The sequence below is a fragment of the Maniola hyperantus genome, chromosome 6 (genome assembly GCF_902806685.2).
Source record: "Maniola hyperantus chromosome 6, iAphHyp1.2, whole genome shotgun sequence".
In the NCBI taxonomy this organism is placed as follows: Eukaryota; Metazoa; Arthropoda; class Insecta; order Lepidoptera; family Nymphalidae; genus Maniola; species Maniola hyperantus.
This window is the reverse complement of record NC_048541.1, coordinates 5,025,688-5,169,866: the sequence shown is the minus strand read 5'-3', so window position 1 is coordinate 5,169,866 and position 144,179 is coordinate 5,025,688. Positions and strand designations below refer to the sequence as shown.

Genomic DNA, 144,179 nt, shown 5'->3' with positions numbered 1-144,179 from the left:
CATCTCCGGTATGCAAGCTATCCCTATACAAAATTTCGTCAAAATCGGTTTAACGGATGGGCCGTAAAAACTAGCAGTCAAACAGGCAGTCAGACAAACTTTCGCATTAATAATGCATACTAGGTGATGCCCGCGACTTCGTCCGTGTGGATATAGGATTTTTAAAAATTCCGTGGCAACTCTTCGATTTTTCGGAATAAAATGTAGCCTATGTCCGTCCCCGGGATGTAAGCTAACCCTGTACCAGAATTCATAAAAGTATGGAAATATGGATTAGGGTCTATTCCAACCACTGAGTAAGACAATTGTCTCACTTTGAAACAACAGCTATGAAAATATCCTTGCAATGAGATGCGGCGTTTTTCTGAAATATTTTCCACAAGTTGAATAAGCCTATTTTCAAAATTCGCTGCGTGAAATCTTTTAAGCGGTATATAGGAGTATGAAAGGCTTAATTAAAAGCGTCTTAATTAGGTTGAGGGCGGCACAATACGCTCCAAAGTTATAAGACAATAAGAAGGAAGTAATTAAAACATTACCGTGCAAAGTCAGAATGTTTTCGTCCGTTTATTACATGAGCTCAACAAGTTTGTCTTAATTTCTGAAAAAGAAACTTTAACATTTCCGCCAAAGGAATTCTATACACGTAGGCGGATGTAAGGTAGACAGAAGATTATGTGCTCCGACAAAATATTTCAGTATCTAATTAATATTGGTTGTATATAGATCTTTAAAGACGCTACAAGCTGTTTGTATGGTCCTATCACTCCTATCTGTAAACCTATCAATTATTATCTCTTGGTGTCAACACGGTCATTTAAGAGTAAAAGATTAATTGAAGATATGATACTGCTGAATCTGTATGTGAATCTGAGTGTAGGAACTTAGGTGTAAGTACCCACCGCATGGAAATTTGAACAAAATAAATTAATAATATGATTTTAAGCTTATTTCGTTTAACGACATAATATAATGTAATTATAACGGCAACTGAGTCGAAATATCGATGTCTCTAAATCATCGCTTAAATCGTGGCAAGCCTGTTATTTTACATTATAATTAACTAGATGATGCCCGCGACTTCATCCGCATGGATTTAGTTTTTTTGTAAAAATCCTGTGGGAACTCTTCAATTTTACGGGATAAAGAGTAGCCAATGTCCTTTCTCGGAGTGTAAGCGGGGTGCGTACCAAATTTCATCAAAATCGGTTATACTGTTGGGCCGTGAAAAGCTAGCAGACAGACAGACACACTTTCGCATTTATAATAATATTAGTAAAGATTCGTATGGAAGTATGGATTAAGAAGATTATACGTAGCTACGAGTATAATATAAACCCTTCATTTTACAAGTATTTCATTATAATGCAATATTGTTCCGAACCGAACGTACCTTACACAGTCGCTGTGTCCCGTTGTTTGGCCACATGCGTTTTCCCAGGCAACTGTTATTCAGCATTATGGTAATTCCCTGCACACACCGCGTATTATTGTTTCTGACTTTTGTGCGTCATATCCATAGATATACAAACCAAGATTTGAATGAACTAATAAAAAATAATTCAGGAATCAAAAAATTAATTGACTTTGGCAACAACACTTTACAAGAAAAAGAAATTATAATTTATAATTCAATTATTCGCATTCAAATTAACGAATATAAAACTGTAGGTAAACTAGCAAAATGTGCTAGTAGGTAAGTGAAGTGGGTCATAACCTGCGGGGTGATTCGCTTACTAAGTGATCAACACTGAATGATTGCTTCCAATTTTATTTTATTTTAATATCACTCAGTGAAGGCAATGTAGAACCAACCAATCAAGAGTCAAATCAGTTTGATGGCTTGGATAGCTATCATTTTGTATTGATCCCTGAGTTAGTAGTAGGTGACTTTTGTTTTCTCATACGGCTTCTAAATTCTTCTTTATGCATTTAGTTGCTAGCATACTTATTCATTGCAATACCATCGGCAACTCGCAGGTTTGCTGTGTGTACAGAAGCTTCTTGGCAAAAATATAGTAAGTAAATATATAGGAAATTTATGTTTGTTTGGTTTATAATATCAGTGGTCATGTTACTTCATAGCCCATGCATTTATGGTTGGAGCGTTTACTGTTTTAGCACAATGTTTACTTGCCGTGCATTCTGCTGTGTACAAAATACAGTCTCAAAATAAACTTAGGAACTGTTTCGCATATTTTCTACAAAAGTTCTTCGACAGTGTTTTGAAATGTGAGCTTTGAGCATTTTGTTATATTTTCATACTTGTTATTGTTAGTCAAGTTTTGTGCGTGATAATACTTTTCCAACATAATATGATTTATATTTAAACAATTTTGCTTGCAATGATTTTGTTAGCTTCGATATTTTAAAATTATGTTATTACTTAAGTGTAAGTGATTATCACCACCCAAGAATATTTGCAGTACCAGAGGATCTGCTGATGCGTTGCTGGATTTTCAGGAATTAAGGAGTCTTTTTAAAAGTTACAGTCGCTATGCAAATACATATTTTTATATTTGCAAAACTATTACAATTATTCAACATAAATGCCAGATAGTTATGATAGGTCATGATAGTTCAACTTTCAAGAGGATGTTAGTCGTAGCGCACTCCAAATAAACGTATTTAGTTCTCATTAATAATTAAATACTTACCTACTAACTGATGAAAATTTCCGTTAAAATGTTCAACTAGGTTTAAAGTTAGTTTTAAAGGTACATGGGCAAAAAGATTTACCTACACACAAATCTTCCAAACTTAATTGAGTATTCAAATGGAAACCAACCAACCTTTGTATGGAAAGCACTGGAGAGCGAGCTAGAGAAATTTCACTTAACTTGTTAAACTATCACGAAGTAGAAAGTCCTTGATTAATTAAATTTATATCGCATTTGAGTCAAAACAAGTGATTAATTACTTTCAAAGCTGTAAGCTAACAAAGGTATCGCAACCACAATAACAACTTATCCACTAACTGTCAAAAACAGAGTTACCCAGCGGTGTTGAAGAGCGAAGCAGCGCCTATGTTCTATTTAGTAGCAAGTAATTCACAATGGTGCATTTGTCAGTTTTATACAATGACCTATTCGCTAAGATAAAGATTTTAAATTTTGCAAATGCTTTTTGCTATACGAAAATTCATTTTTATTTCGCTTAACATTTACCTACCTATTTACTTATTAACACTTCTTATTACTTCTAATATACATTTATCTGACAATCAGCAACAAGAATTCATTTTGTTACCTGTATATTTAACCGATTTTTTTTATTGTTATTAGCAAGTTTCTATTTTATTTAGCTCTGAATTTAATAAAATAAATGGTGCCCGTGTCTTTGTCCGCGTCGATTTGGGTTTTTTAAAAATACCGTGGGAACTTTTTGAATTTCAAATTAGAAGTTGGAAAATCAGAATCCCCACGGTATTTTTATTTAAAGTCCGTCTCCAGGATGCAAGCTATCTTTGTCCTTACCAAATAGTTAATGCTCATTGCTTGCTATTTCATGGACAAAAAATACCCTATATTCGTCCCCTGGATGCAAGCTTTCCTGGACAAAAAAATAACCTATATTCGTACCCTGGATGCAAGCTGTCTTTGTATCCGTCAAAATTGATTACACGGATAAGACGTAAAAAGCTAGAAGACAGACAGATACGTATCTACAACACACTTTATTATTTAGATTTATTATAGTGAGTGGATGGGTATTTAGAGTTAAACAATAAACATGCATTTTGCACTCATTGACACTCTCATAGTGGGTTACTTCCGGGATCAAGTGATTGAAATCCAATTATTACTTTATTACAATGTAGGACATAGGGAGCAACAGCCGATGCTATTGGTACCTACATACAAATTATAAGCATTGCATTTTTTTAAATGAAAACATTTATTTACTTGTTATACCTGCGAAATGGCAGGACCTAAATATTTCAGAGCTAGGTACCCAAGCAATTATCTCTATCTACTTTCTAAAACTAAGCATAATATTATAATTACTTTTGACCTTCTACGTTGATTTTGATACGGTTTCCACCACATTTTAAAACAATAGAATCTAAGAATTAGAGTAAGTAAAATAAGTACCTAATTTAAAAAAATTAAATACCGGATATGAGCACTAAACGGTAGTTGATTAGAATTTTTTCTGCTATATTTATAGGAAAAACCTTGCTCATTTTTATAAAACAGGTGTAAATGAGGTAGGCATTAGTTTATTTCTAAGGCTATTTAAAAAAAACAATGAGGACAATATAATTAATGAAAAAGGAAACAAAAAATATATTCAGAAACCGTTGTATTTTAGCTGCGAACGTATTAACATAATTGTTTTAAAAGGCGGAAACGGTAATCGGAAGGAAGGTATGGAACGGCGCATTATAAAGTTTGTGGTCCAATTTATAAAATTTTTGCTCAGAAACTGGTTTTACAACAAAAAATTAAATTGCTTGATTTACTAAGTAAGCTTTTCATAGTGCCTATACTTACAAGAAAGGTACAGTTTGCGATAATTTCATAACGTGCTCATTACGCAAATAAGTTATTAATAATTTCCTTAATAAAATCATTCACAATAATATAGTCTTTAGGTGTAGAACGAAGAAGGCCCTCCGAAAATTATAACGATAGTTTGAAAAACAACTAAACCGTGGCTTCGATGAACTGTTTTAAATAACTTAGGTGTGAAGATACTCGTAGGTATACAAATATAATATAAGTAAGTAACTTAATATTATGAAAGTACTGTGATAATCATGATAATAACACTTTAAAATGGATCACAGGATTACGAAGTTAACTTAGTTTTTTTAATCGCTATCGCCTTATAACCTAAACGAATATTCTCGTCAATAAGAGACGTAGAATGCTAGGGAGCATTATGGGCTGTCTCGTTTACCACAGACAAGAGAAAGGTGGAACGCACTTATCGACCAACCCTATATAGTTACCTACCTACTATTTTGTTTAAAAATGTACTCATAAGAAAAAAGAAAGCTTTTACTACCAATACTTTTTATTTGATTCGCTGCGAAATACTACAACAGAAAAATCTGATGTACTTTTTCAAAAAATATGTCGGTTTATCGGTTATTTATGTTTTACGAAAAAAAACCGATCAATTAAACTTTTTTGAGTATAAAGCAGTTAGTTATACGAAGATTAAAAGTTTACTACAACTCGAGATATACCTGGAAAATAATTTTACGCGGAACCTGGAAAACTAGGTCTAATAGACGACGCTTAGGTATATACATATAAAATATACTAAAATCTGTTATTAAAAAGCAGACAACCCTCTCCCCACTAGAAAAATACTTTTTAGTGGGTTTCTTTTAGACAATGCCTTTTGAATTTCTCGTTTTCGTACTAAACCTAACAATGGGGAGTGAGCCTGTGCACTTGCGTAATAATGTGGTCCAAAATGAAGTGCATCGTGCAATTCCTATTCGCTAGGCCATATGAGAATAATTTTGAAGCAAAAGCAAACTTCATAATCACTGATCGTTTCTTCCTGTGTTGGGGACACTACGCAGAGTAATAAAGTAAAAAATTGGCCAATTGGTCAATTTGAAAATGTATAACTTTTGAACTGTCTCTGATCTGTCTGGTGGGAGACTTTGGCTGTGGGTAGTTAACACCCTAGCGGAATAGTTGCTACAATACCGTGTGTAAGCAAATCAGGTAAAGTGCTAAATTCTCCTTACAGGTTAGCCAGCCCGCTTCCTGCATCGTTGGTTACGATTAGGGGTAACCACAGCCAAGGGCTAAGTTGTCATCGATTAAAATCTGTAGGCAAACTTTTTCTTTGATACTTGAACTACGTTCCTACGTATTAGGTATAAAGCTACTCTTGAGGTGTGGGATAATAGGTCGGTAGGGTGCATCGCGGTTTTCATTCACCGCAGACAAGGAAAGGGCGGACCGAATCCGTCACCGGGAGCGGTGACACTATTTACGATTGCTGTCGGTAGGCTCTTGGTTGGAATATTCTTTCGATTGACTGCAATAACCATCAATCTATGTTTATTTCTTCGTTAATAATGGTCGGCGTTCAGTGTTCCTAGACCTACAGAAATTAATTGTCCATAGGTAACTACATCTACAGATTTTCCTAGTGGCAATCTATGAATTTCTACAGACTTTTCTAGTGGCAAACTACAGATTTTTACAAATCTTTTAAAGTCACGCTACGATTTAAAAGAAATCTGATCTGGCAACCCGTCAGCTTCTTTATTATAATTACACAGAATACTAACTATTACTACATAATAGTATATAAAGTATCTAGCTATCAATAACTTTAAGAGAACAGATCATGAATCAATTGAATAAATTCATAATAAGTGATACGAGTATCTATTTCAATAATAATTGAAAAGCAAACTTATTCAAAAAAGAGATAGAGAAGAGAAGATATTTCCTCTTGCCTTCTCTATTTCTAATTTCTCTATTTATGAAACATTTTGCTCCACATATTATTATTTGTAAAACCATTTATAAGCCTTGATCATACAAAATTGGCTTTTACAGTACGTAGGTACTTGAAATAATACGGAAATGGTTGCCAATGGTGAATCTAAGACAAGAATAGAATCCAAGAAAACATGCACAGGATTTTCATCTCGCCAGCGAAATTGTTAAATGGTACGTGTCAAATCGTCCTATTCCAACTTATATCCCAGACACGCACGCAAGACGCTGTCGAGGAGGCGACACACACAGATTGTGTCTATTATTTATTACAAGCACACGACCCCCGCAATTTCGTTGCGGAACTTTCCCTTCGCTTCCGTCCAATTTCGCAACGTTAAAAAAATGATGATTTTATTGGACGGGCCAAGTTATGACCCAACCAGTGCCAGTGGTCAAGCGAAAGGGGTGAATTTTTATTCGCAAAGAATTCCCCTGCTTGTAATGCTTGTACGAATAAATTAAATATCTGTGAGGAAACGGTGCACGTTTAAAAAAATCTACTGCGAAAAAACCAGATGGAAGTTCCGAGTTGCGCATAAATTAAATTTCGAGATGCCCTGTTTTGTATTGCGATTTTTCGCATAACAATAAAAAATCATGTAAAAAATTGGCAAGGGATGCCTATCTGAAAGAAAATTTAATAAATATCGTCTATGAGATTGAGTTATTTGCTTCGAAGAGCACAACGTCTAACCGCTTTTTCATATTAACATAATATTGTATCATTGGTTTTTTTCTAACAATGTAACTGAATATTTTCAGATTATACCTACTACACAAATCATTAGTGGTCTGTGACCTACTAGCTAATGCCATGGGATCCGTTGCAATGATATATTTTGTGTATAAGAATAGTCTTAGTCTAAGACTAGTCTAGAATTCTAACAAAATACTAATCCAGATTTTAATTAAAAATCTGCATAAATAAAAATATCTTCAACGTACTAGGTGCAAAAAATTGTTGAGGATTTATTAATAAAGATATCTTTTGTTAAAATCAAAAAGCTTTATGATTTCATTTTCTACTAGTTATTCTTCGCCTTCTCGGAGGAGGTCTCGGAATCGGAGGTCGGGGGTTCGATCCCGGGCACGCACCTCTAACTATTCGGAATTATATGTGCGTTTTAATTAAATTAATTAAATATCACTTGCTTTAACGGTGAAGGAAAACATCGTGAGGAAACCTGCATACCTGAGAGTTCTCCATAATGTTCTCAAAGGTGTGTGAAGTCTACCAATCCACACATGGCCAGCGTGGTAGACTATGGCCAAAACCCTTCTCACTCTGAGAGGAGACCCGCGCTCGGTGATGGGTTGATCATGATGATGATGATGATTCTATAGAGAGTAAGTAGGTATATAAAGTTGACCTGTTTCCAGAAAGAAAAGTGAGAGAGCTGTATTTTTGCATGGACCGCATTTGAAGTTACCATCACTTACATATTTATGAGTTTTGTTCCAAGCCAGAGCCGCGATTGCAGAAAGAAAGTCAAACATTAATGAACGCTAAAATATTCTGTAGTAGTTTTTATATCATAATACAGAGACCGGTTGACCTTTGGGTGAAATATTTAAATGGAAATGAATTGTTCGAGAGTGTTGAGCAAAACTAGAATCCAGGTAAGCTTGGGAACGCTCATCTAGAAGATAAATTACTTTTAGGTACGAGTATTAATTTCATCGTGAAAAGAATCTCTACAATAATGTTCCCTTAACTCACGTTCACACAGCTAACATATGTGGGCTACTGTGAGCAAACGTTTCGCATTTCTATGCTTTTCCATGTTCATCTTTTCGTTTACACCAAACCAACACATACGTACTTTACGCTATACCTACGATAAGTAGACGCTGAATCTCGGCGGCAGTTATACTACGCCACTACGCGTCACGCGACACGAACGCGATTAGTTACGTAACTACAGCCTACAGCTACGCCACTACGCGACACGTCACACGAATGCGACTAGCTACGTAGCTACGGCCTACAGCATTGTCAGTAATGGTAAGCGTAAGTTTAGTGCCGTAAGTAAAAAGTATTCTGTGGTTTAGTGTGAACGAAATATGCAGTCTGACTTCACGTTCACACTGTTGGGTTCACAGTGAACCGTCTCACAGTCGGCTGCACATTTAGTTGGGTGTGAACGCTCACTTTTTAGTTTATTTAGAAGAACTAGAAAAATGACATTATGTGAACTTATTCAATTTGTAGCTTTTATATTACCTGAGTTTTTAGTATAAAGGTATCTAAGTATGCAATTGCAATTGCGTCCGCGCATCGGCGCGTCGGTATATAATGCGTTATGTACCTCTGCCAGCTAGGGAGTTCGAAAGTCGATAGTCGACTATCGATAAACTGCTGGGTATAATATTTATTATCTTATAATGTTTATATATACGTTCTAGTATAATATATTATAAATATTTGTGCATATTATGAAATACGATATAAATATAAATATTAGCTTGAAATATGTATTATAAAATGTGTGTAAACTGGCCGAGTCAGCTACATAAGTATAAAGGTATACTTGCACTTAGTTTCACTACCAATTTAAAGGTATGGTGTGCTATCAGATGTGTACCGGACGTTCTCTCTTTGAGTTATGGCCGACCAATTCCGGTGAATGTATTTCCGGTGTGTGCCCACACGGTGTGGTTGGATAATCGCCTAATGAATCATGGCTAATCAGCTTCGAACTTAGCAACCGTGGGGTGGTATGTTAAGTTTGTAATTGAGTGTGTGAAAAAAATGTTTCTAAATACCTACTTACTCAACTATTTATTTTTATTTTTTCAGCTGAACCAAGCTTAAAGAATTAAAAATTAGCTGAAAAGTTCATTTATCTTTTGTTTTCTAGTCCACTTACATTATTTAAATTACTTTGTAATTTTGTTAGAAAATAATAAGTTTTGATACATACCTACCCAGTCATAATAGAGAAATCAGCACCATTCACGAATTTTTTTTTCAAAAATCACATACCAAAATCAAAGGGCACAGAAGTACCTATGTAACAAAAAAAATACACAATAGAGAATCCCGCACAATACACGAATTTTGATCTAAAAAATTACTTACATAAATCAAAAAGCGCGTAAAACCTGCCTTTAAAAATAGGTGGCCAAATTTTACAACGAAAATAAAATTCATTCATTTTATGGCTCCCTAAGTCTGTTCAACGTTTTAAAGGACACAGCGCTAAATAATTACCTACGTGCAACTTGACCCTCGTTCTAATCTTAAGAAGGAGGAACTTCATCCGTGCGTAACAGCTTGCAGTAACAATTATTTATGTGCCCGAAGAAAAAAGATTTGGGCTCTGAAAAACTTTTTCCATTTCGAAACTTAGTATAATGGGCTGAACAACGGTACACGGTACATGAATAGTAATGAGATACCTACTTAATTAAATTGTTAGCTTTTCATTTGAAATAAGCTTAAAGAATCGCTTACACGGTGTCAGTTTTTTTAATAATTACAATAAATTCTTTTATCATAATACGTAGGTAACGTATTTTACAGCTTTTTCTTTCTTGATCCTAGGAGAATAATATTTTACTGTAATCCGATAACTAGTGACTAAAGTCACCTCCTAAATTTGCGCTACAAATATTAATTGCTGATAAATTGCTATAATATTTTTAACAGGCATTGTTTGACGGTAACTCAAACTAGATGCAAAAAGTCTGTGTTATATTATGTAAATAATAAATTTTTCTTTAATTTGAATTTTGTTTAAAAAAAGGCTTTTGTCGGGTACCAGATGGTACGCGGTGAGTGTCACCACCCTGCTCTATAAATTATGGTTTGTCGCGCCCTTGTTGCTGGCGACTTGGCACTGTAATAGCTTCCCATTAAATTACTGAATTTACAAAGATCTGAATATTCAGATCAGAAATTAAACCCCGGCTTGGAATCATAGAAAAATGTTTAGACGTTTTGAAAGTATAAAACGTTTACATTGAGTTGAAGTGATCAAGATAGTGAAAATGGGCGACGCAAGTGTGTAAACACGTTACGCGTTATGCTACTGTACTGCATACTGATACCTACCTATTTACTACTAGCGGTGCCCGATGTTCCAACACTAATACGAATACCTTTAACAGCCTCGTTATTCTAGTGGTTAGCATGATCGATAGTGGCTGACGAGGTCCTCGGTTCGATTCATTGGTCAAACTAAAAATGTAGTTGCACCTCCGAGAATTGGAGAGCACGTAGTGTCATCGATCCTACGCCTGATCTCTCTCCGATCGTGACGGATTTCCGTCCCACTGGACTATGAGAGTAAGGCAATAGAGAGTACATACACTCAAGTGCAATATCCCGCGAGTAATAAATTTTTCCAAAATATAAATATTAATGTTTATGGCGAACACAGTAACAGGCACAAAATGATTGGAGTATGTATTTGATGAAAGCCCTTTCATTCTAGATTAAGTATACTAAAAAACTTTTAAAAGTTAGTAGAACTTTGAGCCAAATATAATAAGGAAAGATAAGAGAAAGCAACTCACAAAACATTCGTCCCCTGGATGCAAGCTTTCCTGGACAAAAAAATAACCTATATTCGTACCCTGGATGCAAGCTGTCTTTGTATCCGTCAAAATTGATTACACGGATAAGACGTAAAAAGCTAGAAGACAGACAGATACGTATCTACAACACACTTTATTATTTAGATTTATTATAGTGAGTGGATGGGTATTTAGAGTTAAACAATAAACATGCATTTTGCACTCATTGACACTCTCATAGTGGGTTACTTCCGGGATCAAGTGATTGAAATCCAATTATTACTTTATTACAATGTAGGACATAGGGAGCAACAGCCGATGCTATTGGTACCTACATACAAATTATAAGCATTGCATTTTTTTAAATGAAAACATTTATTTACTTGTTATACCTGCGAAATGGCAGGACCTAAATATTTCAGAGCTAGGTACCCAAGCAATTATCTCTATCTACTTTCTAAAACTAAGCATAATATTATAATTACTTTTGACCTTCTACGTTGATTTTGATACGGTTTCCACCACATTTTAAAACAATAGAATCTAAGAATTAGAGTAAGTAAAATAAGTACCTAATTTAAAAAAATTAAATACCGGATATGAGCACTAAACGGTAGTTGATTAGAATTTTTTCTGCTATATTTATAGGAAAAACCTTGCTCATTTTTATAAAACAGGTGTAAATGAGGTAGGCATTAGTTTATTTCTAAGGCTATTTAAAAAAAACAATGAGGACAATATAATTAATGAAAAAGGAAACAAAAAATATATTCAGAAACCGTTGTATTTTAGCTGCGAACGTATTAACATAATTGTTTTAAAAGGCGGAAACGGTAATCGGAAGGAAGGTATGGAACGGCGCATTATAAAGTTTGTGGTCCAATTTATAAAATTTTTGCTCAGAAACTGGTTTTACAACAAAAAATTAAATTGCTTGATTTACTAAGTAAGCTTTTCATAGTGCCTATACTTACAAGAAAGGTACAGTTTGCGATAATTTCATAACGTGCTCATTACGCAAATAAGTTATTAATAATTTCCTTAATAAAATCATTCACAATAATATAGTCTTTAGGTGTAGAACGAAGAAGGCCCTCCGAAAATTATAACGATAGTTTGAAAAACAACTAAACCGTGGCTTCGATGAACTGTTTTAAATAACTTAGGTGTGAAGATACTCGTAGGTATACAAATATAATATAAGTAAGTAACTTAATATTATGAAAGTACTGTGATAATCATGATAATAACACTTTAAAATGGATCACAGGATTACGAAGTTAACTTAGTTTTTTAATCGCTATCGCCTTATAACCTAAACGAATATTCTCGTCAATAAGAGACGTAGAATGCTAGGGAGCATTATGGGCTGTCTCGTTTACCACAGACAAGAGAAAGGTGGAACGCACTTATCGACCAACCCTATATAGTTACCTACCTACTATTTTGTTTAAAAATGTACTCATAAGAAAAAAGAAAGCTTTTACTACCAATACTTTTTATTTGATTCGCTGCGAAATACTACAACAGAAAAATCTGATGTACTTTTTCAAAAAATATGTCGGTTTATCGGTTATTTATGTTTTACGAAAAAAAACCGATCAATTAAACTTTTTTGAGTATAAAGCAGTTAGTTATACGAAGATTAAAAGTTTACTACAACTCGAGATATACCTGGAAAATAATTTTACGCGGAACCTGGAAAACTAGGTCTAATAGACGACGCTTAGGTATATACATATAAAATATACTAAAATCTGTTATTAAAAAGCAGACAACCCTCTCCCCACTAGAAAAATACTTTTTAGTGGGTTTCTTTTAGACAATGCCTTTTGAATTTCTCGTTTTCGTACTAAACCTAACAATGGGGAGTGAGCCTGTGCACTTGCGTAATAATGTGGTCCAAAATGAAGTGCATCGTGCAATTCCTATTCGCTAGGCCATATGAGAATAATTTTGAAGCAAAAGCAAACTTCATAATCACTGATCGTTTCTTCCTGTGTTGGGGACACTACGCAGAGTAATAAAGTAAAAAATTGGCCAATTGGTCAATTTGAAAATGTATAACTTTTGAACTGTCTCTGATCTGTCTGGTGGGAGACTTTGGCTGTGGGTAGTTAACACCCTAGCGGAATAGTTGCTACAATACCGTGTGTAAGCAAATCAGGTAAAGTGCTAAATTCTCCTTACAGGTTAGCCAGCCCGCTTCCTGCATCGTTGGTTACGATTAGGGGTAACCACAGCCAAGGGCTAAGTTGTCATCGATTAAAATCTGTAGGCAAACTTTTTCTTTGATACTTGAACTACGTTCCTACGTATTAGGTATAAAGCTACTCTTGAGGTGTGGGATAATAGGTCGGTAGGGTGCATCGCGGTTTTCATTCACCGCAGACAAGGAAAGGGCGGACCGAATCCGTCACCGGGAGCGGTGACACTATTTACGATTGCTGTCGGTAGGCTCTTGGTTGGAATATTCTTTCGATTGACTGCAATAACCATCAATCTATGTTTATTTCTTCGTTAATAATGGTCGGCGTTCAGTGTTCCTAGACCTACAGAAATTAATTGTCCATAGGTAACTACATCTACAGATTTTCCTAGTGGCAATCTATGAATTTCTACAGACTTTTCTAGTGGCAAACTACAGATTTTTACAAATCTTTTAAAGTCACGCTACGATTTAAAAGAAATCTGATCTGGCAACCCGTCAGCTTCTTTATTATAATTACACAGAATACTAACTATTACTACATAATAGTATATAAAGTATCTAGCTATCAATAACTTTAAGAGAACAGATCATGAATCAATTGAATAAATTCATAATAAGTGATACGAGTATCTATTTCAATAATAATTGAAAAGCAAACTTATTCAAAAAAGAGATAGAGAAGAGAAGATATTCCTCTTGCCTTCTCTATTTCTAATTTCTCTATTTATGAAACATTTTGCTCCACATATTATTATTTGTAAAACCATTTATAAGCCTTGATCATACAAAATTGGCTTTTACAGTACGTAGGTACTTGAAATAATACGGAAATGGTTGCCAATGGTGAATCTAAGACAAGAATAGAATCCAAGAAAACATGCACAGGATTTTCATCTCGCCAGCGAAATTGTTAAATGGTACGTGTCAAATCGTCCTATTCCAACTTATATCCCAGACACGCACGCAAGACGCTGTCGAGGAGGCGACACACACAGATTGTGTCTATTATTTATTACAAGCACACGACCCCCGCAATTTCGTTGCGGAACTTTCCCTTCGCTTCCGTCCAATTTCGCAACGTTAAAAAAATGATGATTTTATTGGACGGGCCAAGTTATGACCCAACCAGTGCCAGTGGTCAAGCGAAAGGGGTGAATTTTTATTCGCAAAGAATTCCCCTGCTTGTAATGCTTGTACGAATAAATTAAATATCTGTGAGGAAACGGTGCACGTTTAAAAAAATCTACTGCGAAAAAACCAGATGGAAGTTCCGAGTTGCGCATAAATTAAATTTCGAGATGCCCTGTTTTGTATTGCGATTTTTCGCATAACAATAAAAAATCATGTAAAAAATTGGCAAGGGATGCCTATCTGAAAGAAAATTTAATAAATATCGTCTATGAGATTGAGTTATTTGCTTCGAAGAGCACAACGTCTAACCGCTTTTTCATATTAACATAATATTGTATCATTGGTTTTTTTCTAACAATGTAACTGAATATTTTCAGATTATACCTACTACACAAATCATTAGTGGTCTGTGACCTACTAGCTAATGCCATGGGATCCGTTGCAATGATATATTTTGTGTATAAGAATAGTCTTAGTCTAAGACTAGTCTAGAATTCTAACAAAATACTAATCCAGATTTTAATTAAAAATCTGCATAAATAAAAATATCTTCAACGTACTAGGTGCAAAAAATTGTTGAGGATTTATTAATAAAGATATCTTTTGTTAAAATCAAAAAGCTTTATGATTTCATTTTCTACTAGTTATTCTTCGCCTTCTCGGAGGAGGTCTCGGAATCGGAGGTCGGGGGTTCGATCCCGGGCACGCACCTCTAACTATTCGGAATTATATGTGCGTTTTAATTAAATTAATTAAATATCACTTGCTTTAACGGTGAAGGAAAACATCGTGAGGAAACCTGCATACCTGAGAGTTCTCCATAATGTTCTCAAAGGTGTGTGAAGTCTACCAATCCACACATGGCCAGCGTGGTAGACTATGGCCAAAACCCTTCTCACTCTGAGAGGAGACCCGCGCTCGGTGATGGGTTGATCATGATGATGATGATGATTCTATAGAGAGTAAGTAGGTATATAAAGTTGACCTGTTTCCAGAAAGAAAAGTGAGAGAGCTGTATTTTTGCATGGACCGCATTTGAAGTTACCATCACTTACATATTTATGAGTTTTGTTCCAAGCCAGAGCCGCGATTGCAGAAAGAAAGTCAAACATTAATGAACGCTAAAATATTCTGTAGTAGTTTTTATATCATAATACAGAGACCGGTTGACCTTTGGGTGAAATATTTAAATGGAAATGAATTGTTCGAGAGTGTTGAGCAAAACTAGAATCCAGGTAAGCTTGGGAACGCTCATCTAGAAGATAAATTACTTTTAGGTACGAGTATTAATTTCATCGTGAAAAGAATCTCTACAATAATGTTCCCTTAACTCACGTTCACACAGCTAACATATGTGGGCTACTGTGAGCAAACGTTTCGCATTTCTATGCTTTTCCATGTTCATCTTTTCGTTTACACCAAACCAACACATACGTACTTTACGCTATACCTACGATAAGTAGACGCTGAATCTCGGCGGCAGTTATACTACGCCACTACGCGTCACGCGACACGAACGCGATTAGTTACGTAACTACAGCCTACAGCTACGCCACTACGCGACACGTCACACGAATGCGACTAGCTACGTAGCTACGGCCTACAGCATTGTCAGTAATGGTAAGCGTAAGTTTAGTGCCGTAAGTAAAAAGTATTCTGTGGTTTAGTGTGAACGAAATATGCAGTCTGACTTCACGTTCACACTGTTGGGTTCACAGTGAACCGTCTCACAGTCGGCTGCACATTTAGTTGGGTGTGAACGCTCACTTTTTAGTTTATTTAGAAGAACTAGAAAAATGACATTATGTGAACTTATTCAATTTGTAGCTTTTATATTACCTGAGTTTTTAGTATAAAGGTATCTAAGTATGCAATTGCAATTGCGTCCGCGCATCGGCGCGTCGGTATATAATGCGTTATGTACCTCTGCCAGCTAGGGAGTTCGAAAGTCGATAGTCGACTATCGATAAACTGCTGGGTATAATATTTATTATCTTATAATGTTTATATATACGTTCTAGTATAATATATTATAAATATTTGTGCATATTATGAAATACGATATAAATATAAATATTAGCTTGAAATATGTATTATAAAATGTGTGTAAACTGGCCGAGTCAGCTACATAAGTATAAAGGTATACTTGCACTTAGTTTCACTACCAATTTAAAGGTATGGTGTGCTATCAGATGTGTACCGGACGTTCTCTCTTTGAGTTATGGCCGACCAATTCCGGTGAATGTATTTCCGGTGTGTGCCCACACGGTGTGGTTGGATAATCGCCTAATGAATCATGGCTAATCAGCTTCGAACTTAGCAACCGTGGGGTGGTATGTTAAGTTTGTAATTGAGTGTGTGAAAAAAATGTTTCTAAATACCTACTTACTCAACTATTTATTTTTATTTTTTCAGCTGAACCAAGCTTAAAGAATTAAAAATTAGCTGAAAAGTTCATTTATCTTTTGTTTTCTAGTCCACTTACATTATTTAAATTACTTTGTAATTTTGTTAGAAAATAATAAGTTTTGATACATACCTACCCAGTCATAATAGAGAAATCAGCACCATTCACGAATTTTTTTTTCAAAAATCACATACCAAAATCAAAGGGCACAGAAGTACCTATGTAACAAAAAAAATACACAATAGAGAATCCCGCACAATACACGAATTTTGATCTAAAAAATTACTTACATAAATCAAAAAGCGCGTAAAACCTGCCTTTAAAAATAGGTGGCCAAATTTTACAACGAAAATAAAATTCATTCATTTTATGGCTCCCTAAGTCTGTTCAACGTTTTAAAGGACACAGCGCTAAATAATTACCTACGTGCAACTTGACCCTCGTTCTAATCTTAAGAAGGAGGAACTTCATCCGTGCGTAACAGCTTGCAGTAACAATTATTTATGTGCCCGAAGAAAAAAGATTTGGGCTCTGAAAAACTTTTTCCATTTCGAAACTTAGTATAATGGGCTGAACAACGGTACACGGTACATGAATAGTAATGAGATACCTACTTAATTAAATTGTTAGCTTTTCATTTGAAATAAGCTTAAAGAATCGCTTACACGGTGTCAGTTTTTTTAATAATTACAATAAATTCTTTTATCATAATACGTAGGTAACGTATTTTACAGCTTTTTCTTTCTTGATCCTAGGAGAATAATATTTTACTGTAATCCGATAACTAGTGACTAAAGTCACCTCCTAAATTTGCGCTACAAATATTAATTGCTGATAAATTGCTATAATATTTTTAACAGGCATTGTTTGACGGTAACTCAAACTAGATGCAAAAAGTCTGTGTTATATTATGTAAATAATAAATTTTTCTTTAATTTGAATTTTGTTTAAAAAAAGGCTTTTGTCGGGTACCAGATGGTACGCGGTGAGTGTCACCACCCTGCTCTATAAATTATGGTTTGTCGCGCCCTTGTTGCTGGCGACTTGGCACTGTAATAGCTTCCCATTAAATTACTGAATTTACAAAGATCTGAATATTCAGATCAGAAATTAAACCCCGGCTTGGAATCATAGAAAAATGTTTAGACGTTTTGAAAGTATAAAACGTTTACATTGAGTTGAAGTGATCAAGATAGTGAAAATGGGCGACGCAAGTGTGTAAACACGTTACGCGTTATGCTACTGTACTGCATACTGATACCTACCTATTTACTACTAGCGGTGCCCGATGTTCCAACACTAATACGAATACCTTTAACAGCCTCGTTATTCTAGTGGTTAGCATGATCGATAGTGGCTGACGAGGTCCTCGGTTCGATTCATTGGTCAAACTAAAAATGTAGTTGCACCTCCGAGAATTGGAGAGCACGTAGTGTCATCGATCCTACGCCTGATCTCTCTCCGATCGTGACGGATTTCCGTCCCACTGGACTATGAGAGTAAGGCAATAGAGAGTACATACACTCAAGTGCAATATCCCGCGAGTAATAAATTTTTCCAAAATATAAATATTAATGTTTATGGCGAACACAGTAACAGGCACAAAATGATTGGAGTATGTATTTGATGAAAGCCCTTTCATTCTAGATTAAGTATACTAAAAAACTTTTAAAAGTTAGTAGAACTTTGAGCCAAATATAATAAGGAAAGATAAGAGAAAGCAACTCACAAAACATGTGTCAAGAAGTACGAGAATGCTTTCTAATTGTGTAGATTGGTTTGGCTCACAGTCGCAACACGACTCAAGTCTGAGCAAGTTTATAGCGACGATAACGCTTTAGGAATAAAGTGAAATGGAAGAGACTAAGTACTCTTTTCTCTCTTCTAAGTACATTTCATACGCGCTTCTCTATACAAACTCTACTCTATTGTTCTGTTATTTACTAGTGTTAACCACTTTCCAGGTCTTAAACTATACCCATGCAAAAAATCACGTTGATCCGTTGCGACGTGATTGAAGGACAATCCAATAAATCACCAACAAACAAACACACTTTGGCATTTATAATATGGGTAGTGATTATTAATACGAGAACAGCCGTAAAAACTTAACTTGGAAAAACTACTGTAAAATGCAGCCCTTTCCAGAACTGCTATGAAATGTATCAAGTATGACAATTTCCCGAAATTGTTGTTCACAATTTGTGGCTCGGTCTGGTGCTTAATTTAATAGTTTATCTTCAATTGCGCAGTTTGCTCGAGTCAAATAAATAACTAAGGTACCTCTAATGTCTAATGGTCGCAAGTTTAGCAGCCGTTTGCGGTCAATGGCCTGTGAATCAAATGAGCCGACCTTCGAGCTGTTAGGGGTTTTCAGCTATGAGCCTTTGTTTATTGGCTTGTGTTGGTTTGGATTAACACCTTTATATTTATATCTAAATATAAAAAATGAAAAGGTGACTGACTGACTGATCTATCAAAGCACAGCTCGTACTACTGGATGGATCGGGCTGGAATTTGGCATGCAGATAGCTATTATGACGTAGACATCCGCTTATAATGGATTTTTGAAAATTCAATCCCTAAAGGGGTAAAATAGGGGTTTAAAATTTGTGTGGTCTACGCGGACGAAGTCGAGGGTTGATATTTGATTGAGCTAGTTTATCTATATTTCTATAGACTAGTTGACCCAAACTGGCTTTGCTCGGGTTGATTAGATTTTCCTTTTTAAGTTAGGCTCTAAACGGAAGTTTTTAGATTTAAGGGGTTGAGTAATTGTGGGATGAAATGAAGTCAAAGTCAAAATCTTTTATTCAAATTGGGTACCATTGTAGATACACTTTTGGACTGTCAATTGTTGAACTTAGATGTAATGCTGGTAAGTGATTGCGTAAGTCAACTAAAGCGACGAGGGTCCTAAACACGCCCCTGGTCAGTGAAGTAGCACACAACAAAAGCAGCCGGGTGTACTTTTTATGACAGTTGATCAATTTATATATTTTTTGTTTCAAATATAAAAAGTAGTTTTTTTTGCTATTTTGACTGAAAATTTTATTTGAACTGACTGTCTGACGAATACTTGACAATCAGCTAAAACCTCCTAGGCTTAGAAACTGGGGCTTTTGAATATAAAATAGGTTTTCACTTTCACGTATGCTTTCACTTAGAATGGATTTTAAGAAATTCTTCCCAAGCAAAGCCGGGGCGATTCAACTATTTTAAAAATAAATCCATACAACATAACATTATCTGTACCTTTGGGACCACGAGGCAATTTTATTCCTCTAGTAATCCACGAAGACCCGACGTTAAAAGGCAATGAAAAGATATTAAATTTCCTTTAAGTCTACAACTGGATACTTAGAGTAATTCAATTTGAAAGCCATGGTAAAAATAATAAGACGTCAGCTTAGCTTCGAGCGTAAATGCTAGAACATTGGAGGCTACGAGGCTACGAAGGCTTCTATCTCTGGGGACTTGTAGCGCGCCAGCTACGACCCGTAGCGACGTACCGACTACGATAACGAAGGTAGAGCTACGAGTGATGTAGAATGGTGAGAGTTTTAATTATTTGAAATATAGCTAGCTTTACCCGTGGGTTTGCCGACTTTAAATCCTTCTTCATCCCTTAATAATTGACATCGACACAGTGGCTATTAGTCTTGAACCCTTTCCTTAAATACTTATACAGCTTCGAAATTAGTTCACACAAAAATAATTAATTAATTAGAATTTATAGTAGTACACTTCACACAGGCGACTCTCTGAAAAACTCCAATCTAGTGATAGGCGCAACAAAACCTAATCAAACAAAGAACCCCGAAATTTCATCCCGGAAAATCGAAAAATTCCATTAGTATTTTAAAACCTAAATCCACGCGGACAAAGTCACGGGCAACATCTAGTTAAAAATAAGTTCTATATCTATGTAAGTATTTATCGCGACAATAAGCTGCCATAAAAACTCATTTAGTCCGTTTATTCTATACAATCGTAAGGCTCTACTGGAAGGTAATCAGTATCGCTCATCGCCCCACGCAACCGGTAGTTGGATTTCTTGAACCGTGAAATTTTATCAAGAGAATTAATCTCGTGAAACTTTTCCCTTGGACATCCCCTCCTACTCTTTTTTTTTTTTAATAAGCAACGAATTGATTCCAATTTTCCGAACAACAAAATTGCTTTGAAGCTATTTTTTCGATTAGGAGATTAAGAATGATTGATTTAAGGTAGTATATACATGCGCAACAGTAAGTGCTAATTTGGTATTTCTTGTCCGGGCCTCGAAGAGCACGTTAAGTTTTCAGTCCCGGTTATTATCACTTGTGACAGGAAATATAACATCTGAACATTTTATTAGACAGAAACTTACTGCAAACAGACCTGTACCAAAATATTCAGTTAGAATACAGCAATTCTAAATGTTATCATGTAAATAGGCACCTATGAGTAATTACGACATGCAAAAGGCGTCAGACTGTTCCTTTTTATAATAGTCTCTTTTAAAAAAGGAAACGTTGAATGCAAGTTATGCTTAGTTTAGTATTTCCTACTGTACAGAAATATTTACTTGTGCAGGTAAATATCAAAATAGGTTTAATCGGTACGATGCCGTGTAGAAACCAAAGGGGTATGGGTTTAATAAAAACTGCCATACCCCTTCCAGGTTAGCCCGCTATCATCTTAGACTGCATCATCACTTACCACCAGGTGAGATTGCAGTCAAGGGCTAACTTGTATCTGAATAAAAAAAAATCAATACATTTAATACAATGACAAATAAATTGTTAATTAAATTATGATATTAAACGCCAATTGAAATGTTATCAAGAGTAAAGTTCAGCGCACTCTAACGGAGTGAAATGGATCGAGCCTTTTCTGATAGTAAAACAGTTTTATGGTTTTATATGATTGAAATAGGTATAGTGAAAACAAAACACGAAGGAGACTTAAAGGTCTAAAATATAAAGCTTGGTTTAGTTCGTTATTAAAAAAAAAAGATTCCGACGAATTGAGAACCTCCTCCTTTTTTTGAAGTCGGTTAAAAAAAGATACTATGCCTCACCTCCACAGCTGCTATACTGTGCAGGTGTGCGTAGGTATTGCTCGTGTCTTCCATTGAAGTTTTTTGTAACCTAATCATTCATCAATATTTTAATATCAGTCCTTTCAACAAATATATGACATAAAATCACGATTGAACACGCAACCAACAACAGATTTCCCCAATCATACCCCGGACATCCTTACCCTATCCGATAATGGCGGAAAATTTATAAAATATTCACATCTTCAACCTTATTTATGTGCCCCTTTGTACCGGGACAAAAGCTTGCGCTCCAAATTTCCGTTTGGAAACAAAATAAAAGCGAATGAATACTAACGTTGTATTAATTATTTGGCATATGTTTTATGTGTTCTTTTTTATATGTTTTAGATAAAAAGTATGTACTTATCAATGTACCTAATCATGTATTTCGATTTTTGAAGCGAAAGCTTTTTAGGCGCGTAGGGCGATTTTGGGATGATTAGAAACTTTAAGGCATCACCGACATGCTATAGTGCCGATAATTCTGAAAACTAAACTAATGTTAATGGTTTTAATTTACGTAGTATGAAATTAAAATTTTTGATATTACTATTATGTAATCTGAAAATAATAATCCATACTAATATTATAAATGCGAAAGTGTGTCTGTCTGTCTGCTAGCTTTTCACAGCTCAACCGTTCAACCGATTTTGACGAAATTTGGTACATTGATAGTTTGTATCCCGGGGAAGGACATAGGCTACTTTTTATCCCGGAAAATCAAAGAGTTCCCACGGGATTTCAAAAACCGAAATCCACGCAGACGAAGTCGCGGACATCATCTAGTAATAATATAATTTTTAAAAGAGATTGCCCATTTTCTTAGGAGCTTTGGGCCCCCCCTAATATAATTGTTATGTCACCATGGTTTTAATTTTATTTTGTAGACAAATAATTAACTCTTTATATTCTGCAAACGATTTCTATTTATTCACCCTGGTTATAAAGAAATCTTATTTTTTATATTGCTGATATTGAGGTTATATTTAAGTAATACTTCTTCAAAATAAATGCATGTTTACGATTCGAACTGTAATTGTGGATATTTTCAATAATAGAGTGAAAAAAAGTCGTTATAAAACATAATCGTAAAAAAATAACACATTTCTAAAAAATTTAATTTAAGTTTTGACACGACGCCACAAAAGAGGGCGATCTCCTTTATACTTTTGACTAGCTATAAGTATACTAAACTAAAATTTTATGAATATTGGTATTTTAAACTGTTTTTAAGCAAACCTTTGAGTATTTCCTCATTCAGCAATGAAAGTGTAAGAATTTGTTAGCAGTTAGTGATTCTCTCAAATTGTTATAGTTATAGATTTAGCTAGGATAGTTTGTTTTTAGTTTAGTTTGTAAGGATTGGGCTTGCGTAAAGGTCACCTATAAAAGCCCCTTAAAAATCAGATTTAAAAAAAAAACTATAGTACGCGACAGGTCGACATGGCGATCGGGATGGGGATGCCCCGCACTTCCGCACATCCCCCGCGCTAACCCGGTGTGGAATAGCACGGGTAACGTACGGGTGTGCGGGACGTCCCCACGCCTCATACACCGATTGCCATCTCGACCTGTTGCGTACCTACTATAGCTACCCGGAATAGCTTGTGATTCGAGGTCACCTTTCGTTTTCAAAATATACATAAACAATATTGTATGTTTAAAATCACAGAGTGATATTCAAAGAGTGTCGCTCTACAAACTCACAAATACGTTTTTTAGAGGATCAGCTCTGATCCGTATCACCAGGCGACTTATAAAACATTCATGACCAGTTTATTCATTCATGGCACCTCGGCATCGTATCCTGATTCCTCTTCGAAGCCGACTAACGTGTTGGTTATTCTTTGCTATTCGATGCTTCAACAGTTAAAAAAATTCATTTGATAACCTACCTTACACACTGGTGACCGATGTGGTCTTTATTATGTGGGAGGGGTTCAATGATTTTTTAAGCCCTTGCTTAGGATTTCATCTGATGGTAGATGATTTATGTTGGAATCGGGTGAACTTAAAAAAAAAGAATATTAGCCAATGTTGACTAATATTCCCCTTTCCTCTCCAACTAAACGTAAAAAGCTCGTAAAGCTTGTGCTAGGAGTAGATACGACAATAGTGCACCGGGTGGAGTTGGGGTTTTCAGTCCACTCCTCTAACCGTTAAGCTATTGAACTTGGAAGAAGTATGCCAGTTTTTAATTAACCCCATTTTTCACGCGGCACTAAGCAGTTACTAAAATAATTATGAATCGAGCACAATATTTTAAAAAGCTTAACTGATTTCTCAACAAATTTTTTAATATCTCTTTAATATAATCATAACATAATAGAAAGCGTCTTGAGAATTCGTTATAAGTAGCAACTAGCAACATTATAAATTCTTCAAAGGTATTTTCTTAAGGCGAACGATGCCTATTTTTCCGGTCGCAATGCGAATGCGATCCTCAAATAACTGAAAATCCACGCGGAGACGGCTAGAATTTTCATTACTAAAGGGCGGCTCGAGACGCAGAATCGAAAATCCTCGAAGGGCGACGGATTATAAATGCAAGCACTCAAGAAGGCTATATTGCCAACTTATCAAGAAATATTTGAAGGCGCAACAGAATGTTCAATTACTTTGGCATGTGTCTGGCAGTCTGCCGAACGAGATTGGTATTTTATTTTCCAAGATACTTAATTACTTTTACATTGTATAACACAGATTGTTTAGAAAATTATTTCTGATTCATTTAAATAATGACGGTGTTGTGTTCTTATCAAAATATTATTCTTGTAACATTGTAGTTCACTCTGCCATTGTTAAATAATAGTTATTATTATTTAAGTTACTATACGTCGTATTTTGAGGTGACATTAAACCATTTACGTTATAAAAAAGCTCAATCTCTAATTTAAATAATTAGTTAAAATATTTCGCAGGCAAACTCGGATGAAAAAGATGTTATATTTGCAAAATTATTTCTTAACATTTAATATCTGTATGAAACGGGAAGAGTTACTAATAAAATCATTGCAATTTATTACTCAGCCCTCGCAGCGAAAATTTTAATTAATTAGTATCCTTTTATATGAACTGGCAACGCTTTGAAACTATTTATTTGTACGTTAAAAAGGCAACTCCATTAGTCGAATGAGCGTCGTCGGCAGATGAATAGAGATCATTCAGGAGATGTCGTGTGTCACAAAGAGGTGGGAGGTGAAAGGAAACAGTAGGTGCGAGCTGGGGAAAGGTTCACCTTTATGAGTGAGAGGAAACAGCGATTATGTGACAAATACACGTGAAATAAGCAAAATGAACGACAGAAATGAAAGCTTATTTTCTTTCCATGTGTTTCATCTAAATTAGAATTAAATATATAGTAAATAAAAGTAGTAGTACCTAAAGTAGTAAGTATATGGTACTAAGTGCCGATTTCAATAACGTCGAGTGACGTTTAATCTAAATATATAAACGGAAAAGGTGACTGACTGACTGACTGACTGATTGACTCACTGACTGATCTATCAATGCACAGCTCAAACTACTGGATGGATCGGGCTGAAATTTGGCATACAGATAGCTATTGTAGGCATCTGCTAAGAAAGGATTTTTGAAAATTCAACCCCTTAGGGAGTGAAATAGGGTTTTGAAATTTATGTAGTCCACGCGGACGAAGTCGCAAGCATAAACTAGTCGAAGAATAAGTTGGGCATAATGACAGTTTTGTACTGAAAACCTGCCAAAATAACAAATTTACATTGGTGAAATCGAAAATGAAGTCATTATTGACAATGCAAAGAAAATATACAAACTAGGTGAAGCCCGCGACTTCACCCACGGGAATTTAGAATATATTTTAGAAATCCCGTGCAAACTTTTTGATTTTCTGAAAAGTAGCTTATGTCCGTCCTCGAAATGTAAGCTGACTCTGTACCAAATTTCATCTAAATCAGTTAAACTGTTGGGCCGTGAAAAAAGGACAGACATACAGACAGACACACTTTGTGTCTACGCTGCGCATACGTTGGACGAACGCCTACGCTGAAGAAACGCTAGTGTGAAGGGGCTCTAGTATAATGAAAACAAAGCAAAACAAACTCGAAAGATACTGTGATTACAGCTTAGTTAGTGTTGTTATTTAATGAAATACGTCGCGCCTCGAATCCACTTTACTCTGCAGGTGTGCGCCGCGCCTATAACTTGATATTTCAGTATACATTGTCGATTTTAATTCAGTACAATATAAAGTCTCGATTGGCCGCATGCTACAAAATCGATACTCAATGTAAGCTTACAATCGTCTCATCCCCAACAGAGCACAACTGCACAGTCGAACACGGATATGCGATAACGAATGCAATTTTCCACCTCTCTGAACAGAGTTTAGGCGGGCCTCCGATTCCGGAATCTTTACCTAACTACCACCTGCGAAATATCAGCCCTTTTACGTTTATTGAGACCTTATTGTCTAGGAAATAAAGTTTATATTAAGTTTAGCAAAATCTTTGAAGCGGCCCGTAGGATTAAAATAATTCGAATTTCGAATACGTAATAAAAAAGTTTGGTATTCGATACTTTATTTAAATTGCAGCGATTTTTTTTATTTTAGGATAGCACTCAGCATTTTATAGTAAGCGATAAACAATGTACAGTACGCGGCCAAAAGTGATGAACATCGATCTTTAGATTTGTAGAGCACTGTCTCGGTCGTTGAGCCCGACAAAGCGTCATATGGGTATGAGCACGGTATGAGTGACAGAGACAACGCTCTACAAAGATGAAATGTCATTCTAAAGGCCAATGTTCATCACTTTCAGCCGCGTACTGTACCTAAATTAAGTATCTACCTACTTTTATTGTAATGTGTATACATTTCCTATTTATGTGGGCATTGGAAAACGTGTGTGGTCATCAACAGGCCAATTTTATTTATCTGGTAACTCAGCTATATGGAAAGGAAAATTTTATCATGCCAATCCCAAGCGGGATAGATATGATGAAAGTCTTCGTTCACTTCAATCATAAAAAGAAGTATGTTAAAAAAAAAATTTTTTTGTCGAGCCGGTTCACCGCTAGAGTGGTAGCTAGCTTACGCCCAGCCAGAAAAATGAAACTAGAAATTTTTAATGTCTCGGGACTGGTATGTATAATCCGCGACAGCTTGAGATGGCAATCGGGGTATGAGGCGGGGGGACACCCCGTACACCTGCACGCCACCCGCGCTCGCTCGCATAGGGTAAGCGCGGGGGCTGTGCGGGTGTGCAGGGCGTCCCCACCTCGACTGCCATTTTGACCTGTCTCGTACTATGGTGGGAAAGTTTGGCCGTTTCTAGTTAGCTTCCAATCGACCGAGATGTGTCACCAAGCGTTGTGGTGCGATGTTACATGGAAAGTTTGACGACCTCCCTGGTGAAATGGTGAGCGTTGAGCGTAGTGGTCCCAGGTTCGATTCCCGGCAGGGGCCATTTGGGAATTTCTAATTTATAATTTGCCTCTGGTATAATTTGGCCTATCTAGGCTTCAGCTGTTATGTTAGTTATGCCTAACAGCAAATCTGTGCCGAAAAGTGATTTAGCGTTTCTATATGATGCCACGTAGAAACCAATCCTTACCCCTTCCAAGTTAGCCCGTTTCCATCTGCATCATCTTCACTTACCATCAATTGAAATCGTCAATGACTAACTCGTATCAGAATAAAAAAAGCCGATAAGGGGTAACTGCTATATCCCCTCAGGTTAGCCCGCTTACATCTTACACTACATCGTCACTTACCACCTGGTGAGATCGCAAGGCTATAGTCGAATACAAAAAAAAATTCATAGTACACCTTCAATAAAAATTGACCATAATTTAGTTAGCTGGTAAATTCAATAGCAAACCATTGTTTATTATTTTGATTCCATTGAGTTTTGAGTGAATCGATATTCCCCTACATTACAACTTTTATGTGGGTGGACACATGTACATGTTAACAAAAGAATTAATACACCGGGGATCACTATTTAGTACAGATAATCCCCTTTTATAGAAAAACGAATCGGCTGGACTTTTATGTAAATTAAATTAAGGGGATTTATGAACAAAGTTATTATCCCGGATTAGTTCAAGGAAATGCATTATTTTTGGGGAAATTATACTAAAAGCCATTAAATACTTCGCCGTTAGTTCCAATTGACCATTAAGTATCAATTTCAATTACAGATGGTCAGTAAAGTTCATGGTTTCCGGATTAGGTATCGTATTTGGGAACCTAACTGTTCGATTTTGAGGTACTAAATTTTGTTTTTATATTATGGTTAACTAAAATCAGAATTTTAACAAAAAATTGTAATGAAATAACCTAAACAATACACGTACGATGATATCAAATGCAGTTGGTTTGCCAAAAGCTCTCAAGTTACAACAATCGGCGTATTAGGTTTAAGTACATACTTAAACCCAATGAATTGGTTATCGTAGACATCTACGATAACAAATTCATTGGGTACTTACTTACCTAGTTTTTCCTACTGTTATCTCAGTCTCAATATCAGTTGAAAATTGATAATGTTTAAGCTTTTTTACAATAGAAATGAAGAGTGTTAGTGAAAACAAAAGAAATCTGAGTCAGCGAAACACGTTTCAAAAATATATCCGACTCTAACCAGGAAATCGATGAGGCGTCGGTATACCCTCCGAGGAAGTTTCTAACGACATAACCGCCTGCAATTGATATGCCCCCAGAGTAGGCCCATTGTAAAGAAAGGAAAATCCCGATCCGAAAATCTTGGGAGAGTTAGGAGTCTCCAGCCTGCATCTGTATTCCAGTCGCGATCTCCGCCCGGTGTCGGTTCCCTACCCGCCCCCTTGCGGTAAACTCCTTCAGTAATTTGACTTTGTTGTTATAACTCAGTTTTAGTTGTTTGTCGTTGTTGCCAGATTTATTAGTTTAATGAAATGTGCCATTTAAAGCACGCTATTTGCATAACGGTTATGATACACATGGGCGCGGTAGCTTAATTAGTTTACACAGTAATTGTTATTTTTATGAGTTTCAGAGTAAGTTTAAATTTATGCATGAGTTTCAAACTTCCGAAGACGAAATGAAAATCTTTGGTATAATTTTCCAAGTTAATTGTTTTTGGCACATATAATCATTATTGGATCATATTTTTGAGTTCCGTAAATGAAGACTTTCCAACGTAAATGTAACAAATAATTTTAAAAGTTTGCAAAAAATCCCTAACTGCGGTTTGCACTGCAACTTTTTCAGCCAGCACAAAATCCGCCATTTTGATTTTAAGAATTGTATATACCCAGTGTCACTTGCACTATCAAGACGAATTTAAGGACGTATCATTTATCAAAATCGGTTGAGTGGTTGAATAGTTAAGAGGTGACATCGGAACGGACATACATACAGATCGCACTTTTGGGCAGAGCCGCAGTCGGGTAAATACATTGTATTATTTGAGTAGATCAGTAGACAGCAAGCCTGTTGTGTGTTGTTTAAAAAAATATAGAAAACCGTATAGTCTTGTTCCCCACGTGCTCCAAAAACAGACAAAGTCTGTTGCACTAATCAAAAACACGGCACGTTCGGGCATCGGGCTAGTTTTTGGATTGGTTCCATTAAATCACAGCATTGTCGTGGGCAATCCTATTGATCCTCAATAGCGTACACCGCGTTGGCTTCATCAAATTGCATAGAACGGACGTTAGAGCACTCATCGAGCGTACCCAACGAGCTGGGGGTAAAAATTTGAATAGAATAAACCAATGTTTCTAAAAGTTTAATCCGCGACCAGTCGAACTATGGAACCAAAAATTCTGGTTTGTTCTGTTTTGTCTCGTCGAGTAATCAAACTCCATTCACCACTTCCACAAGCCTTGGTCAATAAAATAGACCTAATATCTTACCTAAACTTACTTTGGTGTGTTAAATTTTTTTTTACTCAAAGTAGAGCAATAAACGTAATTCATTTTTGTATAAGATGTACAATTTATTATTGTACATCTGAGTCTTGGGAAGACTCAGACTTGGACGCGTTTGGAACGCTCGTAGATTTAGTCTTAAGTTTACGTAATTAATTATCACCATTATTACATCATTATTTATTCAATGATGATATTTTTTTTGAGTTTGAATTTGAAAGTAATTTTAAGCTAAATTATAGAAGGTACTAGGCCAATGTAGTTTGAGAAGCGCTTGACATGCTGGAATATACGTATAGGGAGAAATGAAAGGCCGCCGGTGACGCCCACTACGTTCTTCAGTCGTACTTCCGACCACTCGGACGGTGGTCACAATAGACCGGCCACGGACTCGATCCGATATTGAAATTGCTGCTGAACCAGCTCTGATATTCCTTTAATAACAGGCGGCTTCCTTACTGATATTATGCTTTGCATTGCTTTATATTTGACGAGATAAGAGTTTAATCTTAACTGTATTAATCCCTGGCGTACTGGAGAGTGCTACAAGTGAAAGCCTTGGGTTCATTCTTAGCAGGGGCAATTTGGTGGCTAGGTACCTCCTTAGCGGCAAAGCCATGCCACTAAGCAGCTTTACGTTCCGGTACGATGCCTCTTAGAACGTCATCATAATATAACACATGTTCATATTCTTTATTTTGCATTTCCCATGTAAGTAAGTCTTCAGTGGTGTAGGCTTAGTAATATAAACTGCTTTACCCTTTCCAGAGTAAGTTCGTTTTCATGTTAGACTGCATCATCGCTTACGACCAGTCGAAATCGCAGTCATGGGCTAATTAATTGTATTTGAATAAAAACAAACATATTAACTGACACATTTTCAACAAATAAAACCAAATTATTTTAGGTATTTATTCAATTATTTTTATTCAATGATAATATTATCATGATTAGGTTACTTATAAAAAACTGATTTGAAATATACCTATAAGCTAAGATTATGTTTGCCGATGTAACTAGCTTATGCTCGCGACTTCATCGGCGTAGACTACACAAATTTCAAACCCCTATTTTACCCCTTAGGGATTGAATTTTCAAAAATCCTTTCTTAACAGCTATCTGCATGTCAAATTTCAGCCCGATCCGTCTTGAGCGATTGAGCTGTGCGTTGAAAGATCACCTTTTCCAAGACCAAGACCTTTTCCTTTTACATATTTAGATTTTACTATGCAACTCTTGGCTCTACAAATATCCGTCTAAATAATATCAAAGCAATAGTCCACATTATTGTGTGCATTTCATTATTAACAGCAATTTCCCTTCCTTTAATATCGTTAACACAATTTCATTTGGACAAGCAAATATAAAAATGGCTTCCGTACAAACTTCCGAGCCGCCTACGTGACCAGAATTCCAAGAAGCTTGTTTATATTGACTTTTGGAACTTACAAAATTGTCGCGAATGTACAGATTAAGGCTCGGTCGGTGTACATTGTTGTTAATTGCTATTATAGTTACAAGTTCTAAACTACGTTAGATTGGAGATGTACAAGTACCTAATATGAAACTTTTTAGGACTCTGTTATAAAATAGGAAACCCTTATAGTTTAGTCCAGTCATAGTCCAGTCTATAATAATGTAATAGGTCCCTCTGTAGGTATGTCACAGTCATTTTATTTCTTCATTTTAATAAGACGCGCTTAGAGTCCATTCTTTTCATTCGCTTATTATTAAAGTTTTAGGCTAAAACTGATCAAGGTCAACTGTAAGAGTAGGTACATTGTAGAAAAATAATTGTTTTATTTATATCTCATCTATGGGCAAATTTTATTAAAGTTCCCAAAGAATTCACAGAAAAACTGTTTTGCATAAATTTTTGTAAGAAATCCTCATCTCCCACATATTCGTTTGATAGAGTTCTTGATTAAGTACTCCATTTATTTTTATTCGGTCCGTTGCTTGTACTGCTAGTATATAGTATTTCAACATATTGGTATTATAACCAATTTATTATTATTCATTTACCTTGTTGCGAAGTTATGTTTAGCCAAGACGATTCAAGTAAATATGTGTAGCAGGGCCTTAGTCAAATTTCTCAGCGATTGTCACAGATGATGAGACGTAGCTCAATGCATTCACAGTCACGGAGGGTCTGTCATCCCCCAAATTGTGACCCTCGCTGTGATCATTAATGATGGCATCCCTCATACGTTGTAATGTAGGTTACTGTGCAAACAGAAATGTAGGGTGATCGGCCTTTCGGGATTCGAGATCGAACTATGTCAAATGCGTGGTTAAGGCGAACTATGGGGACACTTTCAAATGTGTCATTCGGGAATACCTTTGAATTCTTGAAAGCCTACTAGCTCATTAGCTACATTGCTAAATTACATTTTGCCTTGCTTTTATGCTGAATGTAATTTTTGTGTGAAAAATGAAATAAAAAGTTTTAACCCCAGGATTCGGATGAATGAACGCTTGAAAAGATAACTAAGAACGAAATTTAAATACTTGAAAGGTGTATCAAACGTTTTCATAAAAACTACAGGAACAATTTTGACCAGTTCGTAAAATATTTTAGTTCACAACAGAAACTATGTAATATACCTGTAACGAATTAAAATCCTGAGTTACCTAATAGTTGTGCGTTACGTTATTATCTAATGATTCAAATATTACTGTTTAAATTGTTTTATACTTAACAATATATCAGTAATTTCATCCAAAAAATCTCACAACAAACACAATCTAACTAAATCCTCAAACAAAATTTATAGGCAGCAAAGTCTAAAAAGCTGTTTAATTGAGCTTATGATATTTAAGATTTTGTTGACAAAGGATTATTTTCGTACCCTTTCTTGAGCTATAAATTATGAGCACTTGTGTACTTAGTACAGACGCATGTCTCGAACATAACACACCCTATGCAATAGATGCAAGCACAAATCATTGCCATTACAGGATATGCAACTTAAGAGTCAATGAACAAGGGATAATGAACCTATTGACGAATTGTTTAAAAGCGAATTTCGATTGAAACTAACCTTTCAAAAATATTCCTCAAGCCAAGTTTTATATGGGAAGCAACAGGGTATGGACATTATATTAGAAAGGGATAGATAAAATGGTGACCTACATCTCTGGAGACAGACTAAGTAGCATTAGCTAAATCTACTGGGAATAATATTTATAGGGTGCATTATGCACATGACACTTTTATGTTTTCGGCGTTGCGTTGGTAGTAAAATGGTAGTGAAGTATTGTTAGATTCCTTTTCATTTGTACGTTATTGATAGCGCAAATTTTCGCTATTCAGAATATTATGCGTGTAAAATAAAACATCATAGATATATGCGTGGATTATTTGAGAGATTAGACAAAATGAATATAGATGAAGCACAAACGATATATGATAAATACTAAATAACAGATTTACCATGTCGATCATGTCAAGGTCTTTTAACTCTAAAAGTTATACTAAGTAGAACACTTGACCCTGCTCGACACCTTTGAAATTATCCTCCTACTTTAAAGTTTCCTATTATTACCTATAAAATCCAATATCAAAACTTTTATAATAGAATGCAGCAGTTATTCAGTGTCGAAATAGGGCAGTTTTGTCAACAACTTAAATAACATTACAAGAAATTTATTGTTTAACTCTTGTCCCTTCTTCACCGAGGACAAACGCAGCTGACTCTCCATTGTCTGCCAAATTACTATTTGGGTTTCACTACAGCGTTATTTGCACATGCAAATCAGCATTTTGTTTTCATTCTGAAATGAGATGGCGGTAAGACAAAGGCGTGGGAGGGGGTTAGGCAGTAATAAACACGGAGCGGTTGACACATTTGCATAAACTATTAAGAATAAGCAGCTGAGCGCAATATTAACTCGCTTTGCGGGTCAAAGTCAGCTTTGTTTTTGTATCGTTATCATTTAAATTAAATGCACATTGTGGCTAATTCCATTGTACACAATCTCTAAACTAAACTAAAACGACACGTCTAAATCTATTGCTATCCCTTTGATAATGTTGCTTGCGGAAAAGGATAGCACTAGATTTAGACCTGTTAATTTAGTTTAGTTTAGAGATTGTGTACAAGAGAATCGGCCCCATTGTATTATTTAATTTACTTCATGTTTCGTTTCGAATTTAACGCACCCTATACGAAACAGAAGGACTTTTTGTACCAAGATTCCTACAACAAGTACTTACCTATTTACTAAGATCCTGTAAAAAGTACTTACTTACTAAAGTCATTATTATCGTTTGGAAAATTGAGTTTCTCTGTCTATACCTACTCTTTTAAGCAGCCCAAGAACAATCGGTGCGAAAGCGCTCTTTCGCAGCTTTTTCATCAGAAAAGCATTGAAAACCCACGAAGAAAATATGTCGCACTGCTTGTGCTTAGGTTATTGTTGGTAATTGTTGTAATACAAGTAGGTAGTATAATATATCTAGATCAATCGCGAACGACGCAACTCACAACCTTAGACGTGCCTTAATTATTTGATATTCAATTTAATCAAAATAAACAAAGCTAAAGTCAAATATTTATTCATAATTTACATTTTTTGTCAGTTTTTTGTTTTGTTTATGTTCACCAACTTTCATTAAAGCTTTATTAAAAGGTTTAAATCAACAAATGCAATAGATGCTCAATGCTCATGGTATTGTAGGTCTAGGATAAAATTATCTGCTCGTTTTTAATAAAAGACCCCTTTCAATCAATTTTCAACAAAAACATTAAACATGGTTTACAAAAACAAAATCCACGGCCGCTGTTTTTTAATTCAATATCGAAACTTTGTGTTACAAAGAGCTGAAATCCTTTTAGCACTACATAAACACGGCTATCGGCAGTTGGGATGGGCGATGGTCGGATGAGTGAAAATTGGTAAAAATCAATAAATATTGCGTCCCCTCTAATGCAATGATGGATGATGCACACTTATCTGGCTACGACATCGGTAACAGCACAATGTACAAGATTATTTTTACCATTCCCTTTTGTTATACAAGCGTGCTTGATTACTTCGTTAGCTAATGTATTTAGATAAATGAGATATAGATTTTTTGAAGGATTGTAAATATATTTCTTCTACTATAAATGCTATAAGTATGTATAAAGTTACAAGAGTTAAAAAAATAAAAGCAGTATAAATGAATATCATATGATGTCGTCTATCCACCTAATAGGGAACCTTACGACGCGCGACGCTGCGTTTTCCGATACGAAATACGAAGTCGCCATTCACCTCGGGACCCCAACGTCAATGTCAATGTCCGTTTTCGAACCGATAGACCGTGAGAAGACCGTGGCGTGCGGAAGTACTTACAAGAGACCTACTTATGTCCAGTACTGGACATGCCTATTCAATCTTGACTTGAAGGTACCCATATTAAAATTGGAGCCTATACGAGAGTGTCGTAGGTAGGTATATGCTAGCGCGTTCGGCTATATGCCTACCAAGCATCAAAATAAAGCTTAATCTGAAATTGGGTATTTGACTACATCAAAAATAAATTATTTCTCAGTGACTATTAAATAGGGGGTCTTCCAAAATACGTAAAATCCACGTCCTTTGTTGGTTTTAAGTGTAATATGGTAATAAGCATTTTAAATTATCGATTAAACTAAAAAAAGCACGTCAAAATATGATTGTGACGTCACACCGGTATTCCATAGAATCTCGCATACTAAGTGCGTGTTTTGACGTTTGATAAAATGGTTACTGTCATGCTGTCAAATCAGTAACTTTTTCAAAATTAGTCAAAAAAACTTGTCAAATTAGTTGTCAAATACCGTATTGCAAGGCATCCTAGGCAAGCGCGCTCCAACCTAGACCTCATAATTGCTCTATTTCTCAAGCATGATTGTAGTCAACTGCAAGCCTATCTCATAATAAAAAAAATTGCAGCACGGTGCATTTTCCATTCTTTATGGGCATTTTATATTTTAGCTTTTCCAACTTCATATTCGTGTCTTAGTATCATACGAGGGGTGAGACTTGCTAGGAACTTTAGCAAAACAACTAAGCCGTACAGACGACAGCACGTCCTAATTTATGTCAAGTATGCACGCACCCTTGCCTGACTTTATCAAAAATATTTATTGAAAACATTTTAAAAATTTATCTAAATAAGTAAGTATAATGTATTAATTTTAATTAAACTTTTATCACTAGCCATACGCAATTATACCTATGTGATTCACCATATTATTCCATGTGATTCCATGAATCCAGAAAGAAAAACTTTCCGAGAAAAATAGTGCAGGGCAAATGCATACAGACGGAGTAGACTTGGGAAGAGTCTTTTGATAACAACGTTTTTGATCGTAGTTTTTGATGGTTAATTCAAATCAAGAGCCAAATTCTCATAATTTTTTCCGATGAATTATTTATAAGTAAGTACCTAACTTGTATTTTAATCTTAACGTGCTCGATGAAAAAGAGCTCTTGTTACTGAGACAAATTTGCACTCTCAACTTGTATATACAAAATTGCCACAATTTGCGACTTGAGAGCAACTTTGGAACTTTCCGACATAACAATAAATGGCTAGGTCGTCGCTCGTCGGAGATTACCGGCATTGTCGACTACAGACTCAATTACTCAGGAACTTGACGACATTAAAGTTTTCAAACTTCCCTGAAAAACGGACAGGGCCTTACAAAGTGAGCTAAAATAGCGTCTTAAAAATTATTATTGAAAGATTTTAGACCCTTTTTGCTGGGTCAATTTGTAGCCATTAAGTAAGTGTTGGGGAATTTTCTTGGACGAATTAACCTTCAAGGTTAAAATTAAAAAATCAATGTCAATTTTCAGATGATGATTATATACATACTAGATTATGCCAGCGACTTCGTCCGCGTGGGTTTATCAAAAATCCTGTGGGAACTCTTTAATTTTTCGGGGTAAGGGTGCAAGCTATCTCTGTAATTTTTTTTTTAAACCAGTAAATCGGATGACCTGTGAAAAGCTAACAAATAGAAAGACAGTCAGACACACTTTCACATTTATAATGTTACTTAGTATGGATTATGTGCAGTAGGTATGTGCGTTAGGTTTACAACTCTGATCACAAAACTACCATTAAAATACTAATGGCACAGCTATTTTATATCTGAGTATAATATCTCAGTCCCAATGGTATGAATGTCGACGCATAGCTGTAAGGCCTGAATGCCTACGGCCCCTCCCCGTTTTAATCAAGAATTTTCACAAAACAACGCCCCACAAAGAAAGTGTCGCTCTAGCGTTTTTCACTTATTCAAAGAGGAGTAATGCGCAGAGCACTTAATATCTATAGTAATACCAGTTACCCATAGATAATCCCCAATCCTACCCTTCGATATTAACCCGTCCGAGCTAACGACTGCTCTATCGCTCATGGGCACACACATGGGTCTGACAGAACTGTTATTACATCATTAATAAAATTACAAAACTGTATAGCACGAGCCCATGTGCCGGGCAACTTTACGGCCTATCCTTGCAAAGGGTTAGTCGAGTTGCCTTAATTAAATTTGAGCAATCGTCATTGCCGGTTTATAGGACGTTACTGTCTAACAATGACTGTGAATTGAGTGAATTAGGCTGAATCACGTATTTCATTGCTTTATCGCGTGCTGCAAACGTATGTAATGTGCATCCATTTAACTTAATTACATTTTGGAGCCTGACAATTTTTTAAGAATTTAACGATCCGATCAAACGGGCTCTTGCCACCATAGATAGACATTCCTGCGCTCATTGAACCGACAGGGATTAGTCGGGACTCGGGATGATAGCAAGAGACCTGATGGAATAACGCTGGTTCCCTGGGAACGGGGATGGGCGCTAATGTGTGCTAGTGGGACGCAACGTGCGTTGACACATTTGACGCCCCATTCAGGGAGGGAGGGATTCATATCAGGGAGACAGATCAAGACTGGGAGCCGCAGCAGAAATGGCGGAAAACGGCAAGCGGCGCAAGTATGCCTCTCTTATCGAGAGTTACATTTTGTTCCACTTGCCGTGGAGACCCTGGGGAGACATTTCACCGCGATTAATAGGCTCATCTGGTGACAGAAGGGCTGGCTCATTTTTTGCGCAACGGATCAGGCTGGCTGTCCAGCGCGGAAATGCAGCCATTAATCTTGGCACCATTCCACTCGGGCATGATTCGTGTAGTAATTAGATATGGCTAGCTTTAAGTTTTTTGTAATAATATTGAAAAGACTGGTCAAGTACAAGTGGTTCCTTTTTCCTTTGGAGGTGGTACGGTGGAACCCTAAAAATTAAAAAGACTTTTATTTATTTTAAGATCTTTTAAACCCTAAATGTTTTTAAGCAATTTAATTTTGCCTTATTTACAGTATTCTCTATCACACTCTCTTTTCTATCATACTCACATTCGCTTTCGGTGACTTTTGATGTTCGCAATTTTCTGCCTAAAAACGGCTGTGACTCAACTAAAAGCTTTAAAGAACCTTAATCACATATCAAAGCACGAGGATATCAATTACGTAAAGGCAAACTTTAACAGTTTCAGCGTCGAATGCCATTAAAAAAGTAAAGAACATTATAAGAGTTCCGATGAAAGGCCTACTGAGGGTACGATATTAAAAGGCTTAGAAGTGTTGGACCCGAAAAGCCTCTGAACATCTCTGTACCTCGCCCACTTAAGCACAGTATTAAGGGCACTTTGGGCTTAAGGGCAGCCGTATATTATCCTGCCCTTTTTCCTACATGAGAGGAAATTTTATATGCGTTTTATGTTTTCCTAATTAGACGTAGACGTTAAATTTTAAGTAGGTAATAACGGATCCGTGGCGAGAAGTAGAAAATAAACCTACTCTCGCTCGGGTGTTGGTTAATTTTTTTATGTTCACGCGTAGTTAATGTATTCTTGCTGGTGTTGATTGCTAAAACATTCTTGTTCAAAATCGGAAACAGAAAATAATATCATGTAAGTAAGTACAGCATAAGTACGTAAGAATAATATCAATCCAATCCAATCCATCAGCCTGTTTGCGTCCACTGCTGGACATACCAAGGTCTTTCCAAGTGCGCGCCACCTAACACGGTCCTCTGCTTTCCTCATCCATCCGCTCCCCACCACCTTCTTCAGGTCATCGGTCCAGCGGGCTGGAGGTCGTCCCACACTGCGCTTACCGATACGCGGTCTCCACTCCAGAACACGTATAATATACGTAAGAATAAATACATTTAAGTACGTACCTATAGTTCATGAACTAAATCTGAATTTTCATTTAAAACTTACTTTGGTGATGTAAAAAATAATAATATGCAAAAAATCTCTACATAGGTAATAATATTAGTAGTTATTCGAGCGTCTCTTGAAGATAAATTATCGACAAAATCCATCTGCGTCACCGTCCAGCATAACAAACGTTTCCCATTACCAAAATTGACCCTAAAAACGCCGCACCTTCGAAATCATATTTCGGGTAATAGAACAAAACACCCCTCGATGAGGACGCAACTTAATCAAGCAATTAATTCTTAATTGAATTATATCCGTCACCGAATAGCCGGCCGTGAGTGGTTGCGGGCCCTGCTTTTAAAATACCTGTCTGAGTAATTGCTTGTGAAAATAGCTCTATGCGAAAATATTGTTCACCGGCTACTGGTATCTATAGTATGAATATATGCGTAGGTATAGTCCGCGACAGGTAGATATGGCAATCGGGGTATGAGGCGGGGGGACGCCACGCACACCCGCACGTCACCCGCGCTCGCCCGCACCAGGTTAGCGCGGGGGCTGTGCGGGTGTGTGTTCTCTCCCCGATTGCCATTTCAACCTGTCGCGTACTACATATATCTATGGCTAGCCCTGGGGTCACTATAACATAGTCTACGACCATTTCATATGACCGATACTAATAACATTTTACTTTGAAAGCAACTTTTTGACAACATTTATGTTGGAAATCTGTCAAAATGTTATATTATTTCACTATTCAAAAGCACTTGTAAAAGTTTAGGTACTTGTATAAAAATATTATATTCTATTCTAAATAAAAATTTATACATTCGTTATGTTTGTTCGTTTTTATTTGACGATTGTAAAAAAAACCCTTATAAAATAAGACAAATATCGAAAGAAAGCTCTTTGACCTCTTTGAAAATAAATTTCACTTGCATTCAGTGGTGCATATAATTTTCTAACGGAAGAAACATTTTCCTAGCGCGGCGCACCGAGGCCGTTGATCAGTTAACTTTTAAAGCTCATTAAAATTGATGGTTCATTCAGATGGTGTAAATTTCCACGCTGGCGGAAAATTAAAACGATACCCGGGGCGACCGCGCCCTCCACAGTCCACATACTATTCAATGAAAAAAATATGAAAAACTGGAACGAAAGAGAGAAACTTGGTGTTTATATTCATGTAGACTAGATATTGCCCGCGGTTCTACCTACTCTTATAATTTATACAGAAAACTTATATCCCACAAATTCTGCTTACTCATAATTCGATATCATCATCAACATCATTGTCAATCGATAGACGTTCACTGCTGGACAGAGGACCCTAGTCCACAGTCCACACACCACTGTCCTGAGCTGCAAAATCCAGCGGCTCCCTGCTGAGGCTCGTTTAAAGTCGTCTGTCCATATAGTGGGGGGTTCTCTAACGCTGCATTTTCCGGTGCGAGGTTGCCATTCTAGCACCTTGGGACCCCAACGTCTATCCATCCGTTTTCTGAACTAAGCCAATTCAGCTTAGCAACGCTTAGAGCTGGGCACTCTGGTTCACCCTACGAATTTCCTCAAAATAATATTAGCTGATAAAAATGCGGATGTATTTTTAGTGCACAAAAATACTTCTCTAACAGTTTTAAATAGTACAGATTTACTTCGCTCCAAAAACTTTATCGGTTTCATAGTATAGATTCGCACGGATTTTGTTATTCTTTTTTCAGTGAAACCGTGTTTCAGCGCGCGCTGTGCAAAAATTCAATGCATGTACACGATTTTCCTATCCCGGGCAAATTGTGCACATGCGAATATTCGATTGATTCGATGACACTGGTTTAACATTGAGTTAAATAGACCATAGAAATGTAAACCTCGTACAACAAGCGTCAAAAAGCGTTTTAGAAAGATGTAAGTTTAAAACCAGAGCCAATCAGTACCCTTATTATAAATGCGTAAGTGTGTTGGTTTGTTGGTTTATTAGTTTCTTGGTTTGTTAGTTTCTTGGTTAGTCCTTCAATCACGTCGCAACGGTGCATCGGATTGGTGTCATTTTGCATGGGTATAGATATAGACCTGGAGAGTGACATAGCCTATTTTTTATCCCGGAAAATCAAAGAATTCCCATGATATTTAAAAAAAAAAACAAAAATATTTAATTACACGCGGACGAAGTCGCGGGCATCAGCTAGTCCGTTCATAAAAGCGAACTAGTCGACGGCCTAGGCCGCTATAATTTGGTGGGTCGCATGGCGAGGGTATGGGACAAATATGTTAGTACAAGTTGCTTGCGTCGGCGCGTCTTTTCTGTATGTAGCAACACAGTAATACAAAATACCGTTCATGCATACTTATTTTTTCCTGAGTGCGTGTGGCTCCATACAATCTCTATACGTCACAGAATTCTGTGGATAAAATCGCGCGGTGAAAATTCGCAGTGCAGGCAAAATTCTCACCGATTGAGGCTATTTTGCGGGACATCACCGCCTCTAGTACTATGGCATCTCTCTGGGTTTCAACTGGAAATGTCGCCATTCATTACGTACTTAGGAAGATAAAGATGAATGGCATCCGCGATCGGTGTTGATGTAACCTTTTATTTAGGGCGGATACAGTCACTAAAATCCTAGAATCAATATAGGAAGTTTACTTCAGCAGTTTTTACGAATAACATAATTTCAATACAATTATTATAGATCCTTCTCGTCTTTCACTACATAAAAAGTCAGAGTGAGCTCTACATTCAACAATGTTATCAATATATACTTATAATAAAACTGTAACAGGTCATATATATATATATATACTTATAATAAAACTGTAACAGGTCAAATTCTGTACATTGAAGATATTTTGAAAAATTTTTTTCGAGGGCACTCTATAATCGATACTGAACACAAAACTGTAATTTTTTTCATTTTTGTCTGTCTGTCTGTCTATCTGTCTGTCTGTCTGTCTGTCTGTCTGTCTGTCTGTCTGTCTGTATCACGGCCGCGCATCACGCTGAAACTACTGAATGGACTCCAATGAAACTTGGTACGATTTGAGGTCATACTATGAGGAAGAATATAGGATACTTTTTATCCCGAAATTCAGCATGGTTCCCGTAGGAGAGGGGATGAAAGTTAAAATGTATACTGAGTTGTAATTCATTAACGCGTAGTCCGATTTCATTCATTCTTTTTTTGTTAGAAAGGGGATATTTTAAAAATTGTTCCGTAAATATTTCAAGGTAATCGGTTTTTAACCGACTGTCAAAAATGAGGTGGTTCTTTTTTCTACATTTTTTCGAGGTTTCTGGACGGATTTGCAATTTTTTTTTTAAATCAACAAAAAAAGTTTTCGTGGTGGTCACATAAAAAATTCTGGATTCAACTCCTTAATCCTGATGCTGCAGGGTTACTGCCCGCCTGAGTTATCAAGATTCAGGAAGTGTTCATAGTGAATTCATATTGTAGGTACCAAGCAACGACTTTATTCTCAGACTTCAAGTCTCAACTCCTCAACCCTGATGATGTAGGGTACAGCACTCCTAAACTATAATGTTTCAGGAACTGCGGATGATGCAAAATTATTTTAGGTACCAAGCATAGGCTACATCATTGAACTTCGGATCCTAACTCCTCAATCCTGATGCTGCAAAGTACTGAAGTCCTAAATCGTGGGGATTTTAGAATTTCTGATAGTGAATTGATATTTTAAAAAAAATTAAAAAATTTGAATCGACTGTTAGGCGGAACGAAGTTCGCAGGGTCAGCTAGTGCCTAAATATATCAGCTATTTCAGCCACCTTTTAACTACCTAGCAACACCTGAAATCAGCTACTAAGAATGCAAAAATGTGTTTGTTTGTTTATTCTTCAATTACAGTCACACCACAGTGGAGCAACGAAGTGACGAGATTTTTGCATGGATATAGTTAAATACCTTTAGAGTGACAAAAGTAATTTTTATTCTCAGAAAAAAATCAAGTTCCCACAGGATTATTAAAACTAAATCCACGCGGACGAAGTACCATAAGTATAAAATGGATCTAGTTGCTATAAAATCTCATGTGACTAACGTTTTTCTATAAAAATAGCATTTTACACGTTTTCTTCTATTATAACGATGCTATAATATAATAATACACCTACTATTTAAGTTATATACGAATAAAATATAAGCGTTTCATATTTTGTCTGCTCACAAATTTCAACGCTCAAGCGCACACATTGTCTTGCCTAGCGCGTGCGAGAGTCCTTAATGAGCTTAACTATGTTATCAGGCATTTTCAGACGAGCCGACCGGACCACAAGCGGATGCTAAATATCCGCCAATAACGTACTTACGACGAGTGTCGAACAGAGATTTGGTTTATGAATTGCTGCTTCATAAATTGAAATGCGATGACAATAGAACGGATACAATGCGGATCACTGAAATGGACATAAAAGTACGCTGGAAGAGGTGTGCCATACAAAATGACAGTTACTGTACTGTCCCGATTCGAAGCGCTCCGCCGAGTGTACCTATCAATATATATACTTATAATAAAACTGTAACAGGTCAAATTCTGTACATTGAAGATATTTTGAAATTTTTTTTTCGAGGGCACTCAATAATCGTTTCTGAACCCAAAACTGAAATTTTTTTCATTTTTGTCTGTCTGTCTGTCTGTCTGTCTATCTATCTGTCTGTCTGTCTGTCTGTATCACGGCCGCGCATCACGCTGAAACTACTGAATGGATTCCAATGAAACTTGGTACGATTTGAGGTCATACTATGAGGAAGAATATAGGATACTTTTTATCCCGAAATTCAGCATGGTTCCCGTAGGAGAGGGGACGAAAGTTAAAATGTATACTGAGTTGTAATTCATTAACGCGTAGTCCGATTTCATTCATTCTTTTTTGTTAGAAAGGGGATATTTTAAAGATTGTTCTGTAAATATTTCAAGGTCATCGGTTTTTAACCGACTGTCAAAAAGGAGGTGGTTCTTTTTTCTACATCGATTTTTTCGAGGTTTCTGGACCGATTTGCAATTTTTTTTTAAATCAACAAAAAAAGTTTACGTTGGTCACATAAAAAATTCTGGATTCAACTCCTTAATCCTGATGCTGCAGGGTTACTGCCCGCCTGAGTTATCAAGATTCAGGAAGTGTTCATAGTGAATTCATATTGTAGGTACCAAGCAACGACAACAATCCTGAAAAATCAAAGAGTTCCCGGGGATTTTAAAAAACGTAAATCCACGCGGACGAAGTCGCAGGAATCAGCTAGTAGTAAAATAAAATTGGCATTGTCTTTATGTTGGTATTATATTGACATTATGTCTCATCACTAACATTAATTAGTTCTGAATATTCTCACATGAGGCTCACGTCTGTATCAGCCAAAATGATGAAGTTGCTTCAAAAGAGACCAGAAATCCCAGATCCAGTGCACTTACTTGCATAGGTCAATGATGGCGGATACATTACATTCGATTCAATTTAATTTCGTTATATTTATTCAGAGTAAACCAACGATTGGCTCGTGTGGTCGCTTTGTGTATTTAATTATTTCGTAGTGAATTGTAAATGGATGTTTATTGAAAATTTTATATTGATATGAAGCTAACAATGGTGCTCGTTTATGAAATATGAAAAATTTAATCAGCAAAAACGAAACATACCTACTTATTTTTATTTTAATTTTTATTGTCTTTAAACTACGACCAGTTTTTACAAAAGTTTATATGTGTACAACACGTCGCAAATATCTGCGTACCTCGCTGGAATGCGCTTCCCCGCAGCTCGCCCGCTTTCGCCTATACAGTTTCAGTGGCAACGCAAGCGCGTTGCCTGACGTCACTAAGCCAGGTTCTCAGATATTTCCGACGGTTTGTATCTACTGAACGAATCTATTTTGAGATTCGCAATGAGTGAGACGAATGACATAATGAATTTACTTAACACATTATAACCTCCTCATAACTTTTTGCAGACCATTCAAGTTTGACTGCAGAACCAGTGTCGTGTCGAAATATTGGCTGTTTTTGTAAACCGGTTTGCACTTATCAACTAGAGAATATAAGGTAGTACCTAGATGTATATCTATGGCTTTACAGACATATTAAGTGACTCTACTACAGAATATTAATAGGTACGTAAAGAAGAGACACCAATCCATGTATCGTCACCGGCACCATTATTTTTCTTTTGGCAACCCCCTGCCCTGACAGACAGACACCTTTAAACTTTCAGGGCGCCTGGCAGTGGGTTGCCACGACACTAAGTGTCTGGCAATTTCTATTTACTATACCGAAGAAAATATAAAAGAAATAGACTAACTTTGACGTAAGATTTTTTACACCTTTATTACCTGTTATCTCCCAAAGCCACCATGATCCAAACAAACATTCCTCCCAGTGTTGGGGACAATACGCAGGGAAACTTTCAGCTTTTATAAAATAATTAAGGTCTGGCGTACGCTAGCTCTTTGGCCATTACACTCAGAGCACATAATATTATCACATTAATCTAGGTTGATTAGGTATAAATAAAAACTTCTTTCAGTTAGTAATTTAAATTATTTTATTAAAAATAGGTTTCCAAAGACCGTTACAAAATTAAAATAGGGTCTTGATTATTGTGACGTCATTTATTTATATTCCAGTGTTGTAATAACGTAACCGTATCCTTATCACACACAAAAATAGGCCTTTACATAGTTTTTTATAAAGTATACTTTTCATTTTTTGCGTATAAACATTTCTATGATAGTCTAAATAGGTATAAGGCCATTCACAGACGGGAGACTGTTGTCCGCGGAGGAAAAAGACCCCTCATCGTTAACTACGGTATTTCGCTGTACTATGTGCGTTATGCGATGCGGTTCTAAGACAGAGATCTATAGAGCGCTCTTTGACTTTGCTCAGACTTAAAACGAGACAGATTTATGTGAGAGATATACATCTGTCTCGTTTTAACTCTGATTTAAGTCTAAGCAAAGTCACAGTGCGCTCTATGGATTTCTCCCTTGACCCATTTTTGTCCTCCGCGTCAACAGTCCCTCGTCTGCGCAAGCCATAATGGTCGACAACATAATCTCTTACATATTTTTTACTGAAATTTCTATATTTAATACTACTAGCTACACAGTACTTACAGATTTGGGTGTTTTGGATAAAAATAATTCTGTTAAAATCTAGATTGCATAATATAATAATGCCACATGTGACTACACACGGTAAGTCTAGCTGTGTTTAGAAATTTTTTGTTTGTTAAATACCTACGTTTTTTTCGCTTTTTATTTAATTTTACATAGTGGGTCAAGATTACTGCCACAAACAGAGAGGAAATTCGAAAGTATATTAAAATAAAATAGGCAGGCAAGTATACATTTCAATGGCTTTGTGAATATTACCTCAAAACTTAATACCCACTTACCATAAAATTTAACAATGCGCGAAAATAGGAACTAGAAGGTATTTTGTATTTTAGTCAATTTTTTTCTACCCAAAAAGTTTTTTTGTGATAAAACTCCACTAACATCGGCATTGTGCACAAAGTTTGGGTTCATGTGCGCCATTTTGTTATAGGTACTTAGTAGGTACTAGGTAGGTACAGTCAGCAACAAAGCTAGGTATACACCCTCCAGTACAAACTACTATGGACGGGTGCAAACGTAACTTTGTTGCTGACTTTACAATATAACAATTTTAACATTTTGAAATCTATTACTAGACGTTAATAAACTGTTTATTTATCATTTATCATACCTAATACTTTATACTACTCAGGATATTAAAAAAAAATCAAAATAGGCAATTAAAACATAAATCTTATTTTCATAAAACAATGTATCTCTTAGGGCCCGAGCACACTTGCAAAGTCCCACCCACCCCACACCACGCGCTACAATAACGCATCATCACCATCATTAACCCATCACCGGCTCAGCGTTCTCCTCTCACAATGAGAAGGGTTTGGCCATAATCCACCACGCTCATCAAATGCAGCTTGGTAGACTTCACAAACCTTTGAAAGCACATGGAAAACTCTCAAACAAACAGGCATCACGATGTTTTCCTTCACCATTGCAACAAGTGATTTGAATGCTTAGAATGCACATAATTAGCTCCGAAAAGTTGAGGTGCGTGCCCGGGATTGAAACCTTGACCCCTCGAAAGGGGTGACTGACGACGTCTTAACCAGAAGGCCACAAGGATAACAAGTTATACTGCAACGCATTTTGACTCAAATACAATCGTAGTATTTTTTACGTCACATGTAATCGGAATTTTTTATTCCATTACAAGTTAGCCCTGGACTGCATCTCACCTAGTGGTAAGTGATGATGCAGTCTAAGATAGTAGCGGCTAACTTAGAAGGGCTGTGGCAGTTGAAAGGCAGGCAGATGGCATAGGATGGGTTGTGGCAAGTTTGCGAAGTCTTAAATCTTTTTTTCATAGTAGATAAGTATCTTCTGTTAAAATGGTATACAGTTTAATAACGATTTATTTATCATTTATACGACAGTCTAAATGATAAATTGAAATAAAAGCGCACTGATTTTAAATATCGAAGTATAAAACGCGATCAACTTGATTTACATATTTACAATAATTTAAACCCATGGCCACATTAGGTGGGTTCATCAGGTAAAAACCATTTATTACGTAAATAAAAAAGTTTGTTAACTTTACCACATATATCGAAATCGAACTTAATTATAAGTCAAAAATAAAAGGAATAAGGCCCGCCGCGGCGGTATCCACTAAAGAGGAGATGGGTTTTGATAAGTTTAGCAGACCAATCAGATTTTATTGATAGACTAGCTGACCCGGCGAACTTCGTACCGCCTAGCAGTCGATTCTTTTTCAGGCAATTAAAAAAAAATTAAATCCTTTCTTAGCGGATGCCTACCTCATAATAGCTATCTGCATGCCAAATTTCAGCCCGATCCGTTCAGTAGTTTGAGCTGTGTGTCGATAGATCAGTCAGTCAGTCAGTCACCTTTTCCATTTATATATATAGATAAAGATAGGCACAATACATTATTTACGATTTAAAATATTATATTTATAACGTCAAATGTGGCCATGGGCTATAAATAAGGTGGCTACAAAGACAATCAATATAAGACTCATAGCAGCTTTCTTTTAAATTAACGTTTTGCAAGTATTACGTACCTATAGATGATATGCAATGATACAAGTAGTGCTATATTTTATAACAAGTGGCTATACATATCACATTACCTTACGTAGTTTTAATTTTCTTTTTTTTTCGTAAGTATCATCTGAATTTTTTTCACAACTCCAATGTTACTTTGCTATAAATAGGAAACATTAATATGGCACATGAAACAAATTAGTCGAATATCTCTAAGGTCACTAACAAAACAGACCACTTTCTACAATGTTACTTTAAAAGCATTTTCGTATTGGTTTATTTTAATATTACGGGTGCTTGAGACTGGGAAACAAGGTAGTTAATTGGTTAGATCTGATTATTTTCTAATTCATCACTAAGCTAATGAAATAATGTCAAAAAAATTTGGGCTAAGAATATTTTTATTCATCAGCCAAATATTGTTAGAATTTAAAATAATATCTTTACAACCTAATGATAAGGTTTATTAGGTCTTCAAGCTACGAGTAGATATTAATTCCAGCTTTCGTCTCCTGTTCTGTCATACTACATACATACTTTGTTAATTGTTTATACATTTTTTAACCTTTATTATTGCCATTCTGCTCTGTGTATCAGTGTGTTACAGTAATATACCTAAGTCTCTTTCACAAACAACTAACACATGGATGATACTAATTGAAGTTTTATCTAAGTAAATATTTACACTACAGAATTATTGCCAAGCGTTTACTCCTTCAGTTTCTACTTGAAAACTTAATCTAGTGATATATCTCACAAATTCGTTTATTGATATTCGACGGACTAAATTAATTTTATTAATCCAATCAATAATACGATAAACATTTCTTGTCATTTACATAATAATTGTTTTAATTACTTTTACCATAAGATTTCTCAATAATCGACTAACAGTAGTTATTTACATAATTTACAAGTGTTAACTTTACATAAGACTAGCTACAATTTCAATAGAACGTAATAAATAATTATTATCATACGTAGTAAAATTATGTTACAAAATAATATGTAGTAATACTATAATACTAAAAAAAAAATATTAGGCTCGTAACGAAGATAAGTTTACAGTCTTTCAAAGTTATTTAAATGATAGGCAAAAAGCTTATCGCAATATTAGTTTAAGTGTTTACTGCTTACACAATGTTAGTCTTTGCTAGGTGCGGAAGAACAGTGATTATAACGATGTCACAGGATGTCACTATTTGTAGTGCACTTTAAAGATACATCGGTCTATACGTCCGTTTGGCACAAGTCGCCGAAAACCGGCAAGGCGTGATACTACCGCGTCACTGAGTCGATTCGCGGATGAGGGGTGGCAGGAGGGTGCGTAGGCGCATGTGATCCTTGCGTACCGTTTAGAAGATTTTGTCCATGTCTAAAAGAGGTAAGGCGAGCTAGTGTTCGCGTAGCGTCGTTGTCAAAGTTAGGCCTTTCATATTGATGCTTAGGTCTCGGTCTTTGCGGCTGCATCGCTTGCAATTCATCGTAACCGCAATCATCACCATAATTCTCATCTTCCGATTCGTCTTCGCCAAACGCTCTATACGTAGTTTCAGATTCCGAATTTTTTCTAGAATTGCCCCCATAACTTCTCCCTATAAGAGATTGTGTTGCATCTGTCTGCACCTTTTTGTCAGGTTTTCTTTCTTCCAAACTCTGATTGTATCTGATTTGGGCTTTTTGTGTCTTCTCTAAGGAAGGCAAATCGTAAAATTTTAGGACATTAGGATGCCCTTGAAAATATTTTTCACTATAAACATTTCTATTGTAATATCCCCCATTGCTTGCTGGGTAGAGTTCTTCATCAGGTGCGTAGCGGTTTTCGTAATTGTCTACATTCTTGCTTCCGGGAGGGAACCAACCCTGTTAAAAAATACCATATTTCATACATCTATAAAAATATATAATGCTGCAGATGAAACAAGAAATTAATAATCTGTAAGTAATAATTATTATACAACAAATATTATTATTATATAACTGCTTACCAGAGAACTGACGCACTGACGGGTGTTGGCTACTAGTGTGACTGAAGCATAGGCGGCGGGGGATGTTGCGGTTTTGCTCGTGTTCCATTCATTTCCATTTACTCTGGAAGTTGTTACTTCAGCATATTCGGGCAGTTGTTGGGTCACTTTGTCGTATTCGGAATTGGTTTTTTCTTTGCATTGACTCGTTTGATTGCCAGACATACACAGTCCAGGCTGATTTTCCATCCATAAAAGTGACTCAGTTTTCGTAACTGTATTTTTGTTGTAACAACTACTGAGTGGGTGTGATAAAGAGACCGCCGCTTTTATGTTCATCTGAGTTACTAAGCTTGTGCCATTTGAATCTACAATAAACAATCAACCATATATATTCCGTTTGAACTTGCATGTTTACTGGGAGATCGTATAAACTAAGTTAAGTAAAGGTATACAATACAAGCCACAAACAAAGTTAATAGAATTGGCTTAAAGGTAACTGGGTGAATCAACAAACGAATTGGCTCGAGGAAACAAAATAAAAAAACATTTACATTTACTCGGTCGTTATTTTTTGGATTTGTATCATTCCTTTGTGCCTGCCAACATGAATGCGAAATGAAAGAGATCCACTGCGCTAGGAAGAGAGGACTCGTGCTACCTTTCAACTTGAAAGTAATCTAGCATCCTCCCACCCCTCGCATGGCAAAACCTCCATCAAACAAACGCTCGGCACCCTTACCACCCTACGACACCCGTGGAATGTTTTTAATTTTAAAATACTGATGCAGATTCTAGGGAAAAATTTAAGTATGTCGTGATAATATGTCATTCTTATTTATTCCGACGATGAACGTTTAACTATTTTTATTTAAAAAAATAGTTTACATACCATAGATATTTGGGAGGGCTGATTTTTTCGCAAAAATGTTGTGTCTTCGGATATAAATAATGCCACCAATTATTATAATTTTGAATAGTACAATGGCGCCGATCAACAAGTAAAACCATGTTTCCATTACAAAATCTCCAGCAACAATTGAGACTTCTCCATTATTAGGATATCTAAAGCAAAAGAACATAATATTAATAATAATAATGAAGTTAAAAAAATTCTAATATTAATTATATTGCACAGTTATCTATCATACCTTGATAATGGATCTAATCCCACAGATCGTGAATCAATATTCAAGTAGACTTTTTGGCTAAAGGGTCCCAGACCAACTATAGTTTCTGCTGCAATTTGAACTGAATAACTAACTCCGGAGGTCAAATTAGTCATAATAAGGCTGGTAGCTTGATGAACGGTAGTATTTATAGCTACCATAGATTTGTTAGCTGGTATATCTAACCAATTTAAAACTACGTTGTATCCTACAATGGCTCCATTCTGTAAAGTAGGTTCTGGAGGATGCCATTTAAGATGCACAGTTGTTGAATTATAAATATACATTTCAATATTCGTCGGTGGTCCATCAGGAACTGCAAATAAAATAATAATATTAACTGCAATGTGAATAACAGTCTACATAAAATCTCTTATAGGCGTTTCTTGAACATGTAAATGTAAAAATACAAGAACCTACCATCATCTAGCGTTTGCGCCGCTCTGGAATTTGAAGGCTTTCCCTCAAATTTCTTATAAAAGGGTACAAGAAAGAATTCGTATTTCGTGTACTTTCTGAGCGATGTTATTTCATATCCAGAAACATCGTTGGAATGCAGAATAGTTTTCATTTCATACTCGATTGTTTGGTTATCTAAGGGTCTGAAGTAAATGAAAAGTCCTTCAAGGTAGTAAAAATTAAGTATTTCCCACATAAGTTTTATTGTTTGAGAGTCAATGGGCGTCGCCTCAATAAGTTCAACGATATTGTCTGTCATTATATTTTTTCTGTACTCAGTATTATTTGAAAATATTCGTCCCTCCCATAATGAATTATTGTCCTCACCAACTGTCACGGCCTCTGAAACTGGGCTCGGCCCTGACAGACCATGTGAATTTTCTGCCCTCACAATAAACATATAAGTTATCCCAGGAATTAGAGATTTTACTATGTAATGTGTCTGATGGACTCTTTTAGATACAACGACCCATCCTCGAGAATTTCGAGGAGTGTTATTTCCTGACAGGGATTCTTTAGAAAACATCTCCACTTGGTATCCAATAATAGAAGAGGAACCAATTTTATTATTTTGACTCCATGTTATAGTCACACTTGTATCTGTGATGTTATATATTTGTGGTTTCGTTGGTGGGCCGGGTAGAGCAGATGTATCAGCTGCTCTGAAGAAATGAATGTTTGGATTGGTTGGACTATCAACGATCAATACTCCACTCCAAACGTATTTTCCATGCTTGGATGAGGCGACACAAGTATAAGTGCCACTGTCATCTTTATCCAAATCTCTTAAAATAAGTGTTCCGTCAGCGGAAATATTTCTTCTATGATTTTGTATTAATGCTTCCCCTTCGAAATACCACGCAATGATTGGTTCAGGTGTGCCGTTGGCCGTACAGGGGAAAACAGCCATCGATTTTATAGGTAACGTTTGGTTAGAGGGACCGTTTGTTATGATTGGCGGTGGGCGGTCATCGTCTGACGTCACGCTTAGTTTTCCTCTAACAAACGAACTGCCAGCAAAGTTAACCGCTGAACAAACTATTGTGTGGCCGCTATCATTTTTATTTGTATCGTTGATTGTTAAAACAGTTACGCCATCGGTTGAAGCTGAAGCATGAAATTTTCCTTTGGAAGTGCCTGGTAACATAATAGTTCTATTGCCTTCTAAACTCCAGAACATTGTTGGCTCAGGTTGACCTGATGAACTGCAAGTATAAGTTGCAGCAAAGCCACTTTCTACAATAACTGAGTTCGGTTTCAATGTTACCGTTGGTGGATCTGGAACAAAAATTTATCTTTTTTTATCGTCGTAAAATTCATATTTGTCTGATTTCAATATAATTTTAATCTATGATATAAATTTTTTGTCGAATCGTTCAAGATTAAAACAGTAGGTAAAATTCTCTAAATAACATATACATAACAATAAAAAAACGTTTAGGAAAATTTATATTTTTCTAAAAACTTAGCTCACCGTAAACAGTCAAGTATCCACTCGCACTGACAGCACCAACTGCATTGTCAGCTTCGCATGTGTATTCTCCCTCATCACTTAGAACAATATTGTCAAGCCTGAGGCTCCTGTCGTCAAGGACTTTGACACGGCCGAGTGGCATGTTACCACCGCCGGCTGTCCTCCGCCATAGCACGTCAGGAAGGGGATCGCCACCCACTCTGCATTGGAAGGTTACACTTCCGCTGGTTTGTGCAATGACATCCTCTGGACCAGCGATTAAATATGGCTTAACTGCACAAAATCACATAAATTATCAAGAGATTCAATTATTAAAAGATCAAGGCAAACTTTTTTACAACATAACAAACCTACATAACCTACATAAAAAACAACAGCACAATTTATTTTATGCAAATTAATTGAACCATCTGGACATACTTGAAACTATACTGTATGTTCTTAAATCAAGTAATCCTTAAACTAAAACTAATCCTCAATAGATATAAAGACAAGGATCTAATTTAATGTTACCTTTCTTAATTTTTTTTTCTGTGACTTAAATACAAAAAAAGAAGAAATTGTATTTACAACCTGACATCTGCACCACTTGAACAATAAGCTAAAAATCCCAAGTGATAGAAGCGCCGAAGCAACAGGAGTAACAGAAAACATATAGGTATACTTAGTAATATAACATTACACTGTTCTTATTAAATCAACGCAGACTGCTGCGTGACCAATGAGTTACAATAAAATAAAATATAATTCTTTCTTATGCGTTTATCTTTATTTGGATTACCTATAGATGAGCCGTAGTACCTACAAATTATTACTTACTGTGTATTCTAAGCGTGGCGACAGCAGATTCTCTAGTGCCAGCCGCATTCCTTGCAATACATTGATATCTGCCAGCGTCAGTTTGCCTCGCGTCTTGTATTACGAGACTTCCACCGTCTACTAAATGCATTCTGAAGCAATAGCATATTACATACAAAACTATATTAAATAGGGTATTTTTACTATTCAATAATATTAAGAATTTCATTTTCATTGCTTCGAAGCAAGCTCAAAGTAACAAAGTCATTCAAATATTGGGCGGAATAATTCAATAGGAAATTAACATTTAATAAAGGGTCCGGTGAGTCAGAACTATTCAGATTTTTACTTGATTGCTTGTCGAGCTCTTCAAATATCCCCTTCTTTATGACTTTGATGTAGTCTCCCTACTGTTAATTATTTTCATGCTTCGCCATACACGGTGTGTACCCTCAAGATGTTACCTAACGCCATGCCTCATAAAAATTCATAGACAACGACTGGAAATGAATTGGCAATAAAACTTTTTGCAGAATTCAATTTGATGTTAGCGGAGATTGTTATTCAATAAACCGAAAATATGCCGCGTAACTCTAACAAAAAAGGTGCGATATTATCCTAAACAAACAACAAGTCATTTTTTACTCTCACCAGAGTTGACTTTTTATACTGTAACTCATAATCAGAATGAATACTAAAGTAGGTATATTTTTGATGATTTTTTTCTGGTGTGTGAAGAAATTTTTAGGTTACTATAGTTCGCGACAGGTCAAGATGGCAATCGGGGTATGAGGCGGGGGGCCCCGCACATCCACAAGTCACCCGCGCTATCCCGCACTGGGTTAGCGCGGGAGCTGTACGGGGCGTCTCCACCCCGATTGCTATCTCGACCTGTCGCGTATTATAACATCGATTCTACTTTCATTTCACTCACGGGATATAGAAATCATGTGACTTTATGCAGTAGAGATTCACAAGACTATCGCGTTTCCACCATTCCATTTAACTAGAAGTGCTCTTATCGACTACCCTCGATTCTACGTTAAGTGCGCTCTATCGAACTGGCGAGCAACTTTCATTGGATATCCCAAAGCTCCACATTTTAATATATCTGCCAACTTTGGCAGCTTTCCGCAATCCAAAAGTTTGTTACGAATGGTCGCTTAGTGCCCACATAAGTTATTCACTTAGGTTTGGATATTGAGCTGAGTTTGTTGACCTACTAAATTATTTAAAGAGTTGAATTTATTTTAGATATTGTTCTCCCAACCGAATCGGCCACGGTGGCCAATCTCCATAGTTCTCTATGACTAATCTCCATAGATATTATAGTGCACAAGCGTGTGTGCAAACTGCAAACACAGGTGCGCTCTGCATTACCTCACTGTCATAGTCCAATGAGATAGAAATCTGACACGAGAGATATCAGGCGCAGGACCGATGGCTTTCCGTGCTCTCCGAAGCACGATGATGAAACACTGTCAACTTCCTAACTCCCGGCTAGTACTGAAAACTTTTTAACAGAAAACCGAATACCTAAATATTTTTGCCCAAGCCGGGAACCGAACCCAGAACCTCCATTGTCGAGCATGCTAACAACTTGACCAATAAGGCAGGTTAGACATTAATAAGCATACAAAGCTTACGACATTCATCAGAAGAACATGGATCATGAGTCTCTTGGTGTCATGGGTCAACATGGGTCTCTTAACTACTGAGAATGGTTACGACATTACAAAAAAATATTTTTTGATGAAAAAATTATGGTGTTTAATTACCTGGAGTCACCATCAAAGTGTAAGATTTCTCTGTTCTTTTTCCAATACACTGTGGGTTCAGGAGAGCCTCTGGGCGGGGAACATTCTAGTATCACTGTTTCTCCTTGGGCCGTCTGGGTTGTCACAGGTTCCAGTCGGAATTCTTCACGAATAACTATGGAAATGACATCAGTATACATAAGAGTAGAAGTAAATAAATGTTTAAACAAGTGATTTAATTACTTAAAACACTATAAAAAATTAAAGAGGCGTGCCCGGGATCGAAATCCCAACCTCCTGAATAGTAGGCAGACGTGTTAGCCACTAGGCTATCAGGGCTCTTCAATAGAATACATTGATCTAATTCTACATTATGACTAACTTATATTAAGTATTGAACGAGACAGGTTGAGATGACAATCGGGGAGGGAACTCCTCTCGTTTCTCCTTTCACCAAAGGTTGCCTGGTAGAGATTGCTGTGAGCAATAAGGCCACCTTTGCATACAATTATTTTTTAGTTTTAGTTTCTGTAATAATTATGTAATATTTTTTGTGTGCAATAAAGTATTTCTATCTATCTATCTATTCCCTCACACCCGCACAGCCTATGCGCTAACCCGGTGCAGGCGGGCGCGTGTGACGTGAAGGTGTGCGGGGCGTCCCCCCACCTCATACCCCGATTGCCATCTCAACCTGTTGCGTACTTATAGGTGCTTACGTAAGATGACTATTAGGATAGTACCGTACCATAAGTAGAATCAAACTTACCAGCAACGTGCAAAGTAGCATTACGACTCCTAGCTGTTCCATACGGATTGGTAGCTTCACACCAATACACTCCTGCATCTGAATGGGCCCTCCCATGGGTTGCTCTTAAGAAGAACAGTCCCCCAGCTGGTAGGAGGCTCCTATGGGTATCAGACACCACAAGCACTCCACTTTTGTACCATCTTATCGTAGGTGCTGGGGATCCACCAGCTCGACAGTTGAGCGTCGCGGGTTGGTGTCGAGCAACCGTCACGTCTAGAGGCTGCTCGATGATGTACGGTGCTTCTCCGCTACTCATGTAGTCATCGCTTAGACCTCCATCTACGGAACCTGTTGAGAAACACAACATTTTTAATAAAGACAACGAAACTCCTAACATTTTTGACTAGGTTTGAAGATTATTAAAAGTCTGGCTAATTTATGCGCGATTGCGTTTGCGTGAATTTACTTAGATTATTTAATAATCCCGTAAACTTCCTAAAATTCTTGACGTAGACTAGGAACGAGAACTTACGTGTAAATCTTTAATTCTTCAGTTTAATGTATATGTTAATTCAATTAGATCTGACTTTTAGGCTGACTGTGCACTCTACGTAAAATGTGCGAGATATGCCTAAACTATATAGTTACTAGGTAGCCCCTTAGTGCTACGATAAAATTTGTTAAAAGTTTGGATATCCGTCAAGACAGCGTTCATAACAAACATTAATTAATGGCCACTATAAAATTACTTCAAATTACAAATATTGTTACAACAGCGAATCGTTACAAACATACTTAATGAAACTCCACTTCAGTTAATGCTAGAGTACCAAGGTATTATTTTAAACTCAGCCAACAATAGACCACGGTAGGCTTCCACATATATTAATAATGGGTGGAGTGCGTCATTCTCAGCTACTTTAAAGCGGTGCACAATAATAATGAGCCATAAACACAGGCTACGGCCTACGTCCCCCAGGATCTCGTATGGGAGTTGGGACCCTCACTATTTTACTCTGTTTACAACGAACGAGCGCAGATGTTAGTTTTTGACACTTGAATTGATGTACATCTTTTGTGCCTCAGGCTATTATTATAGCGAAAACCTATCGCTGAAAAAAAATTGCCGATTTCGTCCAATATGAACCGATACTGGGACTCAATATTCTGTTACAAAACAAGGATTGCCTCTATTGTGCAAAATAATTGTGTTTATTTATTCACGTATTACGATTTGCAATTGTGTGGTGCGGTGGTAGAGCTAATCTATAATTGAATCTTGAACACATTTGTTATCTTTCGATTTTTTGCTCCCTTGTTGATAATCCAGATTGCTTTATTTTTACTTGACCTAATTTTGGTTTTCTTTTTATAAATCTGTAAGCAAAACACGTTTTCTTCCCGCTCGATAAAGTGTGAAATATCCGCTACGGATTGGATTTGATTTTCGGACTTTCAAGTTTCCTGGCCGTTATTGAGCTATATCTAATGCTACATATTTTCAGAGAACTACTTTAAATTACACTCAGGTACACATGACATATCCATTTATATGTGCTCTAATGAACTGAAAAGCGAATCCAACGAGATTCTGCATTTAACTTGATATTTATTCTGCAAGTTAATGTTTATCTTTAGTTTATAAGATGGAACGTTGACAAAACAAAAATTAAATAAATAATTTATTAGTAGGGCCTGTTTCAAAAATGGCCAGATAAACATTATTTAACGATTAACGAATAAATCTGACATTTTAACAAATTCCCAATACAAGAACTGTCATAACGTCAAACTTATTCGTAAGATAAAGTTTATCTGGCTATTGTGAAACAGGCCCTTTAGTAAACAAAAAGCAATATTGTTACATAATTACATATTCAACTACCACTTTATACGACAACGTAGATCATATTATACAGCAAAAAGAGACCAAAACGATAAAAGATTTAGCCACGTCCATAAAATATTGTTTATTTTGATCTCGATACGTTATTTTATCGCACATAAAACTAAAGTTTATAGCTTGGCCTTGCGTTTGAACTATCGATAAGTAGGTATATAGGACGGAAGAAAATCCCGATGAGATATCTACAGCGAAAGCCCATAATATCATAATCTATACTTATAGTAATATCCTCATTTTCTGATAAAACACGGTTTTTTTACTGTGCCCGAAATGTTAAAGTACTTAAATTACATACTTAATTTAATACGAGTATAGTACTACTTTGATGTTACTTTTGGTAAATGATAAAAAAAATGATTTAGACACATTTGTTCAGTTACTGTAAAATAAATATAAAAATAATCCAATGATTAGATAGTATTCTCTCAAGCATAAATCAAGTGATATTAAGTTTCAATAAGTAAGTTATGGAAATCTAACAACCCAGCGACAGAGATATTAGTTTCTAGAGAGTGTCTACAAAACTTTATTGAGTTTCATTATTTTAATCTTAGATTAAAGATTGACCAATCCTTAATCTTAGGAGCATAAAAAACAAACTGCGATTATATGGAGCGCGCTAAGAGCAGTTTGAATTTCGAAGGAGACTCCTGAAGTCATGATGGCAGAAAAGAACTGGACATAAACAACTAAACAAACTGCAATTTCATCGAAAAGTCCGCGTGGCGGCTTAAATGTGAAACCCGTGTAACTATAACCGTTTTTTATTTATTTTTTTCGCGACGCGTGTCAACATGTGCAAGTAGTATAAATTAGCTGGGGGACATAACGCTCCCTCGCAAACTTTTTTAACAAAGATTTTTGAACAATGGCACATAACTACACGCGTGCAAATGAAAATCACTCCCTTTGCCGTTAGGCCTCTTCTATGTCGCTTGTAACTATGAACACACTTGGATTTGGATCATTAATTTGCTGCCAGCGATCTCTATTGCTGCCATTAAATTTTGTGTCATTCTTCGCTGTTTTCTTTTACTATTTTCTTAGATACTTATAGAAAGCCTCAGAAAAATCTGTGTTTATTGACCTGTGTGATTGTGTGAAAAGACACGACGACATTCCGGCATTCCGAACTAGTGGTAAATTAAAACTACCTGACTATTCATAAATACTTGTAAAAAGTTTACATGAATAAAAAACATTCTATTCTATTCTATTCACTATACACTAGAGTAAGACACTCGGTGTATAAATCGGTGTACTTACTGTTCTACACTACATAATGTTAACACGAGATTTTAATTATGTCATTTGATTTGCAGTTGCAGATAGGCACATTTGGTTCAAAGACATGAAAAACCGTCATTGAAATATTTCTACAGTTGGAACATGACTGGCATTTTCCAACGCCGCGCTGCGCCGTTTGAACTTCGCGTGATATTTCTTCTTAAATTGATAGCTTTTTGTGCTTTAGGAGAATATAATTACTATTGGTTCGGATATAAAATCAGGTTAACGATCCTCTTCAGTAGCTATTTCTGTGAGTCAAAGAAAGTTTGGTCTTGTATATAATTGCAACAAACATGTCGAATAAGTTGATCTCAACTTTTTTGTTTGCAGTAAAATCATTAGTAGGTATACGAAATTTCTTTTTTATTCAAATTTATATTAATTTAATTTAACAAACAACGCACAGCCTAAAGGCCAGTAGGCCTGGAAATTTAAAAGGACATATTTATAACTAGCTTACGCTCGCGACTTCGTCCGCGTGGACTACACAAATTTCAAACCTCTATTTCACCCCCTTAGGGGTTGAGTTTTCAAAAATTCTTTCTTAGCGGATGCTTAATCATAGTAACTATCTGCATGCCAAATTTCAGCCCGATCAGCAGTAGTTTGAGCTGTGCGTTGATAGATCAGTCAGTCAGTCAGTCACCTTTTCCTTTTAAATATTTAAATTTAAAAGGACAAAAAGATGTAAATCAGCACGGATGAAATCGCCGGAATAAGTTATCTCACGAATTGATTTTTGTATTATACAGATAACCCACTTTTTTCTAGGTATCAAGAGACACATTCAGATCTTATTTCCTAGCATCAAGTATTCGTACCCTACGTAATTCGATAGTCGTTGAACTTCGAATATCTAATTCTAATGACCGTGATTGGCTCCCTAAGGAGGCAATCATGATTTTTCGAATTTTGAACACGTGTTCAAATTTTGGGACCCTCTGCCCTCTGCAATGTGACGCTGGCCCGTTATTACGCTATTTTATATAATAGAAACATTTGATAATTGGCGTCATTTAGCAACATTTGCTACTAACGACGAATATTCTCCTGAGCAAAACTGATTTATATCTGCTAAATTACTGGATGCATAACCAAGTAGGTACCTATAACTCATATCTGTTCTTTTATGTTTGGGCACGAACTGTAATCATTATTTAACAAACTTTACTTTCGTGGATTTATTTATACATTGCGACGGATAGCTGTTGAACCGATTCATATGGAAGTCTGCACATAATAATAATAATAATAATAATCTATTTTGTACGCGGGCGTGAGAGTAGATGTATATCCATAATAATAATAAAAAATATATTTATTTAAGAAAAAATATTTACAGGTTACACAAATTCAGGTATAATCATAAACTCGAAGCTTGAGTTTTTCCGTATACCGAAGCCGTTAACATTAGGTATCTACACGTCACACATATCTTATTAAAAGCTAAATAACAATACTTATAAACTAACAACATTGAACCAAATGTACGATATTTTAAAACTTATATTTAGTAGGTAAAGACGCAATTATTAAAATTATAAATGAATGTAGGTAGGCAAGTAAAAAGTTCGTTACCGCAAAGCGGAGTACCTAGTTACATGAATTTGGTTACCATGATAATCATAATCATCATCATCGTGATCAACCCATAGCCGGCTCACTACAGAGCACGGGTCTCCTCTCAGAGTGAGAAGGGTTTTGGCCATAGCCTACCACGCTGGCCATGTGGGGATTGGTAGACTTCATACACCTTTGAGAATATTATGGAGATCTGATGTTTTCCTTCACAGTTCACTGTTTAAGCAAGTGATATTTAACGCACATAAATCTGAAAAGTTAGAGGTGCGTGCCCGGGATCTAACCCCCGACCTCCGATTAGAAGGCAATAGAACATTATAATTTATTACTATGAATCTGCTGATTGTGAATTGATATTGTTAATTGTTATTAATATTAATACCGAGTACAGATTTTCATTGACATTTTTAAACTCCTCAATCACAATTCACAACTGAAAGAAGATAATATATTAATGTCAGTTATGAATTATATAGTCCGTACAAAATGACATCTCACGCGCCATTTTAACTGTATGGGTCAATTTTCATGTCAAAAGTACGGTTCACCTTTAAAATCAGGACTAAAATCGTACTTTTGACATACATGGATGTACTACAATTATATAGTTATAAGAATTATATTTTTACTATCTGATGCCCACGACTTCGTCCGCGTGGAATTAGGTTTATAAAAATCCCGTGGGAACTCTTTGATTTTCGCGGATAAAAAGTAGCCTATGTCACTCTCCAGGTCTATCTACACCGATGCAAAAAATCACGTCAATCCGTTGCACCATTGCGACGCGATTGAAGGACAAACCAACAAAAAACACACTTTCGCATTTATAATAAGGGTACTGATTGGTGGTACAAAACAATTCAATAAGTAAATATAAGTTTTTACATGATTTGACATATTTTCTTAAATATCGAGCTAATAATAGCTCCAAGTTCAAGAAATGTCACGGCTAATAAAATAGCACTTAAACTTTACGATGCAAAAAACAAAACACTGTCACACCATGTGTTGAAAATTATTTAGCCATCTTTACGCAACGGATGGTCGGATTAGCCTAATATGAATTTCGTGAGTTTCTTGTGTTTATCTTGCGAGGCGTTCTTCTAATGTAGGGACAAATTGTTTACACAGTGTCGTCTTTCATAGGATCCCCTTACCTGCGTAAAATGGGAGCAGCCTTCAAACAATCGGACATAACCGATTTTGCTAGCCGTTGCCAAATCATCGACTAATTTTGAGCTTTATTTCATAGAAATAGGGTTGAAAGGGTAGGAATTTGGAATTTGGCAAAGTAAAGTTTCAACGTATCGGGAGCTGTAGCCATTTCTCTTGGAGTTTACGGAAACGTTGGCGACAGTTGTGATGTTTCTTTTCTTCTCAGTTTGTTTTCTCAGCATTCCGACGCGTGGACAGTTGAAAAAATATAGACATTGATAGTGTATCCTTGATAGTGATATTTTTGATATTTTTATTCTACAAGAATATACTAAGTGAATGTATTTTGATAGCGAATGAAGATAAAATTAGAACAGTGAATATAAGTTTTAGTGTTCAATAATTTTAAAGATAACCACTACTACAAGATGACCACACCAAAAGGACTTATGAGCTTATTGCGTTTGGATAAAACAGAACTTAGACAAGATGTTTTATACTCTAGAATTTTATTGAATATAAAATGTTTCGTCAACAAGCCTGAAACAGAGCCTCTATTGAAAGAAGTAAAGTGCATATTCACATGAATTCTAACAGAATATAGCCTTTACAAAAAATACATAGAAATAACATTTTAGCATTACGCAATCACAGATTTAGCAAAAACGAGCAAAACGTATATGGCGGCACCGAAAACACTTAAGCAATCTGTTTTTATCTGCTTCTGAACTGTCTCCATTAATACCGGCAGATAAAAGGGTATAGTTTGCAAGCTGAAAGCTATCTGATCGGATAAGTGCTTAAAGCGACACAAAAAATATTTTAGCGATCGACCGTCCAGATAAAGATTTGCTTGTTAGCAGTGACATGTGTATTTAAAAGAACGATTCTCAATGATGAAGAGAGGTTCCTGTTGGCTTACGTCGAGTAGGTATAACGACGTATATTTCCGACCTTAATTTTGTGATTTTCGATCGTAACCTCTAATTTAGTACTCGCGCTCTTTTGTTCAAACTTCCGTTTCTATGCATTCAAAACAAGTTTACTGCTAGAACTATATCGATGCTTTTAAATCGGATACTATACATACAGTATATATTAGTAATAGGGGTCAAAATGTGTCAATATTCATAAAATAAGAGTCACTTTTATTCAAAGTCAGATTGGAGATACGATTCATTTTTCAAATAACATTATCTCACTGAGTACAAAGACTTATGAACGCGACTATTGTATTCGGAGTACTTCAGGCGATTGATTCTTTTTATTTTCATTTTTTAACCATATTTCACGCAGCATCCATCACACATTAGACACAAAAGATAGGCGTCGTTTAACATTAGCTTAACTTCTTTACGCTTTGATAACCGCCTGGGGTGCGGCGTTTTTATTCATCGATTCCCAAGCCACAGTCTAAAATAAATACTGTAGCGTGACTTCTCTTACTGGAGGATTATGCATCATTCTATTTGGTAAGTTTGTAGTCTGTTCCAAGTTCGGTTGATTGTAAAATATATGCAATAGACAGATGCGTCACTAAATCTCTGCATGTGTGTTTTGTTAAACTAATGAGTTCTGTCAATAAGTTACGCTTTCTTTTACATTTTTATAGCACCCAAGAGATTCATTAGTAGTAGTAGGTTAGACATGGTTTTTATCACTTATGATCTTCTTTTTAATAGTTTATGGGGGCAATCTAGCTATGTATTCATTTTGGTATTTTTTATTATCAACGGGGCTAATTTTAGCACTTAGCACAAATACTATTTGCGCCAGATATTTCTAGACAATTATTATCGGTGACTAAAGTTCTAAATTATAAAATTTATTAAATCTGTCCTTATTCAGAAGAACTCGCAATACAAATAATTGTTTCAATTAGTCATTCTGAAACGGCATAATATTTGAGGTAAGCAGTTAGCATACAATATATTTTTCTAACGACATAAGTGGTGGCTCAAATCCAAGATGGTACGATGTGGCACTAAATATCGAATTGTGCGTAGGGCTGTCAACTCCCAACCCTTGAAAAATACTACCTTACGTTTAAACGTTTTGTAATGTGGATAATATGTAGGTATACAATTTATCATTTTCTATCTCATATCTATAGATTACCTAGTGTTGACTTGATTGTTTTTGACCGATTATGCAGTTCGATTATTGTGTAGGTAATGTTAGTAATTATTATAACCACTTAGTAAAATCTGAAAAAAATATAATTAAGATCCAGTTTCAAATATTATAATGATCATAGATTCCTAATAATAAAGTTGCTCATTATAAATCGAAGATACTAATTTGATTTGAGCCATTTTAGATCAGCAGAACCAAAAGTTATTTCCTGTTTGTTGTTGTTTATACTCCTCGGATTCTTTCGTGGTAAGTTGACAGCCCTAAGATAGTCCGGGGGAATGTAACCCCATGGGAGGGCGACTATTAGCGCGACTTGAACTTTGACTTCACCATGAATTCTTTATTCCTACGTAAGTACAACATATGGAATGAGTTTTTGATGGAAAATATTATCTTTGTTTTCTTTAATCAGTTGATGGACTTGCTTCAAAAAAAATAATGTACTTAGACTAGCCTGATCCATCATGACTTTGTTCAGGTGAATTTCTCAAAACATTTTCTTAGTAAGGAGTCTACTTTTTGAAGAGAAGATACATACAGAATCTTAAGTTTTTAGACCCAGCGATTTGAGGTCAGTATTTCAGTCCTTTTATGTAGATTTCGTAGACTATGTTGTTCAAATGTAGGCATAATTAGTAAAATATGGAAAATTTACTCTTATTGTGCTTTCTAAATCAAATCAAAATTTGTAAGGTCTACATCACCTGAGGATGCTCCGGGTCGGAGTTAAACGCACGTTGCGTTTTGGAGAATTTGTGTGGTTTTGCGTGGTGTTGGTAGTGCGTCTGACTTGGTGGCTTACTTTTCATGCATGTTTAGCAGTAAGGTGGGCGGTGCATATCGCATGCCGCACGTTGTATATTGCATTCAATATTAACTGGCGTGTTTCCACTTGAGACCGTCATCATAGCAATATAATAAAACAATATGATTACATTCGACATGCCACATAAGCAATTGGGGTAATAAACCAAACACTCATAGAGCCCATTCATTTCAAAGGGGCCGGTTCAACCTTATACTATTTTTGTTGCGTGTACCAGGTTTGATACTTTTGAATTCACACGCCACGACTTAATCCTATTGTTATTGCTAATGACGGTCTCAAGTGGAAACACGCCAGTTAATATTGAATTCACTATACCATAATCTTGTCTGTTTTGGCAGATTATACAAATTAAGCTTATTGTTCCTTTTATTCCGCAAAGTACCGCATGCTTTTATCCAACATTTGAAAAATCCCCAATGTAAAAGTTAAATAAACTTACCAAGACATAAGAGTCCCAGGAGAGCAGTCACCGCAGCCAACGATTCCATACTGGCAGTTCACTCCCACATATTCAATCTTTCCAACTCTGTGTATCTTCGAATCAAACTTCTAATCATGTTTCAGCACTACCATCTGAAACAAAATATTATATTTTCAGAAACGTTATCATTGATACTAATCCATACTAAAATTATTTATCAATGAAAAAGTGTATGGCTGTCTGTCTATTTTACGACTCCGCTTAGCCAGTCGGGATTAAATTTTACATAGATTAGCTCAAATCCTGGAAGCTAGGTACTATTTATCCAAAAAAGGTAAGGTATGCACTGTGCTATGTTAATTTATTAGACTTCTGTTACTTAAAAGATATCTTATAGCTGTATTTGAATTATTACGTACATTTCATTCAAGGCATATGAAAGCAAGCACAAAGTCACTTTCTCAATTTTCAATTCAAATGAAATTACGTTACGTACACACACATACATAATTATTATTATCAAATTTCCCAACCGCTGTCAAACCTTTAAAATTAAATTACGCAAACAGACGTTGATAAAGTAGCGGACACTTCCCGGACTGGAGATTTAATGTAAACAATTTTATAATATTTATTTGGAATACTAAGGAGACTGTAAACATCTGTCAGAGTGAGATTTGAAGCTCTTAAACTTGTCGTGGAATAGCTTTCCGAATTGACTGCACATGACGCAATGCTTTTATTTCATTCCAAAGGTCTATGAATGTAAATAAATAGAACTAAAATGCCACGTTTGACTTTATTTTTTTAAAACTTCAGCTTTTATCATATAGAAATATTCACTCGTAACTATTTGTATAATTTATAGACTACTATCTAGACTAGATGATGGCCGCTACTTTATCCGCGTGGATATATAGATAATCTTTTGCATTTATAATATTAGTATGGATATGGACTATGGACCAATATTAATAATTAATTATTAATTATTAGGTATATTGGTCACAGAAATTGATATTAAGACGGTGTCCAATGTAGCTGCAGCAGCTCTATTCATCACTAATACATGACGGATTATGTCATGATTTATAGACCTCGTGGAATAGTTATTAATTAATATATCTAATATTAATTTGATAGCTACTACCGTTACTCTTATTAATATAACTACATAATGACATAATAATTAATACCTGTTGTTCTACAGGTATTTGCATAAATACATAGACTGCCAAAATCATAAACCTTTTTTTAGACATTGCCGTAGTTGGGTAAAAACAAAATAAACCCCCAATAATAACGTCATGTCTTGTAAAGTGTCACTTTTATATCATGCGTTTTCGAAAATAATATATAGAATTATTTATTATTTTTCTTCTACTTATATAAAAATTGATTGACATATCCATATTCCATATACGGGTTTACCAAATCAATGGATATTGACATTTCCTAACCCTTTCAGTTACCGCAACCTTGTTATTGGAATTGGAAATAATAATTTGTATATAATTTATTTTCAAGTGGACTGCGTAATTTATTCCAAAATATTGGAATATGATCTCTATCGCAATAGTGGTTACCATTAATTTGTAGATAATGAACACATTTAATCTAAAGAGATGTGCGGGTAATATCTTTATCTGTAACCCTTAGAGGATGAGTTTATTGGCTTATATTGTTCCACGAATCCATGACCCTGATTTAACTTTTGACTGGTTAAATTGCTTGGCTCAATTACTTTTGATATAAACTTCCGTCATATTACACTGGCCTAGGGGCAATATACGTTGGAGTTAGATTATGTTATTTTCACAGGTATAGGCATACCTATCGCCTGACCTGCCGAATGTTGATATTCTTCAATTTTCTATTTTATTCTAACATGCTTGTTTAAATTAAATCCTACGAAGTTAGTAAGGATTTTTATTGATTTAAAAATCTTTACACAAAAAATAAGCAACACTTTTTATTTCAAAAATAAGCTGCTAAATAGCGGGCACCTACGTTCCACGATTAATACGATAATTTTAAATTATCGATATTTGAGTTTTTAGCTCCACCAGTTTAAACTATGTTTTATCTGTCAGTCAATCACTTTGCTGCTTTATATGTATACTTAGATAGATGTCTTCTAACTCTTTCATTATAGAATGACATGGGAAATCACTTAATGAAACCAATTTATTATCATTTAAAAGCATATAAAAAGAGTCACATGTAAAAGCACTCATAAATACATCTGCCTTTTTATAACATTGTAATATTTTTTGTCCACGTTTTATAGGGTAATGATAAAAATATCCTCAGTAATAAGATGCTGCAGTAGCCGCCGGAGATAAGGTTGGGACACATGTTATAAATATAGGGAGATTACGGGACAGCCAATAAATTTCGCCTGGTATGTGATAACGGACGAAGTCTGGACTTTATAACGAAAATATTTGAGATCAACATGAAATATTATGGACCGCTCATATCTAATCTGGAGCAGCAAGGCTAATTTTATGGTGATTATGTACCACGAGATGAGTAATGACCCACTGGAGACACAAGAGCTGAACAAGTTGCCAGAACTGAGAATAGGTGCACGAAACGCCATTTTCAACACTGAAAAATTAAAAATACGACATAGCAAGAGATGATACCATCGGACACATCGCAGAAATGCTGGAGATGTCAGCAGAAGCTATAAAGATCCATAAGACATTGGATTTGTAGGTTTTTCTGACAGTTTAGTCATACTCACTGCTTGACGGACTGAACGAATAATCTAGGGACATGGGAATGACTGATGTTCTCTGCTTCATCATTCATATATTACGGAATCATCTGATGCAGAAACTACAATCTAAGTGGTGAACCTCCAAATATGTTATGAAGACTATCAGCGTGTAAAGCGAGGCATGCAGCTGTAGGTACAGTCAGAGCCCAGAGGTCAAAACTCGTTTAGCACCTTAATGATCAAATTCGCTTGCATTGCACAGTACAGTTGCACGCACATCTGACTGTTTGTGTGGCGTGTTTAAAGAAAAAGGTCATAAGTGCGAGTGGTTTTTGATGCAATAGTTTGGCGGAATTGCTACTCGAATCCTAAGGCCGACCGTACATACCGTGGCAGAAAATAATGTTCATCAACCTTTAGAATAAGATTTCAGCTTGGTAGAGGGCTGGCTCTGTCAGTGTCACTCATACCTATGTGACATTTTGTCGGTCTCAATGACAGAGACCTTTAGAAAACCTCGTTTTCTAAAGGTCGACATTATTTTTTGCAGCGTACTGTATTATGTATAATATGTTACTTCAATGAGTAAGAGCGTACGTTTATAGCTCAATAGCGGAGCCTCCTCGAAGCTTGTCTGTCCCGGAATTACAGCGTAACATAGCTCTAAAATCACATCCGAATCCTACCGCTAGTGTCGAAATAGATAAACTAAATTCGTGCTCATATTCGATTTTAATCAACAGCAATGAGCTGAGCTACGGTAATTCACCGGATAATGTGTTCGAATGGAACTTCATTAGTCTCATTCGAATAGGAAATCGAATCGAAAATTAGATGCTGTATTGAATTTTAGATTGGCAATCACTAATTATTATTAAATCGTTGATTATAATTTTGGATTTTGATCTAAATATTCAAAATGAAAAGTTGACTGACTGATGACTGATCTATCGACGTACAGCTCAAACTACTGGATGGATCGGGCTGAAATTTGGCATGCAGATAGCTATTATGACTTAAAAATCCGCTAAAGAAAGGATTTGAAAATGAAAGACCAATGCCTATATTTTTAAAACGTTACAAAATCTCTTCACTTCTTATCATCATCATCATTATCATCTGATAGATGTCCACTGCTGGACACAGGTAGCTTGTAGGTAGGTTGCCATACGCTATACGGTCTTGTCATCTTGTGCCACCTGAATCTAGCAGCTCCCTCTGATTGGTCTTATGTAGTCAATCCACCTAGTGGGAGGATCTACCAACGCTGTGCTTTTCAGTGCGAGGTCGCCATTCTAGCACCTTGGGTTGGGTGGGACCCCAACTGACTTCCTAGTTCTTACCCAATCGCTTACTACAAGAGTTGCAAATAAAATACTTGTAAAGTTTAGTCGATGTTTTTGCTACTAATCTGAACGGTATTTTAATATACGAGGCTTTATGAAAATAAATTGATTCTAACCACTCAAGGAGAAAAAACAAACAATTGAAGTAAAACATTGCTGTGATTTCCAAGTTCAAACTTTCATAGAGTTCTCACGAGACACAGATGCTCTTAGAAACAAACGGTTAACCAAAACAAACGTGGCCAAGGTTAAGTTTATAATTTATTGCCACTTGAACGATGACGGGACGGCAGTTAACCAAAAAAGTGTATCGCTCAATTCAATAAACAAAGAGCTCTTTCGATTAGAGGCGGGCGCGCCGAAATGATGTGTCTAGATGTGAAGTAACTACCTATTCGTTATACTGTGGGCATGATTGAAGTATACATTTAACAAACTTAATATTTACTTCAAGATAAGTTTTAAAAACCAGTGACAGTATAAAATGTGAACCAGGCAGAATATTGGAACTGAAGTAGAGATGGAAAAGGAGAGTCTAAGGGTGCGTTACAGTACACCATGATGTTTATGATTTGATCCAAGATCAGTGATTTTAAATCTTTACACATTTATATTTTAAAAAAAATTAGTAACTGACATAATATCAAAGTACTTACAGCTAAAACTGCTGTGACTAGATAATTGAGATTTTAGGTTTCCTTTATAATTCAATTTTCGGAAATTCCACCCAAGCGAAGTTGGGGTGGCTCACGTAATTCCAATTAGGTATAGCCTACTAGATAATGCCCGCGATTCGTTCGCGTGGAATTAGGTTTTTTAAAATCTCTTTAATTTTCCGGGATAAAAAGTATGCCTATGTATTTCCCCGGGATATAAGTTAACTTTGTACCAAATTTCATTAAAATTGGTTAAACTGTTTGGCCGTGTAAAAGCCTAAAAGCTAGCAGACAGACACACTTTCGCATTATAATTATTAAGTTTGGATAGTGTAGATTCATTTAGAAAAGTTTAAAAGGAAGAAGTTTCAGTACCTGTTACAAACGTTAAGTTCTTTGTTTCTTATTGCCTCTATTAGATACATCTTACTTCAATATTGTTAATACTAAAGCTCAGGCTACAATGACATCGTTAGTGGGGTGATGACACTCAAAAACATAATGTGACTGTTGACATTTAACTTTCGAGGCGCGACATAGAGATAACTTTAGCAAATGCACTAAGCTCTGGTCTTCATCGTGTTTATTTTTCACATACGGCTAGCTGCGTCAACATAGTTTATTAACATTCGAGATTGTGTGCGGAGCTGGTTAATATAACTTGAATGTGTACCGCATGAAAACATATTTATTTAAACGGATTCCTTGGAACATTTAAAAAGGAAATGTGTCTAAGTAGCTTCAGAGATAGTTGTAAAAATTCATGTAGAACAAATACTTAAAAATGTCTTTAGCCCAAGAATTCATGGCTGTCCAGCATGGAATCGCAGCCAATAAGAAGCTGTTGGCGTCATTCCACGTGGGCATTATTTGTACTTAATAAAAAAAACATAAATTATCCACTGCAAAGTTTTTAAGTGATTCAATTACACGTCAAATTATTAATTAAATTAAATTACAAAATAAAATCAATACTTATAATATCAAATATAAATGAAGCTTTGATAAATAATAAATAATTATTGCGTAATAATTCACTCCTTAAAAATTTCGCCATTGATTCTCTAAGTATAATAGTTATTTTGTGAGGTATTTTTTTCCGTCTCTCAGCCTATAAAGCTACAGAAGCGCAATATTTACTAACACCTACTCAAGACTTTTTATTATAAGGTAAATGTCCTCGAATGAATTATGCTAACATTGAGTAAATTCTTTAACAGTAGCCTTAAAAGTAAATAGAGAACTCTCACGAAACCTGCGCCTACCGAGATCACACGCGGTGATTTTATACACGTGAGTGTTATTGTAAAAATAAATGAAAACATGCCTTTTGAATAATGTTTGTTTTGACGACGGCTACCATATTTATGGTGGAGTAGCGAGTGTCGACGTTTAAGACCCACACAAAGAAGGATTGAAAGGAGCCTTGTAAAATATAACTCGCTCCCATTTTGGAATTGATTAATTGTAGGTTGCGATGCGAGAGCTTCAGTCTCTATGATCTAATATTAAAAGAGCTCAAACGCCTATTTGTCGTCAGTCGAGACATTAAAAGTTAGTTTTTAATTGTAACCGTCATTAATCATTGCGTTGATTTAAAGTAACGATCTCGTTGATGGTCAATTGGGATGGGTGTTGATTTGTAACACCATGTTCGGGTGGAGGATTAAGCTTATTGTGAATTTTCTGTGCACACGCGTTGGTGCGTGTATCACTAAAAATTGCACAAGTTTTTACCAAAGTTTTTGACAAAGCATCGCTCGTCTCACAATGGACTATTTTTGTTCGTGCGGTCTCAACTGACAGTTCGCGTGATGTATTGGGCTTTGGTAGAGGATTATTTTTACCCATTTCACGAAGTTTGCATGCATCTATTGTGTATGCCGGAAGCGGCATCACAAAGCAGAAACGAAATTACTGGCGAGGGTAAATTTTTTGAGCCTATGAACGATTGAGGATTAGAAATAGAATAGTAAGTAATGTGAAGATATTATGAGCTCACGAACTTCTTTATGTAGTCAATTGAAATTTTAGCAGCCTTATTGCCAAAATGTAAGTACTGAGATTTGCCAATCAACTGATGAAACAGTACGATAGATGCTGGTAGACCTAGGTATAGAAGTTAATTCTAGGGCTCGCACCAATGTGGAATATGGGTGGATGTTTTCAGGGCCTATTAGTATCATTCTCGAACTTACCTACATTTAAACTCAATATGTGCAAGCCAATAGTTGCACAATTTAGAAACATTTGTTTTATTAAATGTAATAAAATATTATTTATTTAGTCAGTTATTCGTAAATGTAGCTAACTACTTATTATGTTTTGAAAATGGGAATATAAATAGTAGATAGTAGATACCTATGTGATTGCCATATTTTTAAACACGTTGGACTAGATAACGAAGCCGTTGAAAACATTTATAAATATGCCAAAGTTGCTTTATATTAATATCAAACATTAGTTAAATTTCAAAACGTCATCGGAAATAAAAACGAACAAGCAGTAACTTTGAAGTTTGAAATAGAAATGTCACAACGCAGAAATGTATAAAAGTTTAGTTTACGAGACTAGCAATGGCGGTTAACTTTGCCGATGCGCAGTTTTGTGACATCGATAAAATATAAACGGTGGAACTTTCAAAGAAAACCTGAGTGAACTTTACGAATGTTGACATATTAACTACCTAGGAAAAGAATTTGAGCGCTACATGGTACATACAAAAAAACTGGTTATTTTTATTTGATTGTTAGAATTAATGGCGTTTGAGTTAATCACTACCCTTATTATCAATGCGTTTGTTGGTTTATTGGTTTGTCCTTCAATAACGTCACAACGAAACAATGGACTGACATGATTTTTTGCATGAGTATAGTTAAAGACCTGAAGAGAGACATAGGCTACTTTTTATCCCGGAAAATGAAAGAGTTCCCGCGCGATTTTTTAAAACCTAAATCCACGCGGACGAAGTCGCGGGCATCAGCTAGTTATAGTATAAACATGACAATACCTAATACTGAATGACTTGATTACGTTGTCGCAAGAAAATGAACACAGGAAGCCTTTGAGTACTCGCAAATTGTCTCTTTGTGTAAACATGACGAAGATTACCACCCAAAACAGTAGTATTATTTTGAAATACAGTGTCATCTGTCTTAAAATTGATAAACTTATCTAATTAATAGAAATCGATAAGCCTTCTTGTAATGAACATTTTCTTAGAATTTTATCGATAACACCCACCCAGGAAGGAGTCTTATAAATAAGTGTGTTCCAACTGCTTCATTTAGGTAGGTATGTGAAAAATTATGATACAGTAAGCGGCAGAAAAAAGTGTACATCGACCTTAAGAAGGAGGTAGTGGATTTGTAGAGCACTGTACCTGACATTGAGACCGACAATACGTCATGTAGGTATGAGTGACAGAGACAATGCTCTACAAAGCCGAAATGTCATTCTAAAGGCCGATGTACATTATTTGTCGCGTACTGTAGGTACATGTTATTATATCCCGTCCGAGTTGTTACTCTGGGAAATGTCGTAAAAATAAATTTTTACTGGACTTCGAGGAGTCGAAGTACCCACTGTGAGCTGAAATGTTACAAGTATTTTATTTCTAACGAAGTAAAATATATTATTTCTAAATTACCAGTTCAAATTATTGTATGTACCTACATTTATTCTAAATCTATTCTGTTAAAATAGTTTTAATTATAATTGTAAGTAATCTCTTTTGGCCTTCTGTTATACCTAGATTTAAATTTAAATAATAATTATATTATATTTACGCTGTTGATTACTTTCAAATAAACAAAAAAAAAATGGATAGGTTTTAATTTGAAAAGTAATAGTTACATGTTTATGTAATTTTTACCATTTTTACCATTCTGTTTGATGTCAGTTTTTAAACTTGATTTATTCAGTATTATTCAGTTCCAGTACGCCTTTTTAAAATTTAAAATGCCAGATATTCGAGTGTTTTAGTTTAAAAAAATATTTTGTAGAGATAGTAAAATAAACTTCGTTTTTACTACATTTTTAGGAAAAGTCTGGGCCTATGATTACCGTTTGCAATGTTACCGATCTTTTATTCATGTGCATCATAATATAATAAGTATCTGCATTTTGTAAATTTCTAAGAAGCAAGACAGCTGTGCGCGTAAATCTTTTCGTTCCTTCGATAAAACTGTAATTCGGCTGGATGCCCGCGAGCAGTGTCGAATTTTCCAAGTCATTAAAGCTTTTTTGCCTTTAAGTTGTTCAAAGCAATTGAAATATAAGATCACGGAATGAATTTAGCAAAATGCTTCAGTCTTAGTGAACTATAATCACTAAACTTTTACTTTCACTTCAATATAATATTTAAATTAGTTGAAAGCTAACATTAGAATGAAAATAATATCAACTCTGTACATAATAGAAAGATAGAAAGCTCAAAATAAGACACGAAATGATCTGCCCCCCGATTGTGTAAGAATAACCATTTCATGGCTATCGCAATCGTCAAGAAATTCTGCCCTTTGATTGGTTGATTCGCTGTTTACATTTTTTCACAGCCAATCAAAGGGCAGAATTTCTTGACGATTGCGATAGCCATGAAATGTATATTCTTACACAATTGGGGGGCAGGTCAACAAGGAAATAAGTGAACATAGGTGGTGATTTCTAAGCAAAAAATCTGAATTCTTTAGGTGGTCAGGAGCGTAGATGACTAATCTTTGAACAATAAGGTGATGATAAGAAAGCGAGAAGAGCAACATTGCTCTATAAATCTACTACAATTAAATACGAGCCTCATAAACAGCTAAGTTAATGGGTTCAAGGACTTGCCGGTCAGTGAATCTTATTTGGTAGCTGGTTAATCCTGCCCGAACTATTTGTCCTACTTCTAGCTCAAGCTAAAATGTTCTCGTGTAAGCCTGGTAATTAATAAAAAGAAAGTATGCTTGTTTTGACATGAATAAAAATAACCCCGCTTTCACGTTCACCTGCTCATTCATTCGTAACTGAAAACTCGAAACATCCTTTTGATAAATGCAAAATAATTTAGCTTTGCAGGATGTCAAATGTACTCGTAAAGCACATAACATCGTATTTACGCAAATTAATTAGTATTTGTCGCTAATCCTACATGAAAAACTGCATTTCCGCGAACATCCGCCTTTGATGTCCAGGAATTTCTCGACTTGCCGGCTGATTCACCGCAGAAGTTTATTTTGGTCTTCGTCGTAGGTACTCTTTATAGTACAAGAGCAACACAGACATCAAACATGGGTTTACGATAATTTTATAATCTGCCGTAGGAGCGATGGCCGCTGGGCTGGAAAGCTCTAGAGTCCAGGAGACTGCGATAAAGTAAGCGTAGTGTGGGACGCCCTCCAGCAAGACAGACCGACAATATACCTAAAGAGGGTATACCTAATCATGAATGATAAGATAATTACAGATAACAGGTATGTTCTTAACTGTAATCAAGTGTCAATAACAACTGTAACAAATGTGAACAATTAATGCAAGTTGACAGTACGCGACAGGTTGAGATGGTAATCGGGGTATGAGGCGGGATGCCCCGCACACGCGCACGTCACCTGTGTTATCCCGCACTGGGTTGGTGCGGGAGTGTGCGGGTGTGCGGGGCGTCCGCACCCCGATTGCCGGCTCGACCTGTCGCGTATATATCTACATTTTTATTTTAACAAATCACCGCGCTCCAAAATTACACGATGTCAAAGTCACTATCGTCGAGCACTTGTACCATGTACCATGACATGTAAATTGTAATGCTTTAGGAGCGTAGCGAAAGCGCAGCTCCGTTTGTTTTGGCCGTGCGTGCCGTTAACCGCGGCGATTAAACAGCTACATTCGATGTTGCACAATGTTTGATCACATGTTTCTACAATCCCACCGTCACCACGCGCGCTATCAAAATATTGACGCTCTTATCCGCAACGACGCATTGTGGCACTTTAATACTCACAAGTGTAACCACCTTTTATTTGCTTACCCCATTAGATGCCACTTAATAGGCTAAGCGTCCATTAAAAAAATATTTGACTAAGTGGCGAGTGGCGACGCATCAGCGGCGAATCAAGCGAGGAATTCAATTTTATCAAACTCTCATTACTATTAAAGGCTACCGATTATTTTTTGCTCGGGTCGCCTTGAGTTGTTATAGTCATTTATTAGAGCTTTTTTGTTGAAAGGGACGAATTTAAGCCATAAAGGGTGGCCTTGCTACAATTAAGGAGCTGTTAGAGCTAAAAAATGTCACCTTTTAAAAGCGTCGTTGCGGCGGAGCGCCGAAAAAAGTGGTCAATTTTTTATCACCTGGGCTGGAAGTCACAAAATGTTTATCGCCACTCAACGACATGTTGATTTATGCTTCCACCCCATTGAGGACTGGGGCCAAAATGAATTAGATTGTTTAATTGGTCATTTATTCTGGGAGATAATGTCGGTCGCCCTGTGTCGACCGTTCGAGGTCACTGAAGTGGCACTCGAACGATAAGCTGAAATTATTTTTAATCTGAACCCCAATTTTTTTTTACTTTGATCCATGCATGTTTTTTTGTATATTATGTTATATCTGTATATATAAAGGCATCAGCTGTTGCTCTAACTTCAGATTTATTACAGATAATTGCTATGAAGGGAACAGTATCTCATGCATTATGGATTATCTTCGAGAAATATGATGTGCTTTAAGACAAAAGGTATAAAAATGGATCTACAAAAGGTGGCTAATGACCGGCTTACACTAAAGGCCCACCCGTAACGAAAAATTTAAAGGCTTATCTTAAATTATGCTTAATTGGAGGGTCTAAAAATACAGATTGAATTTCGAAGCTTTGATTGATGGCTTTAGGTCAAGGGAGCATTATCTAAATTTCAATATACACATTTTAAAGTATACTAAAAGTAGCTTTACTCTTATAAAGATTAAACAATAAACATTCTAAGTGTGACGTAGCGTAACGTAGCTTTATCAAATATCAAAGTACAGTTAAGTCGTCCAAGTCGTAGTACAATAAGGCATTGTTTCCGAAAACCACCAACAATAGCACCACTGTGCGGCCATTCTTCCTAATTCCCACTAAATCCTCTAAATTACCCGCCGGAGAGGCAATCCGTGAATTTCAATAACAAACGCTCTCAAGAAACTGTATCGTTTTAATTGATTTAACAAAAACCAGGGGTATGAAAGAAACGCTGGCTACACAAGGGCCCCTTTATTTTATAGGGCAGCTGTTTGCAGAAACAAAACACTTCACTCACAAATGTGCCACTCAATATTTTTTTACGCCATTTACAAGGTTCATAATGCACGACGCTCATGATATATCAGTTACAATCCGTAAGTAAGGAATTTATATTTACTTTTTAGCATCAGTTGAAAGATTATTTCTGTTGAGTTTTCTAAAATGTAACAAGAATGAAAGATTATTCTGTTGAGTTTTCTAAAATGTAACAAAAAAAAAGAATACCTATTATGTTATATAAAATCTGTGTTTTCATAATAAGCAAACATAAAATATGGCCTGGTATCCACCAGAACGGAGATGGATAGATATGTGCTAAGCAGACCAAGATTATTGTTAGATTATCATTTTTTCGCAATATCTATCAGTAATCTAATTAATCTGCAAATCACACATCTTCATCTATTTTCGCACTGTTGTATACCGGGCCTACTGCTAGATTTTATTTTCCACACATTCTATGAGCCAAACTTCACAAGCGATGCCATAGATAAAAAAATCTAAATGGATTGCTGTATATAACTGTTATGCAGTTTATTTTTCAGTAGTAGCATCATTTTTAGCTTTCAGTCTGCCAATAACCCTAGATTTAATTTAAAGGGACAAAAGTCATCCGGACCAAATTCTGGACAATGTCAATGGTCTACAATTGAGACGGTCATCGGATGTGGGCGGGGGTGAGACAGTTAATTCTAATTATGGCGGTATTGTGAGGCGAAATTTTATCGCTATCTCATTGGTGCGCTCATTATGGCTGGAACGTAATTGCGCTCTATTGTACTTTATTCCAGGCCCATTTTTATGCGAACCGTGTGAATCTGGTGCGGCCTCTAATTCGCAACGTTCACGCAAGATTTCAATTCAAGAAATTGGGAGTTGAACACCCCAGTCCCGTCGAATATTTAAGCATCGTCTAAAGTCTAAACATCAGTCTCAAATGGACTAAGAGTCAGCACGTACCAGACCTTCGTTATTTTATAAAAGCTGAAAGTTTCTGTGCGTATTGTCCCCAACACTGAGAGGAATGTTTGTTTGGATCATGGTGGCTTTGGAAGATGACAGATAGATAATAAAGATGTAAAAAATCTTACGTCAAGTATAAAGTCAATTTTTTTTATATTTTCTTCAGAATAGTATTAGAAATCCTCAGAATACAGAACAAACTCTGTATTTTGAGTAGAAATCACGTCATCATGGCAACCTTACGGCAGGGTCGTGTCAGTCGGTTTATTCGTTCTTTTCATAAAATTAAAAGATAATAGGTTTCGCTTGTCTCACATTGCACGCCAAAAAGTTAGGTAATATTTAGAAAGCGAATCCATTTGTAAACCGGAGATGGATTAATAGTTGATGTTAAAACATAATCCTTTCCCAACCGTCCGAGGAACAATATTCATCAATATGCTAAAAGGATAAAATACCGTTATTGTAAGCTTATTTTAGAAACATACGTTGGCCTTTTAGACAACCACTGATGGACTCTAAAGTTTCATCGCGGGCTGGCGGAGCGATTAGCGCCTTGACAGCTAATTTATATACTCAACTACTGTTCTATTCCCGGAGGGATGCAGCCATAGATTTAAAGTCGTCCTAGATACGACGAAAAAGATTTAATAGTACCCAGAGAGAGGAAGGATATTTTTTACTTTAGTGGGGAAAAGTATTTATAGAAGCTACAAAAAAGAAATTAACATTTTAAAACGCATCTAGGTATAGCATGTAAAGGTATAAATACTCGCAAATTAAAAAAATATAAAACAGGCTAAAATAGCTCCAAAATATTATCATCATCATCATCATATCAACCCATCGCCATCTGGCTATTGAGCATATAAAATTGACACACTTGACACACTTTTGAGAACATTACGGAGAACGCTCAAGCCTGTAGGTTTCCTCACGATGTTTTTCTTCCCCGTTAAAACAAAATATGATATTTAATTGCTTAAAATGTGTACTAATAAATACTAGCTGATGCCCGCGACTCCGTCCGCATGGAATTAGGTTCTTTAAAAATCCCGTGGGAACTCTTTGATTTTCCGAGATAAAAAGTAGCCTATGTCACTCTCCAGGTCTTTATCTATACCCATGCAAAAAATCACGTCAATCCGTTGCACACTTGTGACGTGATTGAAGGCCAAACCAATAAACCAACTAACAAACACATTTTCGCATTTATAATAAAGATTAGGGTTGCGTTGCCTGAATCAAACCTCTGACCACTCAAATTTCGACCTCTTAATCACTTGGCATTCACTAGGGCCTAGGCTATCAGTTATGACTGTTTTCTAAAATATAGTCGCGCTTCAAAATCAAAGAAAAACAAATTCACAGAATAAAACGCGCGGTGCAAACGACAAACAGTGTCATTACGAGGCACAATGTTGGCAGCTGTACATCACACCTCATTGCTTTTTCCGTGACATTGCGCTGTGCCAGGATATCAACTTTTGCAATAGACTTACAAGTGACAGAGATCGTGCCAGGCTTCTAGCATTATCCGAAAAGGAATCTGGGTATTGGCTGCATGCCTTGCCATCAAAAAATCTCGGCACACTTTTAGATAACGAAAGTTTTCGTGTGGCTCTAGGTCTCAGATTGGGAACACCACTGTGCCATCAGCACAGATGTCCGTGTGGAAAAGAGGTTGATAAATTTGGAATCCACGGACTCTCTTGCCAAAGGAGCTCCGGTAGGCTGTTTAGGCATGGCTCTCTTAACGATACAATTAAAAGAGCTCTTGCCACCATAAATATTCCTGCGCTCATTGAGCCGGCAGGGATTAGTCGGGATGATGGCAAGAGACCTGATGGATTGACGCTGGTTCCCTGGGAACGGGGACGGGCGCTAATGTGGGACGCAACTTGCGTTGACACATTGGCCCCGTGTCATATCAGGAAGACAGCATCAAGACCGGGAGCCGCAGCAGAAACAGCTGAAAACGGCAAGCGGCGCAAGTATGCCTCTCTTATAGAGAGTTACATTTTTGTGCCGTTTGCCGTGGAGACCCTGGGGCCATGGAGTCTTAGTGCTAAAAATTTTTTACGAGACATTTCACCGCGATTAATAGCCTCAACTGGTGACAGAAGGGCTGGCTCATTTTTTGCGCAGCGGATCAGCCTAGCTGTCCAGCGCGGAAATGCAGCCAGTATTCTTGGCACCATTCCACGCGGTCATGATTTATATAGTAATTAGATAAGGCTAGCTTTAAGTTTTATTGTATTAAAAAAAAAAAAAAAAAAAAAACTTTTGCAATAACATTAGTGTACTTTTATTTGTCGTGACAGATTTTTGCTCCAGACCAGTAACATCAATTTACCTATAAAGTACCTACAATTTATGACGTGTATAAGAAAAACCTGTGATAGCCTAGGTGGTTAGGACGTCCGCCTTCTAATCGGAGGTCGGGGGTTCGATCCCGGGCACGCACCTCTAACTTTTCGGAGTTATGTGCGTTTTTAATTAATTAAATATCACTTGCTTTAACGGTGAAGGAAAACATCGTGAGGAAACCTGCATGCCTGAGAGTTCTCCATAATGTTCTCAAAGGTGTGTGAAGTCTACCAATCCGCACATGGCCAGCGTTGTAGACTATGGCCAAAACCCTTCACTCTGAGAGGAGACCCGCGCTCTGTAGTGAGCCGGTGATGGGTTGATCATGATGATAAGAAAAACCGGCCAAGTGCGAGTCGGACTCGCGCACGAAGGGTTCCGTACCATAAAAACTTCGTCACTGGCAGCAAGAAACCGTAGCTTAGCGGTCAGAGCATCGGACGCGATCCCAGGAGACGCGGGTTCGAATCCTGCCGGTCCGCAATTGTTGATGTGTATTTAAAATTATTTGATTATCTGGATATTAATATTCTCCGTTCCATCAATCGTTCATCACGTATGATTGACGGAATCAGCGGATGGACGCCAGTAATAAGCAAATGAATAAACCTGTGCTCGCTTAGTCTCTATGAAAACACAGTTAGTTATGCATGAATTATTTATTTATAGTGCCGACATGCTTAGATCGATTTACACGATGTTTTATATTCCAAAAACATTCCGAACATATGTATGTAATCGTATCCCAATCCAACATATCCCTTACATCTATGAATATAAAGAGGGAACAGGCTTACAAAATAAGCCAAAAGAAATGTTCTGCCGCCTCTAAAGATTACCATAACCTCGACCGGCATTGTTTCAATGGTAACAACAAATTGTATTTGGAATAGGGGTTGAAAATCGGACTATTTTTCAACTCCGGAGTTAGATTTCGATGCTGAGCGTTCTAAGTACCGGAGATCCGGAGTTACGAATCTTCAATGATTTCAATATTTCTTGCGCATAACTAGGTATGAATGTTGTCTGTTATGCATGAAATAATATAACAAATCAGTTAGAAAAATTAAAAGGAAACTTATGTTTTCCATCGCTTAAATTGGATGAGTTTTACCCTATTTCATATGTATCTACTTACAATTTATGAAGACTGTCCTGTTTATGTAACCGCTAATAAAACTCGCCTTTTTCAATAAATATGAAAATCGAAACTCTGCTCTGGTTATGTTTACGACAGCTCCGGTTTTACAAACGAACCGTTAACATTTTGAAGCTCCGGAGTTACACCAAAATCGGAATTCCGGAGTTCAATCCCTAATTCGGAACCCTTCGACTCTAAATCTGGAAACGATTTGGAGTATACTCTCTTGACAAATAAATAATTTGAGTACCAAATTGTTTCAACGATTCACCTACTTAATGGCCTCGTTAAGCCCCTGAATATTTGACGTTCCATCAGAGAAAGCTGTTCGGAAAGAAAATAGACCTAATTGGCCATGGTAATTATTAAAGCGTTTGTATGTAGAGTGGTGATTGCTAGTGGTAGAGACGTCAACCTCCTATTCGGAAGGTCATTTGTTCGATCCCAGGCACGCACCTCTAACTTTTCGGAGTTATGTGCGGTTTAAGCAATTTAATATCACTTGCTTTAGCGGTGAAGGAAAACGTGAGGAAATCTGCATGCTTGAAGTTCTCCACAATGTTCTCCAAGATGTGTGAAGTCTGCCAATCCGCACTTACCCAGCGTGGTGGCCAAACCCTTCTCATTTTAAGAGGAGAACCGTTCTCAATAGTGAACTGACGATGAGTTGATGATGTGTATATGTGTGTGATGTATGTAGAGACTAGAGATTACGTTAACTCAATTTATAGCAAAATAGACTAGGGAAGCAGTAACTAGGCTAACTAATCCTGTTTTCCCAGACAAACAGGTTTTGTTTTACCTTTATTTAATCAGAACTAGAGTGGAACTGGAAAGTGAGTCATCTTTAGTTTCATAATATGATATTATGAGGCTGGTTGATATTCATAATATTATTCAGAAAGATTAGGTAAAAATAGTTAGTATAACTTTCGGACAACATAAACATTAATTCAATATTGTTCATCCAGGGTAAAGTTTCCTCTCCCGATGCTACTAATTAATTACATATGTGCTTTAAAAATAAAGCAATAAAATAAGCATAAAATGGAACAAACAGCCGGCTTGTATCCAATAAAGAAGAAATTTTATGTTAACAATTAGTTACACACATCAAGTCGCGTCTAAACGCCAAAGGCAATATCTTAAGTGATGCCTATTTATACGTCACTCATCATTTTTACGGTGGTATAAATTTAAGGAATCGTTGTCTCGAATGTGCCAAGAGCCATCTCCCTAAAAGCGCTGCATTGCATGCCCATAAATTTTCTGATGGCACACTAAAATAGCGTAACACCCCATGCCATGGGAACGGCCACGACCCCCGACTAAAATACTACAAATCTGTCGCGCAAATCAAAAAGATATCGAGAGTCATTGGGGCAAAGATTAGAAACGCCCGTTCAATAAACAATTTATTAAGTTAAAGAAATATCTCGAATGATAAATGCATCGCGTGATGAAAGAACCTTAGTAAATTGGAATGAGACGACAATGGCAGCGCAGAGGCCGGAAGCTTCGCAGATTTTTCCCCGTGAACCCAAACAACAATAGCAGTCATTTATACCTAAGCCTGCGGGGCGTCCTTTGTTTAATTAATTATCCAGCGGATAGAATAATTAAGCTCAAATCTGAAGCTGCGATTACAACCCTCTCTAAAATATTTATATGAAAATTTTAATATCAAATGCTCTTATTTCCTTTTACGCATCAACAGGTAATTTTTGCATTATCCTTTTTTAGGCATTGTCTGTTTTTACTTATACCTATATAAAAGGAAAAGCTGACTGGCCGACTGATCTGTCTACGCACAGCTCAAAGTACTGAACGGATCGGGCTGAAATTTGACATGCAGATAGCTATTGTGACGTAGACATCTAATTTTAAATCTAAGATGCCATCTGATGAAATATAGATGTATATCCATTTTTTTACTGTTTTTACTCACAATTGCAAAACGTTTTATTGTGCTTACTGTGCGCATTGAAAATTACACTCTCGGTACTTGAGCCTAAGGCGCGGTATCCACATAAGCAAAGCGGAGAGGAGATGTGTACAGTAAACCAATCCGATTTTTAAAAAATTACGTGATATTTTTTTCACGTCATCTACTTTGAATCTGATTGGTCGATTGATCGCATCTCCTCTCCTCTCCGCTTAGGTTGATAACGGGCCTGACTCCATTTTCGTCGATACCAAATCTATATCTATATTCCATACCATCCATACTCCATACTAATGTTATAAATGCGAAAGTATGTATGTCTGTCTGTCTGCTAGCTTTTCACGGCTCAACCGTTCAACCGATTTTGACGTAATTTAGTACAGAGATAGCTTACATCCCGGGAAAGGACATAGGCTACTTTTTATCCCGGAAAATTAAAGAGTTCCCACAGGATTTTTAAAAACCTAAATCCACGCGGTCGAAGTCACGGGCATCGTCTAGTAGGATATAAAAGGAAAAGGTGACTGACTGACTGACTGACTGATCTATCAACGCACAGCTCAAACTACTGGAAGAATCGGGCTGAAATTTGGCATGCAGATAGCAATTATGACTTAGGCATCCGCTAAGAAAGGATTTTTGAAAATTCAACCCTTAAAGGGGTGAACTAGGAGTTTAAAATTTGTGTAGTCTACGCGGACGAAGTCGAGAGCATAAGCTAGTTTAATATAATTGGCACATTGACTGTATAATTATAATTCTCATCATGCGGCACTTGTAGTATAAATAACTATTGTCTTCTTTATACACAATTTATAACAGCTCATAAAAGTTACCAATAACCATTGAGAAGAAATTGTTAGCGAACAAATATTACGGTTTCACGATACCAGCCGCCATCAATCAGAGTTCATTCGCAGCTGATAATGTATCGTCAACAGTCCAACATTTAATTGGTGATGGATCGCCACAAACTCTGACAGACGAATTTCACGAGCGAATATCATATTTCGTAGACTCATTCGCTCCAACCGTGCATACATTCGATACGGATTTATTATTTTCGTCTTTACATCTTACCCTCTTTTAGGTTCGGAAACGATACGTAAAATGACGGAAGATATGAAGGGCGGTAATGGGGGAAAATTGCACTTTATTCGATTTTGATAGACTTGATGATGGATTTAGGTCCCGCCGTCACTCAAGGATTTTGACTGCCTTTAATATTGTTACCGGGATTTCAAATATTTCCTATAAACGAATTGTAAAAGTACGTTTTTATTTCTATCTTTACGACGTAGCTTTGAAATATTAATAACTAGATGATGCCCACAACTTCGCCCAAGCAGATTTAGGTTTTTTTAAAATCCCGTGGGAACTCTTTAATTTTCCGGGATAAAAGCGCTAGTAGCCTATGTCCTTCCCCGGGATGTAAGCTATGTATGAATTGTATGTTGTTTTTTAAAGAAAGAGTTCGAGGTGCACTCGCATCGCATGTTGGGTGTTCCAAAGCAATAAAAGTTATTATATTTTTTTAACTCTCTCTATCTTAGTTACACAACAACTACTGAAGTTGCACTTTAATATATCTGTTGATAAAAAGATAAGCTTTGTTAAGAAAACATGGTACTTGAAACACTCAGTTACCGCGGTTGAAAACTAAAAAAAAACATTTGTCAAAGCGATTAAAGTTATCGTACACGAAATTATTCATTAAATCACTTTAGACGTTGAAAGCATACGTTAGAGTTAAGATGGTGTAATTTAATTTATAGTTACGTGTTGGATATCACTATCCGTGGTTTAGGAGCGATCGCCTACGTTCCCAATTACCTATTCGATAAGAGACATATTTATGACCCCGCCGGTCGGGTTGCGCACAGTATTAAAATTCATTGTTTCTCTTATCCTCGAAACGTACGATATACCGAGGTCACGAGATATCTTCGTTTTATCTGTGACAAGAATAGGCTTTTAAAGCAAAGGGCCTCCGATAGGAAAGTCGGGGTAGTAATTACGTGACCTCTTCGAATCGGAAAATCTTTCGAGCGACGCTCGCTCCATTGATCCATTTGCTATATATAAAGTTAAGGCAAAAGTATCGGGTTTCGGAAAATTAAATCTTAAATTGGACCATCCTATCCTTGGCATTTGACGGTAGATAAGAGGTCAATTTTATAGTCCCTAAGGGATCGTAAAAAGAAGATAAGCTCTAGTTGATAGGGTGAGTTAGATGGTATATATTTTTAGACGGTGAATGCCCATATTTGTTACCGAAAAAAAAATCCTCCTGTACAAGATGGGCCAATTGAAACCGAGGGAGTTGTTTGAGAGACAGGATAGGGGGCCGGTAACAAATTAGCTAATGACTTTTTCTAGAGTTTGTATATGAACTGCTTCTAATAAATAAAGTAATATTTTTTTCTGTAAACGAACTGAAAGATTTGTAAGGTAAACTAACCCTTAAATTTTATTTAAAATTTAAATATTTTTAACCGGATCACTGCAATTTTGTATGCAAATAGCCGTAACGGTAACCGTAACGTACGACATGTGTGGCTTATAAATATTTATGTAAATGTAACGGGCGTCTTAACTTTTTCACTTCCTGCGGTTTTCGCAAACAGACGGAAGGTGCGAAGTACTGTGACCCGCGTGGGTTTGATTATGCGCATTTTGTATGGTCTACAGTACACTACATTGTATGTTAAACAACGTTCAGGAATAGATGGGATATATCCGTTTGGTAACCGATGACCCCTTTGACACTGGAAGTTGAGAGATACCCAGTTGGTAGAGCCGTCTTCATACTAGCGGTTTTTGAACGCAACAAAAAATAAAATAATACCTACTGGCACAAGCCACGAGGCTTGAGTTTCTTGTTTAATCAATTTTAAGTAAGCTTGCGTAGATTAAGATAATATAAAATATGTTTCGTGGTTTCATCAATAAATATTACGTGTATTTATTCAATAAACAAAACTATTTATTGTAGTCAAAAGTATCTAACCCAAGTCACAAAACTCAGAAATATAAAACCTCTTTCACTTTTTATTATACTCAATAGTAGGCACCAAGTAAATTTTTCAGATAAAGTTTTATTGTAAAATCATTTTCTTTTTTAAATGTATTGTGAATAAGAGCATCAGTCATTGCCAGTAGAAGCACAGTGTCGTACAGAATAACTAGACAGTTAACAATACAGCTATTAAAGTTACAGTAACCTCGCAACAAAACAGTTGTGATGGTAAGTCACGCTCCCAACCCGTTTGTGTGTAAAGCCCTTAATAGTTGTTGAAGCGCTTGAGACATCTTTGGCTCAGACGAACTACTAGTCCCATAGTATTTTGTCCTTGTTAGGGCGTACTTTTTAGTGGTTAGGCCGTCGGATACAATGTAATTTGAATGTAGCTCTAACCTTACAGCGTTTTTTCCTCCTTTAAAATATAAAATATGCATACCAGGTGTCTTTAAAAAATTCTAATACATAAATATTGAAGTAACGAAATGATTTTTACATCTTCTTAGCTTGGATGGCTTAATGCAATAGCCAAATGTATCATATGACTCTGTTGCAAGTAATGTTTCTATTTGTGACTGCCATGCTTCCGGCTTTTAATTTTCAATGTCGGCTTGAATGAAGTAAAAAAAGATGTATGTTTGGGCAATATGAAATATGAATTTACTCGTCGTCTTGAAAAGCTTCAACATTATTTTACTTTTAGGTACCCAAAGTCAAAATTCGATCTGAATCTCAAGATACTTTGGACTGTGTAACTTTTGAAAATAGTGTTTTCGTTATAGAGGGAAGTGAATTTTTTTGCATAGTTAAAAACCTGGAGAGTGATATAGGCTACTTTTTATACCGAAAAATCAAGGAGTTCCCACGGGATTTTTAAAAACCTACATCCACACGAACGAGGTCGTGAGCATCAGCTGCTAGTAAAATATATTTGTAAAATAAAATATCTCACGAACTATGAGGGTAGTAGGTATATGATGTTTTATTACAATTTTATGATCGCGTAATCAAGTTAAAACACTCGTGGAACATTGAATGAACTTTTGCACGATATGCGTTTAATATCCGTTAGTAGTTCAAATAGCTCACCGGGGATTAAAATAAAACATTGACGTCGGTGAATCCATGAGATTGATGGCCAAATACACGGTATTTTTAATAAAACGAAATTCCGCAATCTCCGCTAAATATTTATCTACCATATACAGTACATTTTTTATTCGATTAATCATTGTTTCGGCCTCTACCTCAGATACGCGTGTTTGTTTTAGCAGATATTTGTTCCGATTTTTATTTGTTGTTTATTTCTGATTGTTTATATTGGCATATTTGTGTAATTTGTTTGATTACTGAGGATTTATTTGATTGTTATATTTTGCTACAAAAGTATTGAAATGTTTTATGGTGATGGTTACCTAAGTAGGTAGTTTTTTTAGGTATTATCTACCTACATATAATCGCTGACCTATGCGATAGTAAATATACCTACCTAAGTATAATATTTTGTACAGTATTTATGTAAAAATACTAGTAAGTATTAAATCATTACTTTGGTAGATTTTAGGCCAGTAATCAGCATAGGAACTTATGTTCCATTTTAGTTCTGGAAACAAAAGCATCCGTTCAAAAACATTACGAAAGATACAAACCTGGTTTAGTAATAAGAAAAGTGTTTACCTATTTGCCAAAGAGGCGCGTCGCAAACTAAAGGTAGGCCTTTCCATAAACTTGTATGACGCTGAAGAAGTCACGGACATAGTACGGTACCTGTATTAACTCTGGTATGCATGTGTTCCTACATATTGTATGAACATTCGATGCACTATAAACAACGACCCGATATACGGTAACGTTATTACTGATTCAGGGATAACGGAATGCCATCATTTTTTGTGTTGTGTTAATTTGTACTCAAAATAGAGTATCTGCGTTAAACTGCAAGGTAAAGTTTAACTTTGATTCATACGTTAATAGATTCATTAATTTCTTACATACGCATGTGGCTTCGTCAGCAATGACTCTTTGTAGACACAAAGGCGCTGTCTGCCGTCGGATTGTAGCAAAATTTATAACTTGAAAGTTCATAGGTATAAAATTTTGAGGACTTCCGCAGATTGATAACACTGTAAATTCTGCATTAGGTACTTTTAAAATTAGACTTGCAAGCTAAACTAACTTTCAACAAGGTACCTACTTAATATCAATCACCTTCGCAAAATTTCTTTTGGGCTTTCAGACCACTATAAAATTCGAGAGAAAATAAATAATGTAGGTGTCAAAGTGACTGATAAAAGGTTTTCTCTTGTAGCGTATTCGAACAAATGACATTCATTACGAAAAGACAAAAAGAACATAATATTACTCTAGCTAGACGCACAAGTGTTTAAGTGCGTTAAAATTATTCGTGTTTAGACGTTTTGCAAGCTTTTCATAGTAAGGGGAGTCATACACCGCTTTCAAGTTTAGCTTTTAAGTTGGAAACATCGCTGTTTCATAAATGATTATTTTTATTCTTTTCGCTCTATAGTATAAATAGACTTTAGAACAAAACAGGTATTATTTTATTGGATTCAAGTCTTAAAAGTTTTAAAAGATCAATCGCGGTTTGAGTTGTATTATATTTTAAGGTTGATTTTTCAATCGCCAGATAAACTTTAACAAATACTGTCAAAACCTCAAATTTATCCCTCGGATAAAAGTTATTTGATAATTAAAAAATCAGCCCTGTCAAAATTAAAAATCTTTTACTGTAAGTACCAACTGTAATTTTGCTGATTTTTATTTTTTATTCACATTTCTAAAGTAAGTCCCTCGATAAGAAATTCTTAACTTTTTGATGTCGCCAAAAAAATTGATGATCCGAATTTCATCGTAAACTCTTGGGCATACACAACGCGTGAAGGAATCTTATCAGTTAACGTCACTCCTAACATTTCTGATATTGTAAGCTGCTAAAAGTTGGAACGCCCTTAAAGTATCCGTGACTCCTGTAACGTAAAACTTAAATACTTTCAAGGCAAAATTGAACAGGCAACTTGTAGGTAAGCAACGCTCCAACCTAGACCACATCATTCCATATAGATTAGAGGATACATGGATATTTCGATCAGTTGATCGTAATAAACGTACACGGATGACGGACTTGCGCAGTCGTTGTCAACTCCTCGAGTAGTTGACAACCACATGAGCGCTCAGAGCGGTCGTAACTGCTCGAGTGGTCTCGTAGTAAGTACGACAGTGAAAGGAAGATTTAAGTTGGAAGTAGATACGTGTTGCAGCTTCAAACGGTCAATGGCTGCGTATAACTGCCCGTGTATTGACACAAGCACTACACACTATGCACAAGCATATTCACTGTCGCCAGGCATCGTATCTGTCCAGGCCTTTATGCTAGGAAGGGTATATTTTCGCTAATTCATCGCTTCTTGCCCGCTAGTGATAAGTGGCGGACGGGTCGGGACGGGACGGAAGTCGTTTTTTTCTTTCTCAAACTCTTGAGAGCTTTGCAAAAATGTCTTCGAAAAACGACTTTTCGCTCTTAAGTACATTTTGACATCCCTTTTGCACTTATTTTTACACTTAACTCTCTACTTCACTCCCTTTCGTTACTCCCATTGAGTTTCAAAATAATGAACGCCCGGAACGATGAGCGCAAAAATATTGCAATGTATCAAAATATACACCGGGGTAGTCTAGTGGTTAGAAGGATGGTTCCCTATCAAGAGGTCATGGGTTTTACTTCTGGTCAGGCATAATATTATCTTAGGCCAAACTGTAATTTGTTATTAACCTATCTATTACCTCACTATTATTGTGAAGACATCGATATTGTGAATACGAATACGTGTCTGTCTGTATTATATTACCTATCTATTACCTACTACTGTTGTGAATACGAAAACGTGGCTGTTTGAATGCTATTTTTTTTTATTCAGATACAAGTTAGCCCTTGACTGCAATCTCACCTGATGGTAAGTGATGATGCAGTCTAAGATGATAGCGGGCTAACCTGGAAGGGGTATGGCAGTTTTTATTAAACCCATACCCCTTTGGTTTCTACACGGCATCGTACCGGAACGCTAAATCGCTTGGCGGTACGGCTTTGCCGGTAGGGTGGTAACTAGCCACGGCTGAAGCCTCCCACCAGACCAGACCAGAAATTTAGAAATTATAAAATTCCAAACCCCTGCCAGGAATCGAACCCAAGACCTCCCATTAATAAGACCACAGCGCTCACCACTGCGCCAGGGAGGTCGTCAAGGCTATTCTACGACTTTCACAACTTAGTGACCTAAACTTATGATATAATGTAATTTGGCACAGTCGGTATACACATACGGTATGCCTACATATTACACACCTACTTAGTATAAATATATACATCTATGCCCTTATATAGGATACCTACATACCGACTCCGAGGTAAATACAAGGTTCAGCTACTTTTTATCTGAACTTTTTTTTTTGAAAGAAGACTGCAGCATTCTGGAGTCTGGAGCGTGGTGGGTCTTCCTTCTGTCTTATTAAAAAGAGGTACTTTTAAGCTTATACTCCGATATATACATTGTAAATCAAAACAAAGGTAAAATAAACAAACAATTCGATCTAGGTGATCAATGGTTATTTATTGTTCCGCAATTTTGTTCCGATCGCGTAGTAAAATTAAAACGCATGAACGCTTTTCCATTTTATTTCCTGTATGTTTGTTTTCAGGCACAAAAAATTAATTCTCTAAACAACGTCAAGCTTTTAACAAGGTAAAACGTGCTGAAAGGGTTTGTTTCACGCCCATAGTAATTTTTTTGACTGAAATATTATACATAGGTACAACGTAACAAATTGTACCTACACGCACTTAAATAATATATAATACCTAGGGTACCTATAATATTATATTGTTATGGTAAAAACTGTTATCTTTTATCTACATAAAAAATAACAATTTTTTCTATCTTAGGTACCTACCTAAGTTAAACTAAAATAAATTAAATTAGGATTGTATCAAGGCTGCATTTTATTTATAGATCTTAATTAAATAAACCAATTATTACCTACTATGTACATAAAAAATATCAATTTTTACCATTATAATATAAGCATCAGCATTTTAATAGCTTGATAAATTCATCAGTGATCTCCAAAATATTTGAAAACCACTGAGAAATGCTCTATCAAACGCATGCATAAAGTTTTCGTTTGTTATGGAAAATACAACTTAATTAAATGATTAGTTTGAATAAAATCAAGCACACAATAATATTTAATAACTTAATTAAAACGCAAAAATTCAGGTTTCATCCTATAAAAATGCTTAATTGTATTTAAATTAAATAAAACAATTTGCTGAAAATGAAAACCAGATCTGCGTGCGTCAATTTAATTGAACCAATAATAATTAATATTCTTACGTGATCGAATAAAGTCCACAATCCCAAAGCGAATGTCCAAAACACCAAAAAAAAAAAGAGAGTCAATGACGACCACTGAAAAACACGTTTGGAATTTGAATTCACACGCGTTTAAAAATTCGCGCCAAAGGAATGAAGTCGGGACGTCCTCCCTGTTCCAGAGGTTTAATAAAACTGACAGTCTGGCTGGCGGGCGGTCTAGACGGGGTAGATGGGCAGGAGGGTTGCGGGGTAAATCAACCCTAGTGAATTTGCCCGAAACGGTAAAGCTCATACGTCCATAGAGCTGATTTTTGAGCCGTATACCATCGTCACTATCCAATACACTTTGGTTTATTATTGTATGGGTGTTGGGTAATTGCTGGCAATGTTTTCATTAACTTCGTCAATTCCGAACGTTTTTGGCTATTCGGAAAATGTAAACTATGGTGCGGATCTACTTACCTGTAGTAGGTAGGTAGGTACATACCTGCCATCTCACCTATTATACACTTAATAAATTCGCTTTTGCAGATAAACTGCGCACTTTTTTTACTGAACATTTAAGGAACATTTAAAACATTTTTCGTGTTGAAGGTATATAAAACGAAAAGATGACTGACTGACTGACTGATCTATGAACGCACAGCTCAAACTACTGATTGGATCGGGCTGGGCATGCAGATAGCTATTATGTCGTAGACATCCGCTAAGAAAGGATTTTAGAAAATTGAACCCTCAAGAGGGTAAAATAGGGGTTCAAAATTTGTGTGTCCACGCGGACGAAGTTGCAGGCATTAGCTAGTGTAACAATAAAATGTCTGTTAGTACTAATGTCAGGAGTAACTACTTCCTAGCTGCCTAGTACCTATCTGCATTTTCGCACTCTACAGCCGGGCTGCTTCTTTGCCCAAAATATGACTCCGTCAAGGAAATTCACGGACTCAAGGTTAATCGTTTAATCTTTAGTCTACACACAAAAACCTATTACAGCTGGTAGCATCTTGCAAAAACTTTTGCAATTTTACTCTTAACCTATGTTCAAAAACTTTAGAACCGGATTGAAGCTCGGATAGTTACTTACATTTTCAGTATTATTTCCTTAAATAGAATACTGGTTGGCACATCATGTACCTAGAAACTGCAGTTAAATAGACGATCTATTAATAAAATGTCTGCAATGTCTGTGCTGTAGATGTTGGGTGTAATCCGTATCGATCAAGTTTAAATTTAGTTCCGTGAGCTCTGGGCATACAATAGGCAAGACAGCCCAAAAAGAGACCGGAAACTACAGCCGTTGGATACCAACAACAGTGCTTTCAAAAGAGACTTTGATTTTTGCATTTTGTATCTACTGAAAACGCTTTCTCTGTTCTTTATTTATTGAAACAAAGTGAAACTACAGTACGCGGCAGAAAGTAATGTACATCGGCATTTAGAATGGCATTTCGGCTTTGTAGAGCTTTATCTCTGTCACTCATACCTATATGTCGTTTCGTCGGTCTCAACGACAGAGACAACGCTCTACAAATCTGCTATCGACATTACTTTCGGCAGCGTACTGCAATTGCAGTTCTTTCTAGTTGATTGCTTTACAGCGATACAGTTGGTTACAATAACCTAGCAATTAATTAATAATTACCTACCTACCAAATAATTAATTAGTTAATAGAATATCGTCACAAATAATCTAGCAATTATTTTGGACGATATTCTATTAATAATCTGTATTAGTAGAGCTACTAAAACATAAAGACTATATTACATAATAGTATTATACCTAGGTACTCAAAATAATTACACTCCATAGACTGCAGGGTAGCTGGAACACGTCTTATCACGATTTTTTCTTCGTAGACTTTCAAAATAGCTTCAGAAAAAGTAAAATAGTCGAACTCTTCCAGCCTCGTTAGACAAAAATAGTTACCAGACCAGTGATAGACCATTGAATAACAGCAAAAGAGCTTGGAAAATCTATTTTAGTGAAAATTGAGTAAAACTATGCGGAGTTTTTTTTAGCAGTTTGAAAGCAGACATTCTAACCAATTCTTGGATGAGTTTTTCAATCAGTAGCTTTACCCTTTCTCGCAGCTTTTTCATTGAGAAACCGTTACAAAAGGCGTTCATAATCATCATCATTTTCAACCGATACCAACACACTACGCGTAGGTATGTCTCTTGTAGGGACTTCCACACGCCACGGTCTTGCATCTCCTGAATCCAGCGGCTTCGTGTGACTCGTTTGTTAATGTAATATATCTGTGCTATCATAATATCAGGATATCTCCTCAGAAACACAAGATGCGGGTAAAATGACAAATTGATGTTCACATGACAGGAGGTTTTAATTCGAGAGTTTAAAGTGGCACTGAGTAATAGAAGCGCGGTGATACGGCATTCCATATCGTATGACTAAATTACGGTACAATTACAATGACAGAGCTACAATAGGTTGTTTATGTGGATATCGAGTTTTGTGGGGAAGCTATCGTAATTAGCGGTTATCAGGAATAATGTTTCATTATCGAATTAAATGGTTCTATGTTTTTCAGCTAATTTTAATTTGTTTCACACATTTAGGTATATTGGTAAGCTAAAACTTAGAAAATAATTATGCTTCACAATCTCACATTTTTTTTTCAATCATCTAGTTACACTCATACATGGATTTGATCTTGAACAATTTGCGTGCTTGTTGGAATAAGCATATACAATATTAAGAATGTTACAAGATCAAGAACTGGCTATCCTATTTTAGCTAGATTTTTAGATCTGTGTTAAGGATAGCCAGCCCTCTCCCTCGGTTGCTTATTATCTTTACTTTATTTTACTTGTTTTGGAAAAACTAGATAAGTATACCATACTTGTTTATTTTTGTGTATTTGTTGGTAATTGTGCTAAACTTTTCAAAAAATTCCTATTAGACAGTCTTTTTTTATGATTCAGATATAAGTTAGCCCTTGACTGCAATCTTACCTGGTGGTAAGTGATGATGCAGTCTAAGATGGTAGCGGGCTAACCTGGAAGGGGTATGGCAGTTTTTATTATACCGCTTTGGTTTCTTCACGGCATCGTACCGGAACGCTAAATCGCTTGGTGACACGGCATTGCTAGTAGGGTGGTAACTAGCCATGGCCGAAGCCTCTCACCAGACCAGACTAGACATTTAGAAATTATAAAAAGGAATCGAACCCTGGACCTCCCACTAATCCACACAGACCGCAGCGCTTACTACTGCGCCAGGGAGGTCGTCAAAATGATTAGATAATCAGGGAAGACTTTTAATTTGATTAATAAAGTTTAACAAAACATTGATAAATTACTAAATAGGTACGATTAAGTATGTAAAGGAGAGGACCTAACATACACCCACACAATCTAATCAAGCACACATAATTTTAAAAAACTAGAGTAAACATTAGATATCTTAAAACAGCCCATCAAGATAAGATTACACCAGTCGAGTCTAACAAATCTACTCGTGTGCTAACAAACACACATAATGAGTTATTCTGGGAAATCTAAGCCGCCTTTCATGTTTTATTTATTTATACTCGACATAAATCCATACTTAATATTATAAATGCAAAAGTGTGTCTGTCTGTCTGTCTGTTTACTAGCTTTTCACGGCTCAACAGTTTATTATTCAGAAATTTGGTACAGAGTTAGCTTACATCCCGGGGAAGGACATATTATGCTTTTATCCCGGAAAATAATAGAGTTCCCATGGGATTTTTAAAAATCCCAAATCTACGCGGAACGAAGTCACGGGCATCATCTAGTTATTAATAAACTTCAAAATCATTGCTTTTAAGGTCAAAAACCGGCCAAGTGCGAGTCAGGCTCGCGCAATGAGGGTTCCGTACTACAGTCGTATTTTTTCAACATTTTGCACGATAATTCAAAAACTATGATGCATAAAAATAAATAAAAATCTGTTTTAGAATGTACAGGGGAAGACCTTTCATATGACACCCCACTTGATATAGCCACTCACTTCGAAAGTTGAAAATACTAATTATTAGTTCATGACCACAATTTAATTTTTTTGTGTGATTTAACCCTAAATTCACGGTTTTCAGATTTTTCCCCAAATGTCAGCTATAAGATCTACCTACCTGCCAAATTTCATGATTCTAGGTCAACGGGAAGTACCCTGTAGGTTTCTTGACAGATAGACGGACAGACAGACAACAAAGTGGTTCAGTTTTTCTTTTTGAGGTACGGAACCCCCTTAAAAGTATGCTAACATAAGAGGTGCTAACATAACTTGGCAGTTTTAGACTTGCATGTAAGAAAGTCTAATAGTGGGGCCGATTCTCTTGTACACGATCTCTAAACTAAACTAAATTAACAGGTCTAAATCTAGTGCTAGTCTTTTCCGCAAGCAACATTATGAAAGGGATAGCAATAGATTCAGACGTGCTATTTTAGTTTAGTTTAGAGATTGTGTACAACGGAATTAGCCACATTGCCTCTGTTCTACCTAAATCTTACCTCAACTAGAAAGAATCGTTCGGCTACTAAGATAGTAGGATATCGCGATGGTCGTAAGACGGAGCTAGTTCCCGCTATAAGATAAGGAGTAGCCTTAATTACAATAGCTTATTTCATTTTGGTCTGTTGCTGGTCCTCTTTTAAATATAACTCTTCTTTTTTTAAGTTATAGATCGCTTGGCTGCAATCAGACCTGCTTGTAAGTGATGAGGTGGCGCACGCATGCTTAGAAGATGGCCATACACTGTTCCTGGATACAGTATTGGTGTGACTTGTGAGACGAGAAACATGACGAATTTCGTAACATAGTACATAAGAAAGGTAAGTTCCTAGATCCTATGTACTATTTGGGATAATATTAGGATATGGTGACGATGGTGCGGGGATACTGAGGAAAACGCCAGTGGCGCTGATGGGTCCAGTGAGGGTAGTAACCACGAGGTTCGATTCTTGGTCGAATACAAAATATAGTAATACAAAGTGTTCGTGTGGTGAATTCCATTCTAATCCCACTGCTGTTACCATGTTATAAAACGACCAGCTGTTCGATAGTGACTGCTTTATTTTTTGAACTTCTAAACTACCTACATGCAATACAATACTTGTACTAAGTAGGTATATATTATAACTACGTATATAACAAGTAGGTACGTAGTCGAAGATAACGTAGTGTTTTGATGTAGATACACGTTAATGCAGGTTAATCGTGAAGTTTGCAAGTAGAAGTGGAGAGTTTAAGCCGGTTAATTCCGGGCGTCGGGTTAAGCTCCCAGAACATTGAGCTATAGAGGTTTTAACTTCACCGACCGACTCCCCGCTTTTAATATTTTATGTATGACGTAACAACGATATGTACGTATGTGGTTTTCGGTGGGATGTGCATCATCAATAAGTAGGTTCTGTTTACTATGTGCAGATAAATTCATAATCAGGTGTAATAGTATTTTATAATTAACTAAGTAATGCCCACCACTTCATCCGCGTAAGTTTTCGTTTTTAAAAAATCTGTGGTAACTCTTTGATTTTCTGGAATAAAAAGTAGCTTATGTTCTTCCCCGGGATGCATGCTATCTCTGTACCAAATTTCGTCAAAATCGATTGCACGGGTGGGTCGTGAAAAGCTAGTAGACAGACAGACAGTCACACAGACGGACAGACAGACAGACACACACTTTCGCATTTATAATATTAGTGTGGTTCTTTATTTTGAGTTCCGTAATCTCAAATTAGTCAAATTATTAACATCCTTGCAGCATTTTAAGTTGAAAAGTGGTGATATTCACTTCTACTTATTAATATCTACTTTATTACTCTTCAGATAATGAAATGAAATATCAGATTACAGCTTTTTGTGTCTAAATTAAATGAGAAAGCTCACAATATATTCGTAATCTCCATTCTCTGCTGATTGCGGTATGTTAATTCCATGTAAGTGCTGAGAATTTCATGCAACACCACTAGGTATGCAAATCCGAGTAGGGAACAGTAATCTAGTATACTATATATATTATTATGAATTATTTAGATAGAATTGTGCATACATATAATAATTTACTGAAAAATACCTATATAAATATATAAAAACGGGACGAAGGGATATTTTATGTTGCCAGGTGTGTACTAAGCTGTGTCAAGTTTTCAAATATTGATTCTAGAGTCTATTTATTTATATAACTGGCTTATGCCCGCGACTTCGTCCGCGTGGACTACACAAACATACCCTTATTTCACACCCTTAGGGGTTGAATTTTCAAAAATCCTTTCTTAGTGGATGCCTACGTCATAATAGCTATCTGCATGCCAAATTTCAGCCCAATCCGTCCAGTAGTTTGAGCTGTACGTTGATAGATCAGTCAGTCAGTTGTTCACCTTTTCCTTTTATATATTTAGATTATCTTTACAGTGTTTAACATAAACTAGGTAGGTACCAGCGGCGAAGAGTCAATATAACACGATTCCTATCGGCTTCCCTTTAAGAATTGGCATAATATAGCGTAAGTAGGTACTATTCACATAAATTCGGTAATACGTTCGTTCGTAAATACAAAGGTTCGATCGTCACAAATGCTATTTTTTTTTTGTTATTACTAATTTAAGTTAAAAGCATAACAGCTAATGTAAGTAACATACACCTACAGTCCTACGCCGTACAAGCCGTAAAATATCGGATTCCCTAGTTAGATTTGTGCTTAGTATTTATCTCTTTCATTTCCCTAGCGAAAGCAAAAGGAGCGAACTAGGTCTGTCTCGCTCAACGGTTGGAGCCCACCAATTTAATCTGGCCCAGAAGCGAATACGAATTTGGAACTCTGACAGGTCAGACAAATTTGACGTAAGTAAGCCGCTAGAATCCGAGTTACCGTATTATACCTCCAAATTAAAAATTATATTAATAGTATTACTTTAACAGGTACATGCTACTATTTTGAGTATTTTGTATTTTGAAGGGTGATTTGATTGATTATTATTTGTTTTTGTGAAGCGTCCATACACGTTTGTTTTTAAAGTTGTTAGTGGTGTTTTATTTTGATATAATAAATTGGGGCTAGTGATTAATAACTAATAAGTGTAGGTAAGTTCGCGGTAATTTAGATTCGGTTTGGTAAGTCAACATCAGAAATTACCTTAATTCACATAGATTGTTGTTTAACAGATTTCCTGTTACGTACCTAACGATAGTAATTTTTCTAAATCGAGTTTTGAAAACAAAAAGCGTCTTTAATCGAAGTAGGTAGTTAGGTACCTTTTAGGCTTCCCTTTTTCAGATTTTCACCCTTCGCCACTGGTAGGTACTGGGGCCAATGCTCTTGTAATCTTGCTTGTGTAATCTTTAAATTAAAATATATTAACAGGTCTAAATATAGTACTATCCATTTCCGCAAGCAACGTTATGAAAGGGATATCAATAGATTTAGATGTGTCATTTTAGTTTAGTTTAGAGATTGTGTACAACGGAATTAGCCATCACTGTTTCACAATTTTTTTAACGATAAATGGCATAAGTACGCTGTGATTTTGTAAGACATATTATATTATTATAGCCATTGCTTCTGGGCAGTGATAATTTTGTACATTCTTTGAAATTCGCCCGTAACATTTGTAACACAAGTTACGAACTCATAAACGAGGCCTAATAGAAACATGGTTGAGCTTAAAATCTGTTTAAAATAAACCAATTCTAATTGACTTACAACAGAAAACACTTTAGTAATAAATTGTTTTAAAATTCCACCCCTCTTACCCCATTAGCTATTTTCCGGGAATGTTTACGAGTTATTCTGGAATCGTTCCAAAGTTTCACTACCTCCCTCATTATGGGAGTAGTGTTAATGCCGAATGTCCGTGAAATCTCTTAGAGGACACTCCACTCAGTTTTAATTCTGTCTCTTTATTGCTTGCTTCGTTAAAGCTGAGAGGTTATTTGGCTGAGGAGTGAGGAGGGAAAGCATGAATCCACGCCATTGTTCGCAGTGAAGGAAAATAAGAGAACAAAGGTACTACGGAGTGTGATTTAGCTATATTTAAATCTAAATACATAATGCTTTGATTTTACACCTCTTGATTGCAGATTCAGCGTGCGATGGAGAGAGCTATCCTTGGAGTTTTTCTACGTGATCAAATCAGAAATACCTACTTCTATTGGTACCTAGTAGGTACACATTTTTCTAAAGACTCTTTTTTATAAAGTTGGTTACCTGATGATAATGCACTATGTAAAACTCTCCAACGATGAAACATAATAAATAGCTTTTATTCCAAAAATAATAATCACACAACATTTTTTTGCATCAAATCTTACATTTCATTCACTGAATATGAGTTATGGTTTCTTTTATACAGTTGATAAGGAACCATCATGGGTTGTATCGACACTATATTATTATTGTCATAAAAAGGATCTGGGATCTGGATAACACCATTAATATTACGGAGCCAATATTAGTAGCAAGTCTCGCGTCATCATCTATCCGAGGACATTTTTTTTACACCTTTTTTAAGCAGGTTATGTTAGTTTTTTGTGCTTTATCGTATTCAATAAACTAAGCACTTGCTGCAAAAAAAAACCATAAAAAAATTACGATTTTATACAATACAAAATAAATAATGGGTAGTCCAAAATCTGTCAGAATAAGAAAAATGCAACTGCAACTTAAAAAAGTAGCGTCATTTTGAAACATCGTCGGTTAACATCATAACTCTCGACAACCTCTCAACTCATACAAGACTGTCACAAGACCCTGGAAACACTAATGAGTAGGTCAAAGGACATGATGGGGACCAGGGAAACGAGGCGGTGGACGCACTAGCACGAAAGACTTCGACATTGAAGGTGACAAGGCCAGAACATAATATCGTTCCCATACCCTTCAGTGAGTATACAACTTGGTTGCATGAACTAACACTTAAAGAGCATTTCCAATTATGGGCAAACACGACAGACACCAGGTAAGCCAAAGAAGCTTTCCCTAGCATAGACAAACGACAAACTGAAAGAGTACTCCGCCTAGGCAGAGGTAAATTTATAGGAAGAATAGGACTTATAACAGGGCATAGCCCACAAACAAACACCTTTTCGTTATAGGTGTCTCCGACAGTCCTCTGTGCGGGGACTACATGGAGGTCGATGAAACACCGACGTACGTGCTCCTAGAGTACACGGGCGTGGCAGAACAACGCGAACGCCATTTGAGATCCCCAACCTCACTCCATGAAGTCCTCGGCAACCTGGGCGGTCTACTCGGCTTCTGAAACGAGCTTGGACGGCTGGAGTGAAGACTTCGGCGGGGAGGGGCAATGCACGCACAACAGATGGAAACGTTTAAGTACGGAAACCAGCTTTGAATAAAGAAAGAAGAGTACGTATAATGTTAACCTTTGGTGTTATCTGTTAAGTTTAACTTATTGTTCTATAAGTAAACATCGTATATCAAATACGAGTAAAGTACATACTAACTTCAATTAGTAGATTGCTTTGATCTTTAAAAGAGAATAGCCACAAAGCGGTCTTAAATCCTAATGAAAGAAAACCAGGCGATTTTGTTTTAAAAATAAAAGAAATCCCTATAAAAATGTGTGACAAACTTAAAAAAAGTTCTTTATAAAAGCACATAGGTTTTATAGGCATAGCCTATAGGCTTATTAACAACGACTCATCGCCGGCTCACTACAGCGCATGGCTCTCCTCACAGAATGAGCAGGATTTGGCCACAGTCCACTACGCTGCGCGCTGGCAGACAACTTTATCGTAGCCCAGTTTTATTATAATAAAACCATTAAAGTGTAAAGTAGTTAGTTTAATCCATACTAATATCCATACTTCCATACTTAATATTATAAATGCGAAAGTGTGTCTGTCTGTCTGTCTGCTTGCTTTTCACGGCCCAACCGTTCAACCGATTTTGATGAAATTTGGTACAGAGTTAGCTTACATCCCGGGGAAGGACATAGGCTACTTTTTATCCCGGAAAATTAACGAGTTCCCACGGTGGAGTAAAAACCTAAATCCACGCGGACGAAGTCGCGGGCATCCTCTAGTTTGTAATAAACTTTAGCCAAAATAAAGTTATAAGTAAAACTTCATTGTCTGGATCGAGAGCAAAAATCACCGAGCCAGGCCACAAAAGTCTTTGCCCGCTTCGGTCTGATAGGCGTTCTAAACAGAAATTACAGAAACATTCACCTGCCGGTAACAAAAGCTCGTTCCCGATGGTCAAGTTATTGTTCAACGCCGGGATGTACAATACGACATCATGGATCACCCGTCCCGGGACAACAATACGACTTTGGTTTTGTAATAACTTAGAGCCGATCATGGAGTTTGAGCAATAAAAATGTTTGAACAGATTCGAACAGATATTGAGCTTTTTTGTTAGGTACATCCTTCATGTGATTGAAAATTTTTTGGGGAATAAATTCATCATTTTTAGTACCTACCTTACCTTGCCTTTTGTAATACTGGATAAACGATGTTTAGGGATGGCAAAATACTTTTAGTAGTTTTAATTTTTATATTAACAAACTTGCATTACTAATTTTATAAAAAAACTAGCTTATGCTCGCGACTTCGTCCGCGTGGACTACACAAATTTCAAACCCCTATTTCACCCCCTAAGGGGTTGAATTTTCAAAAACCCTTTCTTAGCGGATGCCTTCGTCATAATAGCTATCTGCATGTCAAATTTCAGCCCGATCCGTCCTTTGAGCTGTGCGTTGATAGATCAGTCACTCAGTCAGTCAGTCAGTCACCTTTTCCTTTTATACATTTAGATTGAAATGGAAGGATACAAGCAAATTATTAAAATTAAATGAAGGTGAATAAAAAAGTCACGCATTTGAGTGCGCTTTATAATAAGTAAAATGTTGCAGTCAAATGGTTTACGGCAACCAGAATAAAGTCTAGCAGCTATGCGGTACCTACCTATGTTACCGGAAAGCTAGCCATTTAAATCAGCTCAACGACAACAGTCTTCGCGCCGATATATACAAGCCACAATGTAACTATGTATTTCTATGAAGCACATCGTTTAATCTCTATATATAAAAATTAATTTCGATAATTCTTTTTTTATAATATTCCTTGAAGTACGAGGATGGAGGGAAAAATTTAAAAAATTTGAATCGACTGTGAGGCGGTACGAAGTTCGCTGGGACAAGATAGTATTTAATAATAACTCAATGTAATAAATCAAACTTAGCTTTGACAAAAACTGAGCTTATATAAGTTAAAATTCGCGTGAAATAGCTTTACTAAGCCGAAGCTTACAAAATGTTTTCAATCTTTTCCTGCTTATATCTTTTGTCTTCGTGAAAAGTATTAGATCGTCGATGCATGTGACATTTTTGTTCAATGTGACATTCCCATATCGTGTGGGACGATACCATGATACCGTTTTATTTTGACAAAAGTACAAAGAATTCCCTTTGTTACATTTAGGGCAATATATCAGTATGTGACAGACGGTTTTGGGAAAAAATACCTATTCATACGCTTTTAGATTCAATGCGTGAAAACATAAAATAAATTTTAAAATCCGAGACCATAAACGTGTCTTTTACGCCTACTACCAAAATACATACATACTAACAAATGCTTGCATAAAACTGTAACAGAACTTGTACCTACGAAGCTTGATTCCTCAGTGCTGTATTCTATTACGATGGACATAGGATGCTATTTATCCCGATAAATCAAAGAGTTCCACAGGATTTTCAAAATCTAAGTTAAATCAACGAGGACGAAATCGCAGGCATCACATAGTACAAATAAAAATATTTTTTTCAGAAAGATTAAAACTTTTAATTATTTTGTAATCTTTTGTAGGGCCTAAGTAAGTACTCTTAAATCTAAATCAAGTAAAATGTCACAGTGTAATCGAAACAATTACCCAAACTGTTCCCAGTAATAACATGAAGGTGAAGATTTATCACGTCATCAATAGAATTTCAATGCGCAAGACCACCCGCTACTTACTAACGATGTCGTTAGAGACAATACTGGTGGCACAATGCAAGAATAACGACCTTCGTAGCTTTACACCATTGATACCGGTACTGGGTAAACAGCCAAAAACAAAAGACGCACATAAATCACACACCTCTTACCCCACGCGTCCCGATGCAAATACGAAATACTGTCACTTTGGAAAAATTAACACCAATCAATAATGACCCTTACTCCCTTCGAATTAGGTTTTCATTGGTCATCTATCAGTTGTCATTTCATTTTGAATAGCCCGCACTTTGAGGTAAACAATAGCCTCTGGACGTTGGTCTGACTTTACAACAGTATAACATAATCATTGGTCCATTGTTCGTGGAGCGATTCTCAAAAATACATTATGGGTGTTAAATAGCCAAACTAGTACACTACGGGCGGACATTGTGGGGAATGTACGACAAAATATTTTTACCGCAGCGCGTAGCGAATTGATTATTTGAAAACAGCGGGTAGCGTTGTAATGGTTTTTTTTGCAAACATTATTTAGCATAAAAGGCTTACTTTGTTAAATATCTGAATATACATTTTGTGGAATAATTATTTCATTCTTTTGCTTGGTTATTTTCTATTCTACGCGTACAGGAAGGTACTTTATTAGTATTTCAAGTAATATTATAGCCTGACTTGAATTACCGGTTTTAGCACTGTTGACTGGTAATCCTGTTTAATATAAATAATCAGTAAAGTAAAATAACTATTACAATATCATAATTCAGTAAAACCAGGCCAGGCTCAATTGAATATATGACACGAGAAGTAATATAGTATACCTAAGGCGCGGCGGTGCGCCCCTTCGACGGCACTTGGTTCTCTTAAGAGAGCGAGAGGTAAGAGCTTAGGCGTTAGAAAGGGAGGCGTTTATTAATTTTTAGCTGCAGCGCTGTGCGAGCCACGGAACAGAAAAAACAGTGGAAGTGCTAAGTAGGCGTGGCACGCGTGCCACAATTAAGCGTAGTTACGTAAAACTGATCCCAGTCGCGTTCTAACATCGCGTGGAGTTGGTAGTCTCGCGATAAATTCATATTGCCCTAGCAATGTTACTGTTCCGTTTTGGAGTGTAAAAATGATAGTAGGAGAAAAAATCTTAAAAATGGAGGTGTTTCGTATCATCGGTAAGTACGATTTTCATTGTTTTCTATAAAATCTTAATTTATTTCAATTTACTAATATTTAATAGAACGGTTAGTCAAAATCAACCTTAACCAATTAAGATAAAGTTTATTTTGGATTGATTCTATTCCGAAAGTACTTCGCTCCGTGTTCGCTACTCAAGTAGTGATGTGGCCAAGTCGAATATTGAATTTATCGATTGATATCGATACAAGGATATAAATAAATAGTAACGCAATAATTATAATTTATTAATGAGTGAGACGTTGCATTGATCACTAAATAGACATCAGTAGTTCCTCTAACCTTCATTTAAAATATTTTTAGGTTTCCCAAAGATGCAAGCATCAAAGAGAAATGGATAGATAGGGTAGAGTAAATTGGATGCCAACCAAATCAAGCATGATATTATGCTCTGAACATTTTTTTAGAAGTCGATTTTATAATATCAAATAAAGGATATAGATATACGAAACCTACTGCGCTTCCATCAATGAAAATCGTTAAGTTTTTTAATCAAGTAAGTAACCTTGTTTTATTTTATTACTTTCAGTAAGTATTGAAAATACTTGATATTATAATACAAAACAACACCACCTCTTAGTTATATTTTTGTATGAAGATTGACTGACTAAATATCAAATTTAATTCATAAACACACTAATTAATTTTTCTCCTATTCATTTTTATATAGGTACTAGATGATGTACCAAATTTCATCAAAAACGGTTGAACGGTTGAGCCGTGAAAAGCTAGCAGACAGACAGACACACTTTCGCATTTATGATATTAGTACGGATTTATTCTCAAAATTTAATTTTGGTTTCAGCCACAAAATGATAAATGTGGTCACTCCAGGTTCTTCAAAAAGACAAAGTGATTCGGAGATTCCTGCGTCTAATCACGTTACCGATTTGATGAAGGCAATAGTCGAAAAATATATACATAAATGTTCGCATACACCGTTTATTAAAATTAAAAATAAGACTTTCGAAACGCCAGTTTCTTAACAAATATGTTTTATTTCAAGGGCAATAAATAAAATTTAACTATTTTCATACGTTGCAGTATTTATTGTGCATACTTGTAAAAGGCATGCATACATACCAGCACTTTTATTCAATTTTATAATTACCTTTTTAATTTTATTTTTGCGAATGAACAAAATAACGAGTATCTATCGATATCGATAGGTAATTCATTGAGATACGTGGTGCGGCCTTAGCTGAGGAGGAAAAAAAATCGACCGATCACGCAAATGTCAACCATATGTTTAACGTAATTAAGTTTATAATTGCTACCACTTAGAATACCGCCATCTATGGTCAAGTAGCGGAATTAATTGGACAATTGAATCTAGTGTGACGTGAGTGTGACTATAGCTCGTAAATACGTTCTTCCGCTAAAGCAAAATAAATCTTATTTCTAGAACGTCAGGGTTTGTTTCCAAATCTGTGACGTAGGCTAGTTTTGACTAAACTTAAACGACAAATCAAATGATTTGTTTCTTTGTAGTGCAATATATGACTATCGGTATATTTGTATGAGTTTGGCGACAGCGGTTCCTATAGTAATTTTGGTGAATTGCACTTCCACTGTTCTTTCTGTTCCGTGGTGCGAGCTAAATTGTACTTTATTGCGTCGTGAAAACAGTCGCTATTTATTTAAGGTGACGCAGTACGCTCGACCGTACCTATCTGCTTTTCACTTGACATTGTATGAGAAAGGTGAGAGGCACGATGATTTTCACCGAAATCAAGGGTTTAGGAAAAGTATTTTTGAGAAAAAACTACTGAATTTATGTTTGCAAAGTAAAGTTATTTTAACTAATGACTAAATAAACTATGTCTAATGATAACTATTTTTTAAATTTTCATATCCCTAATCTTATTTATTTACGCCCAAAGTTGTCATAAATTAAGTGTAAAAAAAGGAATCTTTTGAGGCTCGTAACTTTTAAATCAATTTTTTTTTCAATGTTCTATATATCAATGAACCTAGATAAATACGAGATAAATCGATATAATTGTTAGTTTTGTGCGTACAATATCGAATATTGTTGTATTTTCCCTCCTACGTTTGTATGAAGAAAGCACTAAAGTGAGTCCCCTTAAACGTTTTTGATCGGGGTGATCCTTCTGTACCTGGAATGTTATAATAGTATTTTGTGGTAAAACCACAAGTCACAACCCTAGCCTAAGTTCTACGCCTCTGTAATGGTTATACCTAGTACAGTGTAGGGAAAGTTGTCTGCTCCCTGGACAATTTACCGGGAGCGATCTAATCTAATTGCCGCTTCGCCTTGACCTTCCTAAATGCATTTTGTGTGTTACCAATTATCGCCTTCACTTCACAGTGTTTATCCGTTTATACCTAAATTATATGAGACAGAGACACTTCCATCCTATACAACTTAATAGATAAATTAAGATTTTTAAACTTCAGTTTAAAAATTAGTTTAAACTACAACTAAAATTAGAATTTTCAGAAATTAAAATCTAAATATATAAAAGGAAAGGACTGACTGACTGACTGACTGATTTATTAACGCACAGCTCAAACCACTGGACGGATCGGGCTGAAATGTGACATGCAGATAGCTTATATAAGAAACGATTTTTGAAAATTCATCCTCTACCTAAGGGGGTAGGTACAATAGGGTTTAGCAATTTGAGTAGTCCACGCGGACGAAGTCGCGAGCGTAAGCTACTTTCATAATAATTTGTAAATTAAAAACAGTACCTAATACATACCTACCTATTAGCTTTTTTCATTTATTGGTACTCCGAGCACTATTATACTATTAGCAAGTCGGTGACGCGACTTGCTAATAGTATAGGTAGTTCTTACCCATCCCAAAATCGCCCGCCGAAGTATTGATTTTAAAAATGGTTTATTTAAAAAAACTCTTTTTATTCACGATCGTCATAAAAAAAAGTTTTTTCGAACAATAATATGATAATCGAATAAGACACAATGAACCTAGTATTAACAATGAGTCGCTAATTTCCCCATTCCTCACCCTCCCAATGCTCAAATAGCTGTTTCCCATCGCATGACAAACTAAATTAACACATCAGATCTCCCTCGGTTCACGCACTGCTTAACTTTTAAAAGTTTTACTAGGAAAAACGCACGTTTCGAATAGTTAGGTAAAACATTTTTGTAGAACACGCGTGTATTGTTGCCTCGCTACATAGTATGTGCCTCAGAGTGATTTAAGATGCAAGACGATGGTTGATAGGTATTAAGTATTGATTGGTAATCTTTGTCTCATTATTATTAAAAATAACTCCGAAAAGTTAGCGGTGCGTGCACGGTATGGGGCACCCGACCTCCGAATAGTGTTCTATATATTTTTTTAATTTAGTGCTATCGTTTGAGAAAGACTTCTCTTTTCGATTCCAGACTTGCAACTACTGAGTCATCTCTGTCTCCATAAAAGAAATAAATTCTCGCTCAGAAAATATTATCGCGTGTACTTTTCTGGTGGTCTCACACGCGATATTATAATTTCCTAGGTATACCTATCTACTCGTTGGCAGATTACGTCGTGACTCGTGGCTCCTACTATCATGTTTGTGATTAGAACATGAACGCTCCCTTGTCATAATGTCATAAAGAATGTTCTACATTATAATGTTATCAAAGGTGTATGAAGTCTGCCAATGCGCACATGACCACTGATCAGTGTTGTAGATTATTGCCAAAATTCTTCTCATTCTAAGAGAAAATCAGTACTCAGTAGTAGGCCGGCGATGGTTTAAAGATGAGCTATAATAATCTTGAGGTACCTCTTTGGTTCATATTTATTATAGTAGCTCAACAAATTTCTGCTTGGATAACATATCGGAACGTCCATTTTGTGCTACAGCAACAGCTGCACAATTTACATACTTCCCACTTCCTAACTATGCCGGCAAGCTCCTGCAATCTAGAGAACAGTGCCATGAGCCTCAATAGCTCAACCGGTATAGGAGTGGACTGAAAACCGAAAGGTCGACAGTTCAAACCCCGCCCGTTGCACTATTGTCGTACCTACTCCTAGCACAAGCTTGACGCTTAGTTGGAGAGGAAAGGGGAATATTAGTCATTTAAAAAAATGGCTAATATTCTTTTAAAAAACAAATAAAAAAAAATAGGAGATAGTAGTTAACAATACTAGCATATTCCCGCGACTTCGTCCGTGTTGACTACACAAATTTCAAACCCCTGAATTACCCCTTTAGAGATTGAAGTTTTAAAAATCCTTTCTCAACAGATGTCTACGTCATAATAGCTATCTGTATGCCCAATTTCAGCCCGATCCGTCCTATATTTTGAGCTGTGCGTTGATAGATCAGTCAGTCAGTCAGTCAGCTTTATCTTTTATATATATTATATAGTTTAGAAGAAAGATACAGTAAATCTGTAGGAAACTCTCGCTGCCCGTGACTTCCAGCCTTGTTTGATGAATAAGATAAAAAGCGATTCCACCATAACAGGCCAATTACTTTTGCGATGACGTTGCATAATCCCTTTTCTCGGCTTCAAAGAAAACTTTCTGCGACTTTACAAAATCTACGTTATTTACACTAAATTAAACTGAGGAGCGGCGTAGCTTGGTTACGGTAGCGCGTATGTATCGATCGATTAGGCTAGTTAAGCAACGTCAACCGAAGCCTGTAAATGGATGCGTGACCTTTGTGCCTCAAAGAACATTATTATTATTTCTTTATTTTTTTATTTAATTAGGACGGACATAGAGCCCAATTACACTAATTAAATTACTAACTAACATAAATATAGTTACACAAAATTGAAATTGAATTGAATTAAAATTACAATTAAAAATAAATTTGTCATGTCAAAAAAAAAATGTAAAATAGCATATTAAGTTCTAGTCAGTCTCGGTTATTATCACTAACGTCTGATAAAAGTCGCGCTCTTTATTAATGCTGAAGAATCTGCAAGCACAATGTATTAATATACCTACCAATATATCCCCTTCCATTAAATGATGAATAAATGGTCACGACTCCAGGAATGATGAATCTGATTCAGATAGGTAATTACTTATAATAAGTATTTCTCTATTGCTAAGATTGATCTGGATCTGTCGAATCACAGTTGCGACGTTATCTGCAACGTGTAAGGCATCAGTTGCCACGTAATCTACGGAGTATAGGAAATTTCGATATCGCGTGCGTCCCCGGCAGACACGGACACGCGATCATTTCTTGCCGAGGAGGAAAAGCGGACTGATAATGTTCTGGCACGCTTCCTTAATAGACTACGCTGTGGAAACTAGGCGCTTGCGGTGTGCTTATAGAGCTTTTTGTGGTAGGACTATCTCTATGCTCTATACCTAGGCGTCGCCAAGTGGCGGACCGCGGTCTGGATCTCGACCGCCGCCGGCCTATTTTGTGCGGACCTTAATTGTATCATCATCATCATCGCGTGCCTTCTTCGAAACGAAGTATGGAGGTCATCATGCGAAAAGCTTCTCTATTTAAAGCCGCCTCTTAAAAGAGGCGGCTTAATTGTATAGACAACAGAAACTAAATCTTCTTTTACGAGACTTAAAAACATTTCTTTTCTACATTGAACAAATTTCAGCAATTCTAAGCAACAAAAAATATAGTTTCCATCGCTTTCTTATGACTTTATATTTAAGTTAATTTTGAGTTTCGTAGAGACGTGGACCCTAGAGAAGGGCGGTTTGTTGGCTTAGAAACTTATCTGGTGTATAAAGAAGTAGAAACGGATCGCGAGAGTCATATTATTCTAGAAACGGACCCCAAATGGAACTAATTGGTGACCCCTGCTGTATGCTTACTACATATTACAATATAATTGCAGTATGCATATTATGAAGTCAGCTGCAAGAAATAGTTGCATTGAGCGCTTCGAAGCAGCGTACGGAGGAAGGTCGCATTCTTCGGTTGCCTACAACGAGGATCTCTCTACGAGAGAGTACAGTCGCAACTAGGCAGCGGCGACTGGGTCGCGGTCCTAGGTTACGATGCACGCTCTTATAGGAATTCTAGAGTTTTCCGGGATGCGTAGCTTGCTCTCGAACTGACACCCAGCGCCGCCGCACCTAGTCAGACTCAGAGGCGTAGGTAGGCGATTCGTGCGACTCAAGCTGCGTGCAAAAATCTCAAAATAGCATGGTTTAGTGATCAAGAAGATGAATACGTTTGGTAGAATAATTCAGTGAAGGATAAAACGTGATAAAAATTAATTTGGAAGTGGGTGGAAATACTTACCAATGGAGCGCACATATTTTCCCAGTTTATGAAAGTGTTCGTTTGTTTATTAAACCATGTACATTCCTTATATTTCCTTGGGAGTACAAAGCTAGCCACTCATTAGGCCATGCGCCTCGGTATCATTGTCCATATTAAATACTTACTAATTTCTAAATTTATGACCTAGTATCATCAGTACTGGTTCCCAGTTTAAAAAAAATAGCCAAATCGTTTCAGTCACGTTGGGGCGTGAAGTAGTAACAAACATTCTAACCTCCACACTTTCTCACGTTTGTATTATGTTTTTTTTCATTCAGATACAAGTTAGACCTTGACTGCAATCTCACCTGGTGGCAGTGGCGTGCAGGGCATAGAGGCATAAATTGTAATGGCTCAATGCATATTCTTCATTATGACCTGCCAGCAAATAGGTTCCTACCTAACTAATGCTTACCCTGGCTTCAAACACTGTGCACGCCACTGCCTGGTGGTAACTTGGTAAGTGATGATTCAATCTAAGATGAAAGTGGGTTAACCTGGAAGGGGTATAGCAGTTTTTTTTATTAAACCCACATCCTTTGGTTTCTACACGGCATCGTACCGGGACGCTAAATCGCTTGGCGGTACGGCTTTGCCGGTAGGGTGGTAACTAGCTAAATGTTTATAAATTCATATTCAAATTATCTTACATATTTACTTTCTTACATATTTTATCGTTTCTAGTTTCTATCCTGTACATGTGAATATATAATTAGGAAAGCACTTTAAGAATAATGTACATACTTAAATAGTTTTATGAATAATTTTTGCGTAATCATGTAAAATCAGTTCTGAAGGCATGCTTATATCGAGGTTAATAGCTTTTAGTACACAAGTGAGCTTGTTAACCTTTGAAAATATGAAGCTCTTTAGAAATAGTTTCTAATAATGCTAAATTGCTCACATTCTTTCAGGCAACTATTAGGAAGGTAGAAAAAATGTTTTTGCTGCATAGTGACCTACCTAGTTTCAACGTAGGTCGAAAAATGGGTCTTGTTAAATATTTCTCTTTGATATTTACCTAAAATGCAACCAATTTAGTAAAAGACTTGCCATCGTCAAAGGGCCGTACCATAATATTTTCCTTATATCAATAATTCTTATTTTTACTAAAAGTGTGTATAAAAGACGCAATGTTTAAAATGAACTTAAGTTCTTGGTGACGAAGTGGTGTTTTGTAAAGCACGACTTAGAGTCGCGAGGTCGTTTCAACTTGAATAGGTCCATTTCTTTCGCCGCCCATAATAATGTTTGGCGATTTATCAAATCGCAATTTCGTAATAGATACTCCCGCTTGATGTGACATCAGATAAAGGTATATAAATTGTTCAGATTGTTTCGGCGAATTGGAGTCACTTACCGATTGTACGTATTGAACAATGCTATTGATGCCTATGCTTGCGATAAGCACTAATATATTGTAGGAGAAATTTAATTTTACAAGCTATTTTATGAACTAAGAGCCAGCGCGTGCTAGACCTTCGTTATTTTATAAAAGCTGAAAGTTTTGTTTAAGTATAAAATGAGTAGGTATAGTGTAAAATGAGTTTAAGTAAATTAGCCTTTTTAAATGTTTATGATATAATTTATACACATACTTAAAAATATGCTGGTATACTTACCTATACCAGCCTATACTAAAAAATATATTTAGTGTTTGAATCTTGAATCATTGAGGTTCAAATTAACAATATCTATTACTTACTCCGAAACTTCCATATATTTTAAACCAACTTATTATTATTATTACTGTCTGTATTGCGTGTGTTTATTTGTATAATACCTTTTGTCATGGTCCTTTGTATCGTTGCTGCTATCTGTTTTATCACAGATTCTTTTTTAGTTTTGACAAAGTTAAAACTGCATCTAAGATCAGTAGAGCTATTTCGTATGACTTTAGTAAAAAGGTTCAAACTTCCAACTCACAAGGTTTCCGTACTACCGAAGCGAGTTGGTATAGTGGTATAGTTCACGTGGAAATCTCTAGGATGACAATGGATTTAAATGACTCTATCCCTGACATCTTTGTCCGGGATTGTCGTTTGTCCGAAAAGCGTTGGTTGTAATTTAAGTTCTTTTTTCTATCTCCTGTTTGAACAAGTGTTTGATACAGATTAGAAAGATAAATAATATAAGGTGATTCTTGTATAGGTACATCGTTTAAAAAAACATAATATAGGACAATGAAGGTTAAGTAGTGCAATTACAATCAAATTTAGAAGTATAAATTCAAAAATAATACGGATACATGTGATTTCAGTAGGTAGTCCGTTAACACCCACCATGAACGGTAGGGGTGCTGATTGCAGTCATAACGAGAGTGCTAAACGTCGTCGTGCATAGAGATGCTTATAGATCACTAGCTTATGCTCGCAACTTCGTCCGCGTGGACTTCACAAATTTCAAACCCCTATTTCACCCCCTTAAGTGTTGAATTTTCAAAAGTACTTTCTTAGCGGATGCCTACGTCATAATAGCTATCTACCTGCCAAATTTTAGCCCGATCCGTCCAGTAGTTTGAGCTGTGCGTTGATAGATCTTTCCTTTTATATATTAAATGAGAATTGTATGCTATTTTCGTTCTAGTATTAATCGCTTCACTCGTCTGGCCTGAAACCGCGTAACTTCTATGTGTGACCTAAGTGAAAGTCAATTTCCCTTGCAAAAATATGTTATTGCATAGCGTGAGTTAGCGTCCGAGCGTTGCGAGGGCGATAAAGCTGCCGTGCGTTAATACATTTTTGTAGGGTGTAAAAATGGACTATTTATAAGTCACGGAAAAGTGTTACTTAAGTGCGGATTTTGGTCACGTGGTGCTATAACAGTTATTCAAGACTCGAATCTGGGAGCTCTCGAACCACAGAAGTTGATAGCATAATTAACATTATAATGTAGTTTTATACTTTTATTAAAAATATAAGAAAAATGCTAAGCCCTGAAATAGAAAAATATAGGTAGGTACCTACTTAACTGTTTTTTGAAATACATAAATGATAATAAGTAGCTACCGTAGCTCGCAATGGCTGGGAACCAAAATAACTATTAGAAACTATATTTATTTAAATTTCTTCTTATTCAAATAGATACAAAACATTTAACAAAAAGCATCTCTAGCCTAAAAAAAATATAAATAAAAAGATACCAATTCCATAAAAATCCAGTAAAACTTTTTAAAATGATCCAAACTTACCTCAGAACTCCAACAATTGCAACAAACAAGTCCAATCGCACCGAGTCATTTAAACACAGCACAGCACAACGAAAACTTGGGGTGGAAGCATCGCAAATCCACCAGTACGCACGTAACGCCGTGGGCGGAAAATGGGAAATGCCGCCCAAACGTGTCCACCCTCCCCGGCAGCCAGAACCTTACTGACGGGGAGGGTCAAAGCCTCCGGAGGCTCCCGATAACAGTCGCGCGCATCCCATACCTTAAGTACTCTATACATGCGTGAGGTCCCTGTAATATCAAAGCCAGGAGCCAGGTAAGAAATGTTTCACATTGCTCTACGCTTTCACTGCTTTTCTGAATGTCATATTAAATGGAAAATCGGTGAATAGAAAATCTGACGCGAAATAGGCTTTTTCAAGGTATTTACTGATACGCGAAGAAAATCGTTGAAACCATTATTACACCACCACCATTGTACACATACTTATTTGTTAATTTAATTTAACCCCTTTTTATGACTGAGTTATCAACGTACAACTCAAACCCGTGGACCTAGAAACTTGTTGGTCTCCTCTCAGAATGAGATGGGCTTAGGCCATCATCTCTCGCGGCTGGCCATCATACAGCACGCTGGCTAAGTGCAAAATGACAGGAGTCACACACCTTTGAGAACATTCTGGAGAATTCTCAGGCCTGCAGGTTTCCTCGCAATGTTTTCCTTCACCTGCGAGGTGTTGCACAGCTGTACTTGTACCTCCTCGCATTAATGCCCACACTATGTAAAAAATAGTAGCGTTTTACCTGAAAATAAAACGCATATTAAAATACTTACCTCACTGGAAGCTTTATATTGAGAGTAGCATTTCCGTTTCCGTCGATTTCATGCCAGTTTTCGTACTTTTATTGACGTCACGTCTGGTTCTGTGGCGCCACCTGGCGGTGTCGCGCTCGAAGTTTTCGTAAATAGCTCAGCGCGGCCATTGCTTCATTGGCTCAATATCACCAGGCAGGAATTACTGAAAGCTTCCAGTGAGGTAAGTATTTTAATATGCGTTTTATTTTCAGGTAAAACGCTACTATTAAATAACTTGACCGTAACTGGAAGCTTTATATTGAGACCCTGTTTGTTTTCGCCTGGTGACGCCACATAGGTAATAGGTAAAATGGAATTAGTATGATTCTACGCCAATGTGAGTATAATATAATAAAATAGTTTGTACATAATGAACCTTTATTTTCCATAACTCATAATATTATGTTCTTCACAACCAAATAAATAATAACGTTTGTTTATTCGATTTTAATTAGGTATCTAATTTAAATATAAAATCAAACATTTGAATAGTTTTCAAGAATCTCCATAGTTATATCTGGTCAATCAAAAAATCAAATTTTAAATTAAATAAAAGGTATATTTTGCAGTACGAGTTTTGAGATAATATTGTCAATTTATCGGATTGAATAATTGAGTGACACCCTCTGAAATAGTTAAATTACTTTCAATCACTTCACGTCTATAAAATTTTTGAAATGTATTGGCTGATCGCCAATTTCCGCGGGCCAATATCTCATCAAGGGAATGATTTTCCCACCAGCTCTTGGAAGCTACCGCTGAGCGAATGCTACCAGGAGTAGCAGATATGCCAGCTTCTCTGAACAAGGTTTTTACCCAGCCTGCTATAACTGTACGCGAGGCGGGTTTAGCTAAACCTCTAACTGTTACAAATAGATTAGTTGACTTTGAAATCTTACGTCTGTCGTTCAGAACTGAAATACACTTTTCGATCCAAAAAAGAGGATTTAGGTTGCGATTATCCTTATTTACAAGCAACTTCCAGCCTGATTGTCTATATTCACTGGTGTCAGTTTTTGAGCCGAATTGAGGCCAAAATATAATATACTCATTAGATCTTACACAAAGTTTATCATCTACGCTAAGTAAGGTCAGGTCATGTATACGTCTTCCTGAACATAACAGTAATAAAATCGCAGTGTGACGAGATATTTGAAATTCGTTATTTAAGTCTATTTTGTAATTAACTAAGTAAGAAGTTAATTTGCTAACATCCCAAACTGGTGGTTTGGGAACTCTTGGATTTTTTAAAGAAATTGATTTTAAAATATGCTTTACAAGAACATGACTACTTAATTGACTAGACATTTCAGCATTACATAAAGTCGAAATCACAGATTTGTGTAACAGAATCGTATTATAAGACAGTTTATCATGTAAATGTAAATCTGCCAAAAATTGTGCCAATTGTGACCCTGTAGGGTTCTTGGTATCAATATTTTTAGTTTTAGACCATAACGACCAACGTTTCCAAGCGGATTCATAAGTTTTCAGGGTAGATTTTCGCCAAGAATCTTTAAGCAAAGATAACTGTTCAGGATTCCATGTTTCTATTGCCTCAGACCACCCCCACATTTCCAAACCTCTAAGACGATGTCCTCGATTTTCGGGGGTGGCAGACCTGTTGCCGTGTCGATTAGAAACCTGTGTAGATTTCTCAGAGTTAACGGCGCTGCAAGCGCTCGGGCTTTGAGGTCTGCGCGCCAAAATACCTTCTTCCATCGAGGTACTACCATCAAAAATATTCCTGTTGACCGGTTGAGATGAGTCAAGACTCTTGGAATTAGAAATGGAGGCGGAAACACCCATGCAAGTGGGAAGTTCCACGGGACACTGAATGCATCGTGGAACAGGGCTTGAGGATCCATCAAATCTCGGGATACATAGTTGTGTACTACGTGTGCTTTCTCCGAGGCGAATAGATCGACCACCGGAATTCCCCACTTCGCAAACACCATTTCCACGCAAGTTGGTAGTAAGTGCCACTCTGGAGGTTGGCGATGACGCGACAAATGATCCGCATGATTGTTGTACCTGCCGGGTATATATTGTATGCTGTGGTGAATTTGGTGTTGATCTAATAATTTCAGGATTTTGAATGTTATTTCCAATAGGGGTAACGACTTCGTCCCTCCTTCCCTCCGTAAATGAGCGACTGCAGTTTTGTTGTCGCACTGTATTAGGATTGAACTGTGGCGTAAGAAGTAAGCCTGGTTCTGAAGGGCATGTAATATAGCTAACATTTCTTTTTGGTTGGATTGTAGTGCTTGTTCCTCTCGTGACCAAGTGCCCGATAGAGGGAGATTGTTCAGTAGTGCTCCCCAAGCCTGGTCCGAGGCATCCGTTACCAAGAATTGAATTGGCGGAGGGTAATGTAACGGAGTTGGTAGCTGACAATTCTCCTTCCACCATATTAGTTCGCTTATTGCGGCTGGCGGCAAAGGATAGGTCTTGGACGACCGGTCTGGAAGAGTATTTTTGAAAAGTAACAAGTGTCGATGATTGAGTCGTCCTCGTGGGACAACAAAGCTGGCAAAATTTAGAAGTCCTATTATTTTTTGTAATTCTTTTACAGTGACTTTTGTTTCTTTTAGAATCTGACTCACATTTCCGATTATGACATCTGACTTCTCCCTTGGTAGAATTTTTAGATTGTGCCAGGGTCTCCATAGTATTCCTAAATAAATTATACTTTTTAGTGGTGAAAGAATCGATTTCTCGAAATTCACTTGCCAACCTAGGCTTTGCAGTAATTGTACTGTAAGTTTTACATGATCGCGAAGAGCATGTACATTTTGATTTGCTACCAGAAAATCGTCCAGGTAAACTAGGATTCTTATATTCCATCTTTCTCTTAATATTTGAGCCACCCAGTTTGTTAGCATAGAGAAAGTTTTGGGTGCCGTGCTCAGACCGAACGGCAGACAGGACATTTCTAGCAATTCCCCGTCGTATACAAGGCGTAGAAAGCGCCTTTGGGACTTCTTTATTTTCACATGAAAGTAGGCTTGCATTATGTCTACTTTGCATAACCAGTCCTGGGGTTGAAGAAAATCTGGAATGCGGTGCATGTTTATCAAGTGAAATGGTTCTGCCACAACATAGTCGTTTAGTGCTTTGAGATTGAATATCGGTCGGAATGACCCGTCGGGTTTTGGAACCAGAAACAGAGTGGAAAGGAAGCTTGGTATGTGTGGCGCAAGCTTTAGTACCCGTTGTTTTTTCATTTTGTGTACCACAGCAGACATTTCCTCTGAGACAGGAGTGTGAAATGCCTTTCTGGTTATATTGGGAAACACAAGAGGTGGTTTTTGAAAGAATGGTATTCGATACCCTTGAATTAACTTTTGTATAATTACTTGCACCCATTTTCTTCCATTGCGAAAGATAGTGCACTAGACGACCCGCTCGGAACGAGGTCGAGTCAATTTCTCCAATGTCCTCTGGAAGATTTGGACGCAGTCGATCGTCCCTTGTGACTTCCTCTTTCGGGCCGCGAGCCCCGGTTGTGAAAGGACTGTTTATCTTTAGAGTTATTACGATCGAATTCCTTTTTAGAGGATTGACCTTTGTAGAGATAATTGGTGCGCTGGTATCCACCCCGCGAGGGTGGATTATATTGATCATGCTGGCAAGTATGCGAGCATTGTACATGCCGAGTAGTTCCACGCGATGGAACGGCAATATTTTTAACGCCTTGCCCCCGCGAGGGGCGGCCGTTTAGTTGATTAGCATTTGACTGGGCAAATGTGTCCTTTTTTGGCCAAAAGGCTTTCTTAACTCCACCGGCCTTTTCCAAGGCTGAAGTAAATTGCTCTGAATTAAATAGATGGGTAGCTGATGGTGGTATTTTATTTAATGAAGTCTTCACCAAAGGGTCACGAGCCTGGCTCGTGATAGTTTCACGGCGCATCTCAATGCTTTCTGCTCGGTGGCCGCACACTAATTGTAAAAGATCCGAAGAAATCTTATGAAACTCACCTTTTTGAAATATCTCTTCAACTTTTTCGGTAAATTGATCAGAATTTATATTAGTATTTTGTTTGGTCCAAGAAAGCAAGCTTCTTATAGCTTCTTGCAAGGCTACTTTTTGTTTTAAGATGCAGTATGTGATAGCTGCATAAGCTTTATCTGCATTTGCCAGATGACGCAAGGTATCATACGTTTTTACCTCTTCGTTTGTTTCTAGGTTGATAAAACCTGGAGTATGATTATAGTTCTTTTGTGTTTCGGCGTATCTAACTTCAGACCAAGACGCGTCGCCTAAACGCTGAACGTCAAGTAACATTTTCAGAAATTTTTCGGATGTCTTCGGAACAGATGGTTCCTTGAGTTTAGTTTCTATATCAAAAGTAAAGTTTGAACACGAATTTTGACATTCCATTTCACCCTGTTGATCGTCAGGTGTGATATGTTCATAAAGTTCACCGCTAACTGGAGAAAAAATTTCATCATGATTAACTGTTGAAAAAATGTGATTGCGTAGCTCACCGATCTCCTTAAATAGCTTGTTCATGTTATCTGTAATTCGTGATTTTCGCTCGTGCTTGTTTCGTTTACGCTGCCTGCGTGTTCGTTTTTGGCTCGAGGAAGAGCTAGAGCTACTACTGGACGAGCTGGAACTGCTAGAGCGGCTTCGTGTCCGTTTGCGAGCCTGCCCACTCGGACCAGCCACAGCTTCCTTTACATTATCCATTACTGAAATTAACACTATGTTAACAACAGCTAAAAATAAAATCTAAATACCATAATCTTTATTATTAGTAGTCAAAAACTAACTAGCAGCAACTGCAACTGCCGATCAGAGCTACAGGAATTCACATTGTCAAATATTTGATATTTACATTTAAAATTAAGTTGATGTACGATATACAACACACCCACATAAGGGCAAAATTTAAAAGTGAAACGAAAGAAATACCGTTGTATGTTTGCGAACAACTGGGTTCTTAACACTTCCTAAAACTCTAAGCCTTATTGACTTATCTGTATCTGTGATTTATCTCTGATAAATGTAATATTTCAACAAAAATACGAATTACAACCATAATGTCGGTATGTAACAAAAATAAAATAAGAGGGTACTTGTAGAACAGTACACGGCACATGGACGTAATCAGCGTTTCAAACGTTACATCGTGACAAGTACGTACAAAGTAGCGATTACAAGCAGTAAGTCACTACCTACTGGCTAAATTTTTTTATAAATATTAAGTAGTGATCCGAACGGATAACCCGTTAAAAATAATGATCACGTACTAATTATATAAATGATAAGTACTTACTGCGAATTATTCACACAAATACACTTTATTACCACACTTTATAAAATAATTTTGCAACGTTGCGTATTGCTGTTGCAAGCTGTTGTTTCGACGGAAAACAAGACGCCAATGAAGCAATGGCCGCGCTGAGCTATTTACGAAAACTTCGAGCGCGACACCGCCAGGTGGCGCCACAGAACCAGACGTGACGTCAATAAAAGTACGAAAACTGGCATGAAATCGACGGAAACGGAAATGCTACTCTCAATATAAAGCTTCCAGTTACGGTCAAGTTATTTAATAGGAAATGAGTATAATGCTGTACTATAATATTAAGTATTGTATTACCTCGAATAAAGATTTTTCTTTCTTTCTTCTTACTCATGTTTTGGTGGGATGATTTTATTAGTCGTTGAAGGAAACCTAATTAAATTCTCCTCTACCTAAGTATATACAAAAAGGCAAGAAATAACAATAAGGACCCTACACTTAATTCCCTAATGGTCTGGAAAACAAACTGTAGGGTAGCCTGTTTTTGCTCACTAACAAGTACCATAGAAAGATATACCTTCTTCTCTAAGAGATAGCTGTAAGATTTTGCAAAACAGTTATTCCACTCATTTCATTATTATTAAGATAAATCAAATCGGATGGCTACATTATGTTTTCAATATAAAGTAACAAAAGTATTTTTACTATACATATATGACAGACCGGCTTTACTCACGTGTTTAGTCGACGTTAGCCCGACTAGTTTCGAACCCATCCGGGGTGCGCGAACTGAGTCCCTCTGAAAAAGTTTAAAAAGTATTTTTATGTAAAATTAGTTGGGTTAGTACTTGAAAAAAATATAATAAACAGTTTATGTAATATCAAACTACCTAAATACTATAGTAACTTCGTACATTTCTACCTATTTGAAATGTATACTTATTAAAATTATTGTTACTACCTAGTCCACAGGCTATCGTAATAAATAAATCCATTGTTCAGATTATTTTAGAGTAAATAACATTTTCGTACAAAAAATGTTTTAAAAGCATATTTGAAATAAAATAAAAAAAATACTTATTTAAGACTAACTTTTGCCTTCAACTTCGTCCGCGAGCATTTAGTTTATAAAATTCTGTAGGAATTCTTTCTTTCCAAGGGATGAAAATGTATACCTACTATGTATTATCTATTCCAGGTTACTGTAAAAAAAAACTTTTTAACTAAAAGTTTTTTTTTACAGTAACAAATGCGAACGATGATCCTGCAGTAGAATGAATAGGTACTGTCTTGCAGTAATCATCGCCCTCCAGTCCTCATACAATATCACAGTAATCAGTATCCCAAATGACTAAAAGTACCTACTAAGTAAAATAAGTAACAAAAACTTGAAGATTATTAATTTTGATTACATCAATCAGATTTAAGATAGCCCAATCATATTAATTTCGAATTTAAGTTGTAGTTAAGGAGTAAAGAAGTAATAAACAAAGTTTCCGGATTTTCAATATTAATTATGTTTATTATACAGTGGCTGTCTCTGGGACTACGATATGTTCTTCGGGAAAAGGAAAAATTACCAACAATAAAAACTGGAGGCTCTCGCAAAATTAACGATGTATGAGTTGACAGCGTAGACGGAGCTTATCTCTATGTTTTTAATGGGAAAGAATTGAGAAAGTTACAACGGTTTCCCTTTTTACGAGAGAGCATTAGCTGTGTTTTCTTTTAATGAAACGTTCTGTACATTTTGTTTTTTTAGGACATTTTTATCAAATGTTTCTCTTTTGATATCCTCCCGGGGATACGGACGATGCTAATTAATTATCATGTTTTGTTTGATGTAAACACGGTTTCAATATTCTATCGTGAGTGGAGGGAAATTTGCACCGCAATATTAGCATTTCAGGGAGCGTGTTGACCATTTATGGATATTCTCATTTAGCATGGGTTGCACAATATACTGGATGGCGCTATACTATAAACCATCGCACTAAAGAAGTGTTCTTCTAAATATCTATATACGACTAGTCTATCAACTTGAACTTCAAATCATTAAAGCTCCTTTTATTCTATAAGGCTTCTCAGACATTCTTCTATGGGATACTTTAATTAATACTTACATGCTTTTCACACACCCTGTTCCTTTCTTAGCGTATAGTTCGAAAAACCGTTGACGCTGGGGTCTGGGTAATATAATGTCGACCTCGCACCGGAAAGCGCAGCGTTGGAAGATATCGTCTTCCCCCCAAAGGTATCAAACGAGTCACAGGGAGCCATCGTAAGAAGTGAAAACATCCCTACTAGGGACGTTAGTCTAGCCGTGGTCGTTTATCGGTAGATAATGATCGTGATGACGGACATTTTTTATTTTCATAAAATTAGGACTTTTGAAGTAGCAATCTTGCCGAAAGGCAAGATTCAAAATGTTAAGTTTCACTGTGCGCCGTCGGAGATTAGGTTTCAAAACTCAAGAATTAGTTAATTAATAAGGTACGTACTCAAAGGGGAATGAAAAGGTTTAAGCGGGAAGTTTGCGAGGAGCGTCCATTGACGCTCCCGTAATCCGATGGCAGAGCTTGAAAAGTGCACGGACCGTGAAAAATTCACATTAATACCAATGATATTTAAAAATGTATAGATATGTCACAGCTACATTCCCCGTGAAACTTTTTTTTAACATAATTGAGTGTACTAACTCATGAACAGTGAATTATAGGTATAGCACAAAACTGAGTAGGTTCCTGTGGCAGTGAAGCGGTGCGAAAGGGTGACAGTTGTCACAAATTGAAGAATCACTGAGCTCTGGCGTCATGTCATCACATCCCTCCTGCACCGCTCCACTACCGCAGGAACCTGCTCAAATATGCATTATGCCTGTAATACGAAGCTATACCTACAAAGTAGTAAAGGTTCGGCAGTTGCGACTCTTGCTTCGATAAAAAAAAATCGTGCCGATTTGAGAACCTTACGTGCCTTTTGGGAAGTCGGTTAAAAGTTGTTGCGTATTTCGATCTACCTCTCTTTATACGCTCTATATCATCGATTAATACTGTCCCATTGAAATAATGCCGGCGTAAGCGAAAATTGTCAATAATAAATCGATGTCGAAATCCGGCTTTACATTTTCGATTGTTCAGTTGATGTTCAGCTGCATGATGGCCGACCATTTCAGTGCCTGAATAAAAGTTAGAGCATGGCAAAATAAGAATGTTTGATCAGTTTATCACCTTTGCCATTTTTACCCACAGTCGTTTACTATTTATTTTGTACTAGTTTATGCTCGCTACTTCGTCCGCGTGGACTACACAAATTTCAAACCCCTATTTCAGCCCTTTAGGGATTGAATTTTCTAAAATCCTTTCTTAGCGGATACCTACGTCATAATAGCTATCTGCATGCCAAATTTCAGCCCGACCCGTCCAGCAGTTTGAGCAGTGCGTTGATAGATTAGTCAGTCAGTCACCTTTTCCTTTTATATATTTAGATGTTTCCTTAAAAAATGACTGGACCTCTCGTAAGAGAGTAGCATAGTATTGTTAGAACTGGACCAACGTCATGAGGTTTTTTGCGTTGTATAGGTCAAAATTGAGATAAAGATAAATATCGGTAAAAAAAAGTAGCTTAGAATCAATCAAGAATGAACCGGGTTAGCCAACTTAGCACAACTTTTCCGTTTGGGAAAAGAATTTAAAAGAAATTGGCAAAATAATATCTCGTCATAATAAATTCTTTGGGAAAATAAGTAATTACGACGAGATGACGGGCAACCTCCAATAGTGGAGAGGCAGGAGAAGAAGAAGAACTCATACATTTTCCTACTTCTAGTGCCTATAACTACCTATCATACATGCTTAAATAATAGAAAATTACGAAATTTTCGAATGTTTAATAGTTTGAAAAGTTATTCGAAATGTAATTTTAATGGAACAGATTAAGTCACCCCGTTGTGTTTTGGAAACAAACACCCAAACTTTTCCATTTAAAACTTTGGTGTTATCAAATCAAAAGCATTACTTATGCTTTTGATTTGATAACACCAAAGTTTTAAAGTTCAGTAGGTATACATAGTCACATAGAGTGAACAAAAATGTATTATTCATACAAAACAAAGCGTGTATAAAATTGCATGCAGCAGACTGAAACGTCTACAATTAAAATTTGAATTTCTTCCCCATCTCATAAGTTTCAAGCACCATACAAAGCGTTGGAAGGTGAAAACTCGAAACAAATTGCTTTAAAACGTAATAGAGGCCCGTTTCCCGTAAAAGTTTCCATCAGATTACGTGGCAAATTCAATATTTAAGATTGATTTGGGCAGATGGAAGGGTATCAACGTCTTATTGAAAACGGCGAAAGCGTACTTTTATACATTTAGTTTGAAAACTTCTTATTATGTTTTAACTTCCTACCTTCCTTCTAGATATTTTTTTCTCTACCAGTACATACCTACGAGATAATGTCTACGATTTCATTCGCGTATAGATTTAGGTTTTTAATAAAATTTCCGGGATAAAATGTAACTTTTATTATTCTTCAGGAAATTCAAACTAACAAGTAATAAAAATTTTAAAAAAACAATGAATTTTTTTCTCACCCTAAATCTCAATGCAATATCGAGTAATGAGTATGAGTCGTCGAGCATGCATGGGGACACCCTTGCTAGATTTTCTTTAAACCTCTTCGAAGCCTGTTCTTCATTCTTCAAATCAATAATAACTAGTCACTGTTCAATGTGAAACAATACATCTCTAAAATCTTCTAAAAATTCCTGACAATTATGTATTGTACCTTGGAAAATAGACGCTCTTTTGTTGCTATTCTACGTTTAACGATCGAAAATGCTCTCACGGAGCGACCTGCTTTTCAGTAGAAAAGAATAAAAAAACCGGCCAAGTGCGAGTCAGGCTTGCGCAATGAGGGTTCCGTACTACAGTCGTATTTTTTCGACATTATGCACGATAATTCAAAAACTATGATGCATAAAAATAAATAAAAATCTGTTTTAGAATGTACAGGTAAAGACCTTTCATATGATACTCCAGTAGATATAGTTATCTCACTTCGAAAGTTGAAAATACTAATTATTAGTGACCACAATTTTTTTTTTGTGTGATCTAACCCTAAATTCACGGTTTTCAGATTTTTCCCCAAATGTCAGCTATAAGATGTACCTACCTGCCAAATTTCATGATTCTAGGTCAGCGGGAAGTACCCTGTAGGTTTCTTGACAGACAGACAGACAGACAGACAGACAGACAGACAGATAGACAGACAGACAGACAGACAGACAGACAGACAGACAACAAAGTGATCCTATAAGGGTTCCGTTTTTCCTTTTGAGGTACGGAACCCTAAAAAATATGGACACTTTAAAATCGATAAAATTTACATACATAGTCCATATTATCTTCGTCTCAACGAAATGTTTTTGTTAACGGATACTTATCTGGTACAATGGCAACTAAAAAAGAAATAACATAATGTTCCGGTTATCCTTGTATCGTTAAAAAACGTAACTAACAGCAAAATACAAGTAGAAGTATTTTGGTTTGATTCTTAAAACTTACTGACACTTTGATGGAATTTAAGTTTTCGAAAATACCCATGTAAATCAAGGATGTTAGATTGATGGATGTGATAAAATACTTATGACTAGACGATGCCTTAGGTCTTTTAATTACCGTGGGAATTTTCCGGGATAAAAGGTAGCCTATAGATTTGTCTCCAGGATGCAAGTTATCTCTACCAAATGCCCGCGACTTTTGGTATAGAGATGCGCGACAGTGTGGATTTAGGTTTTTTAAATCCCGTGGGAACTCTTAGATTTTCCGGAACAAAAAATAGCCTATGCCCGTCCCCGGGATACAAGCGATTAATGTACCAAATTCGGTTAAACCGATAGGCCGTGCTTAAAGCTTAAAGTAAACTCTTCATGGTAATTAGACTGAAATACATGAGACTTTGGTCTTTGTAAAATATCGAGTTTTCTCTGCCGGAGGCGATGTAGAGCGTCATCCTTTCCTCCACCCTTGCAAATGAAGCGTATAATAATTCCATGTGTATGTGTGTGTATAAAAAATAGATGCCCTGTCCAATCCCCGTTCTTTTAGTGACTAAACGGCCCGAGGCGCCCAATTTGCAGAAAAAGAATCCCACAAACTCAGTGTTACCCGCTTCATGTCACACCGTACACTATTTGAATTTCCTCCAGAGGGAGGGTAGAATCAATTTAAATTTTAACTCACACTTAATACACCCTTGTTTGGTGTCTAAGTGGTGTGTTTGAGGCACCCTCTGTTTGGAGCGTATAATAAGTTGGGAAGACAACAAGGCTGGTAATTCGCTGCAAACGTAGAAACTGGCATCTTGCTGCTGCAATTCGGTATTTATATTTGGGGTGACTGCAATAAATAAGACAAGACAGTGTAAAACCGACAAGAGTTATATCTTTAGTTACAACTGTTAGAAGTGTAATTTTAAAATTAACTAGCTTATGCTCGCGACTTTGTCCGCGTGAACTACACAAATTTCAAACCCCTATTTCACCCCCTTGGGCGTTGAATTTTCAAAAATCCTTTCTTAGCCTACGCCATAATAGCTATGTGCATGCCTCAGCCTGATCCGTCCAGTAGTTTGAGCTGTGCGTTGATAGATCAGTCAGTCAATCAGTCAGTCAGTCAATTAGTCAGTTACCGCTTCCTTTTATATATTTAGATTAATGTACTTAGTTATATAATCTTATACCTACCTAAGTAGGCACCTATACATAATTATCAAAATCAAAATTTATTTATACTCTGTCTGTGACTGTACCACTGGTTAGGAAAGCAAACTCGACTGAGAGAGCCCGCAAGAAACTAATAGGTACCTAGGTATATAAAAATGTATGTGTATCCGACTGCCTGTATGTTCATTGCCTATGCGTATTGTAGATAAGGTTGAGTTGACTTCCTTTGTACAGTTGTTGTTGGGACTTGCGGAAGGTTTTTGACACAGTGTCATCAACGTACAACAGGTAAGTAGCGCGCGAGTTGTATTGTAATGCCAGGCATTTGTCATTTGTTGGTAAAAGACAAAAGTAAAGAGTTATTAGTAAGTAGTATTGATATTGATACAAAATTGCCTCTGGTACCATCAAAAATTTATCATAAGAACAATTTTTTTAAATAACGTTTTGCCTATATATTAAAACAATTATTCAAACCAAAGTGTTAAATTATACAAAAAATAAATAAAAACGCCAACTTAGCTTTTTATACCTGCCTCATTTACATAAAAATCATAATTCAAACAGATGGAAATAAAATGTTAAAGATGCTCACCTACTCAACATTCTACATCAAAAGAACTTGGCTAAAGCTACGTTCGAATAGAAATTGTAAATTTCCCAAACATGCCGCTCTGGCTTGGCTTACACCTATTCTCATTTTCTTAGATGACCCTTGTGTAAATAAATCTAGACGTGCTGTAATGAAAATACCGGGCTAAATGGCAGTGCAGCATGTTTAGTGCTAAAATGTTGTTAACACGTGCATAACGCAAACAGCGAGGCTCCAGGCGAGTGTCCAAATTAAAATTAAATACCGACAATGTGCTCTGTGCTATTCGCGACACTTATAAGGCATTTTAATCTCTATCTTCTCTAAGCGAAAATGTCGTAGGAATTTTCGTAGATGTCTTACTTGTCTAACTTAGGTACCTACTTATTATTATGACAATAAGTTAGGAATGATCACAATTTTTTTAGAATTTGAATTTCAAATAGAGAGCGCACTTAAGAATTTAGTTAAGACGAGCCAGAGTTATATCACTCCATATATCTGTCTTGTTTTAACTCCGTCTATGTCTGAGCTAAGTACCTACACTCTTTAGATTGGAGTCTTATACACTGATCGCTAAACAAGTAATGAAATTGCAACATGGACGTCTACGCAGATACAGCCAAGGATAAAATACGAATAACGTACGCCGAATGTTTAGATTGGACTACTTGTTTTGCGATCACAGTCTCTGTACCAAATTTTTATCATTATAAAAATCACAGGCAAACATAAAACTTTTATCAATATAAAAAAGTAGACCGAATGCCATATTCCGCCAAAAAATCCTTTTGAATGCAATAAAGCCTCAATTAATAAAAAAGTTAATGTTGCATACTTTTCACGTAGCTATGCCATGCTACTTACTGTGAAAAAGAACATATATAACTTTATACGAGCTTCCAACCAACGAAGATAATCTCTAACATTAAAAACCTGCTTCAGTATTTATTTTTTGATCCCCACCCTGGTCTTTGTGCTGTAATGGTATTACCGTATTATGCTAAACGACTTGGGGCAATTGCAGTGCCTTGCTGGATGCAAGTAGTACTTTCAATTCAACGGAAAATTACGTCATTTGTATGAGAGGCTGTATTAAAACGGGAAAATTCGTTTAGCTTGTTTATCCACTTAACCTTCAACGATATTTTAACGAGGCACTTGTCTTTACAGTTTTTTATACAGCAGATAGGCAGCAAAGCTTTTTTTATTATTTTTAGCTGACTTTTTAATTACTCTATAAAATATATTTCTTGTAAGTATTTTGACCTACTTATATTTAACCTAACTACCAGCAATATTCATTAGAACTTCGCTAAATTAGGTACTTGTTGCTTCACAACTCATTGGGTTACATAACAGTTTCTCTAGTTTTACTTAGGGTCCCCCCATTTCTTATTTGAACACCATAGAAGATAACTGAGTCGAAGGAAGCCTTTGCACAAGAAAGGGGATAAGACATCCCTTCAAGGAACATAACATGTCCAGTTATATCGATTGATTCGACGTTAAAATTACAATGACCTGCATACCGCAATCGAACTGTTTTTGAAATAACTTTTCGCCTTTTTGGCATTGATAGCAGCAGCGAGCGTCATATAAGCGTACTCGGAACTTAGTTAACAGTCATGAGACATCTGTCAATATAGTGCCACCGAGAAAGCCATTTGGCTAAAAGTGTCAATTCTAATTCCCGGTAAGCTTGGTGGAGCACTTCGATTTGGTACAAAAAATTACTGTCATTTTGTATAGCACACGTCTTCCAGTGTACTTACTTGTATTATTATTTAGGTCCATTTCAGTGCACAGAGTATAAGTCCCGCAAATTGCTAATAAGCGTGGCCACCATTTTAGTGACGTCAGCACTAGACTGAAGTTTCGAGCTGATGGTAAATTTTGTATTTCGGCTGACGTCAAAATGACGTCATTTCGATGTTAATGAGACATGGTTCCAGCGCAATAGCAGTATGCGGTGCTTATACTAACTATTACTAGGTATGCAGTGTCAATACAATAGCAACATACACATACCGCATCATTCGTAACTTTATTTCCTGCGAGCCCTCTACGTTTCTTTCTTCATGTCATTCATTAAGATAGTATTAATTCTTCTTCACTTATTTATTAAGGCACTTAACTCTTATGTGGGTGTGGGTGCATACGAAGATAAACTGCCCTTGAGATAGTGTTATCAAATTCTAATTTTACTCGTTGAGCTACTTAAACGTGAGACATGAATGTGTAAATTGATAAGATATTCAATGAAAGCTTAGAAATGCTAACGATCAAGCACATTTTGTAGTGTAATAGTAGTCCGTAAAGTTTTGATAGATTTAAGATATACTTACCTATATCTGTTATTTTAGATTTCCCATCTAAAACAACAGAATAGGAATATTATCTTCATAATAAGATTGTGATACCATCTTCAAATTAGAGCTCGGAGGATATCCGGAGAAGACTGATGCAGTCCTTCCTATGTCTCTCTTCTTCAGAAGAGAGATTGTCAGTAGAATGGGAGACTTAATAGTAGAATCTAATAGAAAAAATGTTAGAAAATGAGAAAAACTGGACAGCTATAACAAACTTTGCTGAAATAATAATGAAGGAAAAGGAAGAAGAAGAGAAAAGGAGAGGAAAAGAGTAAAAGACAAGAATGTTGCTGTGTTGGCTGAAAGGCGGGTACACGGTCAACAAGAAGACAGCAGGGGTTTTTAGCCGGTAAGAGTCCGGCTCTACCTACGGGTGTCCATGAGGATTTTCCCCTGCTGTATAAAAAAAAAGAAAAGTCCTTCCTATGTGCCTTCGTACAATTATTAGAGAGTACGTAAATAAGTAGTGTCTATGGCTTGAAATCATCAACATCATTCTCGACATCTCTGTCTCCCAAGTGCATCTCAATCCATACTAATATTACAAATGCAATAGTGTGTATGTCTGTCTGTCCGTCTATCTGTCTGCTAGCTTTTCTTTGATGAAATTTACAGAGTGTACAGAGTTAGCTTACATCCCGGGGAAGAACATAGGCTAGGCTACTTTTTATCCCGGAAAATTAAAGAATTCTTACAAGATTTTAAAAAACCTAAATCCACGTGGATGAAGTCACGGGCATAATCTAGTACTTATATAAAAGGAAAAGCTGACTGAATGACTGATCTAACGACGCACAACTCAAACTACTCGACTGATCGGGCTGTAATTTGGCATGAAGATAGCTATTATGACGTAGGTATAGACATCCGCTAAAATTTGAAATTTGTGTAGTCCAGGCGGACGAAGTCGCGGATATAAGCCAGTATTTAAATAAAGAACCTTGCTAAAATAATACTTTTCTGTCAACGCAAGCTCCTGTACCACATTCATCACACAAATCACAAATTCTGAACATACTACTAAGTAATTTTCATAACTGCCATGTTTTCATAAAGTAGCTCGAAATTCCTAGATAAAAATTCAAACTGGGTTATGAAATAGAATTTCAAAGTCCAAATACGTAGAACAGTCGCTATGTCACGCAAATATGCTCCTCGCGACATGCTTCGCTTATATGCGACCGCCTTAGATTCGCGGTTTCATGTTTGTTGAGGAGGTAAAGGTTGTGTTCCACTTTTAAGGTTACAATATAGTTTTCAGAATAATTTTAAATGCCTAAATCATTACCCATATTATAAATTCGAAAGTTTGTTTGTTGGTTGATTTGTCCTTCAATCACACCACAATGGATCAATGGATTGACCTGATTGCCAAGCTCAAGCTTACAAGCACTGCTTTTGACTTTTGACGACCTCCCTGGCGGAGTGGTAGCGCTGTGGTTTTAATAGTGGGAGGTCCTGGGTGAATTCCTGGCAAGGGTTTGGAATTTTATAATTTCTAAATTTCTGGTCTCATCTGGTGGGAGGTTTTGGTAGTGGCTAGTTACCACCCTACCAGCAAAGCCGTACCGTCAAGTGATTTAGCGTTCCGGTACGAAGCCGTGTAGAAACCAAATGTGGGTTTAATAAAAACTGCCCTACCCCTTCCAGGTTAGCTCGCTCCCATCTTAGACTGCATTATCACTTACCACCAGGTGAGATTGCAGTCAAGGACTAACTTGTATCTGAATAAAAAAACTGCTAAAGTAGGGTAATATGAAAATGATAGAGATAAAAAAACTACCCTGCTCCATTTTTCTGCATTTTTTACGAATCGTGATTTATAGCTTTCAGTTTCTTATCTACCACAGCGTCACCAGCTTAAGGTTGTAACCTAATTCTTTGCAATGTTCCTAGGAAGCTACGAGGCTCTGCTGCCTGCACGTGCTGTAGTATTTATTTATTCAGATTTATTCCCGACTCCGGTGTAAGTAAATACACAGTTGCGAGTAATGTCGCGAGAGAATGTTCATACTTTTGCATAATGCTATGGCCATCTTGAATTTATTATGGCCGCGTGGACATTAAAAAGCAATTATCACATTTTAATATAACAAACAGTTATGCCAAGCTCAAGCTAACTAGCACAGCTAAAGTAGGGTAATATGAAAATGATAGAGATAAAAAGTAGAGGGACTTTATACTAACGACAAAATATAAAAAGTGCATTGGTTATATTTCATGTTGAACCAGTGTTTAATGGATTAACTTATTTTAGGTATTTCTTTTGAAAATGTTATAGATTTTTAAAATTTGATTCGGTGCATTTACCGTATGAATGAAGCAGTAAGCACATATTTTGCTTTCTTGATTAGTATTGGTATTAGTACGCTAAGATCTGGAATGCCCTTCTGACTTTAATTTTATTCGATATTTTTAGAATAATACTTAATATTATTTATCCTATAATAATAATGGGTGTGTGAATAGGTATTTTAAGGCAAAGGTGTCCCATCAGAAGCAGAAAAAGATGGTCAGATTTTGAGTCAAATATCACTGTATCGCAAAAATGCTATAACGCGTGTTTGATATAATGTGTCGGCAATTTTTATTTGTATTTCGTTTTATTACGCATTGTTTCACTAGACAATATTGCAAGTAGGTCATACCACACTCAAGTGTGAAATATTAATTTAATTCACTGGCACTGTAAAAAGCATGCCTGTGCCAAAAATATAAGTTTTAAAATTTGGCTCCTCGTGTTTCCCGGGTTGTTAATCGTTGTTGTACGCGACAGGTCGAGATGGCAATCGGGTAGCGTCCGCGTCCCCACGCCTCATATACCGAACGTCATCTCAACCTGTCGCGGACTATACCTCTGTCATTTTTGAACTGGATGATGCTAACAACTTATCTGCATGGCTAAGGCTATAGATTTCTTGAAAATCCCGTGAAAACTCTTTGATTTTCCGTGACAAAAAGTGGCCTATGCCCTTCGCCGGGATGCAAGTTATCGCTGTACCAAATATCGTCTAAATCGTTATATCGTCGTATCGGATGGGCCGTGAAAATCAAGGCCTGTCAAACAGACAGACAGACACACACACACACACACACACACATAGACAAAGATACAGACAGACTGAAAGGCGGAAAGGCAAACAGACAGATAAAGAGGCAGATAGACAGACACATTTTCGCATTTATAGTATTAGTATGGATAGATTCAGTCGTAGGTACAAAAGCTCGTTGCGTTCAGCGGTGTTTTGTCTTTTATTTGCCTCGTCTTAATGTACCCTGGGGCAAATATCACACCTACCTGTAAAGTAGTGTTCCATGTTGCAGGATTTCACAAATAAATTGCTTGATCAGACAGACAAAACATTTATTGGTGCTGTTGCAATCGTTTTATAAAGACTTCGGAATTCTCGAGACATTATTTTCAAAAACTATAGGTACTATAATATGCAACTTTATGAGTGTTTGTACCCTTGTCTGCTCCAAACCAGAGTTCATGATCGTGCAAAATTCGTATGTCAAAAAAAAACGGGCCGAATTGAGACCCACCTTCTTTTTGGAAGTCGGTTAAATAGTAACAGCGTTTGATGATCCGAATCCGGACATTTTGGACCGTATTTTCTCTAAAATCAGCTGTTGCCTGAATTTCATATTATATCTACTTTATTGTGTAATTAATTAATGGATAAGATAAGAAATGAATATATAAGGGGTAGTTTGAAAGTAGCGCCAGTGGTAGAAAAGATGAGGGGTAATAGGCTGGCATGGTATGGGCATATAATGCGGAGGGAAGAAAGCCATGTCACTAGAAGAATGTTAGGTATGCATGTGGAAGGAAAAAAGAGGAGAGGACGACCAAAGAAAAGGTGGATGGATTGCGTGAAAGAGGATATGCGTGAAAAAGAAGTGGATAATACGTTGACGAATGACAGGAATGAGTGGAAGAAGAAGACATGTTGTGCCGACCCCACGTAGCGTGGGATAAGGTAAGGAAGAAGAAGAAGAAGATCTACTTTAATGTAGCTGTAATGTACTATTAATATTTTGTACGCTTGTGTGTATGCAGCACAGACTGCATAGCTATAGGGTACTGCCGCGGTTTTTACACACTTTTAAAACGACACGTCCTAATACATGCTACTAATGGGCGACATGCTTCAAAACATGACGCCCATTTATGAGTCTATAATATTAGACGTTGTTGGGTTGGTTATACTCTTAGCGTAAACACAATACTTGGAGGAGATAGCACAAAAAGGTAAAACAACATTTAAAAATTTATTTTTAGCGTAGCAATTCTTAAGTCGGTAAAAGCTGGGGCGTGTTGCTGAGACAAAATGGCTGTTTCATTAGTCGGGGCAAATCTGTTTCTTTCCGCAAACGACAAAAGTTAGCCGCGAGTCTTTTCAGTTTTCTCAATAAATCACTTTAATTTATTGAGACGAAAGTCGCGGAGTACTTAGCGTTGAACTTGCTGCTATTACGCTTGACTAATGCGCTTGTGCAATAATTCTCCGTCAGGTTTGAATCACTTTTACTTTTCTTTTGTAATTAGTCAAGTTACCCTCCGGTAGGTGAACTACAATAAATGTAAATAAAATTGTAAATTAGGCCAAGAAAGAGGGGAAAGAGGTCGAATGTTACTCGTATGCATAGGACATCGCGATTTAACTTCCGGGGGTCCAGATCGATTTCCAGAGGAGGCAATTTGGGAATTTATACTAAACTTAACTTGCCTGATGCCCACGACTTTGTCCGCGTAGATTTAGGCTTTTAAAAATCCCGTGGGAACTCTTTGCTTTCCGGGGTAAAAAGTAGCCTAAGTCACACTCCAGGTTTTAAACTATACCTACCCATGCAAAACATCACGTCGATCAGTTGCTTCGTTGCTCTGTGATTAAAGGACAAACCAACAAATCAACAAACCAACAAACCAATAAATCAACAAACAAACACACTTTCGCATTTATAATATGGGTATATGGGTACTAATAATATGGGTAATGATTTCCTTATAGTCTCAGGTCTGGTCAGCTGTGGCTAGTTACCACTCTACCAATAAAGATACGCCATAATATCTTTGTTGATAGATTTTTCTGTATACCTAATACCGAGTTGAACGCGATCATGGATCGCCCTGAGAGGTTTAATCAATTATACCTACCCTTTTGTCATACTGGTGAGTAGGTATCTGGTGACGAAGTATAATCTAAGATGGAAAGGACGTTTCTTAAATTAAGTACAGGGTATCATCACTTACCGTCAGATGAGATTGCAGTCAAAGGCGTTCTCCATACCATTGTGAGAGGAAATCCGTTCAGCGATGGGTTAATGAGTATGACGATGGTCTACTGAAAACAAGAAATAGAAAAAAATTAACACATCACATTAATCAAACAAAAATAAAAAAATTCGTGGATACAACGAAATTAAAAACGTAATACGTTTCGAAGCGATCTTCAGATCCGATACGGCTTTAATAAAAAGTCCCGTTTTTCCAATCTCATCAATCGTCATCGGAATCCTCGTTACGTCTGGAAAGTCAAACAAATCAACCGAAGCACTTAGCGGCGAAGCACGGTTTAGTCTCTCCGTACGGAAAACTTTAATTGTTTCTAAAGCTTGTTAGAAATACTTAGATATACTTTACTGGATAATGCCCGTGACTTGTTTCGCGTGGATTTAAGTTTTTAAAAATCCTGCGGGAATTGTTTCTTTTTCTAGGATAAAAATGAAGGTGAAGAAACGGTGAAGGAATACATAACGGTGTAGGAAAACATCGTGAGGAAACCTTCATGCCTGAGAGTTCTCCATAATGTTCTCAAAGGTGCGTGAAGTCTACCAATCCGCACATGGTCAGCGCGGTAGATAGACTATGGCCAAAACCCTTCTCATTCTGAGAGGAGACCCGTGCTCTGTAGTGAGCCGGCGATGGGTTGATCATGATGATGATGATGATGCCCGTTCCTGAGACGTAAAATTTCATCAAAATCGTTTACCTAAATAGATGGGCTGTAAAAGCTAGTAGACAGACAGACACACTTTCGTATTTTTTTTTTATAATATTATAAAAATGCGAAAGTGTGTTTGATTGTTGGTCTGTCTTGCTATCACGCCGCAACAGAACAACAGATGGACGAGATTCTTTGCATGGATATTATAGTTAAAGACCTGGAGAGTGTCTTATGGCTATTTTTTGTCATAGATACCTAATCAAAGAATTCTCGCGTGTTTTTAAAAAGTGAATATTGATGAAATCGCGGGCATCATCTCGTATTTATATAAATCACTAGAAAATGAGGAGAGGATTAGCTGATAATAAGTGATCACCACCACTTAAGGCACTCTTATATTTTACAAATGACAAATCACAAACTATGTAAAAGTTGACAGTACACCGGCTACGAAGTCTTTTAGCTAAAGTATAAATGAAAAAGGATAGGATGATACCTATCTATACAATGTATTTTATCATTATCAATCACCTAAGTCCTTCTTAATTCTACAAAATAAACATTACACAATATCCAATATATAACAGCACTGTAACAAAGTAAAGCCTGCATAATAACGCTGTACGTACGAGAATGTACCGACGGGCTTAGTACACTCATTATGGTACCCGTACCGCTCACGGAACACTTCACCCTCACGTATTATACCTACATACTTAGTTGTATTAATATAGGAATGAATATTGGTCTTTTTAGGGTTCCGTACCTCAAAAGGAAAAACAGAACCCTTATAGGATCACTTTGTTGTTTGTCTGTCTGTCTGTCCAGAAATCTATAGTGTACTTCCCGTTGACCTAGAATAATGTTTGGCAGGAAGGTAGGTCTTATAGCAGACATGAGGGGAAAAAACTAAAAACCGTGAATTTGTGGTTACATCACAAAAAAATAATTAAAATGTGTTCATGAACAAATATTCGAAATTCAATTAGAAAACATAGTGTCATTTGTGATTGGTTGGCGCCTCAAAATGGTTAGCTTCCGCTCGTCTGGTAACAGGCTCTGGCTCTTTTTTTGCGCAACGGATCAGCCTGGCTGTCTAGTGCGTAAATGCAGCCAGTATTCTTGGCACCATTCCACGCGGGCATGATTTGTATAGGTAGTAATTTGATAAGGCTAGGCTGATAGGTGATAATTTGAAAAAAAATCAAAATCAAAGAATCAAAATAAAAAAACATAGCATTGTATATAAGTTGTATTTGGCCGTAAATAAGGATGTTTCAATTTAACTTTTTGTCAGAAAGTTGTGCCAACTGGAACGCGTGCTGCGGTTCCATGTAGATAATGACCAAACGTTAGTCTTGTTGTTTTTGCTAATTACGAGCGCGTTTTCCTTTGGGAAGCGGAATAATATACGGCTATTTTCATATAATATTTTCAGAAAATTCGTATATTTTACTATCTATTTTCCACAGCTTTGACCGCTCGAAATTTCGGTCTTTTGTCAGCTTTAAGTTAAACAACTTCGAATCATCATCATCATCTTCATCATCATTATTAACCGATAGATGCCCACAGCAGCTGGACATAGGTCTCTTGTAGGGACGCGCCACGTTCTTGTGCCGCCTCAATCCAGCGGCTCCTTGGAACTCGTATGATCTTGTCTGTCCTCCAAATGGGGGTGGACAGTTTCGAATACTTTCAAAAAAAAATTGAATCTTAATTGTGACTCAGCTCGCCTTCGTCGGTGTAGGAATTTATGTCAAAATGTGTAAGTATAGGAATACGTTGATATTACCTGAACGCCTTTGATACGATATCGCCTGATTTTTTTCAAAATCAGCTTCAATGTTCTGATGGCTTAGTTCACAATTGCACGAGCACAATATTGTTGATTTTACAGGAGATCGGTTTAAATTCACATTATGACTAGTGCAAAAATAATTGATAGTTAATTTCAATATAATATGTAGTTGACCATCTGATCACAACTCTCAACCATTGAAAATTATCTACCTAGTGCAATAAATTGTGAACTAACCCATCGATATATACTATATAGCACAGATATAGACTTTCTCAAAATCGAATTAAATAGACGTCGATTAATACAACGTGAAATAAAATAAACAATCTGTAAGTAAGTAACAATAATAATATTAATAATAAAGATTTCCCAAACGTTAACGACAAGATAAATGATATGAAGTATCAAAGGATAGATATCGGAACATCTCTTTTAATTGATACGAGAAATCGATTGGCATCGTTGAGAGAAGTTGAAATTTAATTAGTATCGTTATCTTCAAGCCGACTCAGACTAACAAGAACGTACTCGTATCTTCAGTTTCCAGACACTGAAAAAGCTCTGTAGCATGTAACAAATGTTGTCTACTACCTATAAGTACTAACAGATGGCTCAACCTGCCTGAAAGAGCCATCGCGCGCTTGTGATGTACAGTCAAAGGCCAAAACTCGCTTAGCATGCCTTAATCATCGAATTCACTTGCACTGCACGGCACGGTTGCGTACATATCTGACTGTTTGTGTGGCGTGTTTATACAAAAGGTCATAAGTGCGACTGGTTTTTGATGCAATAGTTTTGCGAAATTGCTAATCGAATTCTGAGGCTGACCGCACAAGAGTCGGACTCGCACACAAAGGGTTCCATACCATCGTACAAGATATAACAAATTATATAATTTTTATTTGTAGGGCGGCCATTTTAAAATTCACGATCTTCGTTTTTATTATTTGTTGTTATAGCGCCAATAGAAATATACCTACACTCTGTGAAAATTTCATTTCTCTATCTATTATAGTTCATGAGATACAGCCCGCTGACAGATGGATGGCCAGCGGAGGCTTAGTAAATCGGGTAAATTTTGCCAAAATTTGAGGTTCCCCGCCGCTGGTCCATAGGCTTAATACCGCAATGCTACGACACCATCCTTAGAAAATAAAACATCAACAGATCACCAATTAACGCATCCATCAATTTTACAAATTTTCGCAAATATTTTGAATCGAATCAATTAAATAATTTGCCTAGCACAATCTGCCTTTGCGGTAAGCCCGGTCCCATTCTATAGAACGATCGCGTCAGTCTATAGCTACAACATGCTACAACTTTTGCTACGAATACGCAATGGACGCGCACAATATTAGCCAGTATCGTTATACACTTAAAGACTGTTTCTGATCGATTGTTGAAATTTCAGTTTTTGTGTGTACTGTTTAGTAGCTGGGTAACTGAAGCGAATTTCATTATGCTCATTATTTTGCTTTCCCTCCGTCTTATAATATTTATTCCACTTTATTTGTGCAAACGTAAAGTTTTTATACCTGCTTACAGAATGTCAACATAATTATTTTATAACAACGATTTTTATAATTAATACACTGGCAACGGGCCTCTATATTTTATAATGTGTTGGGAGTAATTTTATCCAAAACTACTTACGTAAACACCGCGCCAGTATGTAGTCACACGCATTAGCATACTAATTTATCTTCACTTATTAAAATACGAATAAGTATCTCATATGAGATTTGCTTATCCAGAGTGGTATAATATTTTTGGGACTAATAAATTATATCGCCGCCTGCTTGTAGTCATTTTTATCTAGTTTTGTGTGTATGCTGACGTCAACAGTTGTGGCATAGAGAAATGAGTGAAGTATTCTTATTGTTAAACTACAGAAAATTAATATCAAAAATTCAAGTTCCATGCTCATCTCGTACGTAGGTATTACTTAGAGGAATACGTAGGTATTCGAGGTATTTTACGCGTATAGATTTTCATCAAAAGTGTAATATATTTAATTAAATAGACTGGTCTCGACTGTAACAGTTCGTACAAGAGGTTTTCGCCAGCAAACAAACCTAATGCAATGTGCACAACAAACATAAGGTAGATAGTAGGTACTCGATAAACTAGAGACAACAAGCACTAGTAAAGTGGTAAATCTCAATTTTAAATAAAAGTAATGTGTAGCCTTCACAAAATTGTAATGATGAAGAGTCAAAGTATGTTTGATAAAAACAAGATACACGAATAGTAGCTTCAAACCAAAAAAAAAAATTGTACTCAAAAACTATCCATTTTAGGATTTAAGTTGATTTAATTAACAATAATATAGAAAAGGGAAAAAATAGTATTAATAACTTTTAACAGATCATAAATCTCTCAAAATAAGACTTACCTCGCTTTTGCTCTAAGTTGGAAGACTTTACAGGGGTGAGTTAGCACGGCTCCCTAATGAAATGAAGACGTTGCCAGTTTACATGCCCTATGTTAGAGACGGGCTTCACGGGTGGCTTTTGGCTAATTTAACATTGCACGTGCTTGGGGAAAACGATTATTAGGAATGTATAGTAATTAGAAATAGGTAAATACGTAAACTGATGTTATATTGTAAACCTATTTATGGTATGTGACAGGTCGAGACGTCACCCGCGGTATTCCGCACCGGATTAGCGGGTGTGCGGGTGTGCGGGGCGTCCCCACCCCGAGTGCAATCTTGACCTGTTCATAATTCTATTGCCATCTTGACCTGTCGCGTACTATACGTTTCACTATGAAAACGTTTCTTACATCAATATTATTATTAAGTAGGTTATGATTTATTTAAGTTTATTCTCTGTATTGTAAATTTTTCGTCATAGGGATGACTTTTCTTTCTCTACTGCGAGGAATACTTCTCATTCTGAGAGGAGACCCGTGCTCTTATAGTGAGCCAACGATGGGTTGAACATGGTGAAAATAATGATCAGGGGGGCTTATATTATTCCAAAATCAGTTAATATATTTTCAAATAATAAATATAATCTCGTAGTACCAAGGTTGCTTTTATAGATTTTGTAATAAGCCAGCGCGTGCCAGACCTTCGTTATTTTATAAAAGCTGAAAGTTTCTCTACACTATTGTCTCCAACACTGGGATGAACGTTTGTTTGGATGTTTGGTTTCTTTGAATCATGGTGGCTTTGGGTGAAAAAAGGTAATAAAGGTGTAAAAAAACTTACGTCAAAGCATAAAGGCTATTTTTTATATTTTCTTCGCAATAGTATTAGAAATCACGTCATGCATTGCCAGACACTTAAGTCTCGTGGCAACCCCTTGCCAGACAACCTTAAAATTTAAAAATTTAAGGGTGTCTGGCAAGTCTGGCACCCGCTGGCCGTATTTTACTACAACAGTCGCTTGAAGAGAGAAAGAGTGCTCTCTCTCTCTTCAAGCGACTGTTGTAGTAAAATACGTTAATCTTACCTTCCTCAATTTACATGCATATACTTAAAGTCCTATTTCACCTCAGTAACTGCAGAGGGCTTAAGGTTTGAGCGCATAATTTTACTCTCGTATTGTTGAGGGCATACCGTAATTTCATTTGCTTAGAAAATTGTTTTGTGCGTAAACATTTTCCTTTTGATGTTTGATTCATGAAATACGCCGGATGATTTATTAATTTTATTAGCCTTTTATAAACCTTGTTTGATTCATGTTTTATTATAAACAGTTTTTATGTACTTATTTGGGATTCTTGGCAAAGAACACTGAATAAACCTTAAGGCTGGGCGCCCATTATCTACTATTGCGTGCGCAATCTCTTCTTTTCACCACAGTGTGTGTTACTTCTTAGTAGTTTGATGCGCGACTGAAGCGTACTTCCATCATTTCATGAACACATTTTAATTTTTTATTGTGATGGAACCACAAATTCACGGTTTTCGGATTTATTCCGTTACTTGTGCAATAAGCCTACCTATCTACCAAATTTCATGATTCTAGGTCAATGGGTAGTCAAGTACCTACCCTACAGGTTTTCTTGACAGACACGACGGACAGACGAGCAAACAGACAGGCAGACAACTAAGTGATCCTATAAGGGTTCCTTTTTTCCTTTTGAGGCACGAAACTCTAAAAATATGAAGAAAACGTGCCGAATTGAGAAACTCCCCCTCTTTGAAAGTCAGTTAAAAATCAGGTAGTCCAATAATATTAATCTTTTAAACTTGCAGCCTTTTGGTATTTTAGCCTTCTTTGCTACCTTTAGCCATTGCAATATCAAAAAATTAAATCTCTCTTCACGTGTAACAGCTTCTAATCCCTACCACGTAATCGATTCATCAAGCGATGAATAATATAGTTAGTCGGGAAATTGTCCTTCAGTATTAGGAAATAATCTCATTAAAATGCTGCCTACGAGTCGTGATTGATGCGAGTTCGTTTGTTTACACCCATTTTGTGACGAGTTTCAGAAGTAGGTACTTACTTACCTAGTTTGATTTAAGGTTGTTCTTGTATATTTAAAGCTTATAATCAGTTATTATAATAACTGAAACGGTTTAAAATTCCAAACCCCAATTGGTTTATGTACCTAATAGTGTTTGTAAATGTGCAATGTGCATGTACCTAATCCATTTTCATGCAGCTTTTTACAATGTAGTTATTGCTTCTCTACCCTAATGACTACCCGATAAAATTCCAAGAGATTTTATGGTATAAATTACTATCAAGGTTGTATTTAGCTTAAATAAACACACCTTTTTACACGACTGCCCAAACAAAGGAGTGTAACACCTGTGCTTGGGCTTGGTTTGTTTTCAGGGTTTATGTATGTATGCATGTATGTATATTTCTTTATTCCACTATAACTTCTAAATGTCTGAATGTATGATATATCGTTAAATCCTCCGAATGAATCCATAAAAAAATTGAAAAAAAATATGGCAGGGTGATCAATGTTTTTTTTACCACTTGTTAAGATTAGTTAGCATCCAATCCAATGTAAGATTAAAATGTAGATAAAATTTTAATTCGATCACACAGGTGTAGACATAAAAATTGAGAAACATAACTTGGGCTACATAATAATATGAAGTTACGTGGACCTTTTTTTTATAAAGAATATTAGCCATGTTAAATGACTAATATTCCCTTTACCTCTCCAACTAAGCGTCAAGCTTGTGCTAGGAGTAGGCACGACAATAGTGCAACGGGCGGGGTTTGAACCGTCGACCTTTCGGTTTTCAGTCCACTCCTTTACCGGTTGAGCTATTGAGGCTCTTTTCTTTTCTTCTTATCTTTTTTATATTAACTAATTAATTAATAACATCTAACGTGTAATTCTATTATACAAATAAAAAGTAAAGCCCTAAAATAACCTATCAAATAAAAAGGTTAGCATCATGCTGGAACTAAGTAATATGTTATGCGAAGAAAACCCATCCGTCACTATATTAGCAGGAAAATTCTTGTACCCTTTCACCGTATTACAAAA

The 144,179-nt window shown here is 36.5% G+C and overlaps 1 protein-coding gene across 3 annotated transcripts; it reads right to left on the bottom strand.

Moving 5' to 3' along the window:
* Positions 1-46,820: 46,820 nt before the first annotated feature.
* On the bottom strand, positions 46,821-136,235 carry LOC117983024 (roundabout homolog 2-like). 3 transcript variants are annotated; one of them, XM_069499246.1, is made up of 11 exons: positions 136,207-136,235; positions 65,800-65,933; positions 56,482-56,811; positions 55,734-55,887; positions 53,977-54,107; positions 53,158-53,430; positions 51,645-52,961; positions 51,207-51,540; positions 50,948-51,120; positions 50,077-50,423; positions 46,821-49,951 (listed from the first exon to the last, which is right to left on the bottom strand). In XM_069499246.1, exons 2-11 carry the CDS (start codon positions 65,846-65,848, stop codon positions 49,367-49,369), a joined length of 3,693 nt encoding a protein of 1,230 aa, XP_069355347.1. In that variant the 5' UTR covers positions 65,849-65,933; positions 136,207-136,235; the 3' UTR covers positions 46,821-49,366. The 3 variants fall into 3 exon arrangements, with proteins under 3 accessions (XP_069355347.1, XP_034825367.1, XP_069355346.1); XM_034969476.2 differs by lacking the exon at positions 136,207-136,235 and adding an exon at positions 115,166-115,327; XM_069499245.1 differs by lacking the exon at positions 136,207-136,235 and adding an exon at positions 92,620-92,766.
* Between the last annotated feature and the right edge of the window lie 7,944 nt (positions 136,236-144,179).

Bases quoted from the DNA above. Each gene is read 5' to 3' on its own strand.
- LOC117983024 (XM_069499246.1), bottom strand. From the start codon at position 65,848: ATGGAATCGTTGGCTGCGGTGACTGCTCTCCTGGGACTCTTATGTCTT. The intron at 56,812-65,799 runs GTAAGTTTATTT...GTTTCTCAACAG, and splicing joins CCTGGGACTCTTATGTCTTG to GTTCCGTAGATGGAGGTCTA. The intron at 52,962-53,157 runs GTGAGCTAAGTT...TTTTTGTTCCAG, and splicing joins TGGATACTTGACTGTTTACG to ATCCACCAACGGTAACATTG.